At 35.5% G+C, this 137,099-nt stretch overlaps 3 protein-coding genes and 3 pseudogenes across 20 annotated transcripts in view; 2 read left to right on the forward strand and 4 right to left on the reverse strand.

Moving 5' to 3' along the window:
• The window catches only part of LOC148612868 (uncharacterized), a 19,999-nt gene extending 1,437 nt beyond the window's left edge, over positions 1 to 18,562 (forward strand). The window contains exon 2 of one of the 2 annotated variants that reach the window (XM_088594717.1): positions 18,224 to 18,562. In XM_088594717.1, the coding sequence (XP_088450843.1) occupies positions 18,224 to 18,288 (65 nt within the window). In that variant the 3' untranslated portion in view covers positions 18,289 to 18,562. Of the gene's footprint in view, positions 1 to 2,784; positions 3,544 to 18,223 lie in introns of those variants that run through there. The other variant, XM_088594715.1, reaches the window with a different exon arrangement.
• Positions 18,563 to 25,442: 6,880 nt separating this feature from the next.
• On the reverse strand, positions 25,443 to 26,722 carry LOC148612869 (uncharacterized; annotated as a pseudogene).
• A 17,849-nt stretch (positions 26,723 to 44,571) lies between these two features.
• On the reverse strand, positions 44,572 to 68,214 carry LOC148612870 (uncharacterized). 3 transcript variants are annotated; one of them, XM_088594719.1, is made up of 3 exons: positions 66,977 to 68,207; positions 53,523 to 53,601; positions 44,572 to 45,038 (listed from the first exon to the last, which is right to left on the reverse strand). In XM_088594719.1, the coding sequence occupies exons 2-3, from the start codon at positions 53,563 to 53,565 to the stop codon at positions 44,812 to 44,814; spliced, it is 270 nt and encodes an 89-aa protein (XP_088450845.1). In that variant the 5' UTR covers positions 53,566 to 53,601; positions 66,977 to 68,207; the 3' UTR covers positions 44,572 to 44,811. The 3 variants fall into 3 exon arrangements, 2 of the variants coding, with proteins under 2 accessions (XP_088450845.1, XP_088450844.1); XR_015924512.1 differs by lacking the exons at positions 44,572 to 45,038; positions 53,523 to 53,601 and adding an exon at positions 58,296 to 60,435 and having other exon boundaries at positions 66,977 to 68,214; XM_088594718.1 differs by lacking the exons at positions 44,572 to 45,038; positions 53,523 to 53,601; positions 66,977 to 68,207 and adding exons at positions 58,296 to 60,435; positions 62,255 to 63,076.
• Positions 68,215 to 70,435: 2,221 nt separating this feature from the next.
• LOC148612871 (heat shock 70 kDa protein 12A-like) lies at positions 70,436 to 85,966 on the reverse strand (annotated as a pseudogene). Its single transcript, XR_015924609.1, has 10 exons — positions 85,047 to 85,966; positions 84,000 to 84,095; positions 80,435 to 80,514; positions 79,705 to 79,780; positions 79,126 to 79,198; positions 75,943 to 76,033; positions 75,412 to 75,721; positions 72,749 to 72,970; positions 72,382 to 72,537; positions 70,436 to 72,146 (listed from the first exon to the last, which is right to left on the reverse strand). The product of XR_015924609.1 is annotated as a heat shock 70 kDa protein 12A-like (transcript).
• A 227-nt stretch (positions 85,967 to 86,193) lies between these two features.
• Positions 86,194 to 121,312, forward strand: LOC148612872 (heat shock 70 kDa protein 12A-like). 14 transcript variants are annotated; one of them, XM_088594723.1, is made up of 16 exons: positions 86,194 to 86,340; positions 94,238 to 94,339; positions 94,581 to 94,676; positions 94,870 to 94,938; positions 96,041 to 96,102; positions 96,415 to 96,475; positions 97,675 to 97,749; positions 103,911 to 103,955; positions 105,506 to 105,584; positions 106,250 to 106,323; positions 106,700 to 106,889; positions 113,694 to 113,790; positions 115,875 to 116,151; positions 117,123 to 117,341; positions 118,002 to 118,158; positions 120,134 to 121,312. In XM_088594723.1, exons 2-16 carry the CDS (start codon positions 94,244 to 94,246, stop codon positions 121,135 to 121,137), a joined length of 2,601 nt encoding a protein of 866 aa, XP_088450849.1. In that variant the 5' UTR covers positions 86,194 to 86,340; positions 94,238 to 94,243; the 3' UTR covers positions 121,138 to 121,312. The 14 variants fall into 14 exon arrangements, with proteins under 14 accessions (XP_088450849.1, XP_088450850.1, XP_088450846.1 ...); XM_088594724.1 differs by lacking the exon at positions 86,194 to 86,340 and adding an exon at positions 86,352 to 86,452; XM_088594720.1 differs by lacking the exon at positions 86,194 to 86,340 and adding an exon at positions 91,060 to 91,350.
• Positions 102,074 to 103,471, reverse strand: LOC148612873 (uncharacterized; annotated as a pseudogene).
• Positions 121,313 to 137,099: the final 15,787 nt, after the last annotated feature.

The raw sequence follows: 137,099 nt of genomic DNA on the forward strand, positions 1-137,099 counted from the left end.
GGCTGAATGAGATTCGGTTTCTCCAATGAAATCTGTAAAAAAAAACTCAGAAAATGTCAAATGGCGAGAAGCTCTCGCAGAAATATAATCAGCGCGCGGTAGTTGAAAAGTTTATTTTGTATTTTTAAACGTCGTCTCAGAATGGGAGAAACTTTTTGATTTAATTTGCGGTTATTTCATTAATTCCCAGATTTTTCGAGACCAATAGTTCTATATAAACATTCACTGTCTGTAAATGTTAACCATTGCCTGCTAATATACCTGCCTAATATGACAAGAAAAAGGAAAAATAAGTATCGCCAAACATGCATTTGAGAAAAAAGTAATGCGACATTTGCAATTTAAACACGTGTCTTTTTTTAATTCAATGATGAGGTGTTCCACATATAAATAAACATATATCAAGGAAAAAAGTTCGAGGATAGTTCACTCCTCGACACTTCCTACTTATTCTTGCAAAAAGAAAACAAATAATATATCAAGTAAATTTTATGTCAGTTCATTATATCTTGACTCGGGTTTCATATGAACTTTCTGTGTCGTTATAATAGATACAAAAAAGTACTTAATGACAAATCCATTGAAGTTAATTGATGGACATTATTTTATCCAAGCATTCTGTTGTTATTACAATCATTAAGTGTACCCTAACTCGTACCGGAAGTTGCTATCAACCAGCAACAGAAGTCGTTTACAAAGTATCCCACATCTATAGAAAGAGAACCTAATCCATTCAATGGTAGTCAACATAATTGTGACGACAGACGAACAACGTGATTTTTATAAACATGATTGATAAATTTGTTCTTATTGTTTTACGCTGAAGCAGCATGATTACGGCTTTGTCGTGGCGATGAACCTGAATTGGATGATAAAATGAACATGAAATGAGTATGAAATAAATGATACATAAGATAAAGCGTAAGAAAAACAGAGTCGACGAAATTTAGATTGCCACTAGAAATAGGGAGACGGGGTCGGCAATTTAGCCTCCTGTAGCAAAGCCGAGGCTCCTACTCCCGTCGAATACCACAGCAGGGTTCTTTTACGTGTGAGGAACGTGGTCTTTTTCCCAACACGGAGTACCACTTTGGTTTGTAGTATTTTGTTCCGTATTATGGCCTGACAACTTCAGCATGTTGGATGCCAGGGGTACTTCATTCAACCACATGAGGCGCACTACCTCGTGTGGTTGAATGGAGTACCCCTGGCTTGAGTTGTTCTGTGGAAGTCTGGGTTCTGAGTGCTACTATTAACCCTTTGAGTTTGGGTAAAATAATGTATTATATCTCAAAAATGTATTCAATTTTTAAAATATACAAAAAATGGTGAACAATAGAATAAAAAAAAAATAACTAATTATGCAGAAACCAAATCAAAACACAAAATGAAACTAAACCATTTCCGCGACCCCGACTTCACAGGTGTACTGGTAGGGTTATGGAGTGTCATTCATATCTAGGGTAATGGTTTTTGGTTAGTGTATATTCCACTTTAATATGAAGTTTGTTTTAACAGAACTGCAAAAAACTAATAATTTAATTTATTGACAATTTATTGCTTCATTTAATATAATAAAAAAAATAGGCATAACAAACAATCGAAAATAATAATCATTTGATGTATATAGATTTCAAAATTTCTTTCAATAACTAAAATATATTATTAAAAAACGCCGGAAATTAGTATTTTTTTGTTACTCCTTGAGACGTTCACGTTTCCAATTTTAGCGTTAAGGTTACAGACCACCAATTCAACCAATGAGCATTTGGAACGTACGCAAAAATAGTCCTACGCAGAAATTACCCCTGTTCCTCATAGTGCTGTGAAAAAAGTTCTCATCTTATTTAAAGAAATCAAACAGTTTCTGAAAGGAAAAACATTTCTGTACATTTTATAGGTGCATTTTGCTTCTTGTGATGTGAAGCCTAATCTCCATAATGATTTTTAAATATACCCCTATCTTGTGAAAACACTAGGATTTCCCATGCTATTTATAGACCCTTCACTTCCGGTGACCAGTACTGCACTGCAAGTCTGCTAACCCCACATGCCATTCTGAGGACTGTGAGCTGACATATGTAGAATCATGCTGATATATAGTCCTCTGCAGGTTAAAGTTAAGATAAAGTCCAGAGAAGCCATTGAATATTGTGAAATTAGCATAGAAGCCTATGGGAAGTGGAATTAGTGGTTTTTAGCCTTAATGCATCGTTTATCGTGCGTTTACACATCGTTTTACGCACGACAAAAGCGTTTGTTTAAACGCCCGATAGGAGCGTTCGTTTAAACGCACAATAGAAGCGTTCGTTTATTTTTATACTTTGATTATTTCCTTGATTTAACTGTTATGTTTATATTTTAGCTATTATTAATTTATATAATTTATGTAATTTTCTTTTTTTATTTTTTTTTCTGTCTTCATTATATGTCAATATTCTCATTTTTTCGTCGTTCGTCTATCGTCCGTTTAAACGCACGATATGAGCGTTTGTCTATCGTGTGTTTAAACGCACGCTAGGAGCGTTCGTTCATCGTGCATTTAAACTCGCGCTGGGATCGTTCGTTTATCGTTTAAACGCACGACAGAAGCGTTAGTTTATCGTGCGTTTGGGTATCGTGCGGGCGGGAAACCTAAACGTCTCAAGTTGACCGATGTTACATGTAATGCATGATTAGTGACGTTTAACTGCCCACCCCCAAGCATGTTTCATTCTTATATTCAAAGGAAGATTCGTAAAAATGTACTTGCCATGTATCCAAGATTTATTTTTTTTCTTACAGTTCGAGATTCAAATGAACTACTACAGAAACATTTAGACAGTATGTCAAAAGTAAAAGGACACACTGTGCCTGATTCTAACTTGACTCGTACTAAAGCGACCTTGCTTTTATGAAGATCAACTTCTGACAGCAATCCATGACAATTTCTACTGCCAATGGGAGACCAAGGTCACGACTCCACCTATAGTATTATTACAAAACAATTTGTGAATACTCATACGTATAGCATTCCAGCGTTAATATTTAATGTTTTGTTCTTTGTAGCAAAGTACTCAAAACGATATCAATGACCAATAAAAGTATGAGAACAACGAAATCATGACAAAACTGGGCCATGTTTTATATAAAAAGTGTTCATTGTGTTTATGTTAATCTGTTGTGAAGTTCAATGTCAAATATGTGGATTAGAATATTATCATCATCTTGGTATCATTTTTCAAAGCCTTCTTCATGTCGTTCGCGAGAGATTTGGAGTAATCCCCAAGTCATATCACTTCTATTAAAGTGAAAATCATTACCATGATTCCCTTGTATTAGAACTGTTTTATATTGATATATATCTACTGGCAGGATGGTTCAAGATTACTTGGAAGTCCCTAGGATATTTTGCACTTAATTAATTCACAAATAGAAGGTTCCGTCGTGCTATAAGATTATTGCTATGAGAAAGTGTCAAGCGCAAGTATGAAAATTTTGATGAATATGTGACATTTAATTTAGAATGTAGATTTGTTGGATACAGTCTCTGGTAATTAATGGAGAATCGGTTCGCCTGAGATAATAAAAGGTTTCAAAGACTCTATGGCATCTTTTCAAACTACTAAATTGTACAACTCTTTTATCTCTTTCATATTCATTACAAATATGTTATGATACACTCTTGATAAAACATCGTCCTCAAAATGAAGACCTTGTCCGAAAAGTTTCAACAATTTTTTTTAAATTAATTTCCTTTCAGCATGATTACAGTATTCAGGACAGAACCATATTTAAATGTCATTATGACAAACTTTTTTGCGCCGATCATTTCAATCCAAAGGTCAAGCCTTCTACAAACGCAATTATTGTTTATATGACATGAGCTTCTTTTGAAATATACGTGAAGATAACAAGATTTTAACGTGAAACTCACATGAATTCTGTCACAAATTAATGTGCTCAGTTCGGGCAAAAATCACGTAGAAGTCTGTGTACTAATTTCACATAAGTACACAAGGCATGGACCATCTGATTTTCAGGGGCGCTAGAATTTTCTTGTTGATCAGATTTTCCCACTGCATGATGATACTTGATCATCTATCTAGGAAATTATGTTATGGTCCATGCCTGACATACATTGTATATTGCGCATTCGATAGTAGACTTTAATAATGGTTTTCCCTTAATCAGTTTTGATATTGCATGCAAGTTTTGAAGCTATTCTTAAAAGTCGAAATGGGACTTAAACATTGTAGTGACGTACAACGTTTAAGTCTCAGTCCCTGTAAGAATCATGCAGTTGGTGAAACATGGTGTGAAAAAATCCACCATTATGAGAGTGCAAATTAACTATTTGCATCGTCAGAATCAAGGAAAACAGAGAAGATTTTCCATATAATGCTGGACCATTGAGTTACAATTTCATTGAGATGCACTGAAAATGAACATCTCATTGACAGATACCTCTGTCAAAAACCTCTAAGATTCTATTGAAAAATTTCTGCCCAACGCCAGTGATGCAGAGATCAAATAATGGTCTTTTCATATAGAGAAAGTATCCTTGAGAGAGATATTACATTGTTAGGGGTTTTGACATGCATGTTTCTGTTTTGTTCCCATTTTGCCTGATTCTCACAAACATTCAATTTTAAGTAGCTCACCGGCTACGAATCATGTTAAATGGTTGTAAAGCCTACAATTTTTTAGTTGTTGATATTTAATTAAAAATGTTAAAGTAAACAGAAACTTACATGTGGTATTTCACATAAGCTTTGACTAAGGAAATAGAATGTTATATAGAATGTATTTTAGATTCAAAACCAATGGTCATAATTCTGTAATTGGCACTGAAATACAATAGAAACTGTGTGTTGAATTTTAATATGAATTATCTCCTAATACCATAAAGATAGGAATGAATAATTACTCATTTCAACATACAGACCCATAAAGCAACTAAAGAACGAAAATAAAAATGAGTAGCCTTTTTGGGGATCTATCACATATAACAGAATTTGTATGACTCTTAAAAAGACTACTTTTTAACATAAATGTAAGATTAACAATGAAAATATGCTGAATATTTTGCACGGGGGTGCTTTCGTAAGGTTAGTGCCTTCACATGCCTGTCTTACAAACTGTTATAGTGGGAATGGAGAATACAAATTTTATTAAAAAGCATCTGCTTAAAACATTAAGCCAGTTATTTAAATGATTATTTTAAAGCATGTTGTAATCGCATACAATGCGAAGGATCATGATAGCAAATAGATGTAAACAGATATAAACGTGAATCTCATGAACAGTTTTTGTGTATTGGTTGCCAGCTTCGATTTTAATTTCTAAAATGACAAATTAGAAGTTTTTTCTAACCAAGCGAAGATCGATAACGAGAAAGAATAAAAAAACAGCAACAAACCGCTAATATCTATTTGGCATCATTATTTGATAAAGAAAAATCAAATTATCCTTCGATTTTATACCGTTACCGCGGTTGGCAGGCTAATGTTATTTACTAACACACTATGGCAATTAACGGATCTCGATCGAAGCCTCGAAGATCTATTATTCTATCTACTTCCTTAAGGAATGCTTTAGGTAATGCGGATATAATATACGGTTTTATTCGGTTTAGGATAAAAATACGTCAATGTCGTCCATGCATGCATTTCAGGTTTTTAGGATAATTTTATGAACCTATCAGTTTTTTAATTGTACGATGCCCAATCGAATTCTTTAACATTACAACTCGAGCACTCGGAATGATATTAGGCAATTCGTTTCTAAAGGTGATACACATCGAGTACGCTCGATGTAATCGTAAAATTAGATGCTTGGTTCATTTTTGGCAGTCACATTCCGAATGATGTAGTTAAATAAAAACAATTAATTAGCTAGGCAAAAAATCAGGACATATTTCTTTCTAACGTAACATCTATAAATATGAAGATCATTGTGACGGGTGAGTCAGTTTGCCACACAGGGAACTCCCTGCATGTCAAGGGCAGGGGTATAGCTTATAAATAGGGATATTTTCCCCTAATTCCACACAAAACAATATGTTGCACGCAATGTCGTGCTAGGAATGACCAAACACAACAATTATTGTCAAACCTAAAATTGAAACACGGAACAAGTCATTGTGTAAAACTATAAATCAAATCTCTTCATAGAATAATTTGTTACGAAAATTTCCATAATTATGCATCACCCAAGATATCAAGATATAATAAGAGGCACTGTAAACAGATACACGTACTGGACATGCGGTACCAGTCATTAGGCAGAAGAACTAATTATATCAAACGTAAGCATTCTCTCTAATGAGAGCTGAGAAATCTGCTTAAGAAAACTACAACGGGCAGACGAACAGGGTGACTTTAATAGCCACATAACCTCTGCAAATAAATAGTAAAAACATAAAAACAAAAACAAAAGTATATGTACTAAAAACTAAATTCCATTTTTTTGTAAAAGCGGCCATTCTGTTCAATTATAGGTATAAGGAAAAATCATATCAACTTCCATCGAATACAAGACCCACATTCGCAATTTACGTCAAATCTGGCAGGAACTGATTTAGGGTTCACTGTTAAACACTAAGCAAGGATATCGGATTTGAAGGCTACAAGAACAGTTGTGTAAATATAATTATGTAGAACATAAAGCTCTATTGAATTGTTCTACAATACCGGTATATGTATCTTTTAAAAAAATTCATCGTAGTGATCGATTCAACTTGATCGAAGTATATCTTGGCTCCCGATCTTGTGCCTGTTGACCCCCGAAGCGAATGTGCTTCTCATCTAGATCTATTCGTCAGGTTTCCTAACAACAGAGAGCTAAGCTATTTGCTGATTATCTATACGTCTCATTTAAGTACATGTAGGTATTTCTCTTTTTTCTTCGATTTAGAGGAATAATATATGTAACACATGCCTTTACAAGGTTCAAAGATCAAGTTCAAATTCCACCCTAAAGCTTTGCAAATTTTAAATAAGTATTTAGCGATTTTAATTGTGTATAAAAATCAATCGATCTGAGAAAAAACTTTTTTCAGGTGATCGTTGTATCTCGCGGGCGTAAATCTACGGAGGTCTTGTTGCTTGAATTGGGACCTATTTGTGGCCCTGGCTGAACAGAATTAGTCGCTTGAGCTACATTAGGGAGTAATGTAGAGGTGGTCAATAAACTTTGTTTTCCTAATAAACACAGTATCTGCATAATCAGGAATGGGCCACTGGTTTATAAAATATTCTGAATTTGAGTGAATTTCCCTAGTGTGTATAATTTTGTGAGTTGTGTCGGGCAGCTGCATTATTGTTGCTGAACAAGCTATTAACGGATTATACTCGCTAGCAATTTGACGGGTAACGCTAGCGGGGAGGACATGCTTACACTGTACCATTCCAAATCACCTGACGTCATTTCCTGTCCATTGTTTGAGTTCATATTGCTAGTGGTTTAGTCTTATGAGTGAGGTCTTGTTTTCTTTATCTTCAGTATTTATGAATAATCCATTGTATTCAGATCGCTACAATGTGAATGTCGTTTTTGTTTCCCGAGTTCACGTTTAGGCTTTGTTTTTGGATTTTGACGAATTATATTATCCCTCTGTTGACGCTTTGAATTTTTATTTGCCTATATTTTATGAGCATCCTTTAAGAGGGACCACCGTTTTACTTTCAAATTTTCTATGATAAAATTATTTGTATGCACAAATAGAAACAGTTTCTTTGGAATTCGGCTCTAAATAGGTATTTTAAACGGCACCATTATTCTGTGTCGTACTTGCCCTTTTCCCCGAGAAGTATTGGAAGTACAAGTAAGATTTCTTTTCAATGATTTTTTTCATATAATGATTATAGTATAGTCTTTCTCTCCATGAAAAATCCATTAACTTCCTGAGAACATATACAGACAGACTGAAGATAATATTACAGTATACAATTTTCGTTGGCCACGTTTTATTATGATTTAGGTGAAATTTCTACCGTGTGGTTTCTCTTGTATATCATATCATCAGTTAAGAACTATCGAAGTGTCGGTCTCTTTAAGAATCATGTAGTAGATGAAATATGGTATGAAAAACCAAACGCTTGGTCAGTGTTTGACTACTTTTCTTCATCAGAATCAATGATTGAAGACAATGTTTTCCATATAATTATTGTAAAATGAGTTTTTACTTAAATCAAATGCATTGCAAATAAATTTTTCAAAGGTAGATAACTGTAAAAAAACTTAATTTTCTAAAAATTATAATGAACAATTTTCGAACATATCCAGTGATACAGAGATCGAAAAGTGGTCACTTCATTGTCTTAAAATTAAGAAGATTTTTATTGTCAGATCGGTGTGTGTTTTTTTTTGCCCGATATTGACTAAGGCTTGTACTTTAAACTTACGACTGTCTGCAAAACAAATCAATAAGTACAACTACAGGAAACGTGAAAATACAATATTATCTTTTCTAAAATACGGACACCTGTTGTGAAGTATATTAAGGTACCTGAAAATGAAACAATCAGAGATAGCATGATGAGCAGTAAACCAGAGGATATCTGTATTGTTTTAGAACTTTCGAACAAGTATTGACATTGCTGTGTATGTTCCTGCTGTTCTAATGATATAATATCTCATGGTATACTTAATTGTTTTCCTATTGTCTGTTACTTGTGAGCGAGAGTCACGTCAGCCATGTACGTAACAGTTACAATAATATATCCCTTTGGGAAAAAAAAACTTTTTCTTTTCAAAGATACAAAAATAGCCACAGAAGATTTTTCTTCCCAATTTGTTTAAAAAGGGTCAGTTATGTTTTACAGCTACATATTCTAAAATTATTTGGTTACACAATTACCTCCCTTATTGGTGTACGATTTGACAGTTGTTCCACATGAGAAGGATGGTGGCTAACAAATAATCAAGCGTCAGACGTTTGAAATTTTACTAAGAGAAGAAACGAACGTCTGCCGCTGCGTTAAGCTTGGCAAATTTCTTCTGACACCCGGACCTTCACGGGGTCTATTATAAATGTAATGTAATGATCATTCTTGTATCCGTGAAAGCTATACAATTGAGAAAAAAATAACATCTGAAAGTGCCGTCAGCGAAAATTATACCACTACATAGAAATTTTAAGTTAGCTTCACATCCAAATATTATAAGATATAAAAAGTATAAAAGAAAACGACATCGAGAAATTTGATAAAATGTTTTCATTCAAGGTTTGATAAACCCTTTATGCCATTATAGATTGACCTGCTTAGAATGCACTGAAAGGTTATTTAAAATATAAATTGGAAAAAAAAATTCTTTTTAAAGACATTCCGGATAGTGCTATTGTGCTTAAGAATTTCCGAACAAAGACCTGCAAGGTTGAAAAGGCAAAACGTGGTGATAATATAAGATTAAAAAGCAAGTCACTATATGGTCATTTCCGGTTTGTCCATTTAAATAAACTGAACGTTTGATCTAAAGATTATACTCTTCAGACGCGATGGAAGTATTGATAGTCTAGTTTTACAACTTTATATGTTAAGTTCTTCCAAATTAAGATATTCAATGTCGTCTTATATTTAGTTTTCGCCAAATAAGATCGAACGAAGACTTTCCAATAGGGATTTAAGACCTAGACAAGACTTGTACCTCTCATTAATGGTTTCCTTTATTTGTGAATAAAAAGGGAGAAAATCCGATTATACCTATTGAATTATTTACAGTTCTGTACACTTTGTTAAGGTTAACCAACCTATTACATTGCGGAACTCATTTAATTATTCTAATTACATTATAACATACACTTAACTGTTTTAGCTAACCCACAGGTTCATCGGGACATTTTACATCATTTTGGACCTACAGTGAATAATGATTATTTTTAAAGCGATATCTTGGAACTCATTATTCAAATATCAAACAAAACTATCTCAGAAAAGTAGTATACAGAGATAGGGATAAACAAAGGAACTAAAAGTTAAAAAGAAACTCGAGACCGAAGAGCAAATAGCCGAGCCATATTTTAGTGCACCAGTAGGGACAGTCCATTTATCTTACATGAAATGGCAATAATTGGTTACACCATGTCGTCTCCTCCATTTAAACATGAAGCATTAGAATCATCGAAGAAGATCATATCGTCATTATTTACTCTAATTAAACTATAATAAAATGAAAAAAATATAGATATTGATTAGTCTTGGTGTATAGTATTATGTCATCAATATTGTTGATATTCAACTCTTAACTTAGCATTCTAAAAATACCATGAAAGTGTTTCTAATCAAACCTTACAATCTCACAGCACGATAAGCTCAACATTGCTAATATCCGCTTACATTCAAAGTATTAAGTATAATCGAAATTTCCATTTTCAAATGAATTCACAAATATCGGTTAACGCTTTTTTTTTAAACAATTGTGATCATTTTTATAACAATTCATGCTGTGTTATATACAGCCATGTACATTGCCTTTATGTTGTATCCCAATCAGATACTTTTCAATCCCGTATTAAGCATTAGTAATATTAATAGAAAAATGCTTAAAGGATATGTTTGTAAGAACCAGGCAAAATGGGAAAAATTAGAAACATGCATGTCAAAACCCCACCGATCTGACGATGTAATATCACTCAAGGATACTTTCTCTTTTTGAAAAGACCATTACTTGATCTCTGCATCACTGGCTTTGCTTACAAATTTTCAATAAAATGTTAGAAAAAATGAGGTTTTTGACTGCTATCTGCCCTTGAAATGTTCATTTTCAGTGTATTTCAATGGAATTATCACTCAATTCGCCAAAATGATATGGAAAATATTGTCTTTTTTATTGATTTTGATGGTGCAAATAATAAAATTGCACTATCAAAATGATGATTTTTATACCATGTTTCATCCATTGCCTGATTCTTACAGACACTGACACTTTATGTTCTACAAATTATGTTTTTGGAAAACAACTAGTTATCAACATGTTCAAATGTAGATATATATTGTACCTTCTTTTGACACGTGTTCGTCATTTCACACTTTGTACGGTTTCTTAAGCACATGTAAATGGATTTAGTTTTTGCTGTCTTTTCCCCCGACTTTTGGAATTCTTAATATTGAATATATAACCCCACTAAAAAGGTGCGGTATTTCATTAGGCTAAGCTCATTAGGATTTTGTTTATAGAAATCTTTGTCCATTGTCCCTCAAATAATTACATGGATTTAATTAATACAATTCTTTAACTCTGAAGGTTTAAAGAAATGTTGTCAGCGTCTAACTGTTCATTTATGTACATGTATTTGTCTATAGTAAAGACACTGCTATGAAAGATCTGCACATGTAGCCGATTAACAAAGACATGACATGAGAGAAGGATTTGCCTTATCAAAACTGATTTTCAACAATGTTACTTTTACCGAATTTTGTTTGTAAGACTGAATTTTTAAAAATGTCAATCTGGTATAATGAGGCTTTACAGATGACAAAAAAAAACATTGATTTTGACATTAGTAAGCAAAAGAACTGATACTGACATTGTTACTCTTTTATCGATTCACGATATATAAACAAATATAGCATTATAAAACAAATATGAAAAATGATATATTATGAAAGAATTGAAGGCATTTCAGCCAGTTATACTACGTCTCATTACAGTTTTTATTGAGCAGTTTTCAATTTATCTGTAGTTATTTCCTGTAAGTCGCATAATAGAACATTACAATCGTGTTACAATACCAATATTAGTACGAGTTAAAATTATAATAGTCTAATCATCTAATTTAATACCTAGGTTTGGCCTAGGTACATGCTACACTAGTTTAGTTAACAGCTAGCTCAATCATGATTCCTATGCTGGAACATAAATAGTTTGTTCAGTTATGATGCTTAAGCTAGAATATACTAGTAATGTTCAATTATGAAGCATATGCTAGAATATACTAGTAATGTTCAGTTATGAAGCATATGCTAGAATATACTAGTAATGTTCACTTATTATGCTTATGGTAGAATATACTTGTAATCACTTCGCTGAGTCATGATACACCTGGTGGAACACACGCATCTCGCTCAGTCTTGAATCCTATGCTGGAACATAATCAGTTTGTTCAGTCATGATTCCTTTGTGGTAACAGTCGGTTCAATCATGATGTTTAAGCTTGAATATGATCAGTCGCTTATGCATCATTACTGAAGGAACTGTTTATGGATATCCTGGAACATAAGCATTTTGCCCAGTCATAATTCCTACGGAGAAACATTAGCCTTTCGTTCAGTCATGATGCATAGCCTGCATGGAACAGTTTGTTCAATAATTATGCATATGCAAAAACTTAGACAGTTCGTTAAGTCATAATTCCTATGCTGGAACATAAACAGGTCGTTCTGCCATGATGCATATGCTGGAACATAATCACTTTGTTCAGCCGTGATTCAAATGCAGGATCATAAGCAGTTCGTTAAGTCATGACGCATAGCCCGGAACATAAACAGTTTGTTCAATAATGATGCAGATGCAGAAACATTACGTTTGTTTAGTCATAATGCATATGCAGGAACATGATCAGTTCGTTTAGCCATGTTTCCTATTCTGGAGCATATACAGGTCGTTCTATCATGATGCAACTGCAGAAATATTAACTGTTTGTTCATTAGGTGATGCATATGCTGGAAAACAAGCTTTCATTCAGTCAAGTTGCATATGCTGAAACTCAAACAGGTCATTCAGTCATGATACAAATGCAGAAAGATTAGCTGTTGGTTCAGTCATTTTGCATATGCTAGAACAGCATCAGTTTGCTCAGCAATGATGCAAATGCAGGGACATAAACAGTTCGTTCAGTAATGATGCATATGCTTAAACATAAGCAGTTCGTTCAGTCATGATTCATGTGCTTGAACATAAACAGTTTGCTCAGGCATGATTCCTTACCTGAAATATCAGCACTTCGACTCCTCACTCATGTTTCCTATGCTGGATCACAATCAGTTCTTTCAGTCACGATGCATATGCGGAACTAAGCTGAGCGTTCAGAAATAATGCATATGCAGGAATGTAAGCAATATGCTCAGTCATGATGCAATGTGCTGGTATCATAAGCAGTTTGTTCAGTCCTGTTTCCTATGCTTGAACATAAACATGTCATTCAGTCAAGATGCATGTGATGGAATGTAAGCAGTTCGTTCAGTTATGACACATATTCAAAAGCATAAGCAGTTCCCTCAGTCATGTTTCATATGCTAGAACTTAATCAGTTTGCTCAGTCATAGCACCCATGTTGGAATATAAGCAGTTTGTTCAGTCATGATGCATATCCATGAACTTTCATTTAGTGATGATGCTTAATATACAGGAATACTAAGAGTTTGTTTTGCCTTGAAATTGTAACTAGGTGATTTCCATTATATTTGAAAAAAGGAGAATGATTTTCTAAATACGAGTAACGTTCAACCAGATTTTAACTGGCTTTCCGTTCACAAGAAAAAAAACCTTATGCCATGTACGTACCCGGTTCATATAATACATTTTGTTCAGCGTAGTACTTGTAACTAGTTTACCGTCAGAACACTTAATTTTACGTGCAAAAGAGTTCGTGTTCATGTAAATGAATAGCAACTTAAAAATGTATTAGACGTACAATTACGTAACTAAATAATTCCGAGTTTCCAGGGTATTAAAAAGAAAATGCAATAATATCTGTATGTTATTGACAATAAAATGATATGAATGTATATTTTCAAGGTCAAGATAAGTGTTCAAGCATTGTATATAATCTGATTTACATTTCCTAAAATCGATTTGTCAGTTTTATATATTTGAAATTGGTTCCACTTTGGCATAAATGCCAATAGATTTCGCATTATACTCTAGTGCGACTCTTCTAAGTTTGTTCATATCTCATGACAATGCCCCGTATTATGTCATAATGTTTCAGTATATATTTATGTATTTCTTACTTGTAAGCGTCGGTCTCTTTATGAATCAGGCAATAGATAAAATTTGGTAAATAAAAACACCATTTTGAAAGTTTAATTTGACTATTTGCACCATAAGAAAAAGGGGAAAAAGATAAGATTATTCATATCGTTTTGGTAAATTGAAATATTATTTTATTGAAATTCATTGAAAATGAACATTTCAAAGGCAGATAAATCAAAAACCTCATTTTCTAACATTCTATTGAAAGATTTCTGACTAAATCAGGTGATGTAAATATCAAAAAACGGTCTTTCCAAATAGAGAAAGCATCATTGAGTGAAATTAAATTGTCGGAACGGTGGGATTTTGACATGTATGTTTCTCAATTTTATGATTTGGCCTGATCCTTACAAAATATCACACTTTATAGCATTATAAAATGTTTAAATCAAAATTACAAAATGAATGAGTGAGGAGTCTCTTGACAGGAAATATTTCTAATTTGGATTCGACTTAAAAAGAAACATGCAATTTCTCTTCATTGCAGTCATCGGGGACGTATTGAATGAAGTGATCCTTATAGTATATTAGTCCAAAACGCATTACATTGGAATTATTTCCTGTTACTGAATTTTAATCAATATTATGTTATGAAACTGACTAACATTCCATTAAAATGATATTTAAAACACTCTCTCGTCATGTCAAGTTTGGGAAACTACGAACTACGAAAACGGTTTGACAAATGAAAATCCTTTTCATTTTCGCATTTGAAAATAATAATTTTGGATGCATTTTGATTTCCAAAGAAGTAACAATAGTTCAATCAGTTGATTTACAATTTTAGGAAACAATAACGATAATTTTGTCTTTGTTGATTACGGTGGCAGACCTAGAATAAGGGACACAACTCTTACAAATCATTGGAATGTTTGTGTTCACCATTTTACATCAATTTCATGTAAGCATCAAAGTAACTTGGACTTATTTCATTCTATTTCAAATTAAAGCTTTAAAGGCTTTGGTGTAATTGAATATGATACACACACATCACAAGTTTCAAGAGTTTTGTCCCTTACAATAGATCAACCTCCTTCAGACTCTCCCACATTTTGTGTGAGACATAAGACTTGACTTGCTCATGCTATACATAATTTTGTTGGCACAATTGCGTTGAACAATACTTTATGACACTCGTTTGGTACGAAAGACGTCATATGCAGTTAAACATTTTACCAGGAGACTTTGATCCCCTAGAATTTTTACAGAGTTATGCTCCTTTCAGCTCAGAAATTTCCAATCTTATTGAATTACATTTTTTAAATGATGATTTAACTAAAACTATATTCACCATGAATGTGACCTGATTTAGATTCATTCCCAATTCATATTATCAAATTCAGGTATAACTGAAAGAATCGTTCTAACCCGTTAGGTATATATTAAGAAACTATTTCTCCAATCTAAAGTGGGAGGTAGATCAACCTTGCTTGGTCGGTAAAAATTTTGTCGGAATTAACTCGGCTCTGGATTGATTTCAGAATAGGTATGTGGGGCATGGGTTGTAGTCGATTTTTGCAGTCCAATATCAACTTCCTGTACAAGTACGTATATCTAAGCATATATCTAGCACGACAACGAGTGCAACATTTTTTTCCCTCTGAACATGGTAATTTATAATTTTCTGTGGTAATGTCTTTTTGTCTTACAACTTAATGTTATATTGTATCTCAGGGCCATATAAGGCAACAACTAATTCCAATTCCTGGGGACAAATAAAATCTCTTTCGAAGAAAATTCAATTTCTTCAGACTAAAATCTATTTCAAAATTAGGTTATAATAAAACAGACAACAAAATGTGTAACATCGAAATATTTTCATACTTTTTTTGTCTTCAATTCGTCTGGGTGTTGATTTAGAAGCTGGAGCCACACATTATGAAAAGGCTACACTCAACAGCAATAGATGTTTTGGTTTTCCGGAACTACATTCGACATTTTCGTTGTAAACATGCACAATCTATATGTGTGACTATAATCGTTCCGTAACAGCGGACGAAACTCACCTTTCAAATTCAATTGAAAATTATCCTCCACAGATCTTACACATGTATCTATTAAATTAACGATCAGACTACAGAGGCATTGACTCAGTTACAGCTAACATGACAGTTAACAAGACATGAAAGTTCATCATTGAGGAGGGTGTTAGTGCTTAACATGGGTAAGGTGTGAAAGCTGTGAAATGCCAATGTACTTGATAAAACGTGGTTCGTAACTGTGACTATATTTTGTAAAGAATAATCAAGGGAACCAAGGTTCAAGCGTTAAAAATGTAATCCAGGGACAAAGACTGGACAGGGAAAACACACAAACGCAACAAAGAACATAAAGCAAATGAGCAACTCGGACTCCACTAAAAACCGGGAGCATGGACCTGGTGCATCGGTAGGGTAAGTGTCCTCTGCTATTATAGAAACACCCGCCGAGTTCCTAATAAAAATTCAAGTCCGAGGTAGTCGAAAGAGGAACTAAGGATAACTATGACACGTTGAACAGATAAGTTTTCATGGCGCAAATGGATACACCATAAAGATCCACGAATTTATGATGACGACCATAAAACTTCTGTAGTGATGACTTCAATCTTGTAGCAACATAACACTGTTCTAGAAGCCTACTTATTAGAAGTCTTGCGCGATACAAAAAGTCTGGGTAGTCTCGGCAAGCTCTGGCATAACGTATAAGTTGTGATATGAACGCTTATACGCAGGTGCTGAAGGGAAAAAATATACATTTTTGAAATTAATAACAAATATTTGTTTTTTTATTCAACTTTTTTTATATGATTTATTTTAAATCTGTATTTACGAATAGATTAGATAAGATACATTTTGGCGAAATGTTGTTGAACTTCTAGAACTCGGATTTTTTGTGGTTTCAGCTTAGTCAAGTAATTATTTAAAGAACAATTATCATAACTTATTTAATCATTTTCATATCTGTTCTTGTTTTTTTTTTCAAGAAAGGATATGCATTTTCTGTGATTGTAACTCTATCAATAAAATTGAACTATATTTTCAAATAGAAAATAAGGTTATGTTTAGTTAAATCTACATGTAAAGAAAAGCAAAGGACGCTTATCCTACCAGTACACCTGGTCCATGCTCCCAGTTTTGAGTGGAGTCCGAGTTACTCATTTACCTTTGTTACTTTGTACGTATTATTTTGGTTATTTTGTATTCTTTGTTGTATGTATCTGTTTTTCATGTCTGGCCTTTGTCCCTGGATTTCATTCATTTGATTTCCGCCAGAATTTTGGTTCCCTTGATTACTCTTGAAACAGTTTTTTCTTAAAATGAGACGTTGTAGTCTAGCTATTGTTGATGTACACCGTATTAAAATGTTCATTTTTTGGTTGCCTTTAAACGCCAGTGATGATTGAACTTTGGAATTTGTGATTTTAAGTGACCATCGTTGTTTAACTGAGTGCCTTGAGAAAAGTCAATATGTCATTGATCTTGAAGTTATTTGATCTTGTCGATGAGACTTCTACGTCATTTTTTATTATTTCATATAGATTTGATACAAAGTGTACAAAAATGCATATAATTAAAAAGCAGCGTTTTGGTTTTTTTTGTGCGCTAGATATCCTGTTCGTTACAAATCAATGGCACATCCAAATGCATATGTCTAATTTTATTCAAGAAATAGATCATAATTCATTGAAAGTCATGAAGAAAAAGTATATTTTATAAACGTCCTTGTAAATTACAGATATTACTTAGCATTTAACTACGGTATTATGATCTTTAAAAAACTTGATTGTATAACTTAGAAAAAAAATTTCTTAAAATGCAATCTAAGATTTGGTTTGTAATCTTTATTCCTTGTTTGATCTTTAAAAACTTGATTGTATAACTTGAAAAAAAATTTCTTAAAATGCAATCTAAGATTTGGTTTGTAATCTTTATTCCTTGTTTGCCTCATGGGAATTGTATTTTGTATTGTGAAATGCGTCATTACATTACCATATTTGAAGGACATCATCTGTCCATTATTTTGTTAATAGCACAAGAAATACCACTTATTCGCGACTTATCCAAAGACGATTGAATTGTATTGCAGAAGAGACATTTATTTTTATTTTATATACTTTAATATACTTTGTCGTCTGACATTGGAATCATTTAACATTTTATATGATTATACTTCCCATGGCGTATAACCTAGATTTGTGAGAACTTAAGTAGCAGTCTTCATAAAAATCAGAAGGGGATCCATGCATATCAAATACCCACCGAATTGACTTTCATTTCTATTTCAGAAACAGTTACAGGCCAAGCAACCAGTCCCATTTTGTCAGTTGGCTGTTGCACATTCGAGATTTAAATAACATAGAGAGTGTATGAAATTGGCCCTCTGCAGGATTCATCATTATTAATTTGGTTTTAGTTGGAGACGTATGGTTTTCTCAAAAATGCAGATCAAAATACAGAAAAAACTATCATTACGATAAAATATAGCATACATGTATGTAGATCAAAACAGCATGGTAAATTCTGTGGGTTTTTCTACACAATGTATCACTTCTACTATAGGCAATGACTGAATTTCATATGGACTAGTACTTGATTAAAAGTATAAAGTAAATTATTCAATGATTCGACAGCATTTATGAGTTAATTTTATCATAGAAATATTTGTTTTTTTATTACTAGAAATATATTGTGATGAACAGATGCATTAGGTCATTCTATGATAATATTACTGTGTCCCTAGAGTAGGCTAACCCTACCTGTGCACCTGGTATATGCTCACAGTTTTTAGTGGAGTCGGGGTTGTTCATTTACATTTTTTTCTTTGTGCGTGTAATTTTGGTTATTTCATGTTCAGTCTTGTGTCTATTTTCTCTGTCAGGTCTTTATCCTTGGAATAGATTTCCGCTTGAAGTGTTTTTCCCATGATTACTCCTTCACATTATTATACCTAAGGCTTCAGGAATTAATAAGTAGGTGCTTCTGAATTTCTGTTCAAGGATATACATTTTGCAGTCTTTCTTAATAACCAATAGGGACACATAACACTAAGACATTCTGGAATAATTAGCTCTTGTCTTGTCCAAATATTTGCTGTTTACTGCAAGATTATATGTAATTCATGTTATGAAATCATGGTTTTACTTACACTTGACATTGGAAGCTTATTTTGTACTTATCTGATGTATTAAACACAATAATGGTTTACATCATTTATTTCTAATAAGCTGTTATAGTTGACCTTCATTCAGTAATCTTAATGCTATTTACATATAATTCTGTCTGTAAAGATTTAATTTGGTTAAGTCGGCAAAAATGAAAAGACCACAATATGTCGTAGAATTAACAAACTTAAACCTTGGGGATACATCCAGGGATCAGTCGTTCAAAACTTTATCCAGTGGGTACATCATTTTAACATTCTGGTCCTGATGGGTAAGCAATTCCAGCTTTTAGGAATAACATTTGCTATTCATGGAAAATCAATCGATCAAAAAAAAAAAAAAAAAAAATAAATAAATAAAATAAAATAAAAAAAAATACCGATTATATAATAGTAAATATATATTGGTCAATCACATTATGGCTATGACCGTTTTTAACTTGTTTTTTTATTATATAAGCCCCTGATACCTAATTCTACCAAAGGATAAATATGAGCTAAGAGATAAAATACCATGCGATGAAGCAGCTTGTATGTTACTACAGTAAAGTCATAGTCGTCACGTTTGTCAGAGTTCATTTGATTTTTTCGTGCTCAGAACCCTAGCCAGGGTCTAGGGCGCTCTGCCCACAGAGCATCTGGGTTGTGTGCCCCAGGTGGTGGAATGGGGGACCCCCTGGCGTGTTACATGCTGGGGTTGTCAGGCTATAATACGGAAAACCTGACCGCAAACCATAGTGGTGCACCGCGTTGGAAAAGATGCCACGTTCCTCTCAGTTAAAGAAACCTACTGTGGTATTCTCCCGCAGTAGGAACCATAGGGCTCCGCCACAGGAGGCTAAATTGCCCGACCCTACCCACCTCTCCCTATTTCCAGTGGTAATCAAAATTTGTCGACCCCATTGTCCTTGTGTCCCTTCCCTTTTTTATTTCATCATCATTTCATGTTCATTTTATCATCAATTTCATGTTCATCGTCTGAATATAGCTGAAATATTGGTGCTCGGACGTTAAACCCCAACAAACAAACATTTTATTTTTTCCTTGTAAATCTGAAGATTAAAATCAGGTAGAAAGTAACTTACAGTATGTTTTTAATGTCAAGCTCGTAGGTATAAATGAAATTAAGATTAATCTTGGTGTCTACATATCATTGAAAAAAATTCTTTTGCAGAAGATTAGACCAAAGGATTTTTGTTTTTTTTTAGATTCAGTAAAATATAACAAAATGCACTCATATAGCAATGTAGAAAACATTTGCAAACAGAGGTACAGAATTGGTGCCCATCAAGGTTCCCATTGTACATCTGAACACTAATCCACCGAACCGACACATATGTTGTTTATTCTATCAGAAAGGTCAAATTATTTTTATCTGTACATTTGTTGTTAATGTTTTTGAAAGTATATTTCACTAAATAAGATTTGTATCGGCCTATAACAAGGAGAAAAATCTACTCGTCCAATCATTTGTACAGAACAGCAATGAATTAAAATTTTCATCCTTTAGCTGCTGATAATGTGAAATGTCTGAAAAAATCAAACGTTTTATACTAACACAATGGTGAAGAGGTCTAGGTTTAATATTCAGTGTAAGTTCTTTATAACTTTCTATAAAATGCACATCGAGAAATACCTATATTCTTGATTAACAACTATGTCATCTATTTCCTTATTAGATGGATGCAAGCAAAGAAATACGATTGTGCACTTATTAACCACTCATGCAATTTAGGTACCCATAACAACGAAAAAATCTTATCCTTCGTCTTTCGTTGAAATAATTAAAAGAAGAAAGAGCTGAAATATGATTGTTCATGATTACATTGTTTGACCTTGAAGTTGATGATTTTTTTTTTATCAAAACAACAGTAGTTCATATTGCTAATGCTTTATGTGTGACGTCTTATTTTGTTTATCTTTCAGTTTTTGTGTTATCTATTTTATTCGGTTTGATACATTATTTATGTAGGTGTTCTTTTTGGATTGTGACGTGTTTGAATTCTTCCACTACTGATACTTCGGGATTTTTTTTTGCCGATTTCCGATATTTAAAGTGAAGAGAGCACATTTTTCATGGGTTGTTTACAATGATGTTGCAAAGTTGCTTTTGCACTCACTGATTTTTCAAAGAACCCTTGCCTTTACTAAACTCGCAGTAGTTTACGGATAACAAGGATTTCAAAGGGTTGTGAAATCATGCTAGAACAATGTAAGAAGAAAAAAAAATGATGGGTGAGTGTGCTCGACCATTCAATTGAAATTTTGGCAGGAAAGGGATGTTCTCTTGATTTTCCAAAGGTTTTATATTAGTAGGTTTTACCTATTACAACATGTAAAAACCCTGGAAAAATAACAAGAATTTCATGTTAACTTCTCATACTACATTTTAAGGTGCGTTTAATGAAATTATTGAAAAAAGAGTGAGGGTTATTCGGCAATACATATTAATGCTAAGAAATTGATAAAACCAGAAATTCTGACAAAAATGGATACATGAACAGTGAACATCCTTAGGTAGCATTCGAGCTTCAAATCACACAAAATATGATTGATTTTTGGGTTTTAACCCCCAAGCAGCAATTTTTCAGCTATATCCAGGCGATGAACATAAAGTGGATTATGAAATAAATGTAACGGGAGAGCATGATTTGACTCCCAAAATTATACTCCGCCACCGAGGATCAAACCCTAGCCCGCTCGGTGACAAGCCAGTGACAAACCGATTCGGTTAAAGAATTAATCCTTTAGCCAAGTGAATTAACTGGCTATTTATTAAATCTCACTACCTACTACAACGCAGGTAGGCCGTCCTGCCTTATTTCCCCCACCTTAAGAGTCTTCGTACCACGAACGTATCTAACACTAGCTTAATAGCTAACCAAACTCCGTGGGTTTTTAGTTGGGCGCCAAATGTCGGTAGAGCATGAGACTCTTAATTTCAGGGTCGTGGGTTCGAGCCCCACGTTGGGCGCAAAATGTATTGGGAGAGCATGATTTGACTCCCATAATTATACTCCGCCACCGAGGATGAAACCCTAGCCGGGTCGGTGACAAGCCAGTGACAAACCGATTCGGCCAAAGAATCAATCCTTTAGCCAAGTCAATTAACTGGCTATTTAAATCTCACTACCTACTACAACGCAGGTAGTCCGATGAAAAACACGTTATAAACATGGGTAGGATCCGGGAATTTAGTCTTCTGTGTCGGAGCCGAAAGGTTCCTACTCCGAGATAATACCACAGCAGGTTTCTTTAACGTGCGAGGAACGTGGCATCTTTCCCAATACAATGCACCATGGTTTGCGATCATGTTTTTCATATTATGGCCTGACCGCCCCAGCATGTAAAATGCGAGGGGTACCTCATTCCACCACCTGGAGTACACTAGGCAGAGCGCCGTAGCCTCAGGCAAGGCGCACTGAGCACTATTTAGTTCTTACGATCAGCTTAGCGCTGCTGTGGGCCTATACCCGTGCAGGTCCGGGTGTTATAAGAATAGGCCTACAGCAGCGCTAAGCTTGTCGTAGAAGCCGACTAAATAGTGCTCAGAACCTTAGCCGAGGGCTAGGGCGCTCTGCCCACAGAGCAAATGGGATGTGTGCCCCAGGTGGTGGAATGGGGTACCCCTGGCGTGCTACATGCTGGGGTTGTCAGGCTATAATACGGAAAACCTGACCGCAAACCATAGTGGTGCACCGTGTTGGGAAAGATGCCACGTTCCTCGCACGTTAAAGAACCCTACTGTGGTATTCTCCCGGAGTAGGAACCATAGGGTTCCGCCACAGGAGGCCAAATTGCCCGACCCTACCCACTTCCCAGTGGCAATCAAAATTTGTTGACCCCATCGTCCTTGTGTCCCATCCCTTTTTCATTTCATCATCATTTCATGTTCATTTTATCATCAATTTCATGTCGTCTGAATATAGCTGAAATATTACTGCTCGGACGTTAAACCCCAACAAACAAACTGCAGGCCTATTGTTTGACACCCGGACCCCCACGGGGCAACAAAATATAATACATGGTTATATAGCCTACATATTTTTTTTATAAATATTTTGTTATGAAATGTTCTAGTAAAAACAAATTGACATGCCGCTTTTCATATAACATTTGGTCGTAGGCTATACCAATGATAAGCGAGCAAAGCTCGCTCTTTAATGTAAAGAAATTCGTATAAATATTCATCATACTGACACTTAAGAAACACTCCATCGGGATACATTAAAGCTTCAGAAATAGTAAACTGGCAGACTGGAAAAAACGTTTAAAGACTGTGTTATTTTTTTAAAGCTAATTTAGGTTGGAAGATCTTGATAAAAAAACTTGATAAATGATAAATGACATGAAGTCCTGATACTTTTGCTTCGGACTTCGCTCGCTCTTAATGCCATTGCCTATTATAGAATGTATTGTAGAATTCAACATTATGAGCGTCAACTCTGTAAGGCAGTAATCATTTGTTTTCTTGGAAAAAGGGGGACTATGGATTTTTCAGGAAAAAAGTTTGTTACTGGCAAATCTGGTAAAAAGTAATTTTACTTATCACTGGAGAGAGAAAAAAAGGTTTGTTAAAAAATGACCAAAATATAAATCCTGCTTTCTATGTAACAGACGCTAAGCAGTAGTGAGATGACATTTGTTTTCAATAGATACTTAAAAAAAATCCGTATCCTAAATGAAACTGAAATTCAATAGTAATTATTGGATTTTCGATGTGAATTATCTCCTAAGACCAGACAGATTGGCATGAGTATAAACAAATTTCACCATAATGACCAATAAAGCAACTTCATGATAAAAATAAAAATGGTAAGCTTTGTGGGGTATATCATATATTACAGAATTTGCATGATTTTTATTACAAAGACCCTAATTAAATCAAATGGTGACACATGTCTTGTATCGTGCAGTCCTGACAAGTGAATAATTAATTAGATTTTGAATCAATATAAACTGACTATCCTGCTCCTGATCGTTAAATTTAATAGTTTGTTTGTTTGTTGGGGTTTAACGTCCGAGCAGCAATATTTCAGCTATATTCAGACAATGAACATGAAATGGATGATAAAATGAACATGAAATGATAAAAAAAGGATGGGTCACAAGGACAACAGGGTCGACAAATTTTGATTGCCACTAGAAAAAGGGGGGATGGGTAAGGTCGGGCAATTTAGCCTCCTGTGGCGGAGCCCTATGGTTCCTACTCCGAGAGAATACCACAGCTGGGTTCTTTAACGTGCAAGGAACGTGGCATCTTTCCCAACACGGTGCACCACTATGGTTTGCAATCAGGTTTTCCGTATTATAGCCTGACAACCCCAGCATGTAACACGCCAGGGGTATCCCATTCTACCACCTGGGGCACACATCCCAGTTGCTCTGTGGGCAGAGCGCTCTAGCCCCCGGCTAGGGTTCTGAGCACTATTTAGTCGCCTTTTACGACAAGCTTAGCTCTGCTGCAGGCCTATTCTTCTGACACCCGGACCTGCACGGGTCTAAATTTTATAGTGAACAGATCGCAAAGAAGGTGACGAAAAATATATTATCTGTTATTTTTGTTTTTGTAAGAATCAGGTAAAATTGGAAATACAGATATATGCTGGTCTAAACCCCACTCCCCGTGCAGGTGCGAGTGTATAAAAAATAGCCTGCAGCAGCGCTAAGCATGTCGTAAAAGGCGACTAAATAGCGCTTACAGACTCTTTAAACCAGTTTGTGTGAAAAGTCAAGATGAAGAAAAACGATCATTTCTTCCACTACCGTTTGCAACAAAGGTATAGATGCAATTAATTTGGCTAACATCCTCCATCACAAAAACGTTACCAACAAAATTCCCCCATATTTCAAGGACAAATCCATACCAATTATTTCATATTCCTATACTTCACCCATAGCATCCAAAATTTTCAATTATAAAAGGCTATTGCAGAACCTCGAGATTGAGGACTTCAAGGCTAAACCACCTGACTGTTCTTAGTGTAAACCATATTTTATTAAAAAATGCATAACAGAATACAAAACATAAATAAGAAATCGGGATTCGGAAACAAGTTTCCTTATATTAATTCGTCTCCCCCAGAAAAAAAATCAGATAGAACGTGATAATAACATCAATAAATCGTGATCATATATTAAGAACATATCAACTTCAATGCAAAAATCAGCTAAATTAAGGTTAAAAAGTAATTCTAACTGCTGCGAATGTGTGAGAAGTATATCTATGGCTATGTTTTTAGTCCGGTCAATTGGAGACATAATAAATGCAGTTAACTACATGTAACAAAGCTAGGCAGTCATAATCGTAAATATTAGGGTGGAGAAGCAATGTTGCTAAGCATCTACAGACCGAACCGTCTACTCTCAGTAATGAAATTCTGAACTTGTTCGAAAATATTTTCATTTTCGCGATCGTTTTTCGAAGGATCACCGAAAAGAAGAATTTTTGTATTATAATTACTTAGGGTGCCTATAGTTCTTTGTCGTAAAGCTGTATAATTAGGACACTGTACTAAGAAATGTCTATTATTTTCTACAGATCCACAAGAACAAAATTTATTATCAGTAATATTCCGATTAAACAAGTGTTCGTTTAGAGCGCTGCAGTTTAATCTTATTCTGGCATGAAGAACTTGAGATTTGCGTTTTCCAAAGTTGTAGTATCGAGGACATTTTATGTTTTGGTTAGGATGATTCCTAATAGATTGCTTGGAAGAGTTTTCTCGAACTTCAGCCGGGAGTCCGTTACACAATTGAACAACCGATGGTAAGAACGAATTTTGACAAAACGCCGTTCTGCTATTAACAGTTTGAATGTCGTGAGTCCGTCTAGTATTATAATTGTGAATTTGTAATAATTGTTGGGGCACTAAGCTACTTAAATATTCGGGTGTTTTGTTATGAAACATTTCATGAAATGTTAGAATTTTGTGCTTTTGACGCCTTACTGAGAGTGCTTCCCGACCAGTATCTTCATAAAGGTTAGCCTTAGACACTAGTTTTGTTCCACCAGTAACGATTCTGGCTACCTCAATTTGTAAACTTTCTAGCTTATCAGTTATGTCCGTATATTCCAAGATGGGTCGTATAAAGCTAAAGTAAATGGTTTGGATATGTTTACGTTTTAATTTAAACTTCAGACTTCTTAGAACATTAATACGAGGAGTAACCTTATCTATTAAGGAGTTTACATGTGAACACCAAGTACCGTCTTCACTAAAACTTAAACCAAGATGCTTATGGGTTTCGACTTCCTTTATCAATTCATCGTTCATATATATAGGGGGATGGTGTGGCTTACTAGTCTTACGGGAGATGGTAATAATTTCCGTCTTTTTTGGATTGAAGTTTACAAGCCATCGTTTAGACCATTGATGAATTTTCTCAACATCAGTATTAAGTAATTCAGATGCTGCATATGGGTTTTCAACAACTATAAATAATGAAGTGTCGTCTGCAAACAATCTTATATTGCATAATATATCACGACAATGTCATTTATATATACTAAGAATAGAAGGGGCCCAGGTATTGATCCTTGGAGAACTCCTGCTTCTATATTAAAACTATCAGATGACTGTCCAGATATAACTTTTTGCGTCCTATTCGATAAATAACTCATGAACCATTTTAAAACCATTTTAAAAGACTACCACGTACGCCAATTGCTCTTAGTTTGAAAATGAGATCTTCGTGTGCCAGACTCGATCAAACGCTTTGCTTATGTCACAAAAAACTACTCGAATTTCTTTCCCTGCTTATCTAATAATTAAATAAGTTGTAAAAATATTTAAAGACGCATTTCTCCATGACTTACCCCGTGCAGGTCCGAGTGTCAAAAGAATAGGCCTGCAGCAGCGCTAAGCTTGTCGTAAAAGGCGACTAAATAGTGCTCAGAAACCTAGCCGGGGGCTAGGCGCTCTGCCCACAGAGCAACTGGGATGTGTGCCCCAGGTGGTGGAATGGGGTACCCTGGCATGTTACATGCTGGGGTTGTCAGGCTATAATACGGAAAACCTGACCGCAAACCATAGTGGTGCACAGTGTTGGGAAAGATGCCACGTTCCTCGCACGTTAAAGAGCCCAGCTGTGGTATTCGATAGGAGTAGGAACCTTTGCGCTCCGCCACAGGAGGCTAAATTGCCCGACCTTACCCACCCCCCCCTTTTTCTAGTGGCAATCAAAATTTGTCGACCCTATTATCCTTGTGACCCATCCTTTTTTATCATTTCATGTTCATTTTATCATCCATTTCATGTTCATTGTCTGAATATAGCTGAAATATTGCTGCTCGGACGTTAAACCCCAACAAACAAACAAACAAACAAACTCCATGACTTTACCTAATATTGGGAGGAGAGCAATCGGTCTGTAGTTGTTCAGCAACTCTTAAATACTGGTATAATATTGGCAATTTTCCAACTATTTGGGAATGAACTTGATTGTGTGGACTTATTAAAAATACGAGCAGGGGGAACAGAGAGTTCTCTTGCGCCCATTTTTAGAATTCTGGCGCTTATATTATCTGGACCAGTTGCCTTTGATATATCTAATGCACCCAAATGATCAAATACTTCTTGCTCTGTTATATTAATATTACTTAGTAAATGGACAGTGTCTGGAGGCATGTCGGGTAATGTCGCTTCAGAGTCGTCGACTCGAGCTTGTTGGCTAAAGTACAAATTAAAATTATTTGCCTTATCTCGGTCATTTTCTATGAATTCGTCATTTATTAATAAGGGAGGATAGTTAGAGGATTTGTTAGGCGCCCCTGATAAGTTCCTCAATATTTTCCACCAATTTTTTACAGTGGTAGTTGGATTTTCAAGTATTTCAATTTGTTTGTTCATATAGTCTTCTTTAGCTAATTTAACAGCGTTGACACATTCGTTTCTCGCTGCCCTAAAACGGTCCCATGATTCTATAGTATTCTTATGTTTAGCTTTGTTGTGTAAACGCTTACGTCTGCGAATTAACTTTTTTATACGGGAAGTCTTCCACGGTGGATCTTGGGAATGGACTTTAACTATTTTGTTTGGTATGTTTTTTTCAGCGATATTCATAATTTTCTCCGAGAGTTCTTAAACAACATCATTTATATCGTTTTTAATCGTTATATTTTCCCAACTGACTTGATTTAAATCGTTTTTAAATTGTTCGATATTTACATGCTTATAGTCCCATATTTTCCGTTTGAAAATGGATGTATGCGGTTTTTTAACATTGAGAATTGCGCTTATTGGACAGTGATATCGTATATTAGATTCGAGGGTGTTTAACGTTGATAACGTAAAAATGTGCATTTAAAAACCCGAAAACAGTGGATTTATTAGTCATCAATTTATATGTTAACTGTTTCTATAATGATATTCAGAAAAAGGAATATATGACAAAAGACAGCAATATTTACTATATTGCGATGTTAATTTTACTATAGATTTTATTGGATATTTATCAGATTACTGCACGATTTAGGGCCATCCATTAACGGTAAGTCAATTAACATCCTGTCTGACAATTCAACATTCAAGTGTATAGGGTGAGATCATGTGTACAAGCGCAAAAAATTGAAATATTGTGAATTGAAAATAACATTAACTGTAGGATCGGTCTTCCACACTTATAATCGGATAATAGGAAGACAATAACTAAACTTTAATCTTATTTCACTTATTTATTAGAGAGGGAAGTGATATCAAGAAATGCTTCAAAATTGTAGGAGGAAAAATCCAAAATTTTAGTTATTTTAAATGTGATATGGTAAAACGCCACAAAACAGTAACATTATGTTATAATTATGATCGTTTGGACCTTTATATCGAAATAAACTTTAATGCACTTGTACACCTGTCTTAGCATGCACTTGTACACCTGTCTTAGCAGACAATAAAGACAAAGACAAACAAATATTTAGCTCATATTTGTGTTCCTTTGTATCGTTTTGTTCATGAAAAAAAAAAAAAAAAAATTAGAAAGAAACAAGCGTCAGTCGCACTGAACTAAGCATACATGTCCTCGTCGTTGTTACCTTCCGTCTGTTTTGGTTCAGTGTCCTGGTCGTCTTCTGGATCTAAACTTCCTAAATCAATGCCACAAATGCTTAGCATTTCCTCAAAGTCGTCCATAGTTCGGATAGTGTATCTTAGATCTCTTTTGTCCGTAATGTAAATCTTGCAGTCAACAACCCAAGTTGCATTCATTTTATCGCGACGAGAATTTTTCTATCTGTATCCTCACCAGAGTGTAGGGAACTCCCGTTATCCGCACCAATTGCTTCCTACTATGTTGTTCCAGATCATCACATTTAACCTTCAAGAATTTAATCTCTTTTTTCAGTTCCTCATTGGGCTCATAGGAAATTCTTTCTCGCTCAATATTGTAAACAATGTCGTTTAGTTTCCGTTCAAGGTCCTGATTTTTTGTTTTGAGTGCACTGATTTCCTCTAAGATAGGCTTCTGTTTTTCTTCTACTATAGTGTTCAAATCATTTATTATCAGAGTTTTGACAGTTTTTGCTATTTCTAGAATGTTTTCAGGGCTAATATTCACGGTTGGTGGTGTGGACATGTTTGTTTCAGGCACAAATACTTCTTCACTTTTATCTGAATCTGACTCGGAGTTTGAATATCTATCACAAGAATTAGAGTTTCTATGTCTATGTTTTTTCTTTATCTGATGACTTTGGGGTGATTGTTGCGATGATTCCCTACGTCTTCGTTTTTTGTCTGTTTCAGAATCAGCTTGCATTGGGGGTACTACTATATCTGTATACTTAGTGTACTCAATTTACTTTAAAAGTCATTGGTAAGCTTATGAATTCATACTGAACCGACGGGAAGATACACAAATTTGTTTGTTTACATTTGACACTGCTTCCGGTCTACTCGATAGGTTTAGTCAATAATTTACAAATGTTCAAATATTACATTACATTACATTACATTAACTCACTATTTAACGGCATTTACGCTTGTGTCCACTCGTTTTGAAACTTATTGTCGCATTATCAAGCTTCCTGGCATGGATAAGCTAATGTTTTTACATATTTTTTGTTGATTTCATTCCACTTCAAAATTTCACGTCTACTTCCTTCGACTGGTACCCCGTCATTCAAAAGCTCTCCATTCAAATATGGTCCTTCTGGTCGCGTCGTTACGGGAGATTTAACCATTATCGAAAACGAATCTCTACGTAATATCCTTTCTAAAGGTTCCAAGTACCGTGAACCACACTCCATAAATTGGAATTATAACTTTAAAGTTCTTACAGATGCCGTGGTCAAAGGCCGTGAGGTCTTTAATTTTGAAACGAATGAAAGTTTTAAGTAGGTCAATGAATGTCAAGGCTACATCAGTTTTCAAAGACCCCGATGTAGCAAAAACATTGTCTACTATACATGACAAATATATTGTACCAGCAAACCAAGCCCAAAACAACATTGTTTTTGTCTGCAAAACATTTTATATCCAATGTTTATTATCAGAGGTACACGTAGAAAATAATAGCACTGATAAGACCTATACTGCTACCACTCTCTCCAAAGAAGAGATTGTGGAAAACCATAAATCTGTGCTATCCTCTTTTGGTCTCTCTACCAAGGACGATGATTGTGATTTACCGTCTATGTACTGGATTCCTAAACTTCACAAGAATCCATACAAACAACGTTACATAGCTGGATCTGCAAAATGTACCACCAAACCTCTTTCAACTTCTATACTCACAACTGTCAAAGAGGGTCTGCAGTCCTACCACAACACTTGTTACTCCCGTAGTGGTATTAATTCAAAGTGGATCCTGAAAAATTCGAAAGATCTTTTGGAGACAATCAGTTCTAGACTATTATCTGAATATAATAGCATTAAAACCTATGATTTATCAACACTTATACTTTTATTCCCCATACTCCATTAAAATCCCGACTTAAAAACATTATACATCGTTGTTTTTCCAAAAAAGATAGTACACCTAGATACAAATATATAGTTATTGGTAGAGATTCCTTATACTTTGTAAGAAATAATTCCAAATCATCTTCCAAATATACAAAGGAAGATGTTTACAAAATGCTGGAATTTTTAATCGACAACATATTTGTCCAGTGTGGTGGACGTGTTTTTCAACAAACGGTCGGCATTCCAATGGGAACAAATTGTGCTCCTTTACTTGCTGACCTATTTCTTCACTCTTATGAGGCTGATTTTATAGCTGATCTGATCAGAAAGAAAGAATATCGTTTGGCTAGATCCTTCAATCTCAGTTTCCGCTATATAGATGAGGTATTATCTTTAAACAATCCTAATTTCGGGGATTTGATACATCGCATCTACCCAAAAGAACTTGAGATAAAGGATACTACAGATACTGCAAAGTCAGCCTCATATCTTGACCTACACTTCGAAATCGATAGTAAAGAAAAACTATTGTTCAAACTTTACAACAAACGTGATGACTTTTCATTCAGAATTGTCAACTTTCCTTTCATCTGTGGCAACATCCCTTCGGCTCCTGCGTATGGAGTGTTCATATCACAACTCATACGTTATGCCAGAGCTTGCCGAAACTACGCAGACTTTTTGTATCGCGTTAAAAGTCTAACAGGCTTCTGGAACAGGGTTATGTTGCTACAAGATTGAAAGTCATCACTACAGAAGTTTTATGGTCGTCATCATGAACTCGTGGATCGTTATGATGTATCCATCAGCACCATGAAAACTGATTTATTCAACGGGGCATAGTTTGCCTTTCCTCGTTTGTCTACCCCGGACTTGACTTTTTATGAGCAACTCGGCGGGTGTTTCTAGAAAAAACAGAGGACGCTTACCCTACCGGTGCACATGGTCCATGCTACCAGTTTTAGTGAAGTCCGAGTTGCTCATTTACTTTTGTTACTTTGTATGTATGATTTTAGTTTCTTTATGTTCTTTGTTGTGTGTTTCTGTTTTCCATGTCTGGTCTTTGTCCCTGGATTACATTATTTTGATTATTGCGTTTATTTTCATCGATAAACTAGCATAAAAAAGAAAGATTTTCATTATATAAAAGGCAAACGAGTTAGACCTGCACTAAGCTAGCGTCTTATGACTGAGTACAGCAACTATTTCTCAGATTTTCGACTAAGGCAGATATAAGCAGGGTCCGCTTGATTATCAGACACATACGTATTGTGTCCCTTACCTGAGGTCTACCTTCTTAACAATTCTAATTGTCAGGTAAGAGAACAAATGCTCTGATACAAAGATCTTTGTAGAATGTCATTGTTTTCACTAGGAAATAATCAAACAAAAATTTGCAACACAGACACGTTTAAGGTTTCATCACTGTTTTTGTAATGTTTCTTGCCTGTCTGTATATTTGTTTCACCCTGTTTTCTTGTTATGTTTCTTGCCTTTCTGTATATTTGGTTCACCCCTGTTTTCATAAACAAATCAATCAATACCGATGATTTTATATTCCTATACTTCACTTATTATATCTAAAAATTTCAATTATAAAAGGCTATTGCAGGACCTGGAGTTGAGGATTTCTAGGCTAAACCACCTGACTGTTCTTGTAAAAACTCTCCATTCAAATATGGATTTTTCCGGTCATTGCGGGATATTTAAACATCATTTTCGTCGTAAGGTCCTGTCTAAAAGTCCCAAATACCGTGAACCACGCTCCATAAATTCAAATTATAACTTTAAAGTTCGTATGGATGCCGTAGTGGATAAAACGAGAACGTGAAGACATTGATTCTCTGATTGAGTGGGAAAAGGCTATGAGGTCTTTAATTTTGAAATATATTAAAGTTTTAAGTAGGTCAATGAGCGTCAATGGTGCATCAGTTTTCCAAGAACCCTATGTAGCAAAAACATTGTCTATTATTCATGACAAATATGTCGTCGTAACAGCAGACAATGCCCAAAACAACATTTTGTATCTGCAGAACATATTACATCCAAGGTTTATTATCAGAGGTAGACATTGAAAATAATAGCAGTAATAAGCCTGCACTGCTATAACAGTATTCAAAGATCAAATAGTGGAAAACCATAAATCTGTGCTATCCTTTTTTGGTCTCTACCCAAGATAATAATTTTGATCTACCGTCTATGTACTAGATTACTCAACTCCACTAGAATCTATACAAAGCTACATAGCTAAATCTGCAAGATGTACAACCAAACTTCTTTTAAAAATTTTAACTTCTATACTCACGGCTGTCAAAGAGGGTCTCCTGTCCTACCACGACAATTGTAACTCTCGTAGTGGTATTATTTCAATGTGGATCCTGAAAAATCCGAAAGATCAGAATACAATAGCATTAGAACCTATGATTTTTTTCAACGTCTTATACTTCTATTCCTCATACGAAGTTAAATCCCGACACAAAAACATTATACATTATTTCGTTGTTACTCTAAAGACAGTTCACCTAGGTACAAATATATAGTTCTTGATAGAGATTTCTCATACTTTGTAAAAAAATAATTCCAACTCATCTTTCAAACATACTGAGGAAGATGTTTTCAACATGCTGGAACTTTTATCCGACAACATATTTGTCAAGTGTGGTGGACGCGTTTTTCAACGAATGGTTTGCATTTCAAAGGAAACTAATTGTTGCTGACCTATTTCTCCACTCTTATGAGGCTGACTTTATTACTGCTTTGATCCGAAAGAAGGAACATCGTTTAGATAGATCCTTTAATTTCAGTTTCCGATATATAGATGAAGTATTATCATTAAACAATCCCAAGATTTTATACATCGCATCTATCCCAAAGAACTTGAGAAAAAGGAAACTACAGACACTGTGAAGTCAGCCTCTTATCTTAACCTACACTTGGAGATCGATGATAAAGGAAAATTATTGACCAAACTTTACGACAAACATGATGACTTTTCATTCCGTATTGTCAACATTTCTTTCATCTGTGACAAGATCACTTCAGCACCTGCGTATGGAGTAACTACACAGACTATGTGTATCGCGCTACACTTCTTACAACTAAGCTTCTGAAACTGGCTATGTTGCTACAAGAAAGAAGAAATCTCTGCAGAAATTTTGTGGCCGTGATCATGCACTCGTGGATCATTACACTATGAAAACTGATTTGTTCAACTTTTTATGAGCAACTCTGTAGGTATTTCTAGAAAAAAAACAGAGGACGCTTACCGTACCGGTGCATTTGGTCCATGCACCCAGTTTTTAGTGGAATCCGAGTTGCTCATTTACTTTTGTTTTTTTATATGTATTATTTTGGTTATTTTTTGTTCTTTGTTGTGTGTTTTCCATGTCTGGTCTTTGTACCTGGATTACATTCATTTGATTTCCGCTAGAATCTTGATTCCTTGATTTCTTATGTTTCTTGCCTCTCTGTATATTTGCTTAACTAGTAATAAAAATTATTATACTATTAGTCGTGGTTTCAATAAAATGCACCGCCTCATTTAAATAGTGCATATTTTTGAATTAATCAAAAGTCAACAACTGTAATGAAATAATGACATTTTATTTTATTCAAGGTTGGATCTATCAGTTACAATTGGAGTAACCATTTGCCATATTAATGATTTGCTTTTTTTTCAAAATTGGTTATTATATTATTTAGTTTGAAAAATCATTTGCCCTATAAGTTGATGATGAACCATAATCAGTTGTTTCTAGCGTTGACGACACAGTAAAACGCCTTTTCTTTTGGAAAAATGCTCCCAAAAGCTTTCTATATTCTTTTCTCGTATTGTTGTTCAAAATTCCGTACAGTATACTGTTGATGCAACTGTTAGCAAACGCAAGATATATTGCAGTCAAATGAAAGTTATCAGAAAAGGTTGCTCGTCGAAAAATGCAGGTGAGTCCAAACGGAAGGTATAATAACAAGTACACTATAAAGACTGAAAAATGTGTTTTACTTGATTTGATACTTTCTTTTAAATTTGGACGTCCACGTAGTCGAAATGATTCTTTTTTTCGAAACGGCCTTGATTTGTTAATTTTCCTCTTGCTGGATGATACTGTAATGTATATTTTAATGTAGCAGATTATTGTAATGGTAATCGGTATACCCATGCATATACATATCGAAAACACCGAATAAATTGTATTTCCATATCGGTTGAAGATACACATATGTAACGACTGGTCAAATAAAACGAATTTGTCAATATTCGATGAAAGTGGAAGAACAAATACCAATGTCAGAATAAGACCGGAAATTAGCATTGCGCATATCCTAGAAGATGTAAAAAGAGTGTCAAATAGTCGGAAATAACATATTTTAATACATCTTGACACGCTGATCATCATAATCAGTTGAATGCTTGTTATAAAAAATAGAGGAGATATTATGCCATTTGCCGCGCATATTCCGTTTAATTCAATCTTCTCATTCCTCAAGACGTAATAGATATTGAATGGTAGCAGATAAATAACAGTTAAGAAGTCAACAATCGCAAGAGCAGCAATGAACACATTGATCTTTATTCTCAGCTTCTTCGATGATACAAATGTAAAAATGATCAAGAGATTACCAAGTGTTCCAACGATTAACAACGCCATACAAATCAATATTATTAATACGACAAATGCTGTGGATATTGCTCTGGCTTCACTAAGTGGTGTATAATTATACGTTGATGTATTTGTCTGGTTTTCCATTGGATGTTTCCTCTGTTGGTTTGCTATAAGGAGCATTTAAAATCTGAAAATGACACAACATATGTACTCGTATGTGTACGTATGAATACAATGCATTAAAGCTACTTTCACTCGTATATGTACGTATGAATACAATGCATTAAAGCTACTTTCACTTTTAGATATCTATTTTTGTGGTTAATTGTAATTTTGTAGCTTTGTAAGTCCATAAAGAGTTTCGAATTTAATAATAGATATTAAGCACCTGAGCTTTCAGTAAAACTTACATATTTTGTTTGGAATTAACATTCGGGTTTGACTGGACAACAAATGCCATGAAAATAAGTTCCCAACGTTAAATCTTTTTTTAAATATTTGATACGTTAAACTAGATCATTGTTGAAATCATTGAAAAGGAAACATATCCTCATAAGATATCCAAGATATGATTGTAGTAATAAGCGTGGTAAGTGTTTACATAGTTTGAAAACAAAGTCAATATCATATCCGTTTTCTACTCTTCTTTCGCCGTGTTGGGAAAGATGCCACGTTCCTCGCACGTTAAAGAACCCTGCTGTGGTATTCGATAGGAGTAGGAACCTTTGCGCTCCGCCACAGGAGGCTAAATTGCCCTACCTTACCCATCCCCCCTTTTTCCAGTGGCAATCAAAATTTGTCGACCCTATTATCCTTGTGACCCATCCTTTTTTTTCATTTCATGTTCATTGTCTGAATATGGCTGAAATATTGCTGCTCGGACGTTAAACCCCAACAAACAAACAAACAAGCAACTCGGCGGGTGTTTCTAGAAAAGCAGAGAACGCTTATCTGACCGGTGCACCTGGTCTATGCTACCAGTTTTTAGTGGAGCTCATTTGCTTTTGTTACTTTGTATGTATGATTTTAATTTATTTATGTTCTTTGTTGTGTATGTCTGTTTTCCATGTCTGTCTGGTCTTTGTTCCTGGATTACATTATTTTGATTACTGCTTTAACCTTGGTTTCCTTGATTACTCTTCCATATAATTGTAAATGATACCTAGGACAGTTTTTTGGCAATGTATGTGAAAATGTTCGAATTGTACGTTTTGTGATCCAGACGTTATATTTAACTTTTATTCACAAAAGTTTTTCCCGTAATGTGCGAGCATGAACTATCTGTCCAATAAATATATGTTCCATTTTTGTTTTAAATAAGTTTCTTGTACTTCAAGAACTGAAATGTTTTGGCTATAAATCTACCTAATTCGAATAAATGGCATCCTTAATCGTCAAACAAATTTTGTCGTGTTAATCATTGATTGTTATAATATCCCTGTAGATAGGTTCAAGGCACGCGATGTTTTCCTGCCGCCGTGTTACAAATATCATCACAGGCCTGATTAGAATTTATTTACATGACTTCTGTTCTTGAAATTTAAATTCCGTTTTGTACAAATAAAGTAAAAAAGCTTCCCTAATATATTTTACGTTTATCCATTACCGTAATTTATTCTAGCTGTTTTGTACAAAGTATTCGATGACCCCTTCAATTGAAGATTATATACAGTTTATATATGGAATTACATTCTGTTGTATGCACTGTATATGTGGATTGTATCTGTAATTGTTTTACGTTTTTTTCCGAGTAAATGGATTATGAGGTATTAGCATTGCACTTCTTTGTGTTGCTGTGGTGTTCTTTTGCCCATACTTTCTATAGCAAGTTAAACTTCTTAAGTTTCGCTGCAGTTGCAAAAAGAACGTTGGTTGTAAGTAAACATTTACACACAACATTCCTTGCAAGTTTACATAAGACAAAAAGGTCCATAAAAACAATGACATCACGAAGTCAATTTACTCAATTAAAACTGTTATGTTTTGGAACAACTAATAAAGCAGCCAATAAAATTACTATTCATAGAAAAACACATTATAAATACCCTACAAGTGCACCTTGTCCATGCTCTCAGTGTTTTAATGGAGTCCAAGTTGCTCATTTACGTTTGTTACTTTTTATGTATTGTTTTGGTTGTTTTATGTTCTTTGTTGTGTGTGTCTGTTTTCCATGTCTAGTCTTTGTTCCTGGTTTTGATTTCCGCTAGAATCCCTATTCCCTTAATTACTCTGACGCTTTTTGTATTTTGATTTTTTCCACCCTGTGAAAATGAAAAAGAAAGTGAAAATGTGAATTGTTAATCGGTCTTTTACGGATAATGAACAACTGTTTGTGTATATCAAGTCGAAATGAAAGTTATGGACTATTTTGATAATGCACTTAAATATCCCGCTTTAATGTTGTATTCTAGAACAATTACCTGTTTATGCTGTATTTAAGAACAATACGCAAAGGTATCAAAATGTATTTTTGACATAAGGTTCAAATTGACCAAACTTTACGACAAACGTGATGACTTTTCATTCAGAATTGTTAACTTTCCTTTCATCTGTGGCAACATCCCTTCGGCTCCTGCGTATGAAGTGTTCATATCACAACTCATACGTTATGCCAGAGCTTGCCAAAACTACGCAGACTTTTTGTATCGCGCTAGAACTCTAACAAATAGGCTTCTGGAACAGGGTTATGTTGCTACAAGATTGAAGTCATCACTATAGAAGTTTTATGGTCGTCATCATGAACTGGTGGATCGTTATGTATCCATCAGCACCATGAAAACTGATGTATTCAACGGGTCACAGTTTTCCTTTCCTCGTTTGTCTACCCCGGACTTGACTTTTTATTTGCAACTTGGCGGGTGTTTCTAGAAAAGCAGAGGACGCTTACTCTACTGGTGCACGTGGTCCATGCTCCCTATTTTTTAGTGGAGTCCGAGTTGCTCATTTACTTTTGTTACTTTGTATGTGTGATTTTAGTTACTTTATGTTCTTTGTTGTGAATGTCTGTTTTCCATATCTGGTCTTTGTCCCTGGATTACATTCTTTTGATTACCGCTATAACCTTGGTTCCCTTGATTACTCTTTCAAAAATACTTCCAAGAAAAAAATACATAAAATATATGAGAAACAAACAAAAAATGAAACAAAATCAAAGAATAAAACAAGATAGTTTATGAGCCACCGTTTACTCGCCTGACTAACTCTATGAAAACATCTATTATGATATTAAGCATGATTAAATATCTCTGAATACACTCTTTTGAAAACGTCCTACATATCAATATCAAAAATATACATAATCTTACCTTATGCTTTTATCATAGAAATGTTTGATACAAGATACCAAACAAGTCTTTATATATCCTCGTGTTCCATACAATAGAACATTATTGTACATAAAATGATATTTTTTGTTTCTGATATTCGAACATTATATTCTTAAAACACTCTGTCACACGAATATACATATACCACGCCTTTATATATTCCTTCATTTATTGCAAGAGCGAACAGATTGAGAGCAATAAATTTTCACTATATCTGACCTGGGATTTATAGTTTTCTGTCTCGTTTGAATGTGATAAGCCACGCCTTAATATATCCCCTGTTATTTCATATGTTCGCATGCTGTGGAGACTAAGTATATTTAGAAAAAAAATATCCGCTAATCCGGATGGTGTTACAAACTAATACAATTGGACAATGTGTTTTCTTGTCATCAAATGTGTTAATTTAAGAATAAAATCATTGGTCATTTAATATTTAGACGTTAATTGAAACATCCACTTGAGTCAGGCTGGTGAACAAAGAGCTGAAACGAGTAAAAGTTAATTCATTAATTATAAGATATGGTTCCCTTAACGCACATAAAATGAAAAGAACTTCGCGTACTACACGTGTCCTGTTTGGCAAATGTTGATATTTATAGGAATTCATTCCATCTATTTTCAAAAAATGAAGGAAAAAAAAAACAAATACCCATGAGCCTTTGACTCTACAATACATGAAATTGTGATAATGAGGTTGAACGAACGACAATAAGGATATTACAATGAACGAGAATTTTTGTACCGATTCTAAAATGAATTAGTATAAGAGAAAAATTGAATATCAACTTTGATAGTGATAATGAATAAGATTGTACTTTCCATATTAGAGCGTGTAACACACCAGGGGTACCCCATTCCACCACCTGGGGCACACAACCCAGTTGCTCGGTGGGTAGAGAGCCTAAGCCCCGGCTGGGGTTCCGAGCACTATTTAGTCGCCTTTTACGACAAGCTTAGCGCTGCTGCAGGCTTATTCTTTTGACACCCGGACCTACACGGGGCGAGAAAGAGATAATGATAATGAGATTATAAAATCAGAAATTTTTCAATGAGGATTATTTACAGCATTTTATGAACGTTAAATTATTAATCAATCTTGGATTTAGAATGCTAATGTTAAATATTGAAACTGGTCTATATATTTACCTGAATAAACAAGACAAATTATGCATTTGTTGTAAGATGCAGAGAATTGAAAATGAGTATCATTTTAAGCTAGTTTGCCATGCATATCATCAGTTAAGGTTAAAATATTTCCCAGTTATTGTTTATGGCTAAATTTTAACAAATTCTGTAGTCTACTGAGGACAAAATCTGGAGAAAGATAAACATATAGCAATGCCGCTTTTTAAGAGAGGGAGTTGGGATATTAGGTGTCATATATATTCATTTTTCAGTATACCCACAGGAGCATACTCCCACAATCAAATATGCAGCCCAATAGTATATAACCACGAAAAGTGTGATCCAAGATTTCGGGGTGCTTCTCTGCAAATATTTTTCCCCACATAAAATCGAATATGTCACTAATTACTGCTCAGCACTCGTTTGATAAATAATGAATCTAATGAATAAACACAAGTATTACCATCAAATAATATAGTATAATTGCGTAAGGTTTTCCATATTGGCTTAGTTAATGGTCCGAGGCCAGCCATATTGGACTGAGGCGTAGTCGAAGTCCAATTTAGCTAGCCAAGGACCATTAACTCAGCCAATGTTGAAAACCTTACGCAATTATACCTTTGTAGACTAACAAAGCCAATATGTCATATTGGCCTAGGCTAATATGGATTTTAACCAGGCTAATGTGACGTAGTGGCAGTTTTTATCATATTTTGTGTATTTTGTTGAAATGATCAATTCCATCATACCTTGACTGACTGAAAATTTTAAAATATATTTAAGAGCAATTTGTTTGCTGTACGTTTGTCTAAAGGTAAAAAAATTTAGGCAACCAAACCATCAGAAAAAACAATTCAAACTTAATAGATTGACACATGATCACTTCCATTCTTAATAGAAAAAAAATCAATTGTTATAAACATTTTAACAGAAAATAAACCATTGACGACAGTGCTGTACCATATTCTCCCCGTGCAGGTCCGGGTGTCTAAAGAATAGGCCTGCAGCAGCGCTAAGCTTGTCGTAAAAGACGACTAAATAGTGCTCAGAACCCTAGCCGGGGGCTAGGGCGCTCTGCCCACAGAGCAACTGGGAGGTGTGCCCCAGGTGGTGGAATGGGGTACTCCTGGCGTGTTACATGATGGGATTGTCAGGCTATAATACGGAAAACCTGACCGCAAACCATAGTGGTGCACCATGTTGGGAAAGATGCCACGTTCCTCGCACGTTAAAGAACCCTGCTGTGGTATTCGATAGGAGTAGGAACCTTTGTGCTCCGCCACAGGAGGCTAAATTGCCCGACCTTACCCCTCCCCCTTTTTCCAGTGGCAATCAAAATTTGTCGACCCTATTATCCTTGTGTCGCATCTTTTTTTTTTTCGTTTCATGTTCATTTTATCATCCATTTCATGTTAATCGTCTGAATATAGCTGAAATATTGCTGCTCGGACGTTAAACCCCAACAAACAAACAAACAATCGTTCCCTTCTCCCAGTATCTAGATGTTCTTTGAAATCAGAAGTTTCCTCGAGGTATGTATCTCTACCAACTTCTTCCTCGTCAACCCCTTCTGAATTTGATTCGACTCGTTCTATCCCACCTAACGAGTCGTCGGTGTCTACTTTTAGTTTAAGTTTACCAATATCTGACAAATCTTCCTGAGATTCATCACTTTCACCTAACAGTTCTTGCGAATTCTTCTTTCGCATTCGATTCACGTGAATGATTTGAGGTTTCCCTCTTCGTTCACAATCAACTTTTATACGTCACATCTGTGTACTTTTCTATTACTTTGAAAGCACGCCTCCAGTAGGAGCTTAACTTTGCAGAGCATCCAGTTTTCTTAACTGGAAAAAAAACATATACTTCATCACCTTCTTTAAAGATTTCCCATGAAAGCTTTCTATCATAGTATCCTTTCTGTCTTAGCATCGCACCTTGCGTATTCTGTCGCACTTGTTCTGAGCTTCTTCCACCCGTTCCTTTAACTCCCATACCCACTGATTATATGGGGAAGATTTAACACTAGGTGGTATCTCGTACATAATGTCAATCGGAGTGGATACCTCCTTACCTAGCATAAGAAAGTTTGAAGTGTACCGTGTTGTCTCATGTTCTGCACTGCGGTATGCCATCATGACATACGGAATGTGCCTATCCTAGTCCCGGTGATGGTCATTAACATATGCACTCAGCATAGTTACTAATGTTTTATTGAAACGTTCGACCATCCCGTTGGATTGGGGGTCATAAGGCGTCGTCCTTGTTTTCTTAATGTTCAACATCTTACACATTTCCTGGAACAAGTTACCCTCGAATTGACGCCCCTGATCCGAATGCATATAAGAAGGCACTCCAAACCTAGTGAACACTTGTTCCACCATAATTCTTGCCACTGTTTGTGCCTCCATTTTAGGCATTGGAAAACTCTACGGCCATTTTGAAAAGTAATCAGAGACTACCAGAATATATCGATTACCATCCTCGGTTTCTGGTAACTCGCCCAAAATATCAGTCACTATACGCTCCATTGGATAACTGCTATGCACAATACTCATAGGGGCCTTCTTCGTTTCATTAGGATTTTTCCTTTTGCTACAAAAATTGCACCCTGCGATGTATCTCCGAACATCCGCGTGAAGACCTAGCCAGTAATATTTCTGTTCTACTTTTTCCAAGGTTTTTCTGACTCCTAAATGTGCCGTTGTTATGCTATCATGACACTGAAAGAGCATTCCGTCTTTCAGAAAACGGCACAATAGCCTGAAGGCGGTTTTTGTGAATGTCTGAAGTTTCGAACCTTCTGTACAACACTCCGTCTCTTATTTCAAGAATATCTCTCTGTGACCACAAACTCCTGATCACTACATTCTTTCCAGATATATCACGAAAGGAAAGTGTGTTCTTATCTGAGAGTGCATCTAGAATGAACCTGATGTTTTTATCTCGGTTTTGTAAATCTTTCAACGACATTTGCTCACTTTGGAAATCGCCACTTTTCACTGTACGCACAGCGGATAGTTTATCTCTTTCTTCTTCCCAATTAACTATATATCCACATTGTTTACACGGAATACGACTTAAAGCATCCGCATTACCGTGTTTCCTTCCAGCACGATAAACAATGTCCATGTCAAAGTCACTTAACACGTCTAGCCATCGAGCCATCTGTCCTTCAGGATTCTTGAACTGCATAAGCCATTTTAATGAGCTGTCATCAGTGCGCACAATAAACTTTCGACCATAAAGAAAATGCTTGAACGAGGTTTACCACTGCTAAGAGTTCTTTCCTCGTGACACAATAGTGTCGTTCAGCTTTAATAAGAGTTCGGCTAGCAGGTTACAGACCACCAATTCAACCAATGAGCATTTGGAACGTACGCAAAAATAGTCCTACGCAGAAATTACCCCTCTTCCTCATAGTGCTGAGATTTCTGAGGTTCTATTTGAGGGTATGCTTAAATGCAGTTTGATAGATTGCTTTTACCAAGTATCCCTTTCCAGGATCTTCAAAATTAGTTCCTACTTCCACTCGATATACTGAATAACTATTTCTGGTGTAGAATTTAATAAAAAACTAAAGATTTCATGTATTTGGTATTGCTTTGGCGTGATTATTTGTACAGAATATATTCCCCTTTATATGTTTGACATATATGCAAATGGTTGATTGGGAAAATTCTTAACACAATGTAGTGTGCTAAACCTTGTTTAATATTAAGTGGTAAATTTTATAGTGAAAGATCCGGTAATATATATCCTTGGAATATTCTAAGGCTCATTTACACGGTGATACAAGATGCATGCATTTTTTGTATCATAATATAAACACATTAACAAGATACTTAACATTGCAAGTTACAAAGGCACAACTTGTTAATCTTTTTCCAGCCTTTTTTTCAATTCAAATAAAAGTATTATGCAACACAGAAAATTCACATGAAACACCTGAATGTTAATGTTAACATAGTATTATTTGTTGCCTGATCTCTGTGTAATCTGGCCTTTAGCAAAAAAATAAAGCTGTCATATTTAGATGTTTGTTGAGGTTTAACGTCCGAGCAGCAATATTTCAGCTATATTCAGACAATGAACATGAAATGGATGTCACAATCAACATGAAATGATAAAAAAAGGATGGGTCACAAGGACAACAGGGTCGACAAATTTTGATTGCCACTAGAAAAAGGGGGGATGGGTAAGGTCGGGCAATTTAGCCTCCTGTGGCGGAGCGCAAAGGTTCCTACTCCTATCGAATACCACAGTAGGGTTCTTTAACGTGCGAGGAACGTAGCATCTTTCCCAACACGGTGCACCACTATGGTTTGGGGTCAGGTTTTCCGTATTATAGCCTGACAACCCCAGCATGTAACATGCCAGGGGTAACCCATTCCACCACCTGGGGCACACATCCCAGTTGCTCTGTGGGCAGAGCGCCTAGCCCCCGGCTAGGTTTCTGAGCACTATTTAGTCGCCTTTTACGACAAGCTTAGCGCTGCTGCAGGCCTATTCTTTTAAACACCCGGACCTGCACGGGGGGTCATGTTTAGAACGATTCATACAAAGTACTTTGTAAGTTAACAGTAAAGTGAAATGGAGTATATCACAAAAACATAAATTATTGTTAGCATTGAATCATATGTGTGGACAAATTTTCATTATGTGATTTTAAATGAGCCAATAGGATGGGATGGGAACTAGATACTGAAGAATTGCAATACTATTTCTTATATATGAGTACATTAAATTATTTATGTGCTAATACATGTTTAAGTGAAGGATCATAAAAAATAGAAAAAAGGACTTAACTACTGCATTATTTATAACTGTTAGCTGAAATGCCACCAATTCTTCTCTACTCTTTCCTTTATGAGGATCATTTCTGATTTTGGAACTCTCCTTGTAAAAGTGCTCCTTCTCATCAGCCTTCAGATTTTTCCATTTGTCTGAAGCTGACTTTAAGAATGTTGGGCCATTCAAAGATCCTGAAAAAAAATATAATACTGTGTACAGTACTATAACTACATATATAATTCTAGCCAAGTTTAAACTGTGTTAACCTTATTTAGTTAAGGTATCAAAATAAAAATCGCTAATGCATATATTGATGATTAAGAGAGCAATATGAAGCGTTGGAAAATTATTATCATCTTGTCAGTGCAATTCTTTCTAAACCTCTCAAGGGATTTTGATGAAATTTAGTATTAATGTTAGGCAAATATTTGCATGAAGAAATGTCACAAAGTTACTTTTGGGAGGCTCAAGAGGGATATAATACAACTTCAAGGTTTTAGCATGTTAAAAATAAATTTTGAAAAATTAAAAGGGAGGTAATCCATTACTTTGTACAAGTTGGGTATGCATACAACCACAATGCCTGCAACTTAATGACTTTGATTATCTTGTCATGCACTGGAGATACAAAAATATTTGTGATCAAGATCAAAGGAAAAAATGTAGAGATTACCGATAAAATTAAACGACTGCTTCACTTCAAGTTATGTAACGATCTTAAAAAATGCATATTTATCTACTATCAGATATTATATACTTCTTTCTAATGTGCTAACAAAGAAGGAGTAAACATTTGGGCCATTAATACTCTTTTTTTCTTGGTAGGTGGCAAATTTCCATTTATTTTTCTGTTTTCTTTTGCCTTTTTGTTACCTATCCAAACCTAACAAAAATGTTACTATTTGTTAATTTATTTGCATTTACATATACTGAATTTGTAGTAAAATTAATAGCTCACATTATACAACATCTGGCTTTTATAATATTCAGGCAATATTGATTTTAGAAATACCAAGGACAGATCTTTGATCTGGCAAAAACATGACCACCGTTACTAGAATATACCATGGGATTACATTGCAGATTTTTGCAAATATTTAGCTAAAATTTGGCAGGAGATTAAAATGTTCAATATGATGGGATGGACCTGTACCGAACTTTTCACAAAGATCCATTGACTGATCAAGGATTTATTGGTCCTCCTGAAATGATTTTTTTCCAATTGTTTTTATTTCAAACTTGGGAAATCTTCTCTTGAAGTACTATAGGGATTGTAACCAAACTTTACATGGTTGTTCCCTACGACATACTTAAAAATCAGTGAGTGGGGATTCTAGAGCCTTAAGTTATATGTTTTTAGCTCATCATAGGACCTATAGCTTTTGGTGATTTTTTCTATCGTTTTTGAAAATGCTAAAAAGGTGTGTGCTTTAAAATTGATAGAAATGTTTTGTATTCTGATGTCGAGTTGTGTTCCATTTGAAGTTCTGTTCAAAGAGGTTTTTTTCACAGAATACTCACCTTTAACTGATTTTGTTTGTTAGGGTTTAACGTCCGAGCAGCAATATTTCAGCTATATTCAGACGATGAACATGAAAAAGATGAGCAAATGAACATGAAATGATGATAAAATGAAAAAAAGATGGGACACAAGGATAACAGGGTCGACAAACTTTGATTGCCACTAGAAAAAGTGAGGGATGGGCAGGATCGCGCAATGTAGGATCCTGTGGCGGAGCGCAAAGGGTCCTACTCGTATCGAATACCACAGCAGGGTTCTTTAACGTGCGAGGAACGTGGCATCTTTCCCAACATGGTGCACCACTATGGTTTGCGATCAGGTTTTCCGTATTATAGCCTGACAACCCCAGCATGTAACACGATAGACGAACGACGAAAAATAATTATATTGACATATAATGAAGACCAAAAAAAAAAAGAAAATAAAATTAATGAAATTATATCAATTAATAATAGGAAAAAATATAAAAATAACAGCTAAATCAAAGACTACCAAGGGGTTTTTTAACGTCCTCGACTACCTTGTCGTGTCTAGCACGGACGGCCCAATTTGGTGGGCTTTAAATAATTTTGCTATTCATTTAAATTTAATGTTTAACAAAATAAAAGAAATAATAAGTTGAAAATTTAATAATTAATAATAAAGTGAATAATAAATAAATGTTTAGTTAAAAAAATATACATAAATTATGAATACCTAAAATGTTAGTTATTAAATACAAAATTACTGCATGGTTTAAATAGTAAAAATGAGATTTTGAAAATGGACATGTAAAGGAGGAAAATGCCAAGTGGGATGAAGAAGAGCCAAGGACAACCTGTAGGACCCAGAAGACCTGTGTGATTTAGATTGCAAAATAGTGTATGCGTTTTAGAGTCAAATGGGTGTGGTTTGGTGAATATCCAAAGGTGAAGTGCAAATTTAATAATTTATGATGTTAGAATTTTAGTTACCAAAGGTGTATGCTTATTTATAATGGCGAAAAGTTTATGCTGAGCCAAAACGTGTATGTAAATTTAGACTGCCTTGTCTAGCCGGGCGTAGTTCCTGGATTTTACCGTGTTAACACACGACGTTAGTACGCAGTTTTACTAACGCCACACGAGACAGCTCCAGCCAATGATTCTGGTGAATGGGTTGACCATTTTGTTTATAAGTTTGAAAACGGGATTGATTATTATTCGTTAGATTGGTCAACTTTTAGAATTTAACAAGTGTAAATGTAAATCCAAAATTGACACGTGGACTTAGGAACAGCCAAAAATGTAGCCAGAGAAGCAAATACAAGGTATTTATAAGCCAAAGTAGTAAAATAAAATAATTAGAAAACAGAAATAAAAAAAATTAAATTAAAAAAAAATGTTTTGAATATTTGGGAGTTTAGCTTTATAATTAGGTATAAACCGGAGTTTTTTTTAAGAACGCACGCGATATTATACTACACACGGCTGGAGCTATCGGTGCGGTAGATATGTTTCATAAGCATATGTGTACATGATTAACAAAAGTGAAAAAAAATAAATAATAATGATAGTAATAATAAAGAAATCAATAAAATGAGTGACTATGTGTATAAATATATTGCATGGTGGAACCCCATATCAGGTGATTAGTTTTATTTAAAAAATATCAAAGAAATAATCAAAGTACAAAAATAAACGAAATGGACGTTTCAAGGAGTGTATTTGTATGCAAAACCTGAAAGCCAAAAATACTGAAAATAGGAAGACAAAATGTACCTTGAATGTCAGTCTACTATAATGAATTATAAAAAAAAACTAACTAAAAGGTTAACCAATAAATAGGGCTTGAACGTTAAACTAAATCTATTAAGTACGAAACTTTTTCAACCGTATTTCTGGATAGTTAATCAACCTAGAATTGTAATTTAATCACAAAGTGTCTTGTCTTGCTTGATGAACACTGGTCACGAACTGAATTAAAATGAGCAAAGAAAGGTCATAAACGTGTATTTAGTGTCTCCATGAAGATGTGTTTTTCACACTTAATATATAAATGCAAACAAAATTTACCATTGTTTTAGATATAAGCGATATAAAACGCATCTTATATGAAGGTATGAAGTAGAAGATAATTATTTTCTGTCAAGTAATTGTTTCAGAAGTTCATTGCAAAAAATGTTTCTTGAAAAAAGAGGAGTTTTTATGTTTTTGAGTTTGGGTTGAAAGTCAAGTACAGTCTCAACACTGTTGTGTTTGTTTAACTTTGTATTTTGCTGCTCAATCTTCGATAGCAAATATTGATTCAATCGTAATTGCCCATACTTAACTTTAGTTTGGTGCCCCGTGCAGGTCCGGGTGTTCAAAGAATAGGCCTGCAGCAGCGCTAAGCTTGTCGTAAAAGGCGACTAAATAGTGCTCAGAATCCTAGCCAGGGGCTAGGGCGCTCTGCCCACAGAGCAACTGGGATGTGTGCCCCAGGTGGTGGAATGGGGTACCCCTGGCGTTTACATGCTGGGGTTGTCAGGCTATAATACGGAAAACCTGACCGCAAACCATAGTGGTGCATCGTGTTGGGAAAGATGCCACGTTCCTCGCACGTTAAAGAACCCTACTGTGGTATTTTCCCGGAGTAGGAATGATAGGGCTCCGCCACAGGAGGCTAAATTGCCCGACTCTACCCACCTCTCCCTATTTCCAGTGGCAATCAAAATTTGTCGACCCCATTGTCCTTGTGTCCCATTCCTTTTTTATTTCATCATCATTTCATGTTCATATTATCATCAATTTCATGTTCATCGTCTGAATATAGCTGAAATATTGCTGCTCGGACGTTAAACCCCAACAAACAAACAGACAAACTCATCACTCTTGGTTATTAGAACATTAAAAGTTAGGTTTTAAATACATGTATTTCTTAAATCAGACAACGGGGTGGTTCATTGTATTTCAAAATGTATTCAATGAAACTGTCCCACCCCTTGTCGAACGTCATTTTTTTGCAAGGTGTTAAGCTCGGTGCAGTGGAAATTATTTAATTAACCTCTATAGTAATACTTAATTGGACTGCAATATCCCGAGGTGTCAGAATGGCATTGTGATTAATATGGTTTACTTCTATTACAATTATTTTAAAAAAGCAAGTTACAGCGGATTGCCGTGGTATTATTTTAGCCGAAAAAAAGTCATAATTTTCGAATTTAGCAGACATCGAGGACGCTTATCTGTTCAGAGCCTCACTTTTAAAACTATTAAACTGTTTGAACAACACTGACGATTCTTGCTAAATATTGTGTTGATACTTTCGCTTGCAAACAACAACTCAGCTTTGAACAGAAATGCCAACTTTTAACGGGAATTCCTATCGTAGACCCCCGTGCAGATCCGGGTGTCAAAACAATAGTCCCATAGCAGCTCTAAGCTTGTCGTAGAAGGCAACTAAATAGTGCTCAGAACCCTAACCGGAGGCTAGGCCGCTCTGCCCACAGAGCAACTGGGTTGTGTGCCCCAGGTGGTGGAATGGGGTACCCCTGGCGTGTTTCATGCTGGGGTTGTCAGGCTATAATACGGAAAATCTGACAGCAAACCATAGTGGTGCAACGTGTTGGGAAAGATACCACGTTTCTCTCACGTTAAAAAACCCTTCTATGGTATTCTCCAGAAGTAGGAACCATAGGTCTCCGCCACAGGGGTATAAATTGCCCAACCCTACCCACCCTTCCCTTTTTCTAGTGGCATTCTAAATTTGATGACCCTGTTACCCTTGTGTCCCTTTCCTTCATATCTTCATCATTTCATGTTCATCGCCTGAATATAGCTGAAATATTGCTGCTCGGGCGTAAAACCCCAACAATCAATCAATAAATCTATTGTAGACTTTTAAAATCCTTGCTTCTAAAGAAATATTTTATAACCATAGCAATATATAGTTTTTTAACTTTTGTTCATAAGTATGGGTCCCTCAGAGAACATTTGAGTGTGTTTGATCAGCAGGATATGTTGGCCTCATATATCTACCTTTAAAAAAATAACTGGTCTTAGAGTAACATTTCCACTAATTATTGCATATGGTCCAGGATTTTACACGACTGGCTTACAAGGCATTTTTCTGAAAATGACAAAGACCTCCCCCCCAAAAAAAAATAAATAAATAAATAAAAATAAAAAAAATAAACAAATAAATAAAAATAAGAAAAATAAACAAAATAAACCAAACAAAAACACAACACAAATTTGGAAGAAATAAATACAGGCACTCCGTTGTCTTGGTGTGATGGGACATCAGTTATTCCTGCAGCAAACACAAAAAAAATATATAAAAATTGAAAGGAAAAGTAGTTAAACCCTGCCGCTTGTTTAATGTAGTTATATATTGGAGTCAAAACTTGCTTTCACAAGGTAATTTCATAGATGTCCAATTAATACCCTGTTGACTCGCAGATAAAAATAAATCAGTCAAAATTTGCGTTCTTTTTGGACTACTCCAATTTTTTTTTTCTGGAAACGGCAATGGTTTAAACACATGATTTGTGTTTCATTCTAAAAGATCTCTTCCTGCATTGACTTCCTTGTATCTGTTTTATATCGTGATATAATTTTGGACTGGTTATAGTCTAACAATTCTAGCGGGAAATTTCCCCATACTCCACGAATAAATGTTAATATTTTAAGCTTTTGGTTGGTTTTAAGGAAGAACTGAACTTAACTCATCCTTTTCTGTCGGCATACTATACGTTAAGACACTTAGCGAAAGGGAGATAATAGACATTAAATAGAAAGCTTTTAATTTTCATGTTGCTCAACGTTTAGAGATAATAGTTGTTATGTTTTTATTTTCCAACAGTGTTTTCAACCATATAGTTTTGTTCTGACATTCCGAAAGGCTCTATATATATAGGTTTTTTTTATACATTTTAATATCCTTTAATCCTGTACTAACAAAATCTATAAATTAACGATTCATTTTCTATTATCATTTTGTATACTTATCGTGTACTTACAAATAGTATAAATGTCCGTTAGTCTAACAAAATACTTTAAGGAGGTAGACCTAGGGTAAGGGACACAACTCTTTATGCTTGTTTATTTTTTGTTGGGGTTTAACGCCCGAGCAGCAATATTTCAGCTTTATTCAGGCGATGAACATGAAGTGGATGATAATATGAAAATGAAATAATGATGAAATGAAAAATGGGATGGGACACAAGGATAATGGGGGGTCGTGAAATTTTTGATTGCCACCGAAAATAGGGAAAGGTGGGTAGGGTCGGGCAATTTAGCCTCCTGTGGTGGAGTCCTATGGTTCCTACTCCGGAGAATACCACAGTAGGGTTCTTTAACGTGCGAGGAACGTGGCATCTTTCTCAACACGGTGCACCACTATGGTTTGCACTCAGAATTTCCGTATTATAGCCTGACAACCCCAGCATGTCACACACCAGGGGCACCCCATTCCACCACCTGGGGCACACAACCCAGTTGCTCTGTGGGCAAAGCGCCCCAGCCCCCGTCTAAGGTTCTGAGCACTATTGAGTCGCCTTTTACGACAAGCTTAGCGCCGCTGCAGGCCTATAAATTAGTGATATGTTTATATCATATTCAATTTCACCAAAGCTTTTCAAGTTTTCCCTTGAAACAGAATGAAATCAGTCCTAGTTACTTTGATGCTTACACGAGATGGTTGTAAAATGTTGAGATGTGTCTCCTTAAACCAAAGACCCCTGTAAAGGCTGTAAGTTTGTTTGTTGGGGTTTAACGTCCGAGCAGCAATGTTTCAGCTATATTCAGACGATGAACATGAAATGGATGATAAAATGAACATGAAATGAAAAAAAAAGGATGGGACACAAGGATAATAGGGCGACAAATTTTGATTGCCACTGGAAAAAGGGGGATGGGTAAGGTAGGGCAATTTAGCCTCCTGTGGCGGAGCGCAAAGGTTCCTACTCCTATCGAATACCACATCAGGGTTCTTTATCGTGGGAGGAACGTGGCATCTTTCCCAACACGGTGCACCACTATAGTTTGCGGTCAGATTTTCCGTATTATAGCCTGACAACCCCAGCATGTAAGACGCCAGGGGTACCCCATGAGGCTGTAAGTAAATAATCCATAATTTTCGATGACCACCACAGACTTCATAGGTGGAAGTAAAAACCTGAAATACAGTCATGATATTATATGATTTATTAAATTATAAGAAAGAGTAATCAAGGGAACAAAGGTTATAGCGGTAATCAAAAGAATGTAATCCAGGGACAAAGAAGACCAGACATGAAAAACATACACAAGAAATAACATAAAATAACTTAAATCATACATACAAAGTAACAAAAGCGAATGAGCCACTCGGACTCCACTAAAAACTGGGAAAATGGACCAGGTGCACCGTTAGGGTAAGCGTCCTCTGCTTTTCTAGAAACAACCACCGAGTTGCTCATAAAAATTCAAGTCCGGGGTAGACGACAGGGGAAAGGAAAACTATGACCCGTTGAATAAATCAGATTTCATGGTGCAGATGAATACACCATAACGATCCACGAGTTCATAATGAAAACCATTAAACTTCAGTAGTGATGACTTCAATCTTGTAGCAACATAACCCTGTTAAAGAAGCATATTTGTTAAGATTTCTAGCGCGATACAAAAAATCTGCGTAGTTTCGCCAAGCTCTGGCATAACGTATGAGGTGATATGAACACTCCGTACGCAGGTGCTGAAGGGATGTTATCCAACATGGACTGAAATAATAACAGCGACTGCATTGTTGCATTACATCTAGAACACTTTAAAATAAATGGAAAGCCGAAATACCTAGCACCTGATCCTACGAGAAATGTGTGGTTTTATCATTTACTTTTGCCTGCCATGAGTTTTTTTCCTGCGGAAAACAATGTTAAAATATGTAATAAGGATATAATTTCTCACTGAAAGAAAGAGTAATCAAGGGAACCAAATTTCGAGAAACTCAAATACGTAAATTCAGTACTTATCTATGTTTCATCTCAGCATAGGTTTTGCGTTGAAACATCATACAAAGAAAATAAATGCACCGGTTCAGTATTCTATAGCGTCATGTAAAAACATAAAAAAATCATCTTTTTCAAAGTAAACGCACATTTGCTGATCAAAATGACATATATCGACCAATTAATTTACATATGTATGAAAACCAGTGGAAAAAATAAACTTACTCTGTGAGGACCAGCAATTTCCCTTGTCTACGTTGGCTGACATTGTGTATGTCTTCTCAAAGTAAAAACAAAGGGGATTCTGAAGAGGAAAAAAAAGAAAACACGATTTGACATCTGTGACTGGCTAACATCCTCCATCACAAAAACGTTACCAACAAAATTCCCCCATATTCCAAAGACAAATCCATACCAATTATTTCGTATTCCTATACTTCACCCATTGCATCCAAAATATTTAATTATAAAAGGCAATTGTAGAACCTCAAGATTGAGCACTTCAAGGCTAAACCACCTGACTGTTCTTGCATTCAAATATGGTCCTTCCGGTCATGTCGTTACGGGAGATTTGTCCATCATAGAAAACGAATCAAGTCAGAGAGGTTAAAGGCCGTGATTTCTTTAATTTTGAAACGAATGAAAGTTTTAAGTAGGTCAATGAGTGCCAATGCTACATCGGTTTTCAAAGACCCCAATGTACAAAAACACTGTCTACTATACTTGACAAATCTATTGTACCAGCAGACAAAGCCCAAAATAACATTGTTTTTGTCTGCAAAACGTTTTACATCAAATGTTTATTATCTGAGATAGACGTAGAAAATAATAGCAGTGATAAGACCTATACTGCTACTAAACTCTCCAAAGAAGAAATTGTGGAAAACCATAAATCTGTGCTACCCTCTTTTGGTCTCTCTACCAAGGACGATGACTGTGTCTATGTACTGTCCTAAACTCCTCAAGAATCCATACAAACAACGTTACAAAGCTGGATCTGCGAAATGTACCACCAAACCTCTTTCAAAACTTTTAACTTCTATACTCACAGCTGTCAAAGAGGGTTTGCAGTCCTACCACAACACTTGTTACTCCCGTAGTGGTAATAATTCATTGTGGATCCTGAAAAATTCAAACGATCTTTTGGAGACAATCATTTCAAGACTATTATTAGAATATAATGTTTGTTTGTTTGTTGGGGTTTAACGTCCGAGCAGCAATATTTCAGCTATATTCAGACAAACATAGAATATAATAGCATTAAAACCTATGATTGTTCAACACTGCATACTTCTATTCCACATACTCAGATAAAATCCCGACTTAAAACATTGTACGTCGTTGTTTTTCAAAAACAGATGGTACAGCTAGATACAAATATATAGTTCTTGGTAGAGATTCCTCATACATTGTAAGAAATAATTCCAAATCATCTTCCAAATATACAGAAGATGTTTACAAAATGCTGGAATTTTTAATCGACAACATATTTATCCAGTGTAGTGGACGCGTTTTTCAACAAATGGTCGGCATTCCAATGGGAACAAATTGTGCTTATTAATTTAATCTCAGTTTCCTCTATATAGATGACGTATTTAAACAATCCTAATTTTGGGGATTTGATACATCGCATCTACTACCCCAAAGAACTTAAGATAAAGGATACTACAGACACTGTGAGGTCAGCATCATATCTTGACCTACGCTAAGAAATCGATGGTAAAGGAAAACTTTTCACCAACCTTTACGACAAACGTGATGACTTTTCATTCAAAATTGTCAACTTTCCTTTCATCTGTGGCAACACCCCTTCAGCACCTGGGTATGGAGTGTTCATATCACAACTCATACGTTATGCCAGAGCTTGCCGAGACTATGCAGACTTTTTGTATCGCGCTAGAATTCTAACAAACAGGCTTCTGGGGCAGGGTTGTGTTGCTACATGAACTCGTGGATCGTTACGGTGTATCCATTTGCACCATGAAAACTGATTTGTTCAATGTGTCATAGTTTTCCTTTCCTCTTTCGTCTACCCCGGACTTTATGAGCAACTCGGCAGGTGTTTCTAGACAAGCAGAGGACGCTTACCCTACCAGTTCACTTGGTCCATGCTCCTAGTTGTTAGTGGAGTCCGAGTTGCTCATTTGCTTTTGTTACTTTGTATGATTTAAGTTACTTTATGTTCTTTGTTGTGCAAGTCTGTTTTCCATGTCTTGTCTTTGTCCCTGGATTACATTCTTTTGATTACCGCTATAAGCTTGGTTCCCTTGATTACTCTTCCGCATTGACAGAGTGTGTCGGGAAGCTACATTATTCTTACTTTTGATCACTGATGTCGCTTTTCATGGGAGATGATATTGGATGAATATTGAAAGTGCTATTATGAATAGTTTTTATGTGATTGTATTATTCTGCTAGCTAGTATTCATGTAGATTGTCTCTGTTCCTTGATTTCACGTTTTTGCAAAGTACTTAGATTTATATGTCCCTAAATTGTCCCATTTTTTACGCTTCGGGATTTTTTTGCCTCCATTTAACTGAAGTTAAAGTCCCGAATTTCTGATATACCTTCATACCACTGATGTATATACACCTTAATACCAAAACAATTTTCTTTTTTTTATTACTTTTATTCTATGACCCCAACTTATCACTATTATAATATGTATATACGAGTACAACATCATTATCATTATCTATCATCAGCGAGTCTGCAGTCCAGGAAAACGAAACATTCCCTTGAAAGGAAATTGAAATCTTAATCTTTAGTCAAAACGACAAATCATCCCAATAGTCAGTAAAACGAAGAAAAGTATCAATATGTCTACCGTTCTTAATGTCAGGTCATGAATGCGTTATTACACCTGGAGGATACTCCCCAAGACGTGCATGTGGAATCAGAGGTGTAGCACCTGAATCCCAACAGATACGGCTGAAAAAAGGCTTTATATAGATATATATTTAATCAAGTCTAAACTACACCCAAACTCTAGAATCGACGCGAGGTTGTAATTTGCGATGCAAATTTGGTCGCTTCCTCAGCGGCATTCGAACCCTTTCTCTTTTCTGACATCTATGGCAACACCGCCTGCACTAAGTCCAACTCTCTAGACCACTCGGCCAACTTCGCTATGTAAAATGTAGCTTTCGTTAACCGTTTTGTTTGTTTGTTTGTTTGTTGGGGTTTAACGTCCGAGCAGCAATATTTCAGCTATATTCAGACAATGAACATGAAATGGATGATAAAATGAAGATGAAATGAAAAAAAAAAGATGGGACACAAGGACAATAGGGGGATGGGTAAGGTAGGGCAATTAAGCCTCCTGTGGCGGAGCGCAAAGGTTCCTACTCCTATCGAATACTACAGCAGGGTTCTTTAACGTGCGAGGAACGTGGCATCTTTCCCAACACGGGCACCACTATGGTTTGCGGTCAGGTTTTCCGTATTATAGCCTGACAACCCCAGCATGTAACACGCCAGGGGTACCCCATTCCACCACCTGGGGCACACATCCCAATTGCTCTGTTGGCAGAGCGCATAGTCCCCGGCTAGGTTTCTGAGCACTATTTAGTCGCCTTATACGACAAGCTTAGCGCTGCTGCAGGCCTATTCTTTTAACACCCGGACCTACACGGGGCTTCGTTAACCGAGTGATACTTCCTCGTAAGTAAATCTAGAGCGCGAACATTAACACATAATGTAACTAAATAGGACAACCTCTGATGGTATCGAGTAAGACAATAGAGGATCTGTAACAGTATACAAATACAGCCACACCAAGTTTATGATACATATAAGAAGTCTAATGGGATGAGGCAACTCTACCATCTTACTTTCTAGTATATTACTATGTAGATACATAGCATGCACGGCGAGGATCAACATAGTATGTTAATACAAGGATGCATACATATACATGTACATAATCAAGTCTAAACTACACCCCAACTCTAGAATCGATGCGAGGTTGCAAATTTGATATATACTTCTTTTATCGTGTCTGTTGACAGACAAAGCGTCTGTGCCAACAATAATGGGTTATTTTTTATGTTTGTGTAAAATAAATTTCGGAAATCAATTGTCAAAGTCAACTTAGGTTAAATAATATTAATTCAAACAATTTCATGTATAAAACCATAGTGGTGCAACGTGTTGGGAAAGATGCCACGTTCCTCGCACGTTAAAGAACCCTACTGCGGTATTCTCCCGCAGTACGAACCATAGGGCTCCGCCACAGGAGGCTAAGTTGCCCGACCCTACTCCCTTCTCCCTACTTCTAGTGGCAATCAAAATTTATCGACCCCATTGTCCTTGTGTCCCATCCCTTTTTCATTTCATCATTTCAAGTTCATTTGGTCATCAATTTCATGTTCATCGTCTGAATATAGCTGAAATATTGCCGCTCGGACGTTAAACCCCTACAAACAAACAAACATATCTAACGATTAGTTTGTTTGTTTGTTTGTTGGGGTTTAACGTCCGAGCAGCAATATTTCAGCTATATTCAGACAATGAACATGAAATGAAAAAAAAAAGGATGGGCCACAAGGATAATAGCGTCGACAAATTTTGATTGCCACTGGAAAAAGGGGGAATGGGTAAGGTCGGGCAATTTAGCCTCCTGTGGCGGAGCGCAAAGGTTCCTACTCCTATCGAATACCACAGCAGGGTTCTTTAACGTGCGAGGAACGTGGCATCTTTCCCAACACGGTGCACCACTATGGTTTGCGGTCAGGTTTTCCGTATTATAGCCTGACAATCCCAGCATGTAAGACGCCAGGGGTACCCCATTCCACCACCTGGGGCACACATCCCAGTTGCTCTGTGGGCAGAGCGCCTAGCCCCCGGCCAGGTTTCTGAGCACTATTTAGTCGCCTTATACGACAAGCTTAGCGCTGCTGCAGGCCTATTCTTTTAACATCCGGACCTGCACGGGGCTCTAACGATTACAGAAGAAAATGACAAAGATGTAGGGGCATTAAGTTATGAATACTTCCTAAAAATATCAATTTTATTGTAATAACATAAAAGTTATTCATAACATAGTAAAATACATAAATGTAAGGAAAAACCATTTTGTGGCATTACTTCATTATAATGAAGTCATAATGGTTCTACACAATTTTACGTCAATTGGCAAGAACTGCCGATAATTGTAAATTTTGTTGGGTTTTTTTTTCGGACATATTTACATCCAGAAAACTATGTCCACGCCCAAGAAACAACTACACATTTTCACTTATGATAAACTATATAATAATGAATGTATTCACTAAATATTCACTTTCTTATTCACTATTTTTCTTTATTCTTTAATTTTATAATCACCTGTCATTTAATTTAACCTTGATCCCATAAAAAATGTTTAGTTCCTTTTTCATTGAAACAACTTATGTCTACTTTACGTCTTCAATCTAGCCGATGTCTATTTTGATGTTGGTCTGTTGATAGTAAGTAGAATCGTCGACAGTGGGGTATAATATAAACAGCGTCGCCGGTGGGGTAAAATGTGAACAAAGTCGAAAGAGGGGTAGGATGTAAACAACGTCGACAGTGGGGTAGAATGAAAATAACGTCGACAGTTGGGTAAATGTAAACAACGTCGACTATTGGGTAAAATGTGAACAACGTCGACAGGAGGTACAATGCAACCAACGTCGACAGAGGGTAGAATAATGTGAATGTGGAGTAGAATGTACATGTAAACAACTTTGACAGTGGAGTAGAATGTGAACAACGTCGATAATGGGGTAGAATTTAAACAACGTCGACTGTAGGGAAAAATGTGAATAACATCGACAGAAGGGTAGAATGTAAACAACTTCGACAGAGGGAAGAGTGTGAACAACGTCAACAGAGGGATAGAATGTGAACAACGTCGACAGAGGGTAAAATGTGAATAACGCCGTCAGTGTGGTAGAATTTGAAAAAAATGCCGTCAGTGGGGTAGAATGTGAACAACGTCGACAGAGGTTGAATGTAAACAACAACGTCAGGGTAGAATGTGATCAACATTGACATTGGGTACAATGGGAACAACGTTGACAATGGGGTAGAATGAGAACTATATATACAAATATTCCGCGATATGCATGCATGTACATAAGCCTTATATAACTATAATGTACAAGTTTTTGTTCCATTATTCATAATAATACAGCCGATACAATACTTATTTTCTATACAATGGAAACGCAAAAGATAAGTATCTAAAATATACATAAAGTATCTGAATAAAAAACCAATAAATACATGTTCTGCAAATTTCGGCATCCCGTACACGCTTTTCTGACTGCGTTTGATATTACGAGAATATATATAATGTATATGTCAAAGAGGCAATAACCCAACCGGTTTAAAAATGTCCGCCCATGGCCAACCACTGGTCTTAAATAAACGGCGACGAAATCCTCTTATCACAGAGCAGGGTGCATCTGGACCCAAAACATCAGTATGTAAAGCGAAAGATTTGCACCTATAAACTCACGTAATAAAAAATAAACTAAAGGTGAAAACGTACAGAGGCCAGAAATTCCGGACTTGGGACAGCCCAAAACATGCAGCGAGGTTAAAGCACATTGGTGTGATCAAAACCCTCTCAATTTAAATTTCATGCCAAAAACTGCTTTTAAATATAGTCCTTTAATATCGTTGTAAAGACCCTATGAGCGAAATGATGTTAATACCAAAAATACTATCCTTAACGATTTGACAACAATGTCATAACTATAATTTTTACTTGCATATAGTTTGCGTTAAATTAATTAAAATAATAAATATAAGTTTAAGTCTACGTCTACAAAAACAGGTTGAAAACTAAACGCTCAAAACACAATGTATCGTTATTTAATGCATAAAACAACATAATATAATTGTTGTAAAATCGAAGAAATATATCAACCAGCTTATATTCAATATTTGCGAATGTATTTATACGCTGGACGGAACACTATAACCACATTTGTTGACAGCTTCATGCTTTATTTCTTTTCAGTCATACGTCTCATTGGAAGGAACTCGTCATATTTCATCGGTATTTGTCAGTAGTATTAAGCACTGTGTTCACAACGACTCCTATAGGATTATGTGTATCTTTTATCATTGACTGTTGTTTTAGAAGTTCATTTGAATTCCGAACTGAAAAAGAAAACAGTATTACCAATGATACATTAGTTAAGTTCAATCGCAACTTCTCGGCCAATCTCGTTGATTCCGAGCATTGCCGGGATTGGCCGAGGATGTATCGAATGTACATGTAGTTAAGTTCTACAAAATTGCTGCTGTTCAAGTTGTGTCCACAAGTATGACTCCAACGCATAGAGGGATTATATAATACCCATATAATTTTTAAAAAATCCTGATGGACCCACAAATTGACCTCGTATTTTTGAGATATTTTCATGAAAAAAATTTACGAACAGCAAAGAACCAAACATCGAATATGACAGCCCATATATGTGTATTTTATTGTGCACTTAAGGCTTACGACGGCTACTGAATATCACCCTTTTTAGCCTGAATTTGGGGATAGAACCGCCGCATCACATGGTGGTTTTTATCAGCTAAAGTATTGTATTTTAGCAACATTGCGTTAGGTTAAAGAAATTTCTCACAGATCTATTTTCAGGTTTGATTCGACGTGTGAACCCCATTCGGAAATAGAACTGAGATAGTTATCCTGAAGTAGTCTGATTTTTATTGCTCCCTTTTTTTCTCAAGTTTACAGATTTACCTCCGGTTATGATTAGGAGGCTTCACTTGACTTGGCGAGTAAACCGCCTCCTTTTCTGTCAATCAAAAGTGGCGATTCATCGGACATGTAGATTTTGCAATGAAAACGATGCATTGCTGAGTCGGACCGTATACCGAATGGAAAATAAATTCCTAAATGGAAGCTGTTGTTATTCATCGGAAAAAGTAGTTTGATGTTCATAATTTAAAGTACTTGAACACAGGCAAAACATTTTTAAAGCAAAAGTGATTCAGTTGTTGTTTGTTGGGGTTTAACGTCCGAGCAGCAATATTTCAGCTATATTCAGACGATGAACATGAAATGGATGATAAAATGAACATGAAATGAAAAAAAAAGGATGGGCCACAAGGATAATAGGGTCGCCAAATTTTGATTGCCACTGAAAAAAGGGGGGTGGGTAAGGTTGGGCAATTTAGCCTCCTGTGGCGGAGCGCAAAGGTTCCTACTCCTATCGAATACCACAGCAGGGTTCTTTAACGTGCGAGGAACGCGGCATCTTTCCCAACACGGTGCACCACTATGGTTTGCGGTCAGGTTTTCCGTATTATAGCCTGACAACCCCAGCATGCAACACGCCAGGGGTACCCCATTCCACCACCTGGGGCACACATCCCAGTTGCTCTGTGGGCAGAGCGCCTAGCCCCCGGCTAGGTTTCTGAGCACTATTTAGTCGCCTTATACGACAAGCTTAGCGCTGCTGCAGGCCTATTCTTTTAACACCCGGACCTACACGGGGCCAAAAGTGATTCAATATTTTGAACTGTTACATTTTTACATTTTGTATGCAAATTGTTGACCTTTTCATACGAATTTACACTAAAAATGAAAAGAAATATTATCCTAATTCATTGTTTTGTATATTTTTATCATGAAAACAATTACTATTTTAAATCTTACAATACCAAGAAATAAACTCGCTTTTAAAATTTAAATATAAACTCAATAACATAAGATAACATTTGTATGTATTCATCGAAATATTAAACACAATGGATTGTTATGTCCTTACTAAGAAATTTTGAGATACATTTGATAACGACACGGTTGTAAGCGCAATGATTTAATACACGTTTCGGCTTTATGAGTTTTATCGAAATTTCAATGTTTAGATAAATGTACGCATTTAAGCATGCGGGGAAATAAGCTTTATTGATGGAATACACTAACACGCAATAATTGCCGACATTACAGTAAAGTTCTTACCGATATCATCGATATTTTTCGACATGCTTAGTGACACAATGAGTAAGATTCCACTGAGTAAAATGAATATTCCACCTATCAACATTACACCACGTGCAAGTCGTTTACGTGTAACCTCGTCTTGAAAAATTTTCAAATCGTCAAGTATAGACTTTCGTGGCTTCCGACGTGGAGGAGAAAGAACGTCGACTATTTCATAATGAGTTGATATGACTTCGATGGTATCATCTATAACATTGTCACGTGGTACACTTATTGCTAAAAATTTAACATAGTTAGACCTTTCGTAAGGCTCCATACCGTTCCGGAAACCACAAACAAAAAATGGGAATTCAAAAATTATTGTCACATCTTTACAAAGCATAATCTACCCATTGTTAGAAACGCTTCGAAAACTTCCTGGTTTTAACATTATCAGTATGACATTGTTTCAAATGTCGTAAAGTCATTCTATTTCCATGAAATTATCAATGAAAGAATTACGTCATATTAGTTTGCCTGCAACCTTTTTTCTAGAGAATGTATCATGCTTACATCTGCAAAGCATTAATAAACATTAAATTTAACACTTAACTTGGGATATTGATTTTTAAAAATGTGGGATAGAAGGCAGGCATTGATTGTTGATCGTGTTAGGTTTATTTTTGTTTTGAAAATTATTCAACCATTACATTTGACAAGTATAAGCTGATACAGTGTTATACATCTTAACAGAACTGTAACTTTTCTACAGGTCCATTAACATTTAACATGATATGAAAACTTTTTCATGCTAATTATGTTAACATATAAACATATCAATCATACAGGGGTCCTAACTGAATAAAATATGAACTTCAAAAATAGTAATGGTTAAATACGTTTTACTGTTTATTGAACTGATATGAAATATCAATTTTTGATTAACTGTTGCTTGGAGTTTACACATTACCAGCATAAGAATATATTAAATGTGTAAATCCAATTATAGAGACAGTGGAAAGCATCAACAACGACAGCTTTTAAATTAAATTTAGGTTTTCATGCTATGGAATTAAACAGTTTTCTCGTCCTTTTGTTTTAATAAAATAATAAAATCAGAGTGAAATGTTTAAAATCATACAAGTCTAAAGATTGCTGAACGTCGTATTATTAGTTGTTATTAAAAAGAGAGACATTCCCATTGTTGGACCTATGTGTGAACAGATTCTTTGATAAAAGCCCGACAGTATATGTGATTATAGAGGACAAAAAAGTTATCATGCAGTTTGCAAGCAGAGAGAAAAAGACATAATATAAAGATAATGAGCAGAAAAGGAAAATGTACATTTATAAGAAACAACATAATATAACCAAAATAATGTGTAAACAAAAAATAAATAAATAAATTTTAAAAAATAAATAAAAAAGTGAACGAACAACTCGAACTCGACCACTAAACTATAGTAGCATATACCAAGTGTACCGACAGGGTAAGCGTCCCCTTTTTATTTTTTTAATAATCGCCGAGTAGCTTATAAAATGTAGAGGTAAATATGTCGCAAAGGAAGGTAAATCGTGGTTCCTTAAAACTCATACTGTAGGCGGTAGTATTGCAAAATTAGTCGGTTTTGATTATCCGTAAGTCCTCTTACTGTATACGGTGTAATTTGACAGTTCTTGATTATCTTTAACCCCTCCTACTGTAGGCGGTATTAATCTTCTTACAGTGGATGGTTTTATTGCGAGGGTAAGTCGTTCTTGGTTATATTAAACTCATCGTAATCTAGACGATAGTTTTGCGTAGCGTAAGCGTTCTTAGTAATCTTTAATTCCTCCTTCTGTAGGAGCTATTATTGCAAAGTGAAATCGAATGATATTAAACTATTAGGAATCTTCATTACAAAAGACAATACGGGAGCAAAAATTTGATTTCTAGAAGGGGACTAGGATCAAATGCTGTGTCTTGGCATTCTTTTTGTATAATTTCTGACCTGTTTATATTTTATTCCTGGATTGACCCAATTGTTCATCTTGAATATTTGTCCGAATATTAATTTATCGTCCTGCCTTTACGCTTCAAATTAAATCATAGCCTCTCACTGCAAATTAAATGGTTGCTGCTTGACAAAGAAATAAATATTTGTCAAAAAGTGGGTTTTAAAAACGCGAAATACATAACACGCCCATTACATTAGAAAACTATTTAAAAAGATGAAATACCAAGAGGAAACAATATTAAACACAATAATGTACTGAGACTTGTTATTTGTGCTATGGGTGTTAGCGTACTCTAAAGTTAAATATTAATTTGATTAAGATATTTATTTTGTTGTTCAGTTGAAGTTCTAACCGTAAAAAATATGATAATGTTAAAAACAATGATCGTAGTGAGAAAAAATCCAATACGTTCGAACCTGTTTATCAAATCGTGCAGATAATCGGTAATTGTGCTATACTTCATAGTTCATGTGAGTATTGATCGTCAATATTGATATGTATCTCTTACCATATCATCGTTAGAATTACAACCATGTCCGATTTTTCTGTATGACATTATCTCAGCGCAACGGAAGTCGTTCGCCTCCTCTTTAGTATCTGCTAGAGACAAGACCTTTAAAAAGTCTTGAAAATTATTCATATAAAATGTCGTCTTATTTTCTGTTACCATCGCATAACATCATTCATTCCGACAAGGCAAGATTCTTGCATTTTTCCTGCGACGGCTTGCTACAACGTCCTGAGTAAATTATGAACATCAGACAATATTTTTCGGAAGTTAGGATATTTAATATTGACAGCAAGACTGTTTTTATAAATTCAAATTTGGTTTTAAATTATTGTTTATATACTACTATTTCATCCTTCACACTTATTGATTTGAAGCTTAGTCATGGCTTGAATTTCAGTTGAAGAGAATCAATTAAAATTTAATGCATAATCATGTATATATCTTTTGCTGTGAAGTGACATTTTTGGGTAAAAAGCAGCATGAATTAAGGGTAATTTATCAAACAATGTCCTATATATGCATATCGCTACATCAACATTTTATAAATAATAGTATTTTCTTGCAAACAATGATGGTATAAACTACGAACGATTTGTTCAAAGCTACAGTGAATGTAATACTTAATCAAAATATTTATCCCCGTGCTGGTCCGGGTGTTAAAAGAATAGGCCTGCAGCAGCGCTAAGCTTGTAAAAGGCGACTAAATAGTGCTCAGAATTCTAGCCGGGGGCTAGGGCGCTCTGCCCACAGAGCAACTGGGATGTGTGCCACAGGTGGTGGAATGGGGTACCCCTGGCGTGTTACATGCTGGGGTTGTCGGGCTATAATACGGAAAACCTGACCGCAAACCATAGTGGTGCACCGTGTTGGGAAAGATGCCACGTTCCTCGCACGTTAAAGAACCCTACTGTGGTATTCTCCCGGAGAAGGAACCATAGGGCTCCGCCACAGGAGCCCCGTGCAGGTCCGGGTGTTAAAAGAATAGGCCTGCAGCAGCGCTAAGCTTGTCGTAAAAGGCGACTAAATAGTGCTTAGAAACCTAGCCGGGGGCTAGGCGCTCTGCCCACAGAGCAACTGGGATGTGTGCCCCAGGTGGTGGAATGGGGTACCCCTGGCGTGTTACATGCTGGGGTTGTCAGGCTATAATACGGAAAACCTGACCGCAAACCATAGTGGTGCACCGTTTTGGGAAAGATGCCACATTCCTCGCACGTTGAAGAACCCTGCTGTGGTATTCGATAGGAGTAGGAACCTTTGCGCTCCGCCACAGGAGGCTAAATTGCCCGACCTTACCCATCCCCCTTTTTTCCAGTGGCAATCAAAATTTGTCGACCCTATTATCCTTGTGACCCATCCTTTCTTTTTTTTCATTTCATGTTCATTTTATCATCCATTTCATGTTCATTGTCTGAATATAGCTGAAATATTGCTGCTCGGACGTTAAACCCCAACAACCAACCAACATCCGCCACAGGAGGCTAAATTGCCCGACCCTACCCACCTCTCCCTATTTCCAGTGGCAATCAAAATTTGTCGACCCCATTGTCCTTGTGTCCCATCCCTTTTTCATTTCATCATCGTTTCATGGTCATTTTGTCATAAATTTCATGTTCATCGTCTGCATATAGCTGAAATATTGCTGCTCGAACGTTAAACCCCAACAAACAAACAAACAAACAATCAAAACATTTAGCCAACTCTATTCAGGAGATGCTTGAAGGATGATATGCTTTTTAATCATTTTGAATTAAATATTACATGCATGTCTACAATAGCAATTAGTATTTCGGTTTAAAAACGCGTTCATGGATATCCGCCTTTAGTATAACCCCTTTTTACAAATAAGAACATAATCCAGGTATAACGAATAAAAGAAAGAAAATAATCACCCACATCAAAGAACATAAAATGACCAAAATAACATCAAAAATAAATAAACAACCATGACTCAATTATAACCAGTAAGTGCACAGAAAAGTTTGGTGTACACTGCTTGAAGCACCCACCGAGTGAATAACTGAGTAAACACGTACATGAAGAACTTACATGTGAATAATGTCAGCAGAATCGCGTCAGTTTATTTACCATAACTGTCCAACATTATATAAAGTTGTACTAGTTTCCATTAAATATCACATTGACTAAAACAGTTGTCCTAATTTTAACCATGATTAAAGTCTCCTATTACCTATCTCATTTGTTAATTACTTAATTTATGAAATTATTGACATTTGTTTGGTGATTAAACTTACCTAGATTATCAATATGTTTAGCATTCAATAGCGTCAGGCAAACCATCGAAAAGCACGCAGCAAAAATTAATCCCGCGCAAAATATGATTATTTTGTTGACACACTTCCTTCTTTTCTCCTGGGTTGGTGTATAAATTACCATACTCTCTTCATGTTGAATTGGTATCCTAAGTGTTATTATTTGCATGGAAATATTGTCGTCGTCGTGACCATCAGATTGGTGAAGAAGGTAAACCACATGGTCTCTCAAAAACATGGCTGCAGTATGTTATATACTCCTTGAGCCTTACTATTTCAAATTTTAAATGCGTGCATCAAATCATTTGGCTTTGTTGGAACTATCATAATCGGTTCTATTGTTTACTTCAACCATTTGGGTTTGTTAATCAATTTAATTGTAGACATGTCAGTGTTTTACTATTCAATGACAGAAAAAAAACTTAAGAGATCAATTAATATTAAGCTCATTTTAAATTTGAAACTGGTACATGAATAAATCATTCAATTTGAATAATAATTAAACATTCAAAACTTCAGTGTCGGCTGTCGTAATATTTAGTTCTACCTCCACTCTAGAGTTCTGTGCTCTATTACTGATTTTATCGGCATTATTCATTTCATTTTAATAAGTTAAACAGCACATTATCTGATTCTGACAATAAAATTATTTCTGTTCCAATATGCACTACATTATCTACAAGGTTGTTGCCAAATGTATTTTCTTTGTGTCAAAATAGGCCTTCACTATGTACCGGTCTATTGCTATTCGTAATGAATGTCTGGTCCAAATCTTATCTTTCTAGTGTGTTGCAAGTTGTATATATTTTAAAGTCGCCTCACTATCACCAATGGAATTCCAACTTTATCTAGTTTATCATATTGCGAATTTAATGACACTATCACAAATGTTTTATGCAAATTGTATATGTCATCTATTGATATTTATATCCTTTTTGTCAAATATAACAACACTTTTAGTATAATTTTCTAATTTTTTTATGGACTTTCCATGTTCTTTAAACATTCTACCTTAAGAATCCATCTTTGAAATTTAGATAGAACCGTTTTTCTCGTTATCCAACTAATATTAATGTAGAAGTAATCAATAATTTTGAATTAGTTTTCAGCATGTTAGCTAGATAGTAGTTAGTCGTTTAAAACACTTTGCTCAGTCATCCGTTAAATACATATCTATAGTTCCGAACAAGCAGACAGAATTGATTTTTCACTAAGATGAGTTTGGTAGCCATGGCAGTCGTAAATTATTTTTTCCCCCAATAGTACAATGTCATTGTTATAATTGGATAAATATTTACTTTTATCAAAATTGATTTTCGTCAGATATATTTCATTATTAAAGTTACTGCAAATATAGGGATTAAGTCATGCTATATAGAAAGGTGTAACGCACGAAAACAGAAATTTAAGAAGAAAGCAACTTCCAGTGCAGCATTGCATTTGTCACGCATTGCTTTCGATTAAGATTAGGTCACAATACTAAGGATTCCAATGTGAGGAATCACGTGGAATAAATAATTCCAGAACTACTAAAAGCACTATGAACGAAAACAAATTCGGACAAAACGCAGAAAAACGTAACGCAAAAAAAAAAACCAAACAAAACCCCACATTGAACTCCGTAGTACCAGATAGTTCCTTTTGTTTTGCAACTTATCACATGGCTCGTTAAAAGTTGAGTCCAATTAAGGATGAAGCATAGATGGACAAATGGAGGTCGTCTGTTAATATTACAATGCGTGACCATTGTCGTTTTTTTAAAGTGAAAACCTAAATCTATTGGCTAGAGTAATCAAAGAACCACTAAAATAACTAAATCCAGGGACAACGACCAGACAGGAAAAACAGACATACACAACAACGAACATAAAATAACTAAAACAAACCAAATAACGGATTACACTACAAAGTGGAAGCATGGACTAGATGCTCTGGCAGGGTAAGCGTCAAGTGCTATTCTAGAAACACCCACTGATCGAGTTGTTCATAAAAAGTGAAGTCTTGGTTAGACGAAAGAGGAAAGGCAAACTATGACATTTCGAACAAATCGGTTCTCGTGGTGCAAATATATACACCGTAACTATCCACGACTTCATGATGACGACCATAAAAATTCTGTAGTGATCTCGTTGCAACATAACTCTGTTCCCGAAGCCAAAACATTCTGTTGTCAGTAGCTTTGAGGAAGCCTCTAATACTTAACTAGAAAATTAGTTAGAGTAGTAATGTTCTCAATAATTCAAGTAGTTCAATTCTCAATTGACAAGATATAGTCAATTACATTTAACGTCTTTTCCGGATTGACTACCTGCCGACTTTGACACTTATAACTGTATTACAGCAGTCTAAAGAGACAGGCAATATTATTCACTACGGTTCTAATTACAATTATAAATGACGCTACAATCGTGCCAGGGCATTAGAATGATACAGAGATACATTTCATTTCCTTTGAAATCTTCAAGTAATTTTTTTTACGTTACTACTGTCCCATGTTTATGGCGATGTTTTTATCATTATTACTTTATTTGTCTATATTTTGGATAATTTTCCAACATTTCCGCACATTTAACGTCTTTAGATAATGATACTTTATTGAATGATATCGTCCTATTGTGAATAGCTTTTGGCGGTAGTCCTTTATGACTCTTGTCGGGAAGATGAACTATTACCGGAATATACTCACTTCCAATATGACGGATTTCCGGTAGCGAAGCAGGTCATTCTCGCCCTTCAGGAGCATCTTATTTCACTCCTGGTTTTTTGTTAACATAGAAAAAACTTAAGCTTTTTGAGGGACGCCTTGTTTTCCCTTTCTTCCGTTTTACGTGTTATCTATTTTAGTTGGTTCGCTACATTGTGTAAGTAGATCGCCTTTGTTTCCTGTTTCAGCCAATGTTTGTTTTTTTTATTTTGTTTTTTCTTTAAATTTTAGCCCCGTGCAGGTCCGGGTGTTAAAAGAATAGGCCTGCAGCAGCGCTAAGCTTGTCGTAAAAGGCGACTAAATAGTGCTCAGAAACCTAGCCGGGGGCTAGGCGCTCTGCCCACAGAGCAACTGGGATGTGTGCCCCAGGTGGTGGAATGGGGTACCCCTGGCGTGTTACATGCTGGGGTTGTCAGGCTATAATACGGAAAACCTGACCGCAAACCATAGTGGTGCGCCGTGTTGGGAAAGATGCCACGTTCCTCGCACGTTAAAGAACCCTGCTGTGGTATTCGATAGGAGTAGGAACCTTTGCGCTCCGTCACAGGAGGCTAAATTGCCCGACCTTACCCATCCCCCTTTTTCCAGTGGCAATCAAAATTTGTCGACCCTATTATCCTTGTGACCCATCCTTTTTTTTCTTTTCATGTTCATTTTATCATCCATTTCATGTTCATTGTCTGAATATAGCTGAAATATTGCTGCTCGGACGTTAAACCCCAACCAACAACATTTTAAATTTTGACGTATTTTAATTATCCCACTCCTTACACTCGGTGTTTTGTTGCCGATATTATATTTCCCATCAGCTAGAGATGCAGAAATGTTACTGTGGAATAATTATTCCAGGTTTATCACGAAAATATTCCATAAACCCTACTGGTGCACCGGGTCCATACTCGCAGTTTTTGGTCGAGTTCGAGTTGCTAATTTACTTTCCTTGCATTTGTTTTATCTTATGTTTTTAGTTGTGTTTGTCTGTTTTACATGTCTTGTCTGTCCCTGGATTACATTCTTTTGATTACCGCTATAACCTTGGTTCCCTTGGTTACTCTTTAACAATATGTACGCGTAGTCATGCGAGGAATTTAGAAGTGCTTTTGTATTTCAACTAATTGAAAATGTATTTCAATTATTTGGCAAAATAATCCTACACTTTGTAGTGTGAAAATGACACGTTTCCTAATTCTTCAGCAATTTTTGTCTAGTAGCAACCTCCCATACTATCAGTATGTATGTATAACTCATAAAATGGCAATTAAATCTCTGTAATGAATAATATTTTTTATACACATTTCAACTTAGGTAAATCGAAATGATGCACAAAATTTCCGAAGGCTTACAAAAGGAAAAAAATATTATTAGAACACTGCATATATATTATAGGTGAAGGAAAAGAAATAAGTCATAAACGTTTGCATTACTCCAAAAATCTACAAGATCCAGGATAACACCGCCCTGTATTTTCATCTCTTGCGACCACCTTAAATTCGGTTTCATCATTTGATATTCCAATCTTAAGTTTAGTTGGCTTTTTAAAGAACGGTAGACGGATAAGAATATCACCAATTTTTCTACAGTTTTCTTTTGTTATGAGAACAGGTGGTTCGTCCATGTCGGACGCATATATTCTGATGCAGGCTTCTCGCTGGTTTTGAAAATGAACAGGAAAATCGTATTCTGTGACGAAATCATTGACCTTGATTGGTTTCCCCTTTTGTATGATGGTATGGAACTCTTGCTTAGTAGCTGTTACTGGCATAAATGATCGATCAAATGAAAGATGACCCCTGTCTTCAGAAACAATTGCAATCCCATAATGATATTTCGACAATCTTCCAACAATTGGAGTTTGCATGTGACCAGTAATGACAGCCCCTGTCAAGACAGCAACATCTGGTTGGAGAGGACAAATGACTTGAAAATTGCTGAATTTGTTTATAATAGTCTCTTTCAAAACTTCAAATGAGGCATATCCGCCTACCAAAAGAATACTGGATACTCCTTTGTTTTCCGCTTTCTTTAACAGCCCGTCGATGTATCCCACAATTTGGTCGACGCCTTCATCGTATATGGACATGATAACTTCAGAATTTATTTTAAGATTATTTTTGACAATTTCCGCTTTCCCAAGATATTGCTTTGAAATCATATTAGGGTTGGCTTTTTTTACTAAACTCCGCAATGAATATGGTAACTTAATGGAAAATTTAGTATTCAGCGATATCGACCTCTTCTTTATTTCAATTTCTCTGACTAATTCGAGATAATCATCACAGCAATGCTCAGTAAATTGTTTAATAGTTTCTGGTCCTAATATTCCTCGAATAAGAATCCAAAGTTTGTTGTTGATCATGTTTCCTCCCCACGGCCCACCAGAAGCACTGCTGATTTCCTTTAATTGTCCCGTCTCCAATACCTCATTTGCTGTGATATCAACTGTTCCACCTATTTAACGTAGAAAAAGGAAAAACCAAAAAAATATGAATGGATTAAATATTACTGGATTATTTCTGCGTTAACTGTGAAATATATCCAAAACAAATATAAAAAAAATTAAAAATATAGCCAAATAACAGGCATTATGTTTATTTGTACTGGCATTTTAGAATTGTTCAGTTTTGAACAATTATATAAAAAACAAACAGATTTTATGCATTGAACTTCTTACACCACAACTTACCACCCAAGTCCACAACTAAAAACTTTGCTCCTATCTGAAATGAACTAAATCCAGCCGTCTGTCCCTGCTCATTGTTTTCAACTTCAAGACATCTGCAATAGAGCCCGCAGCTTCTGGTTCCAAAGCAACGGTCAACTTGTCCCTATTTATATCAGCCTAAAAAATTAAAATATCTTTCAATACTTTTGAAAGTACGTAAAGTCGTTGTTTCGTCTGATGTTCCGAAAAAATAAATGTTTGCAATTAAGCCATCCTCAACATTTTCTTTAAGGTTTTTTTTTATAGTAAATAACGATGTCGAATCAGAATTAGTTTGTTAGAAAAAAATCAGTATTTGTCTCGATTATCAATACCTGAAACAACTTACTTTTTCTGCAGCCTCTATCATGAATTGTCTCGCAGCTTCATCCCAAATTGCCGGTACAGTTATCACCCAGTGAATATCACCTTCCTTCAGATTTGATATGTTTTGTTGTGCTCTTTCGAATGTCTTCATTTTGATATACTCAATACTTGCAGCGAAAACATCAACTGCTTTCATTTCCTTCAGTCCGCTCATGTCTCGTACTTTTAATGATTTTTTCAAGTTCTGCATGACACAATAACAATAGACAAATGTGTAAATATGTCGTCGATATAAGATTTTATTACCTAATTATAAGGTTTTATCTTGTTTATTAAATATACGCATATTTTTCTCTATTTTCAGAATTTATTCAGGACAGGGCGATCTATTGCACTGTCGATGTACTATTGCACGGTGCAATAGTCTCCTTGAGGAGTCTATTGTACTGACCCCATAATGACCTTTATCTAAGCCTTTTGATTGGTTGAACTTTTTTTAAGCGCTTCATTGAATTGGAATTTACACACAAAAAACTCGTGTGTAAAACGTAGATGTGACTCTCGTCTGCCAATTCATGGAGCGGTTTGCCAATGTCGGGGACGAAGAACTCGAAAGTATTTTAGAAAACGGGGACTCACGTAATACAAATGGCCGTTAACGTATTGAGGGAATACTGCACACAAAAAAGTATCCTATTTGATGAATTTCAACAGAACTCAAAGGAGATGATATGTTTGACACTCAAGACATTTTACGCGTCGATGAGAAACAAAAAAGGGGGATTTTACACCAAGAAATCCATGATCAGCATACGATATGGAATTCAGAGACATTTCATGAAATTAAGACAATTTGATATAGTTAATGATTTAGTATTTAAAGAGGCCAATTTAATGTTTCAAGCTATGCTTGTGAAACTGAAACAGTTGGGATTCGGTGTTACAAAGGCTGTCAATTTCCTATTCCTGGTCGAATGGTTGTCTCTTTGACATATTCCCCATTTTCATTCTTTATTATATCTCATAGACAAATTAGGTAATAAAACAGTTATTAAATGGGTTGGACGCAATATTCTGGTCTTTTGCGTTCAACCCATTTAATAACTTTGGCCGAGTGCAATAGAACACTTGATCATTCTCAGTACGTCAGGACAAATATTCTGGTCTATTGCGTCCATCCCATTTAATAACTGTATACTATTAACCCAAATAGACACGATGACGGAATATACTTACAGCTTAGTTCGTACCCCCGAGGGGTACTGGTGTCACAAGAGTAAGCCACACTGTATTAAAGGCCACTAAATAGTGCTCCGAACTCTGGCCGGGGGTTTGGGCGCTCTGCCCAAAGAGCGACTTGGTGGTGTCCGCAGGTGGCGGAATGGGGTACCCCTGGCATATTACATGCTGAGGTTGTCAGACTATAATACATAAACCTGACCGAAAACCATATTGGTGCAACATGTTTTGGAAAGTGCCACGTTCCTCATACATTAAAGAACCATGTGACAATCAAAATTTGTCAACCCTATTATCCTTGTGTCCCATCCCATTTTTCATGTCATCATCATTTCGTGTACATTTTATTATCCATTTCAAGTTCATTGTCTGGATCTAGCTGAAATATTGCTGTTCGGGCGTTAAACAATCAATCAATCATATTTCTTATTCACATAGGAAACAAATATATATAGAAGGGAAATACTTTTGGAGTTCAATTTTCGGGACTGAAGCTTTAGCATATACATTCCCAATTTACCATAACTCAATCTTTTTACTCGTACATGATTTTAAATGATGAGTGGGATTTTGTTTGGTTTTCGGGATACCTAATTAAAATATCATTCACTTGTCACATGTTACATTGCGGGGAGATCATTGTAAATATTTTAAAAAGGAAAAAATAGGCCCCTTTCTCGAAAGCAAATGAAAATTTTGAAACAGCTTTAGATAGGTTCTACTATAAATTCCTTAAGAATATTTATCAAATAACATATGTACATGTATATGTCCTACCCAATGGGCTTATTTCTTTTTTTTTCCTAGTTAATATGAATTGATTCCCATTATTCACAAGCTTTGTTTACCCTGGAGGAAAAAGATGTATATCAATAAATTCAGATAAAGATAATCTAAAGTGTAAATTTTTGTAAGAATCGGGAAAAATATGAGAAAACAGAAACATGCATGTCATATCAACATCGATCTGACAATATAATTTTATTCAGATGTTTTCTGTATTTGAAAAGATTACTATTTGGTCTTTGCATCAGTGGATTTGCTCAGACCTTTTTTCAATAGAATATTTAAAATGAGGTTTTTGACAGTTAACTGCCCATGAAATATTCATTTTTAGTGAATTTTAATGAAATTATAACTCAATTTATCAAAATCATATGGCAAATTTTGTCTTTTGTCCTGATTTTGTTTGTGCAAATAGTAAAATTATACTTTAAGAATGGTGTTTTTTTTTTCATACCATGTTTCAATCACTGCCTGATTCTTACAGAGACTGACATTTAATAACCCAATTACGGTGCCCATTCAGACCCTTTATATATGTGTGGATAAAATGATTTGTTACATTGAAATAAATTAAGAATAATTGTTTTTGAAATGTAATAAAATAATTAATCTGCCAAAATAAAGGACACTTTAACTGAGTAAATGTGAATTTATAGTTACCTCGTTGTTGTAAATCTGCATCTTGAAGCTAGCAAAGTAATAGCATTGCTTTGCATATTCTGGCTGGTTCAAGAGTAGTTCAGCGTACTTTTTCTCTGCATCATGTCCAAAGGCTAGGAATTTTTTCTCCGGGTCAAGCAAGAGAACGGTTGGTATTTTGGATGACTCGCACCCACCACACATAGTAAAACCTTCCATCATCATTACTTTTGGATTACTCACAAAATGTGATTTCAGTGAAAAAGCTGAACCAGAATAAGCAGATCAAAAGTCTATGGCAGCGACCATGAGGTATTGTTTATACGAAGCCCTGTAATCATAGGAGCAATACATAATCTCAAATAAGTGAGTTATTGTTTTAGAATAAGGAGAGGATTTTTTTAAATACCACATAGGTATACAAAAGACTCTGATAAACTTGTTATCTAAATACAATTATGTTTATTTAACTTCTACGTAATTAATCAAAAATGATATTTAGATATCTTGATTTTTTTCTAATGGATAGTGTGTGTATGTTTATACAAATACCTTCTTGACTTTATTGTCATATTTTCTATTTCTTCCTGTATTTCTTCCTTGTTTTTTGAAATTGGTTCGTCTTCTGTTGTTTCTTCTTTTGCTGTTTTTGTTCAAAATAAATAGAAAGCTGTCTCGCATCTGCTATGCGCCCAACAGATCAAACGTAATTAAAACATGCAATGTCTGAACTTTTATGTTTACACTTTAATGTATAACAAAACTGTTACATTTCTTCAAACTACATTCAAATATGCAGCTTTTATGACTTTCCGGGCGTTTCTATAAAGGCAGTGGAAGCTTACTCTGCCGGTGCATGTTGTCCATGCTCTCATTTGTTAGTGGCGGCTGTGTTTTTCATTTGTTTTCACTTTTTTATACGTATTGTATTAGTTACCTCATGTTCTTTGGTTATAATTGTCTGTTTTCCCCTGCCACGTGTTTATCGTTGGAAAATATTCTTTTGTTTTTCGCTCGAATCTTAGTTCCCTTGATTACTATTTCCGGACAAGTAATATACGCAAATTTTAGCTTCCTGACAATTGTGTTTAAGCAAGGTAAGAAACATGAATAACCTATTTTATAAAGGGATATCATAAACGTTGAATGGTTTTTTGTCCGCTATTAAACAAAACTAAAAAGGGGTATTCTTTTTATGACTTTATTCTTAATTTGGTCTGGAAAAACAGATATACCCTTGGTAGGATTAATTAAGAAATAACAAAGTACGAAGTAACAATCTATCATTTGTCAAAAAAAAAAGATAATAATTGAAAAAGTAATCAAGGGAACTAAGGTTATAGCGGTAATCAAAAGAATGTAATCCAGGAACAAAGACCAGACATGGAAAACAGACATACACAACAAAGAACATAAAGTAACTAAAATCATACATACAAAGTAACAAAAGTAAATGAGCAACTCGGACTCCACTAAAAACTGGGACCATGGACCAGGTGCGCCGGTAGGGTAAGTGTCCTCTGTTTTTCTAGAAACACCCGCCTAGTTGCTCATAAAAAGTCAGGTCCGGGTTAGACAAACGAGGAAAGGTTAACTATGACTCGTTGAATAAATCAGTTTTCATGGTGGTGATGGATACATCATAACGATCCACGAGTTCATGATGACGACCATATATAGGCCCCGTGCAGGTCCGGGTGTTAAAAGAATAGGCCTGCTGCAGCGCTAAGCTTGTCGTACAAGGCGACTAAATAGTGCTCAGAACCCTAGCCGGGGTCTAGGGTGCTTTGCCCACAGAGCAACTGGGATGTGTGCCCCAGGTGGTGGAATGGGGTACCCCTGGCGTGTTACATGCTGGGGTTGTCAGGCTATAATACGGAAAACCTGACTGCAAACCATAGTGGTGCACCGTGTTGGGAAAGATGCCACGTTCCTCGCACGTTAAAAAACCCTACTGTGGTATTCTCCCGGAGTAGGGACCATAAGGCTCCGCCACAGGAGGCTAAATTGCCCGACCCTACCCACCTCTCCCTTTTTCCAGTGGCAATCAAAATTTGTCGACCCCATTGTCCTTGTGTCCCATCCCTTTTTCATTTCATCATCGTTTCATGTTCATCGTCTGAATATAGCTGAAATATTGCTGCTCGGACGTTAAACCCCAACAAACAAACAAACAATTTTCTATATGACTTCAATCTTGTAGCAACATAACCCTGTTCCAGAAGCCTATTTGTTAAAGTTCTAGCGCGATACAAAAAGTCTGCGTAGTTTCGGCAAGCTCTGGCATAACGTATGAGTTGTAATATGAACACTCCATACGCAGGAGCCGAAGGGATGTTACCACAGATGAAAGGAAAGTTGGCAAATCTGAATGAAAAGTCATCACGTTTGTCGTAAATTTTGTTCAATAGTTTTCCTTTACCATTGATTTCTAAGTGTAGGTCAAGATATGAGGGCGACTTCACAGTGTCTGTAGTATTCTTTATCTCAAGTTCTTTTGGGTAGATGCGATGTATCAAATCCCCGAAATTAGGATTGTTTAAAGATAATACGTCATCAATATAGCGGAAACTGAGATTGAAGGATCTAGCAAAACGATATTATTTCTTTCTGATCAGATCAGCTATAAAGTCAGCGCCATAAGAGTGAAGAAATAGGTCAGCAATTAAAGGAGCACAATTCATTCCCATTGGAATGCCGACCGTTTTTTTGAAAAACATGCCCACCACACGGGACAAATATGTTGTCGATTAAAAATTCCAGCATTTTGTAAACATCTTCCTGTATATATTTGGAAGATGATTTAGAATTGTTTCTTACAAAGTATGAGGAATCTCTACCAAGATCTATATATTTGTATCTAGGTGTACCATCTTTTTTAGAAAAACAACGATGTATAATGTTTTTTGAAGAAACTTTCACAAAAGTTAAGAAGACGAAACGCCCAAATTTACTCACAGGACCGACCAGCACGCATCCAAATAAAAATACGGGAATAAGCTGAAGTGTCCCGAAATGATGAACAAATCCTGCATCTAGCAAGACACTTGCCGTCCTGTTAGTTGAAGGTTATAACCGACGAGGAAGGATCTTTTGCAGATGGGTGGTATATGGAAATCCGACTGCCTGTAATAGGTCAATTATGCATTGTTTTCGACTAGATTTTTCGGAACGACGCATTGAAAATATAGGTAAAACAATGTTCTGATAGTAAAACATTTTTGTCAAAAGAATAGGCCCGCAGCAGCGGTAAGCCTGTCGTAAAAAGAGACTAAATAGTGCTCAGAATCCTAGCAAGGGCTAGGGCGCTCTGCTCACAGTGCAAATGACTTGTGTGCCCCAGGTGGTGGAATGGGGGTAACCCTGGCGTGTTGCTGGGGTTGTCAGTCTATAATACGGAAAACTTGACCGCAAACCATAATGGTGCACCGTGTTGGGAAAGATGCCAAGTTCCTAGCACGTTTAAAAACCCTGCTGTGGTATTCGATAGGAGTAGGAACCTTTGCGTTCCGCCACAGGAGGCTAAATTGCCCTACCCTACCTATCCCTCCCTTTTACCTTGTTGCAATCAAAATTTGTCGACCCGTTTATTCTTGTGTCCCATCCCTTTTTTCATTTTTTTGTTCTTCGCCTGAATATAGCTGAAATATTCCTGCTGGGACGTTAAATCCCAATAATCAATAAATCGTAATCTAGTTGTTCAATGTATAATTCATTAAATAAAATTTTATGTACCTTTTTCTTGTGATTCTGTAACATTTACTGCATCAGCGTCATTGTTATCGTCGGGTGTCATTGGATGACTTGGCTTAATGGAGGAACGAAAGACAAAATTTCATGAACAATAATATTAAATATTTCGAATGTAGCAAATAAAAGATGACGCAAGCATATAGTTTGGAATAGAAGATATTGACCAATTAAAGGTATGCGCATTTTTAGCTATTTGATTTTAACAAAAAAAACTTAATTGAAATACTATGTTAAAATCTTTATTTCAATAAAATGCTATTATTTCTCGGTGAGAGTTCAATTTATAAAGATAATCAATCGATTAAAAAATTGAATTTGACCGATGATTGGTTTTCCTATTTTTATTTATCATTTAGGGCAAGTAAATGGCATCTAAATTTCTTAATGGAGGATAGTGCTGTTGAAGCGGAACAATGGTGCATCTGGAATACGCCAATCAAAAAAGCCCTTTCAAACAAATAGAACATGCATGAGAGGGTACATCTCCTGCACGAACAAAAAAAAACAGTCATTGCATATATGTTAACAGACTTATGACAAAAAATAAATTTTCATTCTTACCTTAAAGTATCTATCATAACTAGATGCATTTTTTAGATGAAGAACCCAATTTTTTTTAGTTTCGTCTTTGTTTTTGCCAACAAATAAATTATAAAATGTTGATATACATTGGTTATATTTTCATGCAAAGAAAGGCATACGGGATACTACCTGAAAGAGGACAAATTAAGTAGCAGTCTTTGTAAGAATCATGCAAAATCTGAAAAATGTGATACACCCCAAAAAAGGCTACATATTTTTAATTAAGTTGTCTTATGGGTCTATATTGTGAAATGTATAATTATTCATTCATGTCTGCCTGTTCTTAAGAGATAATCAATAATAAAACCAATAGATTCTATTGTATTTTAGTGTCATTTACAGTTGTCTCCCTCAATTTTGAAATCTACAGTGCATTCTATATAATTTTTATCTCCTATGAACATGGGTTGTATGAAAAACCGTATGTTACTTTCTGTTTACTATGACATTTTAAATAAAATATCAAAAATAAAAATATGTAGGCTTTCCAACCATGAATCACATTTTGCATGATTCTTACGTGGAGTGCTACTTAACTTGCGGAATATAAATGCGCTTTAAATGACAAACCTACGTGAAATAAAGCACACTGCTCATGAAAAAAATACTAGTTACGATTAAACCCTTGTGCTCTTATTAATATGTTGAGGAATAGTTTTAGCGTTTTATGCATAGGATGTATTTTGTTGATGTTGCAAAAGTACCACTACCTTTTAATTTAACAGCAGAACCATCACATGCTACTACGTTGAATCATAAACCATCAGTTTTGGTCTCAATTTCCGCAAGCTACAAAACACCCAATTCGTAAATAACAAAAGTATTTAAGTGATGTCAAAATGTTCATCATCATTTATAAATGGAATAAGTGGTATAACTACTTACGTAATATCATTTTTTATCTTCAGGTTATTGTCCTGCTTTATTGTCTTTATTGAAAGAAAAGTTTTGTTTGTTTGTTGGGGTTTAACGTCCGAGCAGCAATATTTCAGCTATATTCAGACAATGAACATGAAATGGATGATAAAATGAACATGAAATGATAAAAAAAAGGATGGGTCACAAGGACAATAGGGTCGACAAATTTTGATTGCCACTAGAAAAAAGGGGGGATGGGTAAGGTCGGGCAATTTAGCATCCTGTGGCGGAGCGCAAAGGTTCCTACTCCTATCGAATACCACAGCAGGGTTCTTAAACGTGCGAGGAACGTGGCATCTTTCCCAACACGGTGCACCACTATGGTTTGCGGTCAGGTTTTCCGTATCATAGCCTTACAACCCCAGCATGTAACACGCCAGGGATACCCATTCCACCACCCGAGGCACACAACCCAGTTGCTCTGTGGGCAGAGCGCCTAGAACCCGGCTAGGGTTCTGAAGACTATTTAGTCGCCTTTTACGACAAGCTTAGCGCTGCTGCAGGCCTATTCTTTTGACACCCGGACCTGCACGGGGCGTGAGAAAGAAAACAATGGCAACTGCGCAAAACACCACACCAAGATGTTTTTACTACAAATTACAATACTCTTTTTGAACAGAAATTGTATTAATAAATTCTTGTGCACAGTTGAATAAGCAGCGAACTACACATAGATAATGATATGTTTCCTTTATTATGATGCACTTTCAGCTGTTCGTAAGGAATTAACTTCTGTGTCATATTTTGTTTTAGAGGTCGACCCCCGCCCCGTGCAGGTCCGGGTGTCAAAACAATAGGCCTGAAGCAGCGCTAAGCTTGTACAAGGCGACTTAATAGTGTTTTGTGGGCTAGGGCGCTCTGCTCACTGAGCAACTGGGATGTGTGCCCAGGTGTTGGAATGGGATACCCCTGGCTAGTTTCATGATTGGGGTTGTCAGTCTATAATACGGAAAACCTGACTGCAAACCATAGTGGTGCACCGTGTTGGGAAAGATGCCACGTTCCTTGCATGTTTAAAAACTCTGCTGTGGTATTCGATAGGAGTAGGAACCATTGCGCTCCCCAACAGGAGGCTAAATTGTCCGACCCTACCCACCCCTCCCTTTTTCTAGTGGCAATCAAAATTTATCGACCCTATTGTCCTTGTGTCCCATCTCTTTTTTCATTTCATCATCATTTCATGTTCAATGTATCATCCATTCCATGTTCATCGCCTGAATATAGCTAACATATTGCTGTTCCGTTGTTAAACCCCAATAATATCAATCAATCATAGAGGTCGACCCCAGTCTTCAACATGAATGCTACTCAATTACAACTGTTCTCTGATTATTACAAATGGATGAATTAAATACATTCTCGTTGTCGTAAAAAAATGCACGTAAAAGTGACATTTCAAAAAATAAAACAACACAAAAAAAGAAAAAAACAAGAAATTATATTGTACGAGGTGTACAGTACATGATGTATTCATTTTATTTGAATAAACCAAAAGTATTTTTATCTTTAGAAGTCTTATCTTTTTAAAGATAATATTCAAAATATAAACCAACTCCTTTCACATATTATCCAAATACAAAGATTACAAAAAATCACATACAGACATTTCAATGTTTCAACATTTCACAATGACAAAGTGTAAAAAAAATATGCATGAATACCACAAGTTTTCAGAGGGTGTCTAAAGATTAAGGCAATGGGTGACGCAACATAAAATTAGTTTTCAAATCTTTTTCATCCATAAGAAATCACAAACTTACTTATTTTGTAAAAAAAATAATGTTGATTTACACTTGATTGCAATAGTTAGATAAACAATTACGTAGAAAGCACTAGAAACTTTATAAAAAGGGGAATAACTTTTTTTATATCTGTTCTTGATTTAGTTGACTTGTAAATCAAAGTTTGAATGTATATATATATATATATATTCTTAGTAAATAATCCATTCATATTCTATCTGGAGTCACACTGGTTTTACCTTTACCACTGATACAAAACAATTTGTGGGATTAATGTTAATATGTTTCACCAATATCAAAGGATCTGCCTCATTTTTACAAAGGTGACTAAATAGCGTTCAGAGCAACTGTTCTGTGTGCCCCAGGTGGTTGAATAGGGTATCTCCGGCATCCTGCACGATAAGGTTGTCAGGCCAAAATACGGAAATCCTGACCACAAACCATAGTGGTGAACCGTGTCGCTACATTCCTCGCACGTTTGAGAACCCTGCTGTGTTACTCGACAGAAGAAGGAGCCCTGGCTTCACAACATGTGGCTAAATTGCCCGAGTCTTCCCACCTTTCCCTATTGCTAGTGGTAATCAAAATTCGTGAACTATTCTACCCTTGTTTCCCATCTCATTTTCCATTTCATTATCATTTCATGATCATCGCCCGGATTTAGCTGATACATTGCGGTTTGGGTGTTAAATTAACACACCAAACAGTCAACCAGTAATTTATAATGGACTTCATTTAAAATGGGATACTATTATGAACACCCCGCATTCTTGATTTTGCAGATATTTATAGTCTAAAAAACACCTTCTAATTTAAAATTATTCTTAACTCGTTCCTAAAAAATCACGATCACAACAATCAAATACCCCAATGTGCTATTTATCTGTATATACCCACATAATCGAGGTTACAAATTCGACCGTACATTCTTTTAAAATAAAATACAAATTAAAATTTTAAATGTCGACAATCAAAAGCGGAATTGATTCGGAAAACGTCAAAATTTCAAATCATTTTGTATACGTAAATTGTAGCGATTACCTGCAAACCTTTAAAGCCTAACATATAAAATAGGGACCTACGTTATAAAGAAATGACAATTAAGTAGCAGTCTTCGTAAGAATCATGCAAAGTTTGGAATATGTGATACAGACCACAAAAGACATCACTTATGTTATTTATGTTATTTAGTTGTTTATGGGTCTATATGATGAAATGTATAATCATTTTTTCCAATCTGTTTGTTCTTAGGAGATAATTCATAACGGAAATTCAATTGTTTCTATTTTTGTCAGTGTAAATTACAGGGTTTTCTCTCTGAATTAATAATTATGTCGTAAAAACTTTATAAATCATATCTACTGAGAAGAAGGGTCATACGAAAAGTCACAGGTTAATTTCTGATTAATATAAAATTGTAAACAAAATAAAAAAAAATACGTAGACTTTCCAACATGATTCACATTTTGCAAGATTCCTAGCTTGAGTACTACTTAAGTCGCCAAGTCAGTACTTGTTTCTTATTTGTCCTCATGCCAACAAAACTAATCAATTTTCTCCTTTGTTTTTTTAAATAGTAGATGAAAGATAATTTTGAAGTTATATCTGTAATTAATATTCCTTACTGACGTTATACGTAGTAACATTAATGTTACTTACAACTACGACCATCTTCCATTTTAATTCATCGTATTTGTTTACTGGTTGCCTCTTAAATAAAAAGATATTTTTTATGATAAAAATGATATGAACTTACTTAATAAATTGGTTTTTTTTTTATATTCAATTTTTATTTTCTAGTTTTCTGGCGTTATAATTTAATTTGTTATGTTTGTTGGTCTTCCAGACCTTTACGTTTTTCGGTTTATTTATAATAATGATGTATGCAATTAAACGTTTCATACTACTTAACTGAAATGAAATAGTTGAGAAACCCAACAAAATAAAATTAGAGATGTGTTATGTCGTAATCAATCCAAAAATGAATTCAAAATGTTATAAATTTAGCAGAATAATCAAAATTAATACATTAAAGATGTGTCATGTCATGTGCACTAAAAATAGAAATTAAATGCTCATAGACATAGCTGAATAGCAAAAATACACCTCGACATTTAATTGCCCGTACATTTTAATTGTTTTGTTTCTTATAATATGCAATGGAGAAGTAGACTTTAACGGCCATGAGTAGTTTCATGTCAAAAACAAAAATATATAACAAAAATAAACAAACAAAACAAACCACCATTCGTTTATTGATTTTATAGAAAAAAAAGTTAAACAAGATTGACACTTTGCAAGAGTTAATTCATTTGATGCAAGAAGGAGTTTAATGTACAGTGTTTTAACGAGTATATGTAAAACATATGTAAAAGAGCACCTATTATTATTATTTATTGTTATTATTTTTATTTTTTTGCGTCTTGTACCATAACTACCACGGATCGTATTTGCAGTTTATACGGACTGTCACTTATGACAATTTGAATCGAGTATTGCTTAATAAATCTTTTCGAATTATTTATTGAATACATATATTGACTGTTGAATATTGAATTTTTCATATATTTTTTGTATTATGTGGTTACATGTTGCATTTAATTTGATTGTGTCGTTACCTAAATTTATTTTGTCTACTCTACTAAACAATGGAAATAATACCTCATACTGTTTCAGAATTCCATCATTGGTCAATATAAACCAATGATCTTGGTAACCCTTGAAAAACGACACCTTTCTCTGTAGGATTCCTTCCATCTTAACTAAACTCAGCAGTATATCATTCAATAATGTTTCTCCTTCAAAAATGTTATTTTAAATAAGGGTAACATATTTATTCAAAACCACAGAGCAGATTGAATTTATTCAATGAATTTTTTTTTTTTTTAATTTCGAAAATCTTTGCTACAAGTTGCCCTAGAAATTTTAAGAAAGAGGTCCCTTTATTTTAATTTGGAAATGGTCAATCAACTCAAACAACTCCAGAAGGAGTGTAATGGCTATTGATCTATATAACCAATGGTTGTTCATTGGCGTGAACTAAGAATACCAACCATGATTTATTGGGCCATATATTACTGGACAAGGTATATTGTAAGTAATTCGTTCGAATCTTCAGATCCCACTCAACAAGTGTTTGACCACTCCCCACGATATCACATTACACGAGTAATGTCATGCTAACAGCGCTTGACCTTGCAAATAGGAGACACGTTTCTTTCAGATATACGTGTACAATGTACAGCATACCAAAATTCGGCAGATTCATATGATTTTTGTACTTGGAAACAAAATATTGAATTTTGTCATTTGTCCTTTTGGAAAACTTTAATTACTGGCGAATATGCCTATGGTTTACCCACGGGTTATATTGATACACATCCATCACATCATATCCCTTAACGTTATACTTTTTCTCTCTCATCTGTACTTAACGCTAGTGAATGTGCATGCCTTTACTTTATCGTAATTATTATTATTTTAGAAGAAAACCTTTTAAGTATTTTTTTACTTGTGTCTGATCCATTTTGTTTATTCCAAATAAAATACTTATAAACTAAATGTGCTGTAGGAAACTTTAAACTCTACTTACGGTAATTTTCTCAAAGTAAAATGAAATATTCATCAGATCATTCGAATAAAACAAATGATATCAAGAAAAACTATATATATACCATATATCCAGTTTTTATTTCTGTTTTAATAAAACTCCACGTTACAACTACAGATCAGATAAGTTTTCTACGCATGATTGCGTGCCTCCGATCTTTAGAATTGTTTACAAATATATCACATTATACCCCGAATGTCAATGACCCACACAATAAACTATTTCGTTCACCTGTAAAATTGAAGCCTAGATAAGCGACATTTTCGTGGAAAAGATTCTTTCCAAAAATACGACATACTCGGAACCGACATTATAGGGTTATGGTTTCGCTGGTATAGACTAAAGGTAAGTATCGTTTTCAGCATTTAAATGCACGCTTGATGGCGTATACTTTAAACGGCTACGTGCATAGGAATGCCATTTTGTAGATTAAATTCATAAAATTTCGTAAATAAAGGTAAGCTGGCTTCAAGTTATAATTTTTAGCATAACTGAATGGAAACAAGTACTTTATGAAATTTGTGTAAATAGGTTGATTGATTGTTGGGGTTTTACGCTCAAGGAGCAATATTTCAGCTATATTCAAGCAAACATGAAATGGATGATAAAATGAACATGAAATGATGGTGAAATGAAAAAAAAAAGGATGGGACACAAGGATGATAGGGTCAAAAAAGTTTGATTGCCATAAGTCAAAAGGGAGGGATGGGTAAGGTCAGGCAATTTAGACTCCTGTGGCTGAGCGCAAAGGTTCCTACACCTATCGAATACCACAGCAGGGTTCTTTAACGTTCTAGGAACGTGGCTTCTTTCCAAACACTGCATCTTTATAGTTTGTGGTCAGGTTTTCCGTTTTATAGCCTGACACCACAGCATGTAACACGACAGGGGTGCCCCATTCAACGCCTAGGGCACACTTCCCAGTTGCAGACCACCTAGCCCCGGCTAGGTTTCTGAGCACTATTTGGTCGCCTTTTACATCAATTTTAGCGCTGCTGCAGGCCTATTGTTTTGACATCCGGACCTGCACGGGGCTGCTTGTAAATAGGAAAACAATGACTACATTCCGTTCCATATGGCTTTCAATTAAAAAACCCATAGAGTGAAGATAACTTGTTTGCTTGCTTGTTTGTTTGTTGGGGTTTAACGTCCGAACAGCAATATTTCAGCTATATTCAGACGATGAACATGAAATTAATGATAAAATGAACATGAAATGATGATGAAATGAAAAAGGGATGGATTGGACACAAGAACAATGGGGTCGATAAATTTTGATTGCCACTGGAAATAGGGAGAGGTAGGTAGGGTTGGGCAATTTAGCCTCCTGTGGCGGAGCCCTATGGTTCCTACTCCGGGAGAATACCACAGTAGGGCTCTTTAACGTGCGAGGAACGTGCCATCTTTCCCAACACGGTGCACCACTATGGTTTGCGGTCAGGGTTTCCGTATAATAAGCGTGACAACCCCAGCATGTAACACACCAGGGGTACCCCATTCCACCACCTGGGGCACACATCCCATTTGCTCTGTGGGCAGAGCGCCCTAGCTGCCGGCTAGGGTTCTGAGCACTATTTGGTCACCTTTTTACGACAAGCAAGCTTAGCGCTGCTGCAGGCCTATTCTTTTAACACCCGGACCTGCACGGGGAGTTAAGATAGCTATTCATAAAGTAATGATGTGATATGAAGACTCTTGATATAGGGGGAATGTGACGGAATGGCCTTCTTACCTTGTAGTAGGTAATTGGATCCAAATAGACAATTAATGGACTAGGCTGAAGGACTAATTATTAGTCACTAATCCGATACCGATCGAGCGGTCTAGGGTTTGATCCTCGGTTGGATGGCAGTATTTTTTGCCAAAACAAAAATAACAGGAGATGCGTGTCATTTCACAAACATTCTGCTTTTTTTCTAGAAATAAAAATCTAGATGCATAGATATATAAAAAAATATTATTTTTCTAACAATCTGCTGGTCTATTTTGCCTCACATTTTAGAACATGCAACTTTAAGCTAGATATTGAGATTACATCAAACTGAAGGGTGGAGATAACCTTACCGTAAAATTATATGTATTCTTTTGCATTTTATTTTTAAACGTCTGATTTGAATGACATAAAATACTTAAGGTTTAAAATTTACTACAGTGCCTAAAACTGCCAGCTGGAATGATAAATATTTTAAAGTTTTTCATTGAATGAACAATCAATGCACATGTATATATATTTTAAAAGGCTACTTATATCAGTATCTGAACATTATATCGTGTTTCTTTTGTAAACCGAAAAACAATATTCAGATAAAAATCAATAACTGGAGTGTTTACTAATATCAATTTGAAGTTACACATAACGATGTGGCAAATTCATGTCCACAATTTGTAATAATTTCACGTCAATATACTTTGGGAAGGGACATCTTCATAGACTTCTTTTTTCGCGTTCCATTTGGGCTGTGATTTGACATAGGATGGACTAATAGAACGAAGAGGTATACGCTCGTTTTCATCGAAAGCAATGTTGTTTGTTTGTTTGTTGGGGTTTAACGTCCGAGCAGCAATATTTCAGCTATATTCAAACGATGAACATGAAACTGATGATGAAATGAAAAAAGGATGGGACACAAGGACAATGGAGTCGACAAATTTTGATTGCCATTGGAAATAGGGAGTGATGGGTAGGGTCGGGCAATTTGGCCTCCTGTGGCGGAGCCCTATGGTTCCTACTGCGGGAGAATACCACAGTAGGGTTTTTTAATGTGCGAGGAACGTGGCATCTTTCCCAACACGGTGCACCACTATGATTTGCGGTCCGGGTTTCCGTATTATAGCCTGACAACCCCAGCATGTTACACGCCAGGGATACCCCATTCCACCACCTGGGCACACACACTAAGTTTCTGAGCACTATTTAGTCGCCTTTTACGACCAACTTAGCGCTGCTGCAGGCCTATTCTTTTATATTGCTGCTCGGACGTTAAACCCCAACAAACAAAACAAACAAAATATTCTTTTAACACCCGGACCTGCACGGGGCAAAAACAGGCTGATATTACAGCTCTTGATTTATGAAAAATTCCCGTTTACATACAAACTCTCCCCTATTGCCATTTTCCATTCTCCTCCTGCGCATACCCCATAGAAGCCATATTGCATTAATACTATATTATTTCAATTAAAGCTTAGTATTACACATTTGTTGTGCATGTTATAATACTTCAGGGTTAAAGTTCATACATTGGCTAAAATTGCTAACTCAATAGTCCGGGTGTTAAAAGAATAGGCCTGCAGCAGCGCTAAGCTTGTCGTATAAGGCGACTAAATAGTGCTCAGAAACCTAGCCGGGGGCAAGGCGCTCTGCCCACAGAGCAACTGGGATGTGTGCCCCAAGTGGTGGAATGGGGTACCCCTGGCGTCTTACATGCTGGGGTTGTCAGGCTATAATACGGAAAACCTGACCGCAAACCATAGTGGTGCACCGTGTTGGGAAAGATGCCACGTTCCTCGCACGTTAAAGAACCCTGCTGTGGTATTCGATAGGAGTAGGAACCTTTGCGCTCCGCCACAGGAGGCTAAATTGCCCTACCTTACCCATCCCCCCTTTTTCCAGTGGCAATCAAAATTTGTCGACCCTATTACCCTTGTGACCCATCCTTTTTTTTCTTCATTTCATGTTCATTTTATCATCAATTTCATATTCATTGTCTGAATATAGCTGAAATATTGCTGCTCGGACGTAAAACTCCAAAAAACAAACAGTTTTTAGTGGAGTCCGAGTTGCTCATTTGCTTTTGTTACTTTGTATGTATGATTTAGTTACTTTATATTCTTTGTTGAGTATGTCTGTTTTCCGTGTGTGGCCTTGTCCTTGGATTACATTATTTTGGTTCGCTGAATAGGCCTGCAGCAGCGCTAAGCTTGTCGTATAAGGCGACTAAATAGTGCTCAGAAACCTAGCCGGGGGCTAGGCGCTCTGTCCACAGAGCAACTGGGATGTGTGCCCCTGGCGTGTTACATGCTGGGGTTGTCAGGCTATAATACGGAAAACCTGACCGCAAACCATAGTGGTGCACCGTGTTGGGAAAGATGCCACGTTCCTCGCACGTTAAAGAACCCTGCTGTGGTATTTGATAGGAGTAGGAACCTTTGCGCTCCGCCACAGGAGGCTAAATTGCCCGACCATACCCATCCCCCATTTTTCTATTGGCAATCAAAATTTGTCGACCCTATTATCCTTGTGACCCATCCTTTTTTTTTATCATTTCATGTTCATTTTATCATCTATTTCATGTTCATTGTCTGAATATAGCTGAAATATTGCTGCTCGGACGTTAAACCCCAACAAACAAACACATTGATTACTCTTTGATTACCGCTATAACCTTGGTTCCCTTGATTACTCATATATATTATTCATCGAAATTTGCCGTAGCATAAATGTGAAACTCCTAAAACATTTCAGCTTTATTTCTTGCGTATAAATCAATGGTTACTCCTTGAAACACGGGTAGAGCATACATTGTATTTGTAATTTGTATTTGATTGGTTTTGTTGTATTTATACTCTTGACTAAATCAATCTATAATTTGTTTACCATTTTGAGTATACTTATTTATCTTAAGACAACATTTTAAATGAGACTTTTACTCTTCACTTGAATTAATATTGAGTCAATCACAGTAAAAAAAAACTATATGAACTAAAAGAACTGATATATTTGTTACACAAATGTGAAATATTAATGGATTGATAAGTGTTTTTAGGTCATAGTAAATGCATAACCTTTCTAAATAGCTGTTTTATTTTTTTTTTATTTACTACTCTCCATTAATTTCTGTTTACGTCATACAGTCCTTACCTATACTTATATGATTATTTACATGTTTATCCCGGACTTGACTTTTTATGAGCAATTCGGCGGGTGTTTCTAGAAAAGCAGAGGACGCTTACCCTACCGGTGCACCTGGTCCATGCTGCCAGTTTTTTAGTGGAGTCTAAGTTGCTCATTTACTTTTGTTACTTTGTATGTATGATTTTAGTTACTTTATGTTCTTTGTTGTGTATGTCTGTTTTCCATGTCTAGTCTTTGTCCCTGGATTACATTCTTTTGATTACCGCTATAACCTTGGTTCCCTTGATTATTCTTTCACATACATATGACGTTAATCATTTTGGCATATTTCCCATGTTCGTGTAATTTAAAAAAATTTAAAATCAAACGGAAATTTCTAGTACTTATTTGTTTATATTATCACCGCATTCAATCTTTTATGTGGGGATGAACATGGAACTATGGACAGTACAGTACTCGTGCGTCTTGTCGACTGCTCGCGTCCAACTCAAACAAGGCAGGTAGGTTTTGATAGAGATTTAAACTCACTTTATCGTAAACTCTGTCTCTAAAGGTTTGAACTATCTATATTACAAAATCGTGAACGTTCAAAAGTTTTTTTTCCTCATATTTATAAAAAAAACCCTTGTTAACACTTATGATTTAAGTCATTTTATAATTAAGTTAAAGGTATATTCTACTACTAGTACTTTCTAAATCTTTTTTTGTGTGGGAAATCTCCATTCCAATTTGTGAGATAAAGCTTCACTACGATAAGGTTCATGTAGACAGCCAAGAAATAGATTACTACACTAAAGAGATCAAGCGCTTCGGGAAAATATAGTAAAAGTATCATTTATCTACATATTTCAATTTATTTTTTTTATAAATAAGCAAATGTTTTATCAAATCAATGATAATGAACTTAAACTGTATGCATAATTGTAAAGGCCCATTCGATTAATTTAAAATGTAAAGTCGTCTGTGTATCTTTCGAGTATACCTATATTCGTATGTAATAAAAACACTTCCTTTCGACCTAATTATGATAGAAATAAACTTCTAACTATCCAAGGTCCATCATTCTATACGGAGATTTGATTTAAAAATATGTTATTTATTAAAATGGGTGCGCGATAACTGAATTTTGGATATTTTTTTTAAATGATAACCGTATCATACGCCACTGAACTAAAATCCGGTATTCGATAGGACTGTTTTCCATCTTTGGTGCCCTACTAATACGACAAGTAGTTCAGCTCAACATCGTTAAGTGTGTTACCAATTTATTCAAACAGCAGTAAAACATTTCAACCATTTCGTATCTTCAACAGAAAAAAATGTTTTGTTGGAGTGAAAAATATGTTTATTCTGTTAAGAAGAAAAATAAATGGCTATTCTGTGGACAATTAAAGGGCAGAATTTCACTTGCCCAGTTATATTCAAAATCAGTAAAGGATTTCATCAGGGGGTTTAGCAATAAGCAGCACCCATACTTTAGACGAATATCATCGTTATGGTCACTTAATTTATTTGCAAAAACAGAACTTAACAAAAACATGAATGAAATCAACTTATACGCAATTAACAATATGATTTTTATCGTAATTTGGTTGATTGCTTAATTTGGTTAAATGGAAATCTAATAGATTTATTTAAAAAAAAACAGCGCCCGTGCAGGTCCGGGTGTTAAAAGAATAGGCCTGCAGCAGCGCTAAGCTTGTAAAAGGCGACTAAATAGTGCTCAGAAACCTATCCGGGGGCTAGGCGCTCTGCCCACAGAGCAACTGGGATGTGTGACCCAGGTGGTGGAATGGGGTACCCCTGGCGTGTTACATGCTGGGGTTGTCAGGCTATAATACGGAAAACCTGACCGCAAACCATAGTGGTGCACCGTGTTGGGAAAGATGCCACGTTCCTCGCACGTTAAAGAACCCTGCTGTGGTATTCGATAGGAGTAGGAACCTTTGCGCTCAGCCACAGGAGGCTAAATTGCCCGACCTTACCCATCCCCCCTTTTTCCAGTGGCAATCAAATTTGTCGACCCTATTATCCTTGTGTCCCATCCTTTTTTTCATTTCATGTTCATTTAATCATCCATTTTATGTTCATTGTCTGAATATAGCTGAAATATTGCTGCTCGGACGTTAAACCCCAACAAACAAACAAATATAAAAAATCAGTCGATTAGGTATTCATGCTTTAACATGTACAGTATACAGTAAAATATGTCTCAACTGAACACTGAATATTCTGAGATCTGTCATAACCAGACACCTTTTAAAGCGTATTCATATTAGCGTAAGTTTATTTTCTACTTAGGTAAATCGAACACGTGTCTACACCGAATCCAATTTAAAGACTAAAGGGGTTTGGTTTAGACAGGTTTCACTGTAATAATTTGTACAAACAGGTGAAGCCATATTCAAACAAGGTTTATTAAACAGATAATGCTCCGATAGCGTGACTGTAATTTGGCAACAGTGGTACTCTAAAATACTCTATGTATCTTACGATTAGAACAATTGATCATATATCGGTCCAGAAGAAATTGCATTTAACTTACAAATCATCATGTTAGTCCTATGCTGTCCTGCATACTAGTTCATTAAAACAATGGCAATAACACGGGGTATCTTAACTACGAAACCATAGTAATTTCAGTTGGTTAACTGCCCTTAACAAGTAGAATGCTATATCCTAAACTATATTTCAATAATACGTATGGTTCATTTAATGTAGATGCTTGAATATCAGCAACTACCACAAATGTCTTGATCTTAAAGCACATGCTAAAGTAACTATAAATGTAAGAATGTACAGACATTACACAAACAAAACTCAGAAATTTCTGTAATTGTCTAAAAGAGCGTTTTTATGCTGTACCTGAAGCTTACATGAGCCAAAATCGAGTATTTCTAAATAAAAGTACAAAATAATTTCATAAATATATCAACTTTGTTAAACTGGGGCTTTATTCTACTCCTTTTAGGTTGGTATGTAGGTATGAAAAGGGCTAGGGCGGAACCATAGAGAATTTTGGCCATAGAGGCAATAAGCAAGGTTAATTGTTAAGAAGAAATGTACCACGTATGATATTTGCCATTGTAATGGTATAGAAATAACATACGAAAGAAAGCCACATTTCTCGACCCCCTCAAAAGGTGAGGCTGAATAAAAGGGTATACAATTTTTGAGTTAGGACAACTATTAGAATTCGTTTGTTTTATTTAAGTCTCTACCTAGCCCGGAGTATGTACATTTTCATATTTTAAGCAAATTATGATACAAGAAATTTACATGCCAACGATATAATATGACCCAAGTCATTTAATTTACAGACCAGATGAAGTCAAAGGGTGTGTTCAATGTGCTGTAGCATATGCATAAGGTTACTCTTTATTTCAGAGAGGAATGGAAGGAGTCCTGAAAAAGAAAGTATCAATATTGCGTGGGTTTGAAGATAAATGGTTTGAATTAAAAAATGATGGGTTCCTAGAATGTTATGAGGTAAACAGTTTTCAATATGTTTTCATAGTTACCTTTGGTATATGTTATTAACTCAAACATATTTAGACCAACTAGTTACTCATATACTATCTCATTCTACGAGTGTGGATTGACAGTGTTTTTGAACCATTTTCAGTCAACTTTTAATTGAGTGGTTGAAGATAAATTCACCATGACTCTTGCTTGAGCATTCTGTATTTTACTAGTAAAACACCTTTGTTCACAAGAAACATATTTTCAGGTAAAGACAGACTGCGCTTCAAACAAAGGAGATGTGCCTGCATGCAACATCAAATGTTCTGTGAATGGATTTGCTAGACGGGAAGGCGGACTGTTTGTAAGCATATATCATAACAGAAAACTTTTCTTCACGTTCAAAATGATTCACGAGTGATAATTGAAGACGCAATTATTTTGATCATAATAAAACATTAATGTGCACAACATTATCAGTGTCATTTTTAAAAGATCTAAACGACCATGAATATCGACAAATGAAAGTTCAAGAATCATTTTAAACGTTTTTGCAGGGATGGACATGGGAGACCAAGTTTTTTGTGCTATGTGATGCTGGATTTCTATATTTCGATTCAGGACAGGTTAACTATTTTAGTATTTGACAGACACGTAACTTCATTCTCTTGTATTATTACACGGAATATTTTATTTGTAATTTGATATAGAAAAATCAATCATCTTAACCACGTTACACATTTGAACTGAAATCGATTCACTGTTCTTTTCATAGTTAAAAAAAATCAAAAATTCATATTATTACGAAAATTAATCTATAAAAAAATTTCGACCAATAACGAATAATGATTCTATTGTCTGTCTTCCATGTATGAAATTGTATTTAAACCCATATACTATTCATTAGCTTGTCAAGTTTAAAGACAATTGTAGTATCTTTCAAAACATTCAGAGAAAAATGTTAGGGGCAGTGTTGTTGATCTTGAAATTCAACTATCTCTTTTAAAATTCTGTGGCCCCGTGCAGGTCCGGGTGTTAAACGAATAGGACTGCAGCAGCGCTAAGCTTGTCGTATAAGGCGACTAAATAGTGCTCAGAAACCTAGCCGGGGGCTACGCGCTCTGCCCACAGAGCAACTGGGATGTGTGACCCAGGTGGTGGAATGGGGTACCCCTGGCGTGTTACATGCTGGGGTTGTCAGGCTATAATACGGAAAACCTGACCGCAAACCATAGTGGTGCACCGTGTTGGGAAAGATGCCACGTTCCTCGCACGTTAAAGAACCCTGCTGTGGTATTCGATAGGAGTAGGAACCTTTGCGCTCCGCCACAGGAGGCTAAATTGCCCGACCTTACCCATCCCCCCTTTTTCCAGTGGCAATCAAAATTTGTCGACCCTATTATCCTTGTGACCCATCCTTTCTTTTTTTTCATTTCATGTTCATTTTATCATCCATTTCATGTTCATTGTCTGAATATAGCTGAAATATTGCTGCTCGGACGATAAACCCCAACAAACATAAAATTCTGTGAACACTACATGTGAATGAATAATACCGAACAATGAAAGGGTTAATTCATTCAATTTGTCATAGTTTTCTCCTTCCGTTCATAAATGTCAGGAAAGCTGCAGGGTTTCTCTCAAGGCATCACTCTCATTACATGATAAATGACCTAGTTACTTATTTTGTTAAGGCCTTGCACAAATCTTTTCTTCCTGATTCTTCAGATGACGACACCTCGCAGATCCGTACCACTAAAGGACATTAAAGGGGTTGCCAATGCTGACGGGTATGGTCTACCAGGTTGTGTTTAAGATAATTTTCGCGAACTCTTACGTCAACACTTAGGTGTATTGACATATAAACATGCATATGACGTTCTTTATGCCAATCCTTTTTTCAGCTATTGTATATATAAATTGAGTGCTTAGATAGAAAGTATTAAGGTCACAGAATGTTAAATGAAGAATATTTCTTAACCTTAAGTATTTTCAACCAAAGGATTCTATTTCATCCACAAAAGGTAAGTGTTTTGGGTATTTCTATACCTCCGTTCTTCTAAAACAGATTCACTAGCTTAAAGATAGTTACTTTTTTACAGATATGGTAACAAAGAACACGTGTTTCAAATTGCAACAAAGAACAAAACATTCCACATTGAGGTACACTTATATACTAACTTCATAAAATTGCATGTAAAAGAAAATCATGACAAACGTACTCGTTCAAAAAAGTGTGTTTCTAGAAAAGCAGAGGACGTTTATCCTACGGATGCACCCGGTCCGAGATGCTCATTTACTTTTGTTGCTTTGTACGTATTATTTTAATTACTTTATGTTCTTTGTTGTGTGTGTCTTCTTTCGTGTCTGGTCTTTGTCCCTGTGCAGGTCCAGGTGTTAAAAGAATAGGCCTGCAGCAGCGCTAAGCTTGTCGTATAAGGCGACTAAATAGTGCTCAGAAACCTAGCCGGGGGCTAGGCGCTCTGCCCACAGAGCAACTGGGATGTGTGCCCTAGGTGGTGGAATGGGGTACCCCTGGCATGTTAAATGCTGGGGTTGTCAGGCTATAATACGGAAAACCTGACCGCAAACCATAGTGGTGCACCGTGTTGGGAAAGATGCCACGTTCCTCGCACGTTTAAAGAACCCTGCTGTGGTATTCGATAGGAGTAGGAACCTTTGCGCTCCGCCACAGGAGGCTAAATTGCCCGACCTTACCCATCCCCCCTTTTTCCAGTGGCAATCGAAGTTTGTCGACCGTATTGTCCTTGTGTCCCATCCTTTTTTTCATTTCATGTTCATTTTATCATCCATTTCATGTTCATCGTCTGAATATAGCTGAAATATTGCTGGTCGGACGTTAAACCCCAACAAACAAACAACTTGTCCCTGAATTACATTATTTTGATTTCCGCTAGAATCGTGGTTACCTTGATTAATCTTTGTATGATGTTTGTATGTTATTTTCGTGTTGGTCAATATAAAGATGTCATTATTTTATTTTTAATGGTTCCTTACTTAAAAACACTGGTGGATGATATTCTTTAAGCAGCTCTTTTAAAATTCCGTACAGTGCCATTGCAACCGCAAAAGCTGCTTTGTTTATTTTTTAATTGCCAAATGAAAAATACGCTTTAGAATAAACGTCATGAACTACGCGTTTTGCTACAATATTAAATCAAAAGTTTCTTTCATGGCTTGATGAGCAAGGCGTTCCACTTTGTCTTAACTTAAAAGACACAATTTATCATCACCATTGTTGTAACGTGAAGTAACATAACTCTCTTGTAGCGAAGTTAGCCCATTTTTCGATAATATTCGGAATTGCTATTGACTATTTTATCAAAATGTTTTCGATATAGGTTGATACTGCAGAAGAGTGTAAACGGTGGATGACTGAAATTTCTGCCTGTCTGAAGAAATTTGATTCAATGCTGGTATGGATAACATGCTGATTTTGCTTTAGTCAAAAAAGGAAAATAAAGGTGATGTGTACATATGTGCATGGAACAAAGATAATTAAGTATAGCTCTGCCTTAACACCATTTATCCCAAATACCTGTTTTATTAGAAATCATTCACGATCAGCAAGCCTCATAGAAACTTTATTCGATAACCAAAATGAAAATAAAAGTTGCCCACTGGAGATATTTACGCTTCAAATATGAATACTTCTACTACAGAAAAGAACGGAGAAATTTTCAGCCAGAAGTTTTACACTATAACCAGTCAAAACATATTAAACGATAATAGTCGGTCCACGGAAATAAACATAGGACGTTTTTTTTTTTTTTTTTTTTTTTTTTTTTTTTTTTGGACCTAACAAATGTATTTAAAGAGTTTCATTGATTAACTTGAGATATTATGTTTCAACCCCTGTCCTTTTTTAGGCAGAACAATACTTAAGTCTCTCTAATTCTTATTATAATTCATTGTGCATAGACGTATTCGCCCCCATTTCATTCAAAGATACATATAAATGTTTTCATCCACATAACATGCATTTGATTGATTATTTGCCCCGTGCAGGTCCGGGTGTTCAAAGAATAGGCCTGCAGCAGCGCTAAGCTTGTCGTAAAAGACGACTAAATGGTGCTCAGAACCTTAGCCGGGGCTAGGACGCACTGCTGACAGAGCAACTGGGTTGTGTGCCCCAGGTATTGGAATGGGGTACCCCTGGTATGTTACATGCTGGGGTTGTCAGGCTATAAAATGGAAAAACTTACCGCTAACCAAAGTGGTGCACCGTGTTGAGAAAGATGCCACGTTCCTCGCACGTTAAAAAACCCTACTGTGGTATTCTTCCGGAGTAGGAACCATAGGGCTCCGTCACAGGAGGCTAAATTGGCCGACCGTACCCACTTTTCCCTATTTCCAGTGGCAATCGAAATTGTCGACCCCTTTGTCCTTGTATCTCATTCCTTTTTCATTTCATCATCATTTCATGTTCATTTTATCATCAATTTCATGTTCATCGTCTGAATATTGTTGAAATATTGCTGCTCGGACGTTAAACCCCAACAAAGAAATAAATAAACTTGATTGATTATTTTAAATTAAAAATGACTAACATTTAATGAATCGGACTTAAATTATCATTTTTAAGCTGTGCCTTTCCCCCACTGTTTGATTAATTTGACTGTTCCATATCCAACTAGTTGATTCTTTCCAAAAGCTATCATAATAGTTCTTACTTAAAATGATCAATATTTCGGCATTACAACGTTCGGTATCTCATACGCATATTTCAAAGAGTAACCACTCATCGACAGCTCATAAAATTGAAGATTTCATGAGGACGCGAAGAAAACGATTAAGATGTAACATTGCAATTGCCTTCAATTCCGTTAATTCACATTGAGCTGTTTAAAGTAAAATCATTCACGCATGTAAAAACTGCTCACCCCAGTACTATATAAACCTGTGTGACATATGAATACTCGCCAAAAAAAAATTAACCTCAAATGACTATTCTAGACTAAGTAAACATCCTGCATTCCTTTGAAAGAGTGGTTTTTGTTTTGTTTAAATCTTGTTTCTTCTTTTTTGTTTTTGGTTTAAGTGACAGAGAGAAATAAAATAATTTCCACCATTTAATTCAAGTATATAGCAAAGCATATTAGTGTGATATAACAAATCCATACTGTTCTCTCAGTGAAGCACTGTATATGATAAATCACATCTATTATAGAATCTAACACTGTAGTCATTATGTACTGAACGGTAATGTAAACTGATAGTATCACACACTGGTATGGAGCAATGTACTGAACAATAGTATTGTCTGATAGTAATATAAAGCACCACGCACTGTACATTGTAGTAATAACAAACTGATCAATCGTCTTGGTATATAGTATCATACACTACCATTATGTATAAATCAAACGATCAAGTTGCGGTTAACACAAAGGTTAAGAACAAGTCTAAAATACATCATCTCCATTACTGAATGCGACATTTGAAAATAAATTGTAATGCCTAAATAAATTTATAATATATATATACATACATGTATCTTTGTAATCAGTAACATTTTAACTATATCTTGTATACAATAGAAAACACTCAGAAATATAAATGTGTGTGTGTGTATATATTTTTTTCTTTCGTTTTTTATTCTTTCCTTTGTTTTGTTTTGTTTTTTTGTTTTTGTTTTTTTTTACATCTAATTCTACTTTGGGAGTTGGGTGGGTGGGTAATTGCAATGTTATATCTTAATCATTTTCTTCGTATAATCTATATTTCATGTCGGACGCTTCCCGCCCTCATGAAACCTTCAATTATACATCAGTTTGTTTGTTTGTTTGTTGGGGTTTAACGTCCGAGCAGCAATATTTCAGCTATATTCAGACAATGAACATGAAATGGGTGATAAAATGAACATGAAATGAAAAAAAAGGATGGGTCACAAGGATAATAGGGTCGACAAATTTTGATTGCCACTGGAAAAAGGGGGGATGGGTAAGGTCGGGCAATTAAGCCTTCTGTGGCGGAGCGCAAAGGTTCCTACTCCTATCGAATACCACAGCAGGGTTCTTTAACGTGCGAGGAACGTGGCATCTTTCCCAACACGGTGCACCACTATGGTTTGCGGTCAGGTTTTCCGTATTATAGCCTGACAACCTCAGCATGTAACATGCCAGGGGTACCCCATTCCACCACCTGGGGCACACATCCCAGTTGCTCTGTGGGCAGAGCAATTAGCCCCCGGCTAGGGGGAAATGCATATCCACTGAAATTTGGCCAAGGATGCAGGAGAGCATTGAATGCTAATGCTCCTGGATCCGGAAGCCAGCTTATGTATTTCTGAAGCTGAGCGTTCGATCGATTCTCAAAAAGGTCCATGTCGCAATACATTGTCTGATTCATTAAAGCATTGAAAATTTTGGTGTGAAGTTTCCAATTGCTGGGGTCTAAGTGATGTCTCGACTCCCAGTCCGCAATCAACTTTTCTCGATCTGGGATGAAATCTGCTTTCAAAATGTTTTTCTGTAAGCACCATGTCCAAAGGTCCAGAGCTAGTTTGTTGCAAATTTTTGACATGGTTCCCCATTTTGTTCATATAAGTCATTGTTGTTATATTGTCTGTCTGAATCAAAACCTGCAAATTGTTTTTGTCTTGTAAGAAGGATTTCACTGCATGATTTACTGCTATTAACTCCAGGGCATTTATGTGGTAAATTTCCTCCGACCTTAACCATGGACCCCCTATTGATACCTTGTCAATTACCGCTCCCCATCCTGTATTGTTTGTATCTGTTTGAATTAATACAGATGGTTGGATTGACATTAGAGACCGTCCGTTTCAATTACATAATTGGTGTATCCACCAGTCTAATTTGTTTTGGTCTTTTTGGGACAGAACCAGTTCTGAATTGTAACTTAAAGTTTGTTTTAATCCCTGATTTTTTTTCTATTTGTAAATGTCTGTAGTGCAGGGGAGCCGGAAAATTGCCTGAATGGATGCTGTCAGATTCCCTATTCATTCCGAAAGTTTTCTCACTGACATTTTTTGAGAAACTTTTACTTCCTTGTACAATTTCTGATTTTTGTGTATTTTTGCAGATGGAAGGGACAGACTAATGCCTACTTAGTTCACCAGGAATCCAAGAAAGGTCATTTCTTGTGTTGGGATCAGGACTGACTTTTTTTGTTTATTAAAAATCCCAATTTTTCTATAAGGTTCACAGTTATTTGTGCTTCTGACTGACAATTTTCTTTTGACTGATTCATTAATAGTATATCGTCCAAGTAAATCACTAGACGAATCCCTATCCTTCTCAGAAAACTTACAGGAACTTTCAGGAAGTTTTGTAAAGACTAGGGGTGCAACTGAAATCCCAAAAGGGAGGGACTGAAACTGAAGTCTTCCCTGCCATCTGAACTGAAGATACTTTTGATGTTCTTTGAAAATAGGAATTGTCAAATAAGCATCTGTCAGATCTTTTTTTATCATCCAATCCGACTGTTGAATGAAATCCTTTACAAAATGAATCCCCTCCATTTTCAAATGATGGTACACCAAATAATCGTTCAGTTGTCTTAGATTTTTAACAGGACGATGTCCTCCGTCTTTTTTCTCTACTAGGAATAAATGACTTAGAAAGTATTCTTGACTTTTGTTTATTTGGCATATGGCCCTTTTGTCTAACAAAGATTGAACTTCCTGATTGATCAGAGAAGTTTTCTCCTTCCTTGTCGAAAGTGAGATTTGGACATTGAATGTGTCTAACACCCAAGGATCTGACGTCAGTTGACTCCAGTTCTGAACAAATAGTTTTGTTCTCCCCCCTACTGGAATGTGGGCAAATTTTTCTGTCAATAGGGGTAGAAAATTTAATTCCTGAACATTTACCTGTTGTAAATCTACTTCTTTGAATTGTTCCCCTTCCTTGGGTTGTCTGAGGTTGGTCGTGTCTGACTTCTGCCCCTGCCTCTGCCCCCAAACTGATTCTGGTTGTTTGGGGGTTCGAGCCGAAGAAACTGCCTCTGGCTGTGAAAACCATTTCCATAACCACTGGCACTGTTAGCAAATTTTGAGGATTTATTCCTGGTGCGACGAATCGTTTGCAACAGACTAAAAAGTTCCCTGTTGTCCTTGCTTTCATCAGTAACCAACTTCCTAAACTTTCGTCCAAAAAGTTCGTGTGAGCTTTTCAACAGAGCTTTCTTGCCTTCCTTTACAGACAACAAATCAAGACATTCTGGTAGTACTCTGCTTAGCATGGATCTACGTCGATCAGAAAGATAAACATAATGTGCATTACCAAGTAAGACCAAAGACCTTTGTACGATGTCAATTACATCATCAGGGTTTAAACCACGTTTACGTTTCTTTGCCTTCTCAGCCTCTGTCCATAAAATTGCCAGGGGACCAGATGCATCTCAAATTCTGTTTTCAGCATTTATCATAGAGCGCTCCTTCTTGGCATTAAGAGGTTGATTACATTTCTTACGAAACAGTTTCCTCATATATCTGTCCGTTTCTGTAGAAGCAAGCTTACTACTACTAGGAATGTTACAGTTCTTAGTGACTTCGAGTCTCACTTTGTGATGCCCTGATAAGCATATTTCTCAATGTACTTAGTGATCTTAGTTGGTACATTGACGCCTTTCGTTAAAATTTCTGATGGGTCAAACAGTTTTTCGCCATCTAAACTGTCTTCACTGTCTGAAGAGGAACTTTCTGAACCAGAATCCGACTTGTCGTCCGACTCTCCACTCTCAACATCGACTTGTTTTTTTTTTTCCTAGATAACAACGACCTCAGGCGGTCAGGTAACCAGTTACGTGAGGCTCCATCGGAGTCCGTACCATTATCTGATGCAGTCCTCTGACTGTGCATTTTCTGCCCTTTTTGGCACTTTGCAAGTCTGCATTGACACTTGATTTGCCCTTTTCTTAACTAGATTTGCCCTTGTTATTGGGACTAGTGTTTTTGCCCTCACTGGCATTTTCATCGTCACTAATTTGACCGTCTTCGTAAAGTTCTACTTTATCCTGAGATAAGTAGTCTAAATCTTCTAATAAATCTTGGGAAGGAGTATGCTTCCCTCTAGAACTAGGTGAATTTAACTGAGATTGAGCCATAATAAATTAAAATTTTCACTAAATTATAAACATCTCAACGGCGAGCTAAAATTGAAAGCGGGTATTCATATGTCACACAGGTTTATATAGTACTGGGGTAAGCAGTTTTTACATGCGTGAATGATTTTACTTTAAACAGCTCAATGTGAGTTAACGGAATTGAAGGCAATTGCAATGTTATGTCTTATGAGTTTTTCTGATGTATAATCCAAAATTTTTATTGTTCGTTGCTTGGCTTTTGTTGGATTACTGTCTTATTGGCGATTTTACCACATCTTCTTTGATAGCTGTAAATATCGAAATATAAAGCCGAACTCCACAAATCCAAGGAATTCCGGGTAAGCTGGTCTAACACTTTTATATAACTTGAATAACTAGACGATAAAAAGATATGGTGTGATATTTCCGATGTGAAACATTATTTCGTTTAGATTACACTTTATATAAAACCAAGGTTAGTTTGGGGATAATGATATAACTTTTTTTCTATTTCAATTTTTGATAGTTAAACAAAGACAACAGAGTGCTCAAGGACAGAATTTACGTAGCAGTAAGGTTATATAAGTATAAATATTAAGTTGAAACTGGTTTAATTATTTGAGGGGTAGGGCTAAGGACAAACTTTACAGAGTGGTTAGGTAATATTAGTATCAGTATTACGCTGAAATCATCTGGTTTTGAGTTGGTTTGCTTGTTGGGGTTTAACGTCCGAGCAGCAATATTTCAGCTATATTCAGACGATGAACATGAAATGGATGATAAAATGAACATGAAATGATTGTTTGTTTGTTTGTTTGTTGGCGTTTAACGTCCGAGCAGCAATATTTCAGCTATATTCAGACAATGAACATGAAATGGATAATACAATGAACACGAAATGATAAAAAAAGGATGGGTCACAAGGACAACAGGGTCGACAAATTTTGATTGCCACTAGAAAAAGGGGGGATAGGTAAGGTCGGGCAATTTAGCCTCCTGTGGCGGAGCGCAAAGGTTCCTACACCTATCGAATACCACGTCAGGGTTCTTTAACGTGCGAGGAACGTGGCATCTTTCCCAACACGGTGCACCACTATGGTTTGCGGTCAGGTTTTTCGTATTATAGCCTGACAACCCCAGCATGTAACATGCCAGGGGTACCCCATTCCACCACCTGGGGCACACATCCCAGTTGCTCTGTGGGCAGAGCGCCTAGCCCCCGGCTAGGTTTCTGAGTACTATTTAGTCGCCTTATACGACAAGCTTAGCGCTGCTGAGGTTTTGAGTTGGGTTAAAGACATAATGTTCATAGCGGTAAGTTGTAATACGTATCAAGTAGAAACCCTTTTTGACGAAACTATGTAGAGAATTTACATTCCGGTTATTGTAGTGTTGGTATAGCTTAAAGGCAGAGAGCATTGAGTTATTCTAAAGGAGTGAATGCTATGGGTAGTATTTACGTAGGGGTGGGGTTAAGTTATGTTATTTTTTAGACAAGGAGAATCAATTTGGTTTGAATCAAAGATGTGGGGCTAAGAACAGGCTGGGTAGAATTATTACCGATTTTAGGGTAAAACCAGAGACATTTGGCTTTAATTAAAGGGATGTGGCTATGGTCAAATTCAAAACAGGAAATCGGAATAAAGAAATTCAGTACAAGAAAGTTCTGTTTTATAAACACTGAAAAGGAAAATGTCTTGATTTCAGAAAAAAAAAACGACAATTTAATTATTATGAAGAAAATTATTGAGAAAAACCTTGTCCTTGCTGGCAACATGGAACTTTCTAATACGTTTTCATTAAGAATCAATTAAAAATTGAATAACTGCCATACATTTAATGGCATAAATATGCCTCAAAAATTATATAGTTCTAAATCTAATACGTGTTTTTCTTTTGGTAGAGTTCTAAGAGTACATGTAACGCAACAGTTGAATTGTTCTTAACTACTACATGTGATTTCAATTAATTTAAATTACGTACGTTTGTGATAAAAAGAAACATGTGTTATTGATCTATACTTACATTAAAAAAAACTTAAGTACTGTCTTTTAATCTAGACCTGTCGTTGAATATATTTTTCATAAACAATATGAACTAATATACATTTGTAATCCACAGTTGGCATCATTGTCATCGGAGAGAGATGACCGAACGTTCAAAATAGTAACGAACAGTGGTGGAACACATATAATGAAAGGTAAAAGTAGATTTTTTGAGAGAAAAAAATGTTTTGTAAGATAAGTTTTTCAGACCTTTTTACCAGTTTAGTTCTCACAGAAAGAATACCCAAAACTTATTTGTTTGAAATGTAATTAAACAAACGCGTTTTGGTAGCTCAAGTACTACTTACCACTTCCGGGTCAAATAGCCACCATCTTTGTAGTACCAAAAACAAACCGATGTGTGTTTGTTGATCAAAACTAGTCACAATAAAGCTGACAATGTGTACATTAAAATCATATTTGTAATTTACTACAAAGGTGTATAAATACTTTTTACATGTTTAAGTATTTTTTCTCCATGCTGTCAGTTAGCAGAAAAGGTAAACGTGGATTTTCAGGTACATTCTGTGAAAATCTAATCGTACCATGGGTATATTGATTTTGAAATATAAACAGAGAAATATTCATGCTTGATCAAGCACTTTTGTTCAATTTCACATGACAATTAAACGTTTTGACAAAGATAAAATTAGCCTAATTGAAAAACCATGCACTTTTAAACGTGTATCAACGCAAAAGAAATGTAAATAGTAAATATAATTAAGAATAAGGTATATTTAAATTAAATACCTAAGTAAAATGTTTTTTTTCTTTTACAATTAAGTGTAATAAGATGCATTTCACTTTCAAATATGCATAGCCATATCGAGAACTGAGAGACAGCAATGGTTGGATAAAATAACCGAAGCCCAAAGAGCAGTTAAAAAGAAAACAGTAAGTAAGCAAATACTGAATTTAAACTGGGATCATGGATCAGGTGCACTTGAAGGATAAGCATTTTTTTTTTTTTTTGCTTTTCTGGAAACTTTTGCCGAGTTGCTCATAAAATGTCAAGTCCGATGTAGATGAAAAGAAGAAAGGAAAACTACGACACGGTGAACAAATCGGTTCTCATGGTGCAGCCTGATATTAAAAGGGAAACCTAATTATCTTGATAACTCTCATGCCCTACGCCGTTCATCCAATTTTGGGAAGGCTTTTACAACTATATTTTATACTACATTTAACAGCTATCAGAAGAAATGACTCATATTTATTCATGTTACTATTAAGTTTGCATGTTTTCAATATGCCATGAATGATAAAATTGGTACAGGGACCTTTTGGATCAATTCGAAGGAAAGAGCATGACCGTAGGTCTGGTGATCCAAATGGAAACTTAGAATCGAAACGTAATCGCCCAACTAACGAGGAAATTAAGATGAAAACAAATCGAAAGCTGGAGTCTGTAATTGGTAATATATCCACTGCATTGAAGCGATCCGAGTCATTTGGTAGTGGTAAGTGAAAGTAAACTATTTTTATTTATATGAAATAATAGTTACTTCTTTTAGTGAGTTACTATACATACAGAGGAGAAATATATCTCAAATGTCAGGGTTGATTTAAACATTTACAATATCAAGCCACCCGTGCAGGTCCGGGTGTTAAAAGAATAGGCCTGCAGCAGCGCTAAGCTTGTCGTAAAAGGCGACTAAATAGTGCTCAGAACCTTAGCCGGGGGCTAGGGCGCTCTCCCCACAGAGTAACTGGGATGTGTGCCCCAGGTGGTTGAATGGGGTACCCCTGGCTTGTTACATGCTGGGGTTGTCAGGCTATAATACAGAAAACCTGACCGCAAACCATAGTGGTGCACCGTGTTGGGAAAGATGCCATGTTCCTCGCACGTTAAAGGACCCTACTGTGGTATTCTCCCGGAGTAGGAACCATAGGGCTCCGCCACAGGAGGCTAAATTGTCCGACCCTACCCACCTCTCCCTATTTCCAGTGGCAATCAAAATTTGTCGACCCCATTGTCCTTGTGTCCCATCCCTTTTTCATTTCATCATATTTTCATGTTCATTTTATTCTCAATTTCATGTTCATCGTCTGAATATAGCTGAAATATTGCTGCTCGGACGTTAAACCCCAACAAACACACAAATTCAAGCTGAAAGAAATGTAAAGGGCATAACCTATCATTTTGAAGTTCTGTCACTAGCAAAATATCGAAGAGGAAGGTCAAATGTAGAATCATCAGTAGTCAAAACAAAGCAGGTTCTTCCAAAAAGACATTATAAGAACTTGTTACAAAACACATAGGAACAATAAAGTATGCACAGAAACGAACCACACTAGAATCCATGAATGAAATCATGTGCTCAAGTTTTTGAGTAGTTTTTGGTAATTTTTATTTTTAATTTAATTTATTAATATTTTTTTACTAATTTATGTATTTTTTCAGCACGGACCAATTAGTTTGCTCATTGATAGTGTTCCTAAAATCTTCTGTTACTTTGTTTATTTTTAATTTGACTACACCGAACCCCCTTTCTGGTTTGTAATCCCTCACTTAAAAGGAGGGTGTGCATGATGATCGTATGTCTGAGTTAGCTGGATAAGAGTGTACGTAAGAAGACAGCCGTATAAATCAACCATTTCATCAACAATTGATTGTCAACATTACGTCTCTGTCGGCGTATCTGCAATTTGTTACATTTGTCCTGCGGACTAAATTCATTACGGGTGGCTTAAGTAGAAAAGCACTGAAATAAATTATTAATGTACACTTACATAATTTTATGTTGCCTTAAACGTCTCTTTTGTAAACTAGAAATTCACTTAAATATGAATCTTGGTCTATTAAAGTCTCAATTTAAAGCTGAATTTTGAATTATTAACAAAGCAGTTATAACGTAGTTCATTATACATGTTACGATGTTCATTCACGAATGTATTATTTGGCTTTCGTTTTGGGTTCTCTGTCTGTTCTCGTCATCTGTTCTATTTGGTTTATTTAATCGGATTTCTAAAGAGTATAACTCAGGTATCCTTCGGTTTGTAATTCCATTTTGAGTTCTGAGTTCAACAAAGCGAATTATCCTATCGTTTTCTTCTACAAATCAGTTATATTCGCCACTTTCCAATTTATTCTTGGAGAATCCTCTTCAATTTACATAATGTCTCCTTTTTTAATGGTTTGGTTATTTCCTGAAGTCTTGTGAAGTCCAGGTAATGAATCAAGTATTATTTTCGCCATCTGTTAAAAAAATGTCTGATAATATCACTCCTCTGCATCCGCTCGATTATTGTAATCGACAGGCAAAATTGTCAAATTTGTATTTGCGGGATTTCTTGGCAAATATGGTAGACACGTGATTCTGTGCCCAAACAAAAGATGTGATGGAGATAATGGCTCTGGGTCGTTGGTATCCGATGGCACATTTGTTATAGAAGGTTTCAATTTCAGTCATTACAGTCTGTAGGATTTCCATATTCTCAAGTCCGACCTATCATTTTCTAGTTAAGCCGATCATGCGTTGCAAAAAACCCCATACCATAGTCCACGTTTAGAGATGAATTTCCAAGAGAAATCAAGTCGGTTTCACGGACGGAGGAGGAAATGTTAAATTCGTGATTTCTTTCGAAGCTGCTCTAAAGGTAGGTCCATTGTCTGATAATATCGTATAAACGACGGCTTTAAAGTATCCTAAAGAAGAAAAGATTCTCCTTTCAAGTTTGGAACAATTTCCAAATGTACTACTCTCGAGGATGCACAGGTGAATAGGCAAATGTATGCCTTTAATTTTTTATTGTCAAAGTTTTGAATGTGCAACTATCCGGAGAAATCGACTGCAGTAACTTTGAATGGAATGCCCAACCCCTAATTTCGTCTTTCGGTAACGGCGCATCAGGATTGGGGTAGAAATGTCCCGCACACTTACGGCTAATGTCACTAGATAAGGTATGGTATAGTACATTTTCGTAAAATGTGCCGTACACACTGTCGAGTCCGTGACATCCAATAATGTTGTCGGAGATACGTCACAGTTGAATTTAAATATCCATAAAGTTCTCATGCGCATTATCAACAACTTGTATAGTAAACTGGTGTTTTGTTGAAACTAAGAACGGAAGTTTTTTACTTAATTTTCCATTGCCAATTGTCCACAGTGTAAAATATTGTTTTCATCTGTATAGAGTTGTCACTGTCGCTCGATTGATGACTTTTTGTTCGAATTATCAAGGCAAGTTAATTCCTCTTCAAATGCCGATTTTTGCCCAAATGATATCCACTTAAATTGGCTGCCTGAATTCCATCTGCGGTAAGCGGATCTATATTTCTTTGCTGCGGGTTAGATTGATAGTTATATATATATATATATATATATATATATATATATATATATATATATATATATATATATATATATATATATCGTGTTACAAGGGCGATAACTCTCAATAACGTACGCAAATTGCTGATGCGTTCTGAATTGATAACGTATTCTTATCCTTCACTCCTTGTTTGAGACATAGACAACAGTGTACATGTATTGACCCCTATATCCTCGGAAGCTATTTTTAAATGCTCCCCTTCAACAATTGCAGTTAAAGATGTTGCCATATTTCCGTTTCAATTAGGCGAACTTTTTCCATCAGTTAACCACTGTGGTCCTTGTTTCCATAAGTCACTAGTCATGAATTGCATTGAGGTTACTGCCCTGGATATATCCATGTTTGATTTTCTACAAATTTTTTTTTAATTTCTTTCTCTCGATTTGCAAAAACTTTTAATGGTTTTGTCGAACTTTACCATTTAAATACTATTTAGCTGTCGCAGCAAAAATGTACATCCTTGTTTTCAATGTAGTTCCGTAAATGTTCAGCAAATTGCCTACCTACCAATGCTCCCATAAGCTCCAACCTAGACGCCCCGTGCAGGTCCGGGTGTTAAAAGAATAGGTCTGCAGTAGCGATAAGCTTGTCGTAAAAGGCGACTAAATAGTGCTCAGAACCCTAGCCGGGGTCTAGGGCGCTCTGCCCACAGAGCAACTGGGTTGTGTGCCCCAGGTGGTTGGAATGGGGTACCCCTGGCGTGTTACATGCTGGGGTTGTCAGGCTATAATACGGAAAACCTGACCGCATACCATAGTGATGCACCGTGTTGGGAAAGATGCCACGTTCCTCGCACGTTAAAGAACCCTGTTGTGATATTCGATAGGAGTAGAAACCTTTGCACTCCGCCACAGGAGGCTAAATTGCCCGACCTTACCCATCCCCCCTTTTTCCAGTGGCAATCAAAATTTGTCGATCCTATTATCCTTGTGTCCCATTCTTTTTTTCATTTCATGTTCATCGTCTGAATATAGCTGAAATATTGCTGCTCGGACGTTAAACCCCAACAAACAAACAAACAAACGTCAAGCAAACAAGAGTCCCTTTCAAATGGTTGTTCCTAAAGGTTTTGCATTAGTATCTTTGTTCGATGAGAACTGTTACAGGGCTCAATATTTGGCCGCATATCTTGGACGACTCTTTTATTTCATTCAGTGTGGTGAATTCCATGGCATCGGAAATGTTATTTTGGAACAGCAATTTGTCAGATTCCACTTCCAAACGTAGTTCTATAATGTTGATAAGATTGTCGGTATCCAGACAGTTTCACTGTTTGGCAGCATCTTGTAAAGCTGTATTGTTTGACGTTGAAGACCTTAAGTTAAATTCACTATTTGAGAGTATAGATCGAGGTTAATTGTAAAAATTCAATTTTCTGCGTACAAATCTCTCAATAAGTTTGATGATTCACAAGGGTTGGCATTTCGGTGTTTTACTAATATTGTACGGAGAGCATTAATTTCCGAACGATATGAGTTTGAATCAGTACGTTACGAAAGGGTTGGTAGCATCTTCTAGATCCCTCAATCAGAAATCTGGTCACATCTGTCTTCAGTATCATATCCAATCTGTAAAAAGATTTCTCTATATGGGTTGATATTGCATACTTGTGTAGTCGAAATCTAACAAGCATACCGATGAAATCGTTTAACTCTGGTGGGGCAGTATGAGACATTCGTTCAAGCTCGCACTATTCGGTTACTTTCTACAACTGCAACCATACACGATGCGGATAGGCGTAGAAGCGGAATCTTTCTGTAATTCTGTACTGCATGAAGTGGAATATAATAAATTATCTTTGTCGTATCTTCAATTTAGATTTCTGGTACTCTTTCAATGAATCCTCTCCATTCTTGGTCTGCTTTAATATCTCCATATAACTTTAGCATTTTTTTTTTTGTCTCTTTGCAGTCTTGATTACATTTTCTGCCTTTTTCATAACTATGTCCTTGTTAGAAGGTAGTTCTGGGTATTCATCAGTCCCAGGTTATTTGACACAGTAATGGCTATCCTTGTACTGAATCCCAGACTTCTCATGTAGTTCGTAGAAATCAGTGTTATCCTTTGAATTCTCTGATGAAGAAATACCAATAGACTCTAAGCTCCAAAAACGTTCCGTGTTGTGTTCGTTTAGTTTATGGTCCGTCAAAATGTTCAACATTAGTGCGGAAGCATTGTTACTTGGTTGTTTATTTAGTGGGCCGGAAAGAAGGTATCCCAGCACCAATTAACAATTAGCAATCTCAAATTTCTGGTTTCCGTTCACAGGCTGTGCAAGCTTTAAACCTGAAATAAAGGGTAGTTTGGCGGCTTCTACAATTGCAGAACTTTTCAGTGCGGCTGCTATTTTCGGTACCACAAGTGCCTCCACCGGTAATAGTTTTCCATCATCGGTCTCAAGGTTTATCATAGCTTTGTTCATTCTTCTGACCTTCTGAGAAGTTCCCCCATAAGTTACAAGGTTTATTGCAGCGGTTAAGTTTGGCTTGCTTTCAATTGAGTAACTAAATCTTCAAATATAAATGACTTCTGTTATCTTTCATCGAATCATATATTAGCGAGTACATGCATATTTTTATACCATACCTCGGGAATTGCGGTTGTTTTTTTTACAAAACCCCAGAGTTTGGACTGGTTGCGTTGTTGAAGTATATATGGTTGACATCGGCAATGTATACTCTTTTTCCGTGTTCAATGTTTTTACAATGTTGGCGTTTGGTGAATTTCGTTGGTGTGATCTACTTTGTTACACAGACTTAAGTGGTGGTTTTTGTCACCTTTTTGTGCATTTAAGTCGGGATTAGCATTCTGAAGCTCTGTGTTTACCCAGACAAATAAAGCATAGCTGTTTTCTTCTTCACAATCGCGTATCGGTCCACGCTCTCTCTTACTGAAGTATATTCATTGGAATGGTGAGGCATTTCTCTCTGGTTCGTCGTGTGTTCGTGCTTACAAGTATGTGAATTTCTGAATTCTTGACAATGCAGGGTTTGTATGGACTATAGATTCAAACGACTCCCAGGAAGTTTGTCATAAAAGAACATCACCAAAATACGTGGATAGATCTGGCGTAGGAAACTTGCGGTGAAATCTCTGTGGCATGGGGTTTCAAATGGACGTTGTCTGATAGATTGATTGATTGATTGTTGCGGTTTAACGCCCGAGCAGCAATATTTCAGCCATATTCAGCCAATGAACATGAAATAGATGATAAAATGAACATGAAATGATGATGAAATAAAAAGTGGAAAGGGACACAACTATAATGAGGTCGACACATTTTGATTGCCACTGGAAATAGGGAAAGGTGGGTAGAGTCGGGCAATTTAGCCTCCTGTGGCGGAGCCCTATGGTTCCTACTCGAGAATATACCACAGAAGGGATCTTTAACGTGCCAGGAACGTTGTATCTTTCCCAACACGTTGCACCACTATGGTTTGCGGTTTTCCGTATTATGGCCTGACAACCTCAGCATGAAGCATGACAGTGGTACCCCATTCAACTACCTGGGGCACACAACACAGTTGGTCAGTTGGCAGAGCGCCCTTGCCCCCAGACCAGCGTTCTGGGCACTATTTAGTCGCCTCTTACGACAAGCTTAGTGCGGCTGCGATCATATTCATTGGTCAACCGGACCCGCCCGGGGCCTTGTCTCATAGATATGGTATCAGATACATGTAAGTTATCGACTTTGAGCGATTGGTTATAGCACGGATTCGTGTTTTGATTCATATCATGCAAAAAAAAGATGAAGTGGGTATGTTAGAATCAGACTTTGCACTTCACTCAACAACAAAATATCTCCACTTTAAGTTTTCTTCTGTAAGAAATGATGTATAATTTAATGAGTATGCCACTTGTAATTGAGTGAGTGGGTCGTGCCTGATAAAACATGAGACAAAGTTATAATATTCATATATTTACAGCTGACAATATGAACAATCTTGAAGATGGAGAAAGTAATCATGGACGGCCTATATCCCGACGTTTAAGCGATCGAAAGATGCACTCGAAAGAAAATTGGTAACTTTATTGTTTTCATAAAAAAAGAAATTAATGAAATTGATTTTGAATATGTGTAAATCAATTTAAAGTGCTGTTAATAAATATAAATTTATTTCAACAGTTTTTGTGTGAACAATACACACATGTCAGTATGAGTTTTTCAAGTGTAATATTTTAGCTGGAAAAATTAGACGATTATAAAAAGTAGAAATATATTTCGTTTTCTGGTTTTTAATCTTGATTAAAAATATGACGGAAAAAAAATTAACTTGTACCCATCCAACTATAAAATTGATGAAGATTCCTATCGTTTGTTTATAAGTGTACATTTTGGTTTCTTTGTGTTATTAGCTCACCTTGCCATAGACCATTTGTTCCATCGCCACCACTTGGCATCCGTTGTCGTCCGTCGTCGTCGTCCTTAACAATTTTTCAAACTTTTCTCCTCTGAAACTACTTGACCAATCAGTTAAAAACTTAGTTTGAATGTTCCTTATGGTATTATGTTTAAAACTGATGTGGGGATTTTTTATTCGTCGAAAAGTATGAACGCCGATACTAAAAATAGAACATAGGGGTCAGACAGAAGTTTTTCGCATGTATCTACAAAACCATGGATAAAAGTATTCAGCATAATGAGATCTGCCTGTGGTCAAATTGCCATGTTGGAGTTTTTTGCCCTTTTTCGACGTTTTATCTCTATTTTTGTTTTTTTTTAATCCTCTCCTCTGAAACTACTCGACCAATCAGAACTAAACTTGGCATGAATATTTTAGGGTGTCCTGCATAGATCTGATGTGGAAATTTTTGGTCCGTCGAAAACATGGCCGCTGTTACTAAAAATTGAACAAATGGGTCAATCAAACTTGTTCTCATATATCTGAAAAACCGATAGGTTTAGCTAAATTCTTTCATTTGCCGAAATGATCCTTATCATAAGGCCTACAAAATTCTGCGAGGATCAAAGTAGTCGGACGACGCCTTGTTATTGCCCTTGAAAGGCGGAAAATTATGTTTTTAGCAGTTTTCAGCCAATATCTTGATAACTATGATAGATAGAAAGAAACTTTCAGTTGATGAAATGATCCGTATGATAAGTCCTACAAAATTACGTTGTCTTGAGTCAAAATTGTCGAACATCTTGTTAGAGTTATTGACCTTGAAAGGCAAAAACTTAACCAGGTGAGAGATTCAGGCTCCTTGTAGCCTCTTGTTTCTTGTTCTCCGTTTGTTTCCTGTTTTGTTTTTTTTTTTCGGATTTGTTTTTTTCACGTATTTCTTATATTTTTTCTATTTCAAATTCTGTCAAAGGAACTTAAATTGTTGCAACAGTAATTTGTATACATTTTGTGCAAACACAAAACAATACATTCATAATGCGTGCATATAATTGTCAACATTTGAGATAGAATGGATTCAGCTTATCATACAGTGGACTTGTTCTCTTTGAAGTAGCTTTATTTGTTAAAACTTGAAAGATTACATTTTCTTTATTTTGGAGGGGGTTGGGGTACATTTATATATTCAAGTGGGAAATGCTGAGTTGTCGAGTTTATTGTTGTAATTAGTTTACAGATTTTCAAGTTTCTTATTTTATTGTTTTGCATTTCTTATCTTTACCAAGTAGTAATCAAAATGGCTCAACAAATGTTGGTTCATGGTAGACTGCATACTAAGATGACACAAAGTCAAGCTGCTCGATTCGTATTTGACATTTGCAAAACCGTACATTGAATATAAAAATACTCCCCGATAAATATATATTTTTCAAAACAAAAGAATTAAGTTGGCGCGAAAGGTGACCATACTCGCTTTTAATTCAGCAAACTAAAATTTCGGTTAATTAGTTTGATTCGTTCGTTTTGTTCCAGAAACTGCCCGAGAGCGTTAACGATTATTTTTCTTTTCTTTGATTTTCTATCAAACGGCAAAGTTTAATTCTTATTAACAGTGTAGTTTCGTTTCTTTTGCCGACAAGTACATATGCACTCTACGCTACTGTCTTCAACTGTAGTTGATCAATGGTATTTAGCATGCTTTATTATAGTTCTCTCATTATTATAGATAAACCTCTGTATTGTAGATTTATTTATGTGTTGTAGCTTATTAGTAGCAAGTATCGACTTTGGGTCGTTTGCATCCGGCTGTGCATTTTCTACAAAGAGTCAGTTTAAAGTGAATCCGCTCAATATAACAATATTGCCTATTGATGGTCAAACGCCTACAAAATCGCCAACAATTCTTTTATTACATCCTGATGGGGAGTTTGCTGGATTTGGTACCTCAGCCCAAGAGAAATTTAGTGACCTTGCTTCTGAGGAAAAAGACAAAGAATGGTACTACTTCCGGAGATTTAAAATGCAGCTTTACAAAAATAAGGTAAAAACGTGCATCTATAAGGACGCTTGACGAATGTGATCCATGCTTCTAGTATTTAGTGAACTCGGGGTTGGTCAAATACTTTTGTTTAATTATACATTTTATTTTTGTTACATGTATTTCGTGTTCTTTGTTGTGTGTGTTTTGTTTGTCTAATATTTATCCTTAGAAAATATTCTTTCGATTTCCGCTCGAATATTTGTTCCCTTGTTTACTATTTCATCATTTGTGATATATTTGGTATATTTGAACGCTACACTATATTTTGCCGATATTTGCTATATATTGCCATGTAAGGAACATCAGATAATAAATACTCTGTGAAGATTTGTACACAATCCTAACAACTACATCGCGAAATAACAATAGACAACTGAAGTCAGTAATTCTCAAAGTATATATATGAAGTGTTAGTTTTTGTAAGTATCAGGAAGAATGGGAAAATATCAGAAACATGCATATCAAGATCCCGCCATCTGATAATATAATTTCACTGATGGATGCTTTCTGTATTTGAAAGACCTTTATTTGGTCTATACTAGATTTGCTACATAATCAATAGAATGGTAGAAAAATGAGGTTTTCACCAGAGTTATTTGCTCTTTTAATATTCATTTTTAGTTCATTTCAATGAAACTATAAATCAATTCACCAAAATGATATGAAAAATCTGATCAGTTTTTCTTGATTCTGATGGTGCAAATAATCAATTTAAACATTCAAAATGGTGTTTTATTTTAATACCATGTTTCACCCACAGCCAGATTCTTACAGAGACTGACATTTAAATACATACATGTTGTGCAGATTACTATGAATTCTTTTATATCGATGTATTCATAAAGCCATTATTCAGAGACCACTTTGCGTATACTATATTTAAGCTATTATCTTCAGAGCTCATTAATTATTGCCGACATATATGTAAATATGTATTGCATGATCCCTGAAAAATGCAATGTATATTACAGAATCTAAAAGAAGATATGGTTCTTATAGACGTCAACGACCGTGAAATGAATGCTTCTGATGTATTTGCTATCTGTATTGAAAATATAAAAAACAAAGTTTTCGAAAGAGCGTCGGAGGCAGTGAAGGATCTGAAAGAGGAACAGATACATTGGATGATCACTGTACCGGCTATATGGAGTGATCCTGCTAGACAATTTATGATTTATGCTGCTGAAAAGGTAAACTCTCAAAACTCATATGATAGTTCTTGCACTCTTTATCGGTGCCGTTAACGTCACTAGTCTGCATGAATATTAGAAACAATTTGGAAAAAAATCGAGTTTTATTATCAGACTTTACAACATTATACTTTTGTTTGTAACATTCTTTTAGCATAGTCCCTTCCTTGTAGGTATAAAAGAGAACTTTATAACATATCCTCAATTATATTGAACATTGTGTATTCCTGAAAAAAAAATATCATAAATTTTCTTTTCTTCATTTCAATAATTAGCTGCATTTCGATATTTTCCTGAAAGGACATTCTCCGCGTATATCATTTTTTCAGTTAATTGCTTTTTCCTTTAAATGCAGTTTAATTAATTGCTGTAGTCGATTATAGCTGTAATAAAGGGTAATGCAAAATTACTTGGTTATCTGATAAACTCTAGGCAATAGTCAAACAGAGTAGTCAAAAAGGGAAAAAAAACTATAAAATAGCAATATCATGGTAAAACTCGGATAGTATGAAACCAGCGAAATGGTCCAGACTTGGTACAGGTTTGTCGCATGGAAATGGTTGGTTAAACCTGGTGTTAAAGTGCGATAACTCTCCCGCTTCCATTACAGTTTATTATTTTCGATATTAGAATGTAATTCAATTTGAATTTTCTCAAAAGGCTGGTATTAACCGAGATCTTCTCAGTCTTGTTCTGGAGCCTGAGGCTGCAGCTGTTTTTTGCAAGCACATAGAGATCAGCAGAACTGAAGTCGGGAAGAAGGCTGATCTTCAAGTATTTGAACCAGGGTCCCAATTTATGGTTGTGGACTTGGGAGGTAAATAAGCAAAAAAAAAAAACAATGCGGTTAAAATGTTAACTAATTTCAAATTAGAAGTTGTTTGTGGAACATGTATTTCATATTCATATCAATTGTCAGATATGTCCCATCAGTTTGATTATGAAAACTAATTAATCTTCGCAATTATTATAACCATTTCACAGGTAAAAAAAGTTTGTCATACATAAATATTTTGTCATGGTGTACGCGTGTTTCAAGGAGAACTAAACAATTTATTTTTTAATTGCCTTACCAGCGGTGAATGCAGATCTAGTAGCAGCACGACTCCGTCCGACCGGCTATCCATCATGCTTAGGAGTACCTATTTTGTGTAACCTATAACTCAAAAAGTATTAAGCAAATACATGTATTATTAAATTTTGCAAGGTAATTACAGACATATTGCCTCCTGCCACACTAACATTAGCAGATCGATGATATAAGTCAAGTACTACAACTTGATCGTGAATTGATTGATAGTTGGTGTTTGACGCCCAAGCAGCAATATTTCAGCTATATCCGGGCGATGAACACACTGTTGATGAAAATGAAATGGGTTATAAAATGAACATGAAATAATGAGGAAAAGAAAGATGGGAATGGGACATAAGGATAATAGGGTCGACGGCGGAGCGCAAAGGTTCCTACTCTTTTCGAATACAACAGCAGGGTTCTTTAACGTGTGAGGAAAGCGGCATCTTTACCGACACGTTGCACAACTATGGTTTGCAGTCAGGTTTTCCGTATTATTGCCTGACGACCCCAGTATGTAGCATGCTAGGGTTAAACCATTCCACCATCTGCGGTACACAACTCAGTTGCTATGTTGGCAAAGCACCCTAGCCCCGACCAGGGTTCTGAGCACTATTTAGTCGCCCTTTAAGACAAGCTTAGCTCTGCTCTGTGTCTATTCTTTTGACACCTTGGCCCGCACTGAGCATTGCGAATGGAGGACGTTAAGGATTGTTAACTACTAGTCAAGACCTTTTAATTTCATGTTTGTTACTTTTGCGACAATAAGAGCAAAACTGAAACTTTTACAAGCAAAGCAGTGGTAGCTGTCAAAATGGTCGCCATTAACAAAGGATATATAGTCGTGTTTCATTGATTTTGATGAACCATTTGTCAGAAAATGCGAAGAGCAACACTTCGCTCTTTTCATTCTATCAATGAAATAAACTCATTTTATTAAGATTCTAAAATTGTCCTCAATTTCACTGGCAATTAAATATTAACAGTATATTTCTTAGTGAGAAATAATAAGGAATTACATTTACGATGTTGTGTAATGTCATTATTTGTTTTAATTTTAATGCTGTATAAAAATGGCCGAACTGTAGTTACAATGATCGTAAAGGAGGCGGATTAAAATGTTTTAATCGTGAACCATTTACTTGATTTAGGATGAAACTACAAAAGGTGAATTAGCCTCTGTTTAATTTAGTTTTAATGTATTTGGTTGTCAATACAAAGCGAAACTAAATGAACTGTAAAAAGTCCTGATAAGTAGTTCACGATCCTTAACGTGCTCCGTTCACGATCAAACTGTAGTACTTGACTTATTTTATCGATCTGTTCACGTTTATTTCTCTCGTTTGACAGCGTGACGGGGTGTATTGAAGATAAGCACCTCTTATTAACATAGAGAAATTTCACTATTGCTTTTCTGCATTTTAGCATGTTGATATTAGCCATCTGTTCAGAAGTATATGATATCATATGGACATAACACATGGAAATATGTTACATACATTGTACATGTAGTTTTTTTTTATTTCCTCGATGTTTATATACATATTGAAGACACTGGAAAATATATGACTGTGACTTAGGTCCAGGCATGTACATGTATAAGTCGCGTATTATCTAATTGAAGACGAGTGTAAGCACAACGTCTTTAGTTATTGATCACTACAAAATTAAAAACCAAGTGTTATTGTATCTAGATTTTAAAAGACTAATTTTATTTTAGGCGGAACTGTCGATATAACGTGTAATGAAGTACTTGAGTCCAGAAAACTTCGAGAAGTTTATAATGCCTCTGGGGGGCCTTGGGGAGGCAATATGATTAATCTGAGAATATGGAAGCATATACGTGGTTTGTTTGGAAACCAAGAATTCGATAAATTTATGAAAGAAAATACAGACTGCAACATAGACCTCTTAAAGGCAATTGAGGTGGCAAAAATGAATATGAAACCTAATAAAAAGAATGTCTTGGCAATCCCACATGAAGTATTTCAGACCTGCACCTTTGATAACAGCAGTGAAGAGATTGATGAAAACAAGAGTAGAGTAGTGTTGAGTAGTTCTACCGTTTCAGAAATATTTAAAAAATGCTTGGAACAGGTGTGTACTCATCTTGAAAAGGTATTGAACAGAGAAGAAAACGCTGGAATAAAGACAATGTTACTCGTGGGGGGATATTCCGCATGCGAGATGTTGAAAAATGAAATCAAAACATCTTTTCCAAACTTTCGTATCATATGTCCTGTCGATTCACCAGACACTATAGTCTTAAGAGGTGCAGTACTAATGGGTCATGAAAGTAGGCCTATAGTTGGACGAAGAGCAAAGTGTAATTATGGACTGTCAAAACCTGAAGGACTACGAATAGTTTCAAAGGTCACATCTAATGATTCTGACACGAATGACGAATTTGTTTACCTTCCACTTATCAACAAAGGTGAGCCAATAGTCATTGGAGACCAAGTGGCACAATACACGTTTCTTGTTGAATCGGACACTCTCCAAGAGACGGAAATACATATTATTACATGCGAGGAGGAAATCCCGCCTACGTGCTTATCTGAAACATTTACAAGAATTGGTAAAATTTGTGTCCGTATTCCGGAATTGTGTTGTGGGACTGAAATAGCTATTGTTGTTTCATGCGAGGAAACAGAATTCAAAATTTCTGCAGTAATTAATGAAACTGGTCAAAGGTTTTGTGTAATGTGCACATTTTTACTCTGAAAAATAGATTGTACAGTATTTATTTGAACATGACATTCTACATGAAGATTTTCCTTTTGCAGTAAATTCTAGTGAAATAAAATGGAAAATTTAACCAGGCAAAAAAAAATAGGGTTGTGTTTCAGTCGTTAACTAACATTGTTTTTGTTATTAGAAATAAAGTTTTTATCACATATTTTAGATTTTGCGTAATTGCATTAAACAAAAATGAAATACATTGCAATAAATGCAAAGAATCGACAATAGGTAAGTAATTCCCTGTTATATAGTGACAAGTTCAGAATGATATTATGCTTAAAGAATTTAATGCGGGCATATCATGAGATTGTTTGTCGATCTTTATATCGTTTTTTTTTAAACACTATGAAACGAAATAACAGGGAACAAAATACTTCATTACAACATATCGTTGATATCGATGCAGAATGTAAACGAACTAGCCATATGAAGTTGGTATACAAATTTCTTGGAGAGGATAACGATGAGGAAATTCTCATAACGGTAATTCTGGATTTGCAAATTACAGAGTTATCTCCCTTTGTCCACCATATGGGAAGGTATCTCCTTACAGCCGCAATAGTGAAAATCTAGTTTTTATTTTTTTCTAAATTAATTCCTGACCAAATTTTTACACCAGAGGTTGATTTTTAGCTGAATTTAATACCTATCCTTCATGTCATATTTTTTCTCCATCGATTTAGAAACATTTATTGAAGAAAACACAATTTAATGAAATTCCCCCATTGACCCTATGTTAAAATGCCTACCAAAAAGGGAGATTACTCTTGCTTAATGGCTAGATTATGTCCTGTGGCCCCGGAATGTGAAAAGAGGGTATACGCCTTAAGTATTTGACCTTAGAAGCATTGAGAGCCATATTTCAATCTGACAGGAAGTTAACCTGTAATGCCGAGTAAGGACCTTTATTAGTTTCGTTTCTTCAATAAAAACTAATGATTATATGCTTAAAGTTTTGTTATAAAAAATCGTATAATACTGATGTTAAACTGTAGAAGGTAGGATATTTCTTTTAAAATTATTATATTCTACTTCGTCCTGTTACAGGTTACACCTGCCACATATCTAGGTCTAAAAAGTCAAATAACGACACGAAGACACATTAATGACCAACATCTCCTGGCCATGGACATGCGCATGCCTGTAATGGGGTTAAGCTAGTTTAAAAGGCCTTAACAATCCCCCTTTATTGTAAGATCAAAACTGAACTGGAACAACAAATAAACGCACTATAAAATTCACCAAGTAGTATATCCAATTTTCATTTATGGAATACCTCAACACACAGCATGTAGACTGACAGAGTGAGATTTCCAGTTATAGAACGCTCGCAGTTACATGAAGCTAGCTCAGAACATATTAAAGATCAAGACCTAGTATTAGCTTTCCAAACAAAGCTTGCCTGACTTAGCTTTTAATAAATATGTTAACTCATATATAATGTGTAGGTCAAGATAATTAGAAGTTCGCTAATTTGGTAGAATTAAAATTAGGTTGGTACATGTACTTGCACAGAATCTTTTAGTAATGATTTTTATAGGCAACTAGACATCGATGAGATGGCAAGCATCTCAATGGCCCCCGCCAGTAGGACTAATATCTTCTCTCTACTTGTCTTCGTCTCATGCACGACATGGTGGATAGACACTACATATTTGTCACATTGTAGATAGTGGGTAAGTGTGAGAGGAAATGTTTTGACAATAAAAATTGAAATGGAAAATAAAATTATTGGACCTTGAGGTCAAAGCTCAGGGTAATAAGCTATAGTATGCGACACTTCATGTGGAAGTGTTCTATCCGCATGCAAAATAACAAAAGCCTATCATATAAGACAAAAAAGTTACCGCCGGGACAAGAAATTATCAGGTAAAAATCAGTAATTCAGCCTCAAGGTCAAAGGACATCATCAATGGTAGGAGACACTATGTTTTGAAGTGATCTACCAACATGCCAAATATCAAAAGACTATCTCATGAGACAATCAAATTACAGACCGGACAAGAAATTACCATATAAAAATCAATAATTTAACCTCAAGGTGAAAGGTCATCATTTATGGTACGCGACTCTTTATCTAAGATAATCTATCCACATGCCAAATATCAAAAGCCTATCTCATAATACAAAAAAAAGTACTGACCGGACAAGAAACTACCATTTAAAATCAGTAATTTAACCTCAAGGTTGAAAGTCATCATCGATGGTACGCGACCCTTCGTCTTGAAGTGATATAGCCCCTTATAATTCTGTGAAATAATTGTTTACTGCTCTCATCTGATCTACAAGTATGTTTGGTACTATTTTGAGAGAAAATATTCAAAGTAAGGTGGTAGTTAATGACTTATCCATGTAAACAATTTGCTTAGTCCTAAGCTTGACTCTGTGAACAAAAAACGAGGCTTTGAAGAATCATTAAAGATTTTAGACATGCACTGTGATTCGTAACAGCAGAGGAAAGAATGAGAGGAACACATTTAGTCCCCATTGGAATACCAACAACATATCTGAATTGAGTCTTACAAAAAGAATATAAATATTATCAAATGCTTTGATCATATCTAATTATGTCCAGATAGTATATTTGTTACGTCTAAAATCACTGAAAAAAAAACATTGTAGTCATTATAAGAAATGCATAGAGAGCCAAATTTATCAAAAGACCATTTAATTTGAATATGACATCTTTTCCTTAATACGTTTTTGCGGCAGTGTTGTATATAGGATAGAAAAGTGATAACTATCTACAGAATCATACGAATTTTGAAAGTTATGATCTAATACCTCAAACATACTGTTGATACTCCAAAAACAGTTTACACCATTTTATTCATAACAATAATCGCAATAACTAATAACAACACTTATATAACATAGTAATAACAATAACAAAACAATAACAAAACTTGACTTTTTTATGAGCAACTCGGCGGGTGTTTCTAGGAACCAGAGGACGCTTACCCTACCGGAGAACCTAGTCCATGCTTCCAGTTTTTAGTGGAGTCCGAGTTGCTCATTTCCTTATGATTATTATGTATTATTTTATATTCTTTGTTATGTCTGTTTTCCATGTTTGATCTTTTTCCCTGGATTACATTCTTTTGATTTCCGCTAGAATCTTGGTTCCCTTGATTACTTCTTAATACTAGTGAAAGAAGGGGTTAATAATGATAGAAATATCATCGGATGAAATGTAACGTGACTTTAACGGCTTTTTATGAAGTTTTGGTGTCCATTATAAGGATTGGTAGAGTCATCTGATCGATGTTGCTCCACAACTAAGCAGCTGATTTATGATGTCATTTAGTTATTTCACTCTCTGTAGAATTCATGTATTGGAAGGTACTTAGTTAGTTAATGATACATAGATCTATTCGTGATGTTCAATTCTTATATCTATGATGGTCATATAATTATTGATGTATTTGGCCGGCTTGAATCTTTTTTTCTGCCTACTCTCTTCTAATGCATTGTTTGCAATAACCATTCAATGACCCTTTGACGTTGTTACGACACTCTTCGGTCAGTTTTACCTGGATGACAATATTTGGGTCCTTTTTCAAAAACGTAGTAATTTCTCCGTCCCCAAACGATGTTACGTTTCATACTCCTGAGTCTTTTCTAATTGTTTTCTAATCAAAAGAAATGAATATTCCCTGTTTAAAAATTTCGGAAATAGTTGAATGTACGTACACCATGTACGTACCTTTTGATCTTTAAGTGTAAGTGTTTGTAAGAATCAAGCAAAATTTAAAAAATCAGAACCATGCATGTTAACCCCCTCCCTCGTTCTGACAATATGATTTCCCTCAAGGATGCTTTCTCTATTTGAAAAGACCACTATGTTGATTTTCAGTACATTTCAATGAAATTGTAACTCAGTGGTCCAGCATGATATGGAAAATCTTGTCTGTTTTCTTTATTCTGATGGTGAAAATAGTCAAATTGAACTATCAAAATGGTGTTTTTTTTCATACCATGTTTCACCCACTGCCTGATTCTTACAGATACTGACACTTAAGTGTTAACGTCACAAATTCCAGCTATCTACGGAGTAGTGTTATAGTAGTTTCCTGAATCATTGGAAACATCAGACGTAGGGATAAAAATGAAATTTCAAGTATGCCGAATCTAGCAGTGCTCGCCTACGTGTTTTAGGCCTGTTTTATATAAGAATGCTGTCTTCATTTTCTATTTAGGTATTTTTCTCCAATATTGAAATTGGTTCTTTTATGAAATGAGGGAAATCAGTTATTAGTTTTATTTTACTTCGTAACTTTCTTAACGGAGACGAGTGTCAGACGCGTTTTATTTCTCAAATACATACGCTTCAGTTTTTTCCAATATACATTACAGGAAGTGTGTTTTCAGAACTGTACAGAAAGCAAGTGTTAACTTCATACTCCATAGCTCTTACTGCGGTCAGAACTCTGAAGAATGGAGTCTGAAGTGTGAAGTCAGAACTCTGAAGTATGAGTTAGAACTCTGAATTGTGAAGTAAGAACTTAGATGAATATGAGATACCTCTCGCTTTGCGTAGAACTTAGTACAAGGTACAGTAGTAATTTGATTTAATCATCTTTTTGCGATGCTAAACATATGAAAGGTAGAAAAAAAATAATAACAAAACTAAAATGAAAAAAAGACGACCTGTTAATTAATGTCCGTTTAGGTCAAATGTCACAACCTAAACGACAGAGTTATCCCAAAACATATTGCTTGCGCTTTTCGATTTCACACGCCTAGTATGCTTTCGCACATATCTGATCTACTCCTTGTCGGTATGTTGTGAGTTACTAATTTCTCTGTGCATTGTCCTAAATTACTGCTAAAAAATGGCTAACTTCAACATGCTCAACATGCAGGAAAAAATATCTTACTTCTCTATGACGAGGTGCATCTTCAATGTTTATATCACCACTCTGCTAAGTTTGAATAATATTGCTTTAATACTTAATCAGTTACAAATTACATTAAGTAGTAACCATTCACAACAGAAAGTTACGAAACTGATGACTTAGTTCAACATGCTCAAAATTTAGGCAAAATATAATTGGATTTCTACATAAAAGTAGGTGCACATCCTCAGTATGTATACAATCTGTGAAATGTTTGAATAATATTGCCTAAATACTTTTTAAATTACTGATTTCACAATGTATGTATTCCTAAAAGCGACGGTCGACGAAGTCGAGCGCAAATTGACCGGCTGTTATCGTTGGTGACACAGTTAAAAATGAAATATTACAAAATAAATATCTACCACAGAACATAGCGACTTTTAAAGTTATTTTGTGTAAAATAAACAAGGAATTTTCATTTAGAATTGCAATTATTCAAATAAAAGGAGCTGAGGGACAAATGAACAGACTAGTTCTGGTGTGACATGGAAATGAAATGTCATTCTTGTGAAATGAGAAGCAGGGGTTTACTTTCTTGATTATTTTGTTTTTCGTCTACGAAAAAATGCAGAATATTTTTGTCTAAAACTACTTTTGTTTTTTTTTGTGGAAAACACACTTATATTTGGCATGGATATAAACGAAAAATAACAATAAAATTAAAAACTTTTTTGTTTTTTTTTTTAAATCCCCGCCCTCCCTTCGGTAACCAATTACAAAAAGCAACATTTCCTAAGAATCGGACAAAATGTGTATAAGGTGTGGCTTATGAAGGGAAAAAATAACAAACATTTTATTGCACTAACCAAGTCAGTATTTATATCTGATCACCTCCACAAATAACCATCAAAGTGTTTGTTAAATTTATCTTTTTAAGATACATGTATTGATAGGTCAAATTTAGTTGAAAAACACTATGAAAAAATGACGGGAAAATTTTCCCACACTTTTTCCTTATAGACACAGTCAAAAATATCTACATCACAGTTGCTCCAGAATAAATTTAAATTGATTTTCAGTTGTTTTCTAGATGTATTAAATATATTTGAGGCAAAAAAAGCAAATAACAGAAATTATGAATAAATTTAAAAATATGTTTTATACAATTGTAATCTGTATGTCTAATAAGCTCATCTAATCACTTTATCACAAAACACTTAATCATTTCAACCAATGGTCACTGAAAAATCTGCAACGAAAAATTTCCTCACACTGCACATGTAAAAATTCTAATATTTACTCGATAAACTGGAAGTGGATGATCTAGAAAGCTCATAACGTACATGTTTTCATGCTTTATAAAGCAATGCATGTTATATAAAGCTGTAGTCTGTATTTAGAAATATATTAAAAGCTCATCTAAAATTTTCTAGAACCGCACATGTAAAAATCTTAAGTCGCTCAAAACATAGAAATAGGATAACTTTTAAACCTGGAAAGGGGTCGAGACATGGTAAAAGTCGCCATGCTTAAGCTGTATGCAAACAATTACATCATTCCTTCCAAATGGGCGCTGAGAAATCTGTGACGTAAATTTCCAAATACCGCACACGAAAAAATTCTAAGTTACCCAGAAAACAGTAAGTAGATACATGTAACTTAAAAAAAAGACAAACTGTCCTATCCGTCAAAGTATGCGCCAAGGTGGAGTTCTGTCCGCCTTTCTTTACTAGGTTTATGTAAATGGACTACTAGATTTGCTTGAAGAACTGAACGTCGATGCTTCGGTTAAGATGATATACGCTGGCTCACCGACGTTAGCTAACATATCACTATAATTATAACAACTCCTCTCAACTTAAAAGCCACATTGAACTGTTGTTATAATTATTCTCTACAATTGAAGCTCAGTCAACCCAACAAAATGTTCTTTCTTAGTATTGGACATAAAGTTTCGTTTGTACCTTGGGGGGACAATATCTGCGTATAAGACAAGCAGTGTCATTAAGGTGTTCATATTTCAGATGACCTTAAACATAAAAGCAAAATTTACAAGTATTGCTAGAAAGGCGCAATGCTCTACATTTTTTGTTGTGTTTTAACGCAAGCAACCTGACATTAACCCACTGACCAATATGATGTTCTACCGGAAGGTGGTGATATCGACAGTAATATATGGCTGTGAAACCTCCGCTAGACTTAAATTGCAACGGTCATCCGTTTCCAGTGATCCAGAAAAAAAGCATAATATATCTATCGACCAGAATATGTATGGACTATACCAAAGCAGTATCAGACTTACAAATTCATTTTATGTATCAAAACTACTTAACTGTAACCTGCAAACGTCTTATAAACTTTGCGAAAAGTGTCTCACAATATATACAATGTACCAAGACACAGTTTATCACAGTGTGATATTACAGAGTAATTGCAATGTCAACTCTGGGACCAAGCAATTGAATACTTTGGCGTTGAACGCTTTATTTTCGTAGATGGACTTGTTGGTGAAATTTATTACAAACAATGCTCGGTAAAACTTTACCTAATGAAAAATACAACGACCATACACAAATGCAATTTATTTTACAAACATCTTTTCACTTCTCAGTGTACATTATCTGTCCTGTTGATGTGCTAGAAATAGTAATTTCATAAATTCCGATACAATTGATAGTTAACCTTGATAATCGATAATTTTCTTTATCGTGTTCTAATATTATTTGTGATTTTCTGTATACATGTAATCTCTGCGAAAAGGAAATACAATTTTGATACAATTTAAAGTAATGTGTATCTTTAAAAAAGTTAGCCATTGCTATTTTTAATAACCAAAATCATACATATAAAGTAATAATAGTAAATGAGCAACTCGAACTCTAAAAAAAAAATTGGGAGCATGGACAATGTACACCGGAAGGGTGAGAATCCTCTGCTTTTCTAGGAACACCCGCCGAGTTGCTCCTAAAATATCAAGTCCGGGGTTAACGAAAGAGGAAAGGAAAACTATGACACGATGAACTAATCAGTAACGATCCACGAGTTCTTGATGAAAACTATGTGGTGATGACTGCAATCTTGTACCAACATAACCCTGTTCCACAAGCCAAATTGTAAGAAGTCTAGCGCGGTACAAAAAGTCTGCGTAGCTACGGTATGCTTTGGCATAAGGTATGAGTTGTAATATGAAAACTCCATACGCAGGTGGGGAAGGGATGTTGCAACAGATGAAAGGAAAGTTGACAATACGGAATGAAAAGTCATTGCGTTTTTCATATAGTGTGGCCAGCAGTTTTCCTTCACCATTGATCTGTAAGTGTTAGTCAATAAACTCTAGTCATAATGGCACTTGTTTAAAATGGCACTTGGTCAAAAAGGCACCTGGTTAAATGGGCACTTGGTCAAAATAGCACCTGTATATAGTTAAAATGACACACGTCATAAATGTGTGTTTAATCATTTAATAATAATGAAAATAAATTCTCTGATATATTTAGTATTCTTCCAGGTATTTTTTGGAGGTTATTTATTTTGAATAGATATAAAATTAGAGTTTTTTTGCATGACATATCATGCATTAAATGTGATAGAAAATGTTTTGTTTGTTTCTTTGTTTGTTTGTTGGGGTTTAACGTTCAGACGATGAACATGAAATTGATGATAAAATGAACATAAAATGATGAAATGAAAAAGGGATGGGACATAAGGACAATGGGGTCGACAAATTTTGATTTCCACTGGGAATAGGGAGAGGTGGGTAGGGTCGGGCAATTTAGCCTCCTGTGGCGGAGCCCGATGGTTCCTACTCCGGGAGAATACAACAGTAGGGTTCTTTATCGTGGGAGGAACGTGGCATCTTTCCCAACACGGTGCACCACTATGGTTTGCGGTCAGATTTTCCGTATTATAGCCTGACAACCCCAGCATGTAACACGCCAGGGGTACCCCATTCCACCACCTGGGGCACACATCCCAGTTGCTCTGTGGGCAGAGCGCCCTAGCCCCCGGCTAGGGTTCTGAGCACTATTTAGTCGCCTTTTACGACAAGCTTAGCGCTGCTGCAGGCCTATTCTTTTAACACCCGGACCTGCACGGGGTGTAATTTCACCTAAATAAGGTTCATTTTGTCCTTTCATTTACTATATTTTGTTCACATATTTTATTATTTTCATTGAATTATTTATAAAGGGGAAAATATATAACACAATAAAAATACTTTGAGAAATTAAATGAAATACCAAAAAAAAATAAGATGGGAAATTTATTACAAATAAAAACTAGATTAAAAGCAGAAGTAAAAAACCACATTTATTTCTTAATAAATAATCTTATAAAACTTATAAATTTTACAAAAGTTATGCGGATATCAGGACATACCAAGATGGTAACTGAAGTAGTGAAATAATCTAATTAAATAATTATATTAATAATTGTATCACCATAATTCCATTCCCAAACTAATTTTCTTAATCAATTTGCAATCAAAACTTGAATAATATTTCCTTTTCTTAACGAAATTAGCTCATTAAAATGAATAATAAATAAAATAAATAATAAAAAATATTGTATTGGTAATATTTATGACTTAATATGTGTGTGTGTGTGTGTATCTGAATCCACATTAGTATGATTAATGGAAATTAAACCTTAAAAAAAGTTTGATCTATCTAATCACTCTCTCAAGTTAAGCCTTTGATCAGTCTAATCACTTTCACAAATTAGATTTTGATTAGAATGATTAGGCATAATCATCATATAATCATATTAAAGCAGGGACATCAATTAATTAAAAAATATTTTACAAAACATACAATAATAAACCAAGTGCCATTTAATAATAAATAAGAGCCATTTTGACTATATTAACTGTCATTTTAACCAAATGCCTTATAGCAGAGATTAAAGAATCTAGCAAAACAATGTACCTTTCCTTGGACCAGATCAGCTGTATGTATAAAGTTATGCAGCCTCTTAAGGTGTGAAGGAATAGGTCAGCCAGGCACAATTGGTTCCCATTGGAATGCCGATTAAAAATTTAAGCACTTGGTATATTTGGAAGATAATTTGGAATGTTTATTATGAGACCCTCTTTACAGATGCGAGTATAATTAACCTTTTTTTAAAAGAGGTTTGGAGGGAAATTTGATCTTGTATTGTTTTCAAGATAAAGGGTGAAAACTGAAAAAAAATTCATTTGCCACCTTTCAAGGGCAATAACTCCAATAAGGAATCGTCAGACATTGACTCGAGACTGTTGTAGGCTTTATCATAAAGATCATTACATTAATTTTAAGTTTCTTTCTTGCTATTATAACTTTCAAGATATCGACTGCAAAAACCGTAATTTTTCACATTTTAATGCAAATTACTATAACAAAGGGTCGTTTCACTACTTCAAATAGTGAATTCCACTGAATGAATTCGTAAGAGTAAACTTAGTCGTAAGTTATTACGTCATTGTAAATAAAAGTATTGTGATGTCATAACTTATGACTAATTTTACTCTTACGAATTTTTGTGAAAAAGGACCACAGATACGAATAGAAACAGTTCTAACTTCTCAGGGGAACGGTCAGAAAGTGTCGTAGAACAGTTTTAGAGCCAGCTCCTCTGACAATTCTGATACTAGAGCCAGCTATTCTGACAGTTCTAGCACGGCCGGTTCTACGAAACAGTTCTAGTAGTAGAGCCAACTCTACTGCTATAGAACTGTCAGAAGAACTGGCTCTAGAATTGTTCTAAATTTGTTATAGAACTGTTCTTCTGACAGTTCTTGGTCAGTTTTGTGATTGGTTAGAACTGATCTCATCTGTAGATGGTGGGGGAGTATTTATTTTATATCTACAATACCTCGTTTACTGCTTCATAAAATTCTAAGAAATTGATACTGTACACTTGCTTTTAAGTACTATTCTGTGTAAGAATCAAACAATGGATTGCACATCATTATTTTCAACTCTGCTCTTTATATTGCAGGATTTTAGATAATAATTGCGTTCATTTTATACACCAACTCTTGGTGTTCATTGGCTTGTGTTGTTATGTTGTATTTTTTGTGTTTGTTCACTAAATTAAAAACTTTTCCATACCACCAGTTTTCTTTGGTGTAGAACATTTCGTCTTTATTCTGTGTTTGTAGCATTTTAGAAGTTGGTCTACGCTTTGAGACTACAAGTATGTATAACATGATAAAATAAATTAATTATAAGTTTTCATCGTTGCCGAGAACAACAAGTAAATGTCCTAAATACGTTTGTATAGTTGACACCTTCAACTTAAATAGCTATCACTTTATTACGTGTAGTATATGCAAGAAGTGAGTTTTTTTCTACAAAATTGTAAATAGCCATATCTCGATAGCTTCTCCTTTTCTGCATCGTATTGTATGAGTTGAATTGTACCTGTCGTACGCCAGGCAGGTTACAAAAAACTAACAAACAAACAATTGAAACAAAAAAACAAACAAAAACCAAAACGAACGAAAACAAAAACAAAACCATACAAAAGCAAAAACAACTATTGAGTAAAGAAAGAATAACCGAAATGTCAATGTCATTAACTACAATCAAGAGTCTTAATTTATTCATTTTTGGGATGGGACGATCAAATATAAAAGCGGCAAAGACTTTTCAGTTTCATGAAAGCGATTAAGGTAGTCTATCAACAACTACCAAACAAAATCTAGACTATTTAAAGAGGCCTTTATCAACACATTTTAAACAGTGACCATCGATTATTCGCACACCTCTTCAAATACCGTCGTTGAAGTCTTCTAAAGCAATAATTCAAAACTGGACTCTTGACCCTACTGTGCTTTTGTCATAAGAATCATTATTTAATTCAATTTATCCCCGTAAATGTTTGGTAAACCCAACGTTTTTTGATTCATTTTAAATATTCTGCAATTAGACCCCTATGGCCTGATTTTAGCAATAGCACCTACGTTTTTGCCAGATCAGAAATATCCGCACAAGTATTATTTGGGATATTTCAAGAAACAGTTATGCCAAGTTTGATCGGCACCATCCTTCCAGTAGATTTTTAAGTTGGAAGAAGGAAAAATTCGTCAAGAAAAATCCATTTCAAGGACCCATAACTCAAACATTCGTCAACGAATAGTTCTAAAATTTGACATAGTCTCATCATACTGAAGAGTTTTACGCCCTGCTAGATTTTATCTAATCAAAACTGTTTTTGAGTTATGTGAAAGCTCTGCAATTCGACCCCTATGGTCTATTTTAGTAAAGCGGCCATGCTTAATCCAAATGGCGATTTTGTGCAGGAATTACAAAGAAACAATCATTCCAACTTCAAATCAATTTTGCCAGAAAATTTCAAAGAAAAAGTTTCTGAAACTGATAGCATTAAAAATAGAAATAAACAAAGGAAAAAAGGGAAGTTACTCCAATATCGGTTCCAAAATTTCACGGAAATTGGTACCGGTAGACCTTATCTTGCTGAACATTTTGAGCTATGTTAGAATCTGGCTAAACCTAACGGTTATGAAATGTGCGCTATAATATATTGTTTAACTGTCATGGTCTATTTTAGTAACGGTAGCCATGTTTTTACACAGATAAAAAAAAACAACCTTCAGTTTGTGCATAATAGGGTTTGTTAATCTCGTTCTGGTTTCAGTTTCCCTTCCGGAATTTCCTGTGTAGAACGTATTGAAATGCGAAGACCGATATGCATTTTAGTGTATACTTCCGAGAAATTCAAACGCTGCTTCACAATGCAAAATCTTCTATTTGATGCTGTTCTAAACATTTTTATCGCTTAGAAGTTGCATGATAATTGTCATTTTTAATCAGTATTTTTACCCAAAAATGATACTTGGCTTTTAATATTGAACCCAATGCTATGTTAATGACGAATCTCCATACATTTGAATGGTAGACTAGGACCCATTCTTAGGAAACCACGGAGTCACGTGACGAGACTTACATACCCTATACCCTAAGAATCAAACATGACAAGTTTAATTCCAATCGGTCCAATAGTTTCACATGGGAAGAGATTTGGAAATCCTAACATCAAAAATTGAGAAAAAGATATGAATAAGGGAAATAACTATAATGGATATTCAGTAAAATGGGTATATGGGTATATAAAATCATGCATAACGCTTGCAAAAAACCCTATAGTTTGACCCGATGTTCTAAAAGTAACAGCGGCCAAGTTTTTTTTATGGATAAAATTTGTGCAAGATACCCGAAGGAACAATCATGCCACGACCATGCCAAGTTTAGTTCTAATTGGTCCAGTTGGATCAGAGGAGAAGCAAGGAATTGACTTCCAGCCTTAATTAGCAGGCTACAATGCTCTCTATCTTATTTTTCATTGCACCAAAGAGACAAAATGCGCATGATCATGAAACTTTTACAGTATCGGTTGATAGGGGACACAACAAAAAGCTCAGTTGATTTACTGGAAGTGGTATTAGTGTAATTTCTGAGGTATATTTAGTAGACAAAATATTGAGGTAATTATATTATCAGTTACAAATTCGTTATGCTTACTTAATTAGGAATAGGAAATCGGCGTTTTAATATAGCTAAAGATATTTCATATAAGAATAAAAAATATACAAATATATGAAGATGTGTGGTATATAATGGTTTCAAAATTGTAATTTATTTTTTTTAAATATTCATTTAAAAGGATTAAAAGAAAACCAAGATTCTGGCGGAAATCAATTCAGGGAAAAAAGACCAGACATGGGAGGGAAACAAACACACAGCAAAGAACTAAAAATAGTCAAAATAATACGTTCAACGGAACAAAAGTAAATGAGTATATCGGACTCAACAAAAACTGGTAGCACAGACCAGGTGCAATGGTATGATTACCTTTGACCTTATGTAATAGAGATACAATGAAATGCCGTTGATTCGTTAGAAACTAACTGCAAGCCCAAAGGGCGAGTAACTTCTTTTTATGAATCAACAGCGTTTCGTTGTGTCTGTTACTTAAACTTTTGTTTTGACGTCTCCGCATTAGTTTGTTTTGACTTCCAAATAGGTTTTTGTGCACAAATAATGTAACTTAAGTGAGTTAAATTCGTTTCGGGTATATATTGGGTATTTACAACATTACAACGGTTTAAAGACGTTTCAAGAGTAACTATGACCTATACAGAAACTTTGATCCATAGCAAAAGGTCGATATGTGAACAGTTGATGACACGGAGTTCCTATAGTGCTGCGGAAAGTGAAAAAAAATAAGTAAAGTTTTCTGTTATTCTGAACTTCTTTCTTCTTTTTGCATTAGAATATTTACAAGGAGTCTGGTTTGTTTTTATCGACTCGTTTAGTATAATCCGTTCAGAGCAGCGACGGATCCAGAAGGGGTGCATGGGGTTGGCACCCCTTCTTTTCACAGTGTTGATCAGCCAGTGCAGAGGACATTGCATTACAAGCATCTGACAACCGGGCGCACAGTTAACCATCTTAAGACACAAATACTGTGACAACATGCATGTAAATATTTGCACATGCTTCCATGCAAAGATCAAAGTTTGTGTCGTCAAATTATTTTGAAATCCAGCCTTATCATGAACCCCCAGTCGCATTTTTGTTTTAGAATCCCTGATTCATGGTTAAATCTTTAACGTTTTATAAAATATTTATGATTTTTGTATGTAAAATAACAAATTTCCAAACCTTATTTCTTTTCATCAAAACGTAAGATAGACTCAATACTTTACATGTGTCTCTGTTCATTAAACAGTCCGGAAACTGGACAACTTGTCCGGAAACGATTTCGTGTTATACAGTTTTAATACAATTAATAGTTTCAATATGTGAAAATTTGTGCAACTTTAAACTCATTTTGCAAAGCCCATGTTGCAGATCGAATCGAGAACGTTGTGTTTATTTTATTTGTTATTCAGTAAAAATTACTTGAATATACATTGTAATATTTACGATGTCTTATCTTTTCTTAATCATTGAAAATGCACGAAGATGCAACCAACTTTAGGGGCATTTTTGTTCTGTGATTAAATACTTAACTTTTTTTTTAGAAAAAAAGTTCTTTTTACGTTTTGAAATTCTATACATATGATCTTTACATGTTACATGTTTTCCGATGCCTACAATGGACAATTTCACTTAAATTACTTACCAAAGGGTATTGGGATCGATTGCTCTTTGACTACTTTTCATTTAAAAAAAATGATATTCAAAAACTACATTGGTTTATCTTACCATCGACGTATGACCCTCTAGGCCCATTGATTTTTGAAAAATGCTAAGCCGTCCGCTGCACTACTATAACATGGTCTGATCCAAGGGCTAGATCGTCAATTCGACTTTTTTTCGAGTTTTCGATCGGCTTTTTTGATCAAAATATCGTTTTCCAATGAAAAAGGTTTGTCCCCATTTCTTCCTTATTATTACGTGGGCTAAGACAATCCCCTATAACCCCCCCCCCCCCCAACTCATCAACCAAAATGTGATTTTCAGGTACCCTTATACCTCTCATTTACGAAAATGTTTGTCGCCAATACATAAACTGACGCATTTTTGTATTTATCGGGTATTTTTTATACTTCGTTTAGGCAAAACGCTTCAGATACGCAGGAAGACAATCCACATTAAACATAATACATTTATTTAACTGAATACGATCCGTCGGACATATTCCGGCAGTGTGGAAGAAAGTACTTATAGTATTTAAAGGAGGTTCGATGCAAAGTTAGCTCTCTTGTGTTCATTGTATAAACTTTTCGAATCTTTTCGAAAAAAGGGTGTCGCCAATCTCCATATTTTATATGACATATTTCAGATATTTATAACATTGATGATCACAGCTTGTAAAAGTATCGCACTTGTACTATTCATATTGTTTTAAATTTAATAAAACAGAACACATCTGCTCATTTACCTCCTAAGTCCACCATTAGAAACTGAGATCCTGGTTTAAAACTCTGTAGGTTAGCTGTTTCTCGTCCATATTCTGTCTTAAATATCTCTATATTTTTGCAAAATACAACAGCAGCTTCTGGCTCAAGAACGAGGGAAACTAGGTTCCGGTTTATTCCTGCCTACGAATACAGAAATTTGAGGTTCAATTAAGTTACAATGATTAGTTACTAAA

This window comes from Perna viridis, chromosome 7 (assembly GCF_037379345.1).
Source record: "Perna viridis isolate PV_CMFRI_1.1 ecotype Kerala chromosome 7, ASM3737934v1, whole genome shotgun sequence".
Taxonomy (NCBI): domain Eukaryota; kingdom Metazoa; phylum Mollusca; class Bivalvia; order Mytilida; family Mytilidae; genus Perna; species Perna viridis.

Bases quoted from the DNA above. Each gene is read 5' to 3' on its own strand.
- LOC148612870 (XM_088594718.1), bottom strand. From the start codon at position 62,618: ATGCTTTGTAAAGATGTGACAATAATTTTTGAATTCCCATTTTTTGTT. The intron at 60,436-62,254 runs GTAAGAACTTTA...TTTCTTTTTCAG, and splicing joins GAAAAATATCGATGATATCG to TTCGGAATTCAAATGAACTT.
- LOC148612872 (XM_088594720.1), top strand. From the start codon at position 91,291: ATGGACAGTACAGTACTCGTGCGTCTTGTCGACTGCTCGCGTCCAACT. The intron at 94,340-94,580 runs GTAAACAGTTTT...ACATATTTTCAG, and splicing joins GGTTCCTAGAATGTTATGAG to GTAAAGACAGACTGCGCTTC. The intron at 105,585-106,249 runs GTAAAAGTAGAT...AAATATGCATAG, and splicing joins TGGAACACATATAATGAAAG to CCATATCGAGAACTGAGAGA.